At 43.1% G+C, this 144179-nt stretch overlaps 2 protein-coding genes across 6 annotated transcripts; one reads left to right on the top strand and one right to left on the bottom strand.

Annotated features, from left to right (window-relative positions):
- Positions 1 to 55468: 55468 nt before the first annotated feature.
- Positions 55469 to 119235, bottom strand: LOC123634131 (T-lymphocyte surface antigen Ly-9-like). 5 transcript variants are annotated; one of them, XR_006733866.1, is made up of 6 exons: positions 119113 to 119235; positions 108573 to 108965; positions 106682 to 106978; positions 74053 to 74445; positions 64991 to 65102; positions 55469 to 55867 (listed from the first exon to the last, which is right to left on the bottom strand). XR_006733866.1 is itself a non-coding variant. In XM_045545458.1 (6 exons), the coding sequence occupies exons 1-6, from the start codon at positions 119183 to 119185 to the stop codon at positions 104285 to 104287; spliced, it is 1086 nt and encodes a 361-aa protein (XP_045401414.1). In that variant the 5' UTR covers positions 119186 to 119232; the 3' UTR covers positions 103466 to 104284. The 5 variants fall into 5 exon arrangements, 3 of the variants coding, with proteins under 3 accessions (XP_045401413.1, XP_045401414.1, XP_045401415.1); XR_006733867.1 differs by lacking the exon at positions 55469 to 55867 and adding an exon at positions 56238 to 56250; XM_045545458.1 differs by lacking the exons at positions 55469 to 55867; positions 64991 to 65102; positions 74053 to 74445 and adding exons at positions 103466 to 104377; positions 104678 to 104754; positions 104953 to 105105 and having other exon boundaries at positions 119113 to 119232.
- Positions 119236 to 126759: 7524 nt separating this feature from the next.
- On the top strand, positions 126760 to 135759 carry LOC123634792 (proline-rich protein 13-like). Its single transcript, XM_045546513.1, has 5 exons — positions 126760 to 127158; positions 132269 to 132351; positions 134182 to 134321; positions 135450 to 135501; positions 135693 to 135759. Exons 1-5 carry the CDS (start codon positions 126760 to 126762, stop codon positions 135757 to 135759), a joined length of 741 nt encoding a protein of 246 aa, XP_045402469.1.
- Positions 135760 to 144179: the final 8420 nt, after the last annotated feature.

Genomic DNA, 144179 nt, shown 5'->3' with positions numbered 1-144179 from the left:
TGTAACAAAAAAAGAAAACTACAGACCAATATCTCTTATGAATATAGATGCAAAAATTCTCAATAAAATCCTAGCAAATCGAATCCAAGTGCTTATCAAAAAAATAATCCATAACGACCAAGTGGGCTTCATCCCAGAGATGCAGGGATGGTTTAACATACGCAAATCTATAAATGTAATTCACCACATAAATAGAAGCAAAAATAAAGACCATATGATCCTCTCAACAGATGCAGAAAAAGCATTTGACAAAATTCAACACCCTTTTATGATAAGAACACTTAACAAAATAGGCATAAATGGGACCTACCTAAAAATGATACAAGCCATATATGACAAACCCACAGCCAACATCATACTGAATGGGGAAAAATTGAAAGCATTCCCACTCAGAACTGGAACCAGATAAGGCTGCCCACCGTCCCCATTACTTTTCAACATAGTTTGGAAGTCCTTGCGAGAGCTATCAGGCAATAGAGCGAAATCAAGGGAGTCTAAATAGGGAAAGAAGAGATCAAACTCTCACTCTTTGCTGATGATATGATATTATATCTGGAAAACCCCAAGGACTCAACCAAGAGACTCCTGAAATTGATCAATGAATTCAGTAAAGTCTCGGGATACAAAATCAATACACACAAATCAGAGGCATTCATATATGCCAATAACAGTCAAACGGAGAACCAAATTAAGGACTCAATACCCTTCAAAATAGCAACAAAGAAAATAAAATATCTAGGAATATATTTAACTAAAGAGGTAAAGGACCTCTATAGGGAGAACTATTAAACACTGATGAAGGAAATTGCAGAGCATGTAAATAGGTTGAAAACCATACCATGCTCGTGGATTAGAAGAATCAACATCGTTAAAATGTCTATACTGCCCAAAGTTATCTACAGACTCAATGCAATCCCTATTAAATTACCAACATCATTTTTCACAGATATAGAAAAAATAATTATACACTTTGTATGGAATCAGAGAAGACCCCATATAGCAAAAGCAATCTTAAGCAATAAAAACAAAATGGGAGGTATTAATTTGCCAGACTTCAAACTGTACTACAAGGCTGTGATTATTAAAACTGCTTGGTATTGGCACAAGTGCAGGGACACAGACCAGTGGAACAGAATAGAAAACCCAAATATGGATTGGAAGAATTAACATCGTTAAAATGTCTATACTACCCAAAGTAATCTATAGATTCAATGCAATTCCTATTAAAATACCAACATCATTTTTCACAGATTTAGAAAAAATAATTATACACTTTGTATGGAATCAGAGAAGACCCCGTATAGCAAAAGCAATCTTAAGCAATAAAAACAAAATGGGAGGTATTGATTTGCCAGACTTCAAACTATACTACAAAGCTGTGGTTCTTAAAACTGCTTGGTATTGGCACAAGGGCAGGGACACAGACCAGTGGAACAGAACAGAAAACCCAAATATAAAATCATCCTCATATAACTATCTAATCTTTGACAAAATAGACAAAAACATACTCTGGGGACAAGAGTCCCTATTCAATAAATGGTGCTGGGAAAACTGGATAGCCACATGTAGAAGACTGAAACAGGACCCACAGATTTCACCTCTCACAAAAATTAAATCACGGTGGATAACAGATTTAAACCTTAAATGGGAAACAATTAGAATTCTAGAAGAAAATGTACGAAAGACTCTTACAGACATTGGTCTAGGCAAAGAATTTATGAAGAAAACCCCTAAGGCAATCGCAGCAACAACAAAAATAAACGAAAACCCAAATATAAAACCATCCTCATATAGCCATCTAATCTTTGACAAAGCAGACAAAACCATACTCTGGGGACAAGAATCCTTATTCAATAAATGGTGCTGGGAAAATTGGATAGCCACATGTAGAAGACTGAAACAGGACCCATAGCTTTCACCTCTCACAAAAATCAAATCACGGTGGATAACAGACTTAAACCTTAGGTGTGAAATGATTAGAATTCCAGAAGAAAATGTAGGAAAGACTCTTATAGACATTGGCCTAGGCAAAGAATTTATGAAGAAGACCCCTAAGGCAATCACAGCAACAATGAAAATAAATAAATGGGACCTGATCAAATTAAAAAGCTTCTGCACAGCCAAAGAAACAGTCACGAGAATAAACAGACAACCTACAGAATGGGAAAAAATTTTCACATACTACGCATTAGATAAAGGACTAATAACAAGAATCTATTTAGAACTCAGAAAAATCAGCAAGAAAAAAATCAAACAACCCTATCAAAAAGTGGGCAAATGACATGAATAAAAATTTTTCAAAAGAAGATACAAGAATGGCTAACAAACATAAGAAAAATGCTCAACATCCCTAATCATCAGGGAAATGCAAATCAAAACCACAATGAGATATCACTTAACCCCAGTGAGAATGGCCTTTATCAAAAAGTCCCGAAACAACACATGTTGGCATGGATGTGGAGAGACAGGAACACTCATAGACTGCTGGTGGGACTGCAAACTAGTGTAACCCTTGTGGAAAGCATTATGGAGATACCTTAAACAGATTCAAGTAGACCTACCATTCAATCCAGCAATCCCATTATTGGGCATCTACCCAAAGGAACAAAAGTCATTCTATGAGACAGACAACTGTACCTGAATGTTTATAGTAACACAATTCACAATTGCAAAGGTGTGGAAACAACCCAAATTCCCATCAATTCATGAATGGATTAGTAAATTGTGGTATACGTATACCATGGAGTATTATTCAGCTATAAGAAATAACGGTGATATAGAATCCCTTTTGTTCTCCTGGAGAGAGTTGGAACCCATTCTATTAAGTGAACTATCCCAAGAATGGAAAAACAAGCACCACATGTACTCAGCAGAAAATTGGTTTCCCTGATCATCACCTAAATGCACATTTGGGAATGACACCAATTGGGTATCAGACTGAGGTGGGTGGTGGGGGGAGGGGATGGGTGTATACCTACATGATGAGTGCATTGCACACCATCTGGGGAATGGTCACGCTTGAATGTTCTGACCCGGGGGGATAGGGGTTGGGGGGGAGGGGATGGGGGTATAACTACATGATTAGTGCAATGCGCACTGTCTGGGGAATGGACATGCTTGAAGCTCTGACTCGGGGGGATGGGCAGTACATGGGCAATATATATAACCTGAACTTTTGTACCTCCATAATAAGCTGTAATTTTAAAAAAAGAACTTAGTGAGTTGTTTTATCTTCTCACTCAATTATTTCTTTAGGTCAAGGAAATTTCCCTCTGCTACTTCTGTAATATTTCTCCTCCCTTTTTTCCATGCTATCCTTTCAGAATTCCCTTTGTTCACATGTTAGGAGTCCTGATTATTTCTTCTACATCTTTTATATTTTTTCATCTCTTTTTCTTTTGGGTCTGTGATTTTAGATGTTTTTTCTCTTGATCTTCCATGCCAGCCCCAGTGGACCCAGGGTCCAGACCACTCTCAGCACCAGGCCAGATCCTGCAGCCCAAAACTTCAGTCAGGCTTCCTCTTCAGCCCTAGACACCAGGTCAGTACCCACAGACTCTATCTCCAGGCCATTACCCACAGCCCTAGCAAGCCCACACCTTCAAATAAAGCTCCTAGGCCCACTTGGTGCCAGGCCAGTTCCTACAGCCCCAGACTCCAAGCTTGGACCCACAGATTCAGTCTCCAGACCCATCCCAGAAGCAAGCTGGCTCCATAGCCTCAGACTTCAGGCCCATCTCAGAGCCCCAGTGACCCCAGGTTCAATACCCTAGGTCAGCCTCCCACAGACTCAGGCTCTAGCCCACCCCATCTCCAGGCCAACCCCTGTGGTCCAAGGGTCCATACCACCCTCACACTAGGCCAGCCTCTGTGGCCCCAGACTTCAGCCCCACCCAACTGTCAGACTACCCCTACAGCCCTAGATACCAAGTCAGTACCCACAGACCCAGCCTCCAAGCATACACCAACTCCAGACCATCACCTACATGCTCACACTCCAAGCCAGCACCCACACAAACAGTCTCTATGCCAGCCCCCAGAGACCCAAGACCCAAGCCTTCCCCTGTAGACTCAAGTTCCAGACCTACCCCAGTATGAGGCCAGCCCCTGTAATCTCAGGATTCAGATCCAACCCCATGACCCAAGCACCAGGCCCTTCCAGCACCAGGCCAGTCCCTGATGTCTCATGTTCAAGGCCTGCTTCAATGCCAAGTCAGCTCCTGTGTACAGGCTTCATGCCAGCCCCCATGGATATGGTCTTGAGGCTTACCTCATGAACCCAAGCTCTAGGCTCACCCTATTGGACCCAGGTTCCAGGTCATACCTCCTCAACCCAGGCACCAGGCACACCTCCTTGCTGACCTAAGTACCAAGCCAACCTGTGTGAGGACTCCAGCAGCAAGCATACCCAAGGACCATGCCAGATGACCTGCTGAAACTCCCTGGATGAGATGACTGTTGAAGTGCTTTCCTTACCAAAACTAGTCTTTAAAAACTGAAATTAGTGCCTACTCTTCAAATGTGCACACACCAATGCATGACATAAGGATCACAAACAAGCAGGGAAACATGACACCACCAAATAAAAAAAAAAATCAAGCACCAGTAACTGACCCTAAATAAATGGAGATCTACAAACTGCCTAACCAAGAATTAAAGTAATTGATTTAAAGAAGCTCAGTGAGTTATAAGAGAACATAGATAGAACTAAATGAATTCAGGAATATACAAACAAAATTACAAGCTCGAGAGAGATAGAAAATATTTTTAGAAAAAGAAACAGAGAAATTCTAGAGGTAAAGAACACAATGACTGAACTGCAAAATTCTATAGAGAGGATCAACAAATGATTCAATCAATCAAAAGAAAGAATCAGTGAGCCTGAAGACAGGTCATTTGAAATTACCCAGTTGGAAGAACAAAAAGATAAAAGAATAAAAAAAATAAAGAAAGACTATAGGAATTATGAGACATCAAGTGAACCAATATATGCATTATGGGTGTCCCAATGGAGCAGAGCAAGAGAAAGGAGCAGAAAATGTATTTAAAGAAATAATGACAGAAAGCTTCCCCAATCTGAAGAGGGAAATAAACGTCCATATTCATGAATCCCAAAGAACCCCAAATAGATTAAATATAAAGAGATCATCACTGAAATATATTATAATCAAATTCTCAAAAGTCAAAAACAAAGAGAGAAGCTTGAAAGCAGCTAGATAAAGCAACCTGTCACATAAATGACACCTCCATAAGATTATCAGTGTATTTCTCAGCAGAAATCTTGCGGGCCAGGAGAGAGTGGGATGATATATTCAAAATACTGAAAGGAAAAAGAAAAAGCAACCAACCAAGAGTACTATACTCAGAAAGGCTGTGTTTCAGAAATGAAGGAGAGATAAAGATATTCTCAGAGAAACAAAAGCAGTGGGGGTATATCACTACTGAATCTGCCTTGCAAGAAATGCTAACAGGAGTTCTCCAAGTTGAAATGAATGGACACCAGCTAACAACATGAAAACATATGAAAGTATAAAACTCATCCTAAAGGTAAAAATATAATCAAATTCAGAATACTGTAATAATGGTACATAAATCACTTTTAACTGTAGAATAAAAGTGAAAAGACAAAAGCATTAAAAATAATCATAACCATAATAATTTCTTAGTGGATATACAAACATATAAAATATGTAAATTGTGACATCAATAACATAAAATGTAGGGTGAGGAGAAGTTAAAGGGCAGAGTTTTTGTATGTGGTCATAGTTAAGTTATTATCAGCCTAAAATAGACTGTTATAATTATTAGGTGTTTTATCGAAGCTTCATGGTAACCACAAAGAAGAAATCTGTGGTAGATACACAAAGGAGAAAGAGACAGAAATCAAAGCATACCACTACAAAACAAATTATCAAATCACAAATGAAGACAGTAAAAAAGGGAAAAAGAAACAAAGTAGCTATAAAACAGTCAGAACACAATTTTAAAATTGCAGCAGTAGTCCCTACCTATCAATAATTACTTTAAATCTAAAAGGATTAAATTCTCCAATCAAAAGACCTAGAGTTGCTGAATGGATAAGGAAATAAGATTGAACTATACGTTGCTTACAAGGGACTCACTTTAGCTTTAAGATCACACATAGGCTGAAAGTGAAGGGATGGAAAAAAGACATTCCATGCCAGTAGTAACCAAAAGAGAGCAGGGATGGCTTTACTTATACCCAGCAAAATAAACTTTAATTCAAAAGTGGGCATATGAGACAAAGAAGATCATTATATAAGGATAAAGGGGTCAATCCATCAAGACAATACAACACTTATAAATATATATGTGCCTAACATCAGAGCACCTACATACATATAACAAATATTAACAGAGCTGGAGGAAGAAATAGACAACAACACAATAATAATAGGAGACTTTAATACCACCCTTTCAACAATGGACAGATCATGCAGACATAAAATCAAGGAAACAGTAGACATGAACAACACTGTAGACCAAATGGACCCAACAGACATCTACAGAACATTTCATTCAATGGAAACAGAATACACATTCTTTTCAAGAGCACACACAGCACTCTCCAAGATAAATCATATTTTAGGCCACAAAAATAAGTCTTAACAAATTTAAGAGATTGAAATCATATCAAGGATTTTTTCTAACCACAATAGTATGAAACTAGAAATCAATAAGAAGAGAAAACTGGAAAATTCACAGATTGATAAAATTAAACAACATTTCTAAAAATCCAATAGATGGAAGAAGAAATCAAAAGGGGAATCAAAAAACATATTGAGCCTAATGAAAAATAAAACACAACATATCAAAACTACTTTTGTTCCATGTGGGATGAAGAAAAAGGAGTTCTAAGTTTATAGCAATAAATGCTTACACTAAAAAAGAAGAAATCAAATAAACAATCCAACTTTACACCTCAAGGAACTACAAAAAGAAGAACAAACTAAGCTCAAAGTAAACAGAAGGAAGGAAACAATAGAAATCAGAACAAAAATAAGTTATACAGAAACTAGAAAAATAATTGAAAAGATCAACAAGAGTAATAGTTGATTTTTTTTTAAAAATTGACAAGCCTTTAGTGAGACTAACCAAGATATAAAAAGAGAGGACTCAAATAAATAAAGTCAAAATTAAAGAGACACTACAAATGATATCACAGAAATCCAAAAGATCATAAAACTGCTGTAAACAAGTATATGGCAACAAATTCGATGACCCAGAAGAAATGACTAAATTCCTAGAAACATGCAACCTACCAAGACTGAATTATGATGAAATAGACAATCTGAGCAAACCAATAACAAGTAAGGAAGTTAACTGAATAATTAAAAGCCTCCCCAAAAAGAAAAGCATAGGGCCAGGTGCCTTTACCACTGAATTCCACCAAATAATCCTTCTCAAACTCGTCTAAAAAATTGAAGAGGAGGGAATCCTTCCAAATTCATTTTAGAAGGCCAGCTTCACTCAAAGCCAGAAAAAGGCACTACAAGAAAGGAAATTACATGGCGATATTAATAGATGCAAAAATAGATATTAATAGCTGCAAAAATCCTCAAAATACTAGCACACCAGATACAAGAGCACACTAAAAAGATTATACTTCATGATAAATGGGGATTTATTTCTGAAATGCAAGGATGTTTCAACACATGCAAATCTATAAATGTGAAACAACACATCAATAGAGTAAAAGACAAAAATCATATGATCATCTCAGTAAATGTAGAAAAAGCATTTGACAAAATTTAGTATCCTTTCATGATAAAAACTCTCAAAAATTAAGTATAGAAGGAATGTACCTCAACATAATAAAGATCATGTATTCAAGCCCACAGCTAATATCATACACAGTGGTGAAAAGCTGAAAGCTTCCCTCTAAGATCAGGAACAAGACAAGGATTCCCATTCTCATCACATCTATTCAATAAAGTACTGGAAGACCTAGCTGAGAATTTAGATAAGAAAAATAAATAAAAGGAATCCAATTTGTAAAGAAAAAAGTAAAATTGTCTTTGTTTGCAAATGACATGATCTTATACACAGAAAACCCCAAAGACTTCACAAAATACTATTAGAACTAAGAAACAAATTCAGTGAAGTTGTATGATATAAAATCAACATATAAAAATCAGTAGTATTTCTATACACTAACAACAAACTATGCAAAAAGGGAATTAAGAAAACAATCCCATTTGTGATACCTTTAACAAACCATAAAACATTTAGGAATAAATTTAAGGAGATAAGGGCTTTCTTTTCCCAGTGTACATTGTTGTCTGCTTTGTCTAACATCAGTCGGTTGTAGGTAGATGGTTTTATATCTGGATTCTCTGTTATGTTCCATTGGTCTATGTCTCTATTTTTGTACCAATACAATGCTGTTTGGCTTACTATAGCCTTGTAGTATACTTTGAAGTCTGGTAATGTGATGCCTCCAGATTTGTTTTTCTTTTCTTTTCTTTTCTTTTTTTGTTTTTTGTTTGTTTGTTTGTTTTTTGTTGTTTGTTTTTGTTTTTTGGTTTGTTTTTTTTTTGTTTAATATTTCTTTGCCTATTTGGGCTCTTTTCCAGTTCTAAACAAAGCATAGAACTATTTGTTCTAGACCTGTGAAGTATGACGATGGCAATTTGATGGGGATTGAATTGAATTTGTAAATCACTTTGGGAAGTATGGACATTTTAACAATGTTGATTCTATCCATAAGCATAATAATATGTTTTCCCATTTCTTTGTATCCTCTGCAATTTCTTTCCTTAGAGTTTCATAGTTCTCCTCGTAGAAATCTTTCACCTCCTTGGTTAAGTATATTCCTAGGTATTTTACTTTCTTTGTAGCCATTGTGAATGGTATTGAGTCTTTCATTTGACTCTTGGCTTGACTGTTATTGGTATACAGAAATGCTACTGATTTATGTACATTGATTTTGTATCTTGAGACTTTCCTGAATTTATTTATCAATTCCAGGAGAAGAATGAAACAGGACCCCTACCTTGCACCACTCACAAAAATTAATTCAAGATGGATAAAAAACTTAGATCTAAGGCATGAAACCATAAGAATTCTAAATGAAAATGTAGGAAAAACTCTTCTAGATATCGGCCTAGGCAAAGAATTTATGAAAAAGACCCCCGTGGCAATCATGGCAACAATAAAAATTAATAAATGGGATTTGATTAAACTAAAAAGCTTCTGAACAGCTAAGGAACCAATCAATAGAGCAAACAGACAACTACAGAATGGGAGAAAATATTCACAAGCTACACATCCAATAAAACGCTATTAGCCAGAATTTGCAAAGAACTCAAGCAAATCAGCAAGAAAAAAAAACAAATAACCCTATTAAAAAGTAGGTTTTTAATTTTACTATCTGTGAATTTTCCAGTTTTCTCTTCTTGTTGATTTCTAGTGTCATACTATTATTTTTAATAAGGTAATTTGTCTGTTTATATTTTCTTTCTCGCCTGGAGTCACTATTATTAAATTATATTTTCATTTCATCTAGGTTTTCAATATACTTATATAAAGTTACACAAAATAATCTTTGAATTTCCTTTGTATATGCGGTTATTTCCTGTTTTTTAATTTCTTCTTTTGGGTATTTAATCTCCTAAGGAAGGATTTTTGAAAGATTGTGAAAACTAGATCATGCTTATGTGCTGGTGGGAATGACTCAAGGGTTTTTACCTTTTTCTGACAAAACACTTCAGAGAAGTTTGTTCTCCCAAAGCGATAGTTGGCCTTTGTACAGGAAACTAAATGATTAAAGGGAAGGCAAACAGTCAGAGTTCAGGAAAACGTTGGAATGAGGGAATTTCCAAAGACCAAAAACTGAGTCAGCTTCACATAGCAGTAAAGTTAGATTCTGTGTTATACATGTGGTCTGGAGTGTATCTAAGAGCTGTTTTGTGCGCATGCACACACTTTCTCTCCTCGCCCCACCCCTACTCCTCCCTTCCATTTAGATTTAAAGAAATTTATTAAGCTGTTTTTCACAGACTACCGAAAGGATTCTTTACTATGATGTACACGGAAATAGAGTTCCAATTTACAAGAAAATTGAGAAAAGTAACAACAGAGAACTTGGTGCCACACTCCCTATAAGATCCAGAGTTCCTGGTTTCCAGTTCTCTTCCAACTGCAAACATATAACAAAAGGACCAAATCCAGTAATGGCTGAAAGGCTGGCAAGAGCAGGCCAGTTATGGCTGCTTCTTATTCTGTCTCTAGTACACCAGCACATCCTGTGCCCCACTTGAGGACACATCCAAATGTACATTCATAAAATTTTTTCCTTGCAAAATTGAAGAAATTAAGATTAAATATGATAATATGATGCCATATGCTTTAAATCTTTTAATTTTTTAAAAATAAAGGACAATTGCTCATTAGTTCTGTCAACTTCAGTTCTTAATAGAAATAAGTTAATCATAAAGCCAGCACTATCTGAATCTACATTAATCCAAGATGTGTTTACACGAAAGAATTTTGTTTTGTTAATGTTTAAGGGATGAAAAGTACTTTGTGAGTAGAGGCACTGGAACCCAGCCACCTCCCTGCCCTCCGCTATTACGTGGGATGCCTGGCAGCCTGGGTGTGGCTGTTTTGCATCTGCTTAGAATTCAGGTAAGGCTGGCAAGGCAGGAACAGCTGCATCTCTTTATCTGAGGGACTTCCGGCTCTCAGTGGTTGTTGGGCAACCAACAACACACAAATGAGAGGGGTGCTGAAGGCAGAGGCGGTTTCCTGTGTATCCCTTGCTCTACCATCTATCTATGCAGCTCTCTGAGAATAATGACAGGCACTATAATGGCAGAAGGGTGGAGGTGCTCTAGGAGCACAGAGGAGTCAGCCTAGATTTAACTAGAATCTTAAGGGAGTTGGGGGGTACAAAAGTGGGATCCCCTGAACTGATCACTGATCACACAGATTTTGTGACCCAAACCTGGAAACAACAGCATTTTTTGAGTAGGAAAAGGGAAAGGGAAGCTCTGACTGGGGATGGGGAGGAGGCAAGGGCAATATACTGTAACCTAAACTTTTGTACCCCCATAATATGCTGAAATAAAAAAAAAAAAAGAAAAAGGAAAAGCAAAGACTACCAGTGGGAGGTACTAAGGGAGCAGCTGTTACCCTATTAAGAAATGTAAATGGAATAATTTTCCTAGAGGCTGGAGTAGGAAGGGAGGGACAGAGTTGTGAGAGAAAAGTAATTTCTTTTAAATAGTCAAGGGCCTTTTCTATCCATGCATGTGTATAGTTTTAGTATTGTTTTTAATGGTGTGTAATTTCATTTGTATTATTTGTACAGTGAGATTCGAGGCTGTAATTGTTTTCCTTTTTATACTGTTATGTGCTTTTAAAAAAATGACAATTTATAGATACATGTTTTATTTTACACATTCAAAGAAAATGGGAATTCTGGCTACTTAGGGCCCTTATTAGAGCAATGTATATAAGAATTTTTCAGGGGAGGAAAATGATGTGCCATATGTTTCAAAATTACTTAACTACATAATCTTTTAAAACATATACATGTATAAACAGAGACCAATATTTTATATAAGAACTGTTAGAAAATTCTGACTTCACCAATCAATAAAATATCAATGGAATGGAAAATTAAATAAATAGTAAAGGGCCATTTGGGAAGGTTCTCCTCGCACCTTGATTAAGAGGGTCAGAGCCCTGCATGTGGGAGTGTGTAGGGGAGGACCAGGATGGTGAGGACAATGCAGAGTTCAGAAAGCTCTGCCTCCACACCCTGTATCTCCACCTCTCTGCAATCTGAGGCCGAACATGGTCTTAGAGCAACTGGAATCCTAGTGTGCTACTTATCTGTGCTATGATCTCAGGCAAGTTAATTAATTGGCCTCCCTGAGCCTTGGTTTCCTCAAATGCTAAAGGAGGGTAATGTCATCTACTTAAGAAGCCTTATGGATAAAGCCAGATTTCAGCCTGTGTCCCAGTACCTGGTGCTGAGTAGGGGTCTTCCACTGTCTTGGCCTCTCCTGCTTCATTATCCTCCCCTGCCTCACGGGTAACATGAGATCATGCATGCAGCATCCCTACTATAGATGAGATCTTGCATGCAACATCCGTAACATAGATCTTGCATATGGCAGATGCTCAACACATGCTTATTCCTGTCTTTCCTTCTAAACAAGTCAGCCAGCCAGCCAGAATTGCTTACCAATAGCAGTCACTGTCACCATCGTAAAGAGTTGTAATGTGACCATACATAATTCAGCCTGTTTTTGGATTCCAATTTTTTAATTACTATAATACACCAAAATTAATTTCTTTGTACATAAGCTGCTTTTGCATCATGAGTTAGTTCCTTGGGATTAAATCTCAGAAATGGACTTATCATGGAAAAGGGTATAAAATTTTAAATGTTTAAATGTTACTGACACATTAGACTATCAAGAAGCTTTTTACTCATTAAAAAAAAATGCCTACAGTATGAGAATTCCTGTTGCACTGCTCTATCACCATACCAAATATTCTCATTAAAAAGAAGAACCACCATCAATTTGATAGGCAAAATAGGATATCCAGTTTTCTTAATTTACATGTGTGATTACCTGTGATGACGACTACCTTTCACGCTTATTTATCTTTTTTTTCTTTATGCTTCATCTGTTCATATCTTTTGCTCATTTATCAACATTGGCAGTAGTATTTCTCTTATTGATTTATTAGGGGGAACTGACTTTTTTTAAACACCTACAATGTTCCCCATTGTGTAGGAGGTAGAGGAGAATGGGGAGCACAGAAAAGTTCCCACAACCCCCTTGATTCCCAGAAGAAAATCTTTTCTGTTTTTAAACTATTGGATCATGATAAAACTGTTAATTATAAAACAAGGAAATGACACTACTTTTTTTCCTTTATCTGTCCATTTGTAAATTTTTCATCAGGATAGGAAAGTATAACACCACATACATAGGTAAGCTATGTCCCTATGCCAGACAGTGGTCGGAATGTGCACTGTTTCATTTAATCTCCCAGTACCATGTAGACTTAGCTATTATTCTATCCATTTTACAGGTAAGAAAACTGAGGCTCAGAAGGGTAAAGCAACTTGCCCCAGGGAATATATGATTTGCCCAAGATTTTATAGCCAGTATGTGGCAGAACCAGAGTTGAGATCCAACAGGTCTACCTGAAGAACTTAGCCCTTCTTAAGACCATAAAAGGGTTTGTCGGCCAGGACACCAAGTCAGGGTCTGGTTCACAGAAGGCAGCATCTGCAGTACGCACTGCACCACCACCATCGCACTGCTACCATAGAGCAGCTTGTATTAAAACTACGTGTAAAAGTCATCAGCAAAGGAGAGGGAGGGGCCCACACCCCCCTCCTTTAGATGGTGCGCAGTTCACATGTTGCTGAATGGCTGAAAGACCAGGCACCAGAAAGCTGTCCTGGACCCTCAGCCTAGGAGTAGAGAAGGGAATCAGGCTGGGGGCTGGATAGGGGAAAAGGGCCTGAGACTGCAAAGATTGTTTCTGCCAAAGCTACAGGAAACTGGAGGCCCAAACACTGCTCTCTTGGCCGCAGCTGCAGCAGCCAAGCAGAGCAGAGTGAATAACTGTCTTTTGAAGTTGGAGTTTGCTAGTGATTTTCCTGTGCTGGGAGCTGGTAACTTGGAGGAATCTCGGAAATCCCCTAGCTCCCTTTTCCTCCCCCTTAACCCTCAAAGATGCTTGGGGAATCAGGAGGCTGATACCATGGAAGCCCCAGCTGCCAGTCCGCCTGCCACCCACACCTGACTCCTTGTCCTCCCTCAGACCCACCCTGGAGCGCCCTGCCTGTTCTGCCACTCACCGAGAAGGAGGCTGATCTGAAGCAGGAGGACCTGGGTAGGGAGCCAGCTGCTGCCTGAGGAGTCCATTGCCGCCTGGTGACTGAGGTGAGACCCTGGCTCCTCCTCTGCCTCGCTCTGCCCCACCCTCCCTCCTGTCATGGACTTTCCTCTTCAATCCTTTCAGTGCATACTAGAACCCCTCCTGATAAAGCAAATGAAATGCACATTTTTAAAAATAGGGATGTTTTTTATGATCATAGGAATAATTCATGTTGATTTTATAAAAGTTGGAATATATAGAAAATTATACAGAAGAATAAAATCACTTGTTATCACACCTCACAAAACTAACCATCATAAATTTTCTTGTGTAGTTCCTCTGGATATGTTTTTCTGTGTATTTTAAAGTAAGATTTTTTAAAACGTTATTTTTCTACATAAAGTAGTAGTTTCCAAAGAATGTTATGTGAGATGAATGCTGTCTAAGAAGAATATAGAATAAATGTCTATTAATATTTCTATTTACAATAAGAAAGAAATAAGCCCTTCCTAATATGTTAATAGATTTTCCCTGGCACCCTGGTTTGTTCTGTTTGTCAGACAGTCCGTGTGTGAACTCCTCCGAGAGAAAAATACAAGGCACCAAGGCCAGGGTTGAGTGTGTCCCACATACTCCTGGATTAATTTCAGATGATTGCTGTCTAGTGGGTATGGATATCATCTAACAAACCCACACATAGAGGGAAAGATATTTAAAAATATTTTTCTTCTGATTTGTAGTCTGAAGACACATAATACAAACCAATAAGAGAAAGGTAGAACCAACCCTTCTCCCACACCTTTTCAGCAGTAAATTATGAAGTAAAATGGATGATCCAATTAAATTGGACAAAAAGCCACCTAAATTCAAAATGTTCAAGAAGACCATATGAAATATGGAGTTGCCTCTACTATGATAATAATAACCCTAACTCTAAATGCATATTGAGCCTTGAGGTATTAGCTAATGTTATATGAGGCCATTATGAACTGCAAGATATTATTATAAAATATTACTTATTTCATGCATATGCATATCTTATATTTGTAAAGAGTTTATTTTTTGGTGTATGTTTTAAAATGTAAAATTCATAAATCAATTCATATACATATTGTGGAATTGCCTTCTTACCACCTTTTAACTTATTTTTCACAGCCCTGTCATAAAAAGTTTGTAGACCACTAATACAGACTCTATTTCCTTTGCCTTCCCTGCCCCTAATGATCTTGAAGGTAAACATTTCATTTTTCAATTTTGCTAGTAGTTTCCCGTAAATCAAAAAGAAAAATAGTTTGAATCTATTTTTTCTCTAATCATCAATGCTATGAAAAGAACGTTATCATTTACTTTCCCCTGTTAGAAGAGAACTGAACAAGTCTCTCTCTCTTCCTCTACCATTTCCCAGTGTTTGTTGATATAATTTGGAGTTTTATATACAGTTTGTACCTACTGATTCCTGTTTACTTTATAAATTCTGTTTTAGATGTTTAAAAATATTTGCATTACAAATTTGATTTTCCAGGAACTTGAGAGGAATATGTAGAACTGTGGCCAAACCCTAGTTTACTTAGGAAAAAAAGTTGTTCTATATAAGGTCATGTATTGAGACTGGAATTGGATCTGGAAAGCCTCACGAAGGTGAAAGCTAAGGTCATTTGGACTATTTACATCATTCTTCTGTTTTAAAGCAATGTTACAACAAACATCTGTGTCAGTTAGAAATACACTTGGTTGCTAGTGAGAGAGACACAGTCATGGTAACCAAAACAAACTATGAGCTTTTTTTCTCTTGTATTCAAAAAACCCTGTAGAGAAGTAGTGCAGGGCAGGAATGATAACTCAATGAAGCATCATGGTCTTAGGCACCATATATTTTTCTGTTCTGTAGCGTGTGGCCTCTATTCTCAAGGTCACAGAATAGCTGCCGGAACTCTTGCCATCATGTCCAAGTTCCAGACACCAGGAAGAAAAAAGATGTGGAAAGGGAAGAGTTTTCCCTCAAGTCCCACCAAATGACTTCTGCTTCCAGTTTACTGGCCTTCCCTTTCTTACAAGGGAGTCTGGGGAAAGGAAATCGTTAGTTAGGCACATCACTACAACCAAATACACGGTTAGGAAAGAAAGGGATTGATAGTGGCTAGGCAGCTAGCAGTTTCAGCCACAACACACTTAAACATGTTTCTTTTTTCATACATATCACATTGCTTCTGTTTAGATATATCCCTGAAAAAAGAATTTCAAGATAAAATGTATTGTACATTTACAACATTAATATACTGTCAAATTGTACTCAAAAATGGCTGTGAATGTTTATATTCCCACCAACAGTCGGTGAGAGATCCTGTTTTTCTGCAGCCTTGTCCATACTGTATATTATTAATCTGGTTATTAACTGATACATAAAAAATGGTATATTGTTTCACTCTTTATTTCCCTGATGAGTAGTGGGTTTGAGCATCTGCTTACAAGTTAATTTGTTGGCTTTGATAAAGAGAGCTTTGTCTAGGGAAAAGACTCTTCCCTTCTTTCTTGTCTATTCCCTCCTTCTCCCCTCAGCCCCTTCTAACTGCCCCAAGACAAGACAAGACTTGACTCACAGGGAGTGTTCAGAACTGGAGAATGTGTAAAAAGCTGACTGAGCCAATACAGACAGATTCTGTAACAGTGTCTGAGGGAGAAATTGAATTCTTTTCTGTACTGAGTAAAATTAAAACCAGGAGGAAAAGGTCAAAGGAGACGTTTGCTAATCAAAGTCATAAGGGGCTGGATGAGAAGAGAGACAAAGAAGTGTTTGTTTAGAATGTTCTGGGAAATTGTTGATTCAATTCCCGTACAGGACTCATAAAGAAATCCCTATCTGGGATTTTCTTCTGTGGGAGGATGAGCAGCCATGGCTGAGAAGAGGAGCATCAGCTCAGGGCCTAGGGCTGGATGGATTCATGGTACTGTGGACTCATGGAGCTTGCATTAGGAGGGACATTTTGAGCTTCTATCCAACAAAGAAACCTTGCATGCACCACTGATTAAGGGGGCCCTTATCACAGAACAATTCCAAGGATAGGGAAGTCACCTGACCCAGCATCTTTTGGTAACTCAGATATCAACTTGATTAAATTTGGTCTGAAATTCACTTTTAAAGCCCACTATGGCCCAAATCCATCCTCTGTCTTCAGTAATTTTTGAATCCTAACCCTTCATAATCCCTTCCTCACACTTTCTCCACTACTAAATCCCTCCTGATGTTTCAGGTCTGCCCCATTTTTATTCCAATAAAATGGTACGCTTGAGCCAATCATCTCATTAGCTTAGTAACTTTACCAAATATCTGGAGGTTGTCATGGGAGAAATTCCATTGTGCAGCCACTTCCATACCGTTGGCACTTCCCTCACTGTCTCCTTTCAAAGCCAACTTCTCCTGACAGGTGTCTCTTCCCACCAGGCACAGCCCCCTTGGAGCCGGGTATAGCCTCTCTGCTCCGATTGCTTGTCTCATGTCTTCCTCTTACTAGTCAGCCTTGCTCGGACTCTTTGGGATGTTGGTGAATAAAATTCTCTCCATCTCATTACATTTCCTCGGAAAAATATGTGTAACTCCTTGCAAATTCTCTCACCCAAGGGTGAGAAAGGAGAAGATAAATCACAATATTTGCTTGTGATATGGGGCTCCTCTGTCCTGTGTGATATCACACTCCCTCTTTTTTCTAATGGTGGGGATAGAACTCTTCTCTGGGGCACTATCAATGGTCCTGTAACTTTATGGTCTTTCATGTCTCTTGACCTCTCCTCGAGGGCACCAGCCCATCCAGTCTGGCTTTATCCATGCAACCCAGCCAGGCAGGGGTCTCCCTTCATCATTAGGAGGTGCTAGGGGGTTCAAGTTGGGGAATGTGCAACTATGGTTTGTTAAAACATGCAGCATTCAGGTTTAGAGCTGATCTGCCACATGTCTCCTCTTTTCAGAGTCAGGGACCACCCTGATATCATGTTCCTACTTACTGGAAGACAGCATCATTTATTGGGTGCCCTGCCTGCATCAGCCCCCCTTCCCAGGGTCTTCTCCTCTTACAAGAGGAGCAGAGTAGTTTCTCTCCTAAGGTCTTTAATACCTCTAAGTCTAGAACTGTTCTTCACTGTGACCCCTCTCCCCTCATTTCCTGACTTTAATTTCTGAAAGCCTAGGATGGGGATTGTCTCCAGGTTCAGGCAGCTACAATTCAGCAGTCCCCAACCTTTTTGGCACTAGGGACCACTTTATGGAAGACAATTTTCCATAGACCAGCACAGGGGGGCAGGGTGGGTTGGTGAACCTCTGCAGCCGGGTCCCTATCAGGACACTGACCTGGTACAAATTTGTGGCCAGGGGTTTGGGGACCCCAGTGCTATATGATACACTTTCTTGCCTGAAAAAAGCACAAGGGACTTTGAGTCCCAGGATGGAGGCAGTGCATTGATTTATCTAAATCTATTCCACATATACTAGGACTGGTAGGTAGTAAAGCCCAAGTGGTCACACCTGTGATAACTCCTTGCCCCTACTTCATATGCATGAAGATTAGGGGACAAAGTGTAATGCAATACCTCTTACACATTTGATCTGAGGGTTCTTATCTAGCTAGAGGTGGAAGTTCTTTATACCCCTCCTGCAGAACATTGATTTGCAGAAATCTACCTATAAGGGCTCAACATAGCTGCATTGCCTCCATATCCCTAAACCAGAGCCGGTCCCCCCCATGCCCCGTCTAGCCCACTCATTTGGTCTATTTGACAAATATTGTACTGTCTTTTCATGCTTCTCAAATAACTTTAATAGCTTTACCAAGAACAATAATTGGCAGGACACTCTGGTGAATTCCGGGCCTCTTCTATAAGACTTCATTATAGAGTCTCCTGTAATGCTATGGTCTAGCTAGAGATCCCCTCATCACTTCTGGTATCTCACTGAATAAATCTCTCTAATGTCAAGCCCTGGGTAGGGGCCTTTCCTTCCTTTTGGTTGCTGTGTGATCAGAAACCCAACGTGTGAGTCTCTCTGACTATTGACATTGTGAAACACCTGCCAGAATTCGGCCAAGTATTGACTTCACAGAAAAGGAGGCATTTGTGGCTTCAAACTCAGATATTAATATGTTTGTTAATATCGGACATTGCAAACTTTCCCTTAGTCTCTGTCACTTCAGTGATTTGTGCTATACTTCTTGCAAAAGTCTCCTGTTTCTGGTAACAAGTTTCCTTCAGCATAGTCCTAGGACTCGCCTGGTAGGTGTTCCTCCAGCAGCAACAGTCTAGCCTTCCAGAAACCCTGTTCCATCAAGTGAAGCAGGTAGGAGACCCAAGTTAGCCCAGTGCTGACCACAGACCTCCATTCCCCTTCCAGGAAAGTTTCTAGTTTCTTAAGGAATTGTGGTTCTACTGGGTAAACACCAATTTCCAGCTTGGAGCTTCATGAGTAATTTCTTAGAATTTACTCATCCAAGTACACTCACACGACAATATTTCAGGGTAAGAGAACTGAACGTATTTTATTTAATATTTATTAGCTTGATTTATAATTTTTCAATATGTGGACATGTGATGTGGATCTCCCTTTGTACTCTTGCCCTGGGTTCCACAAATGTCAGAGATGGTGTTGGCAGCAGGTGTAGGTGCATTGTTGTAGGTAACCTGCTCACGTAACTTTTTGTGTTTTGAAGTCCTGCTTCAGCTGCTCTTGTATATATAATTTCCACTTGATAATGAAATGCTATTGGACATACTTGATTGAATGGTTTCACGGATTAGAAAATACCCAGCTGAGAGTGGGCAGCTCAGGTTGCATGGTCAATGTGTGTCCCGTGATCGGGTATTAGACTCTACTAGAGTTCAATAGCAAACCTAAAGCTATGTGAGAAGAGTTACTTTCCAAAGATGATTCTGCTTAACATACAAGGAACCTCTATTAGGTTTTTTTTTCCATCCTGGTCTGCCATAATTCCAAAGAGCAATCAGATGGCTCAAGGTCACTTCAAACATCTTTGGGTTATGAAATAAAAGTAAAATCCTAAGTCCCCCAACCAACTGAACAGACCCCCTCTTGGCCAAGGGAACCCCAAAGAAACCTTAAAAACCGAATTTCTGGCCATGACAGAATGGGAGAACAGAACACGTTGTTATACTCCCTCCCTTGCTAACTGCCATTAGACTTCCTTTCTTAGGAGTTAAGCAGAAACCAGCCATTTCCAAAGACTTGTTTCACCATTGATTTCAACCAACTGCCCAGTGCTGCAGCTGGATTTCCTTCCCTTCTTGCCATTTTGAGATAGCAGCTGACCAGATTCACAGCACATTTCTTCCTGATTTTTGACCATGGACTGATTCTGGCTAGTTTATAGTGGCTGTGCACAAGATGCCTCTGTGTCCTCCGTTTCACCTTTTGACATATACAGCCTAATTTTAATGCATTAAATGTTAAGTCTTCACCCCAAAGTGACCATGGGACGAAAGTAACAGGCATGTTTGCTTACTACACATGCATGTCACTTTTTCATGAATATGACCTGTTGAATATATATAATTAGCCAACCCATTCAGCACAGATTCCTGTCTCACCCTTCTTCCTTTGAAGTCCCTGCTTTTGGTCCTGTAGGAGGCTATGCTTGCCAGCCTGCAAGGTGGCCAGCCTGCAGATTCAAAGTTGATCATCTAATGCAGCAATTCCCAACATTTTTGGCACCAGGGACTGGTTTGATAGAAGACAATTTTTCCATGGACAGGGGGCAGGGCAGGAGGTGATGGTGAGTGTTGGGGAGTGGTTGTAAATACAGAAGCAGCTTTGGGGGCTCACCCCCCTCTCACCTCCTGCTATGCAGCCTGGTTCCTAATAGGCCACAGTCTGAGGTCCCAGATCTAATGAGTACTTAGTGAATGTGCTGACATAGTACACCCAATTGTCATGTATGTTGCTTTCAAATACAAGAAGACCTACTAAGCATGGTGTCTCTTAATGATAGTACATTCAAGGTGAAGCAAATTTACTTTTATCTTTGAGGGAATGTGCTAATATTCTCCAAATGACTGAACTCCTAGAAACTTCACTAAGGCATCAGGCCCATTAACTTTCATAAGATTTATCTTCCATTCTCTGGTGCTTCTGTGTTGTATTAGGGCATCTAGGGTACCTGCTATTTGCTTCACACTATATCAAATCAACATGACGTAATCCGCATGGTAGCTCAGAATGATGGCAGATGGGATTTGGTGTGATCAAGCTCTGTGTTACAATTCTCCTTTCTTGGTCTAATACCTTGATAATCTATACTCACTAGTGTTTTCCAGATGTTTGCTAATATAAATTAACAAAAGCTTGCAAGTCTTTTGGTGTGAAAGCCTTCTCCTCCCAAGTCTGACTATCTAATTGACCCCTGGGACATGCAGAGACCTATAGGCCTGGAGGATTAAGGAGTGAGAAGGGCAAGGCATGAGGAAAATTGGTATTTTCCTTCAAGAAAGAAGGAACCTACCTGAGGCGAGTTTACTGCAAACTGGGAAAGCAGGACTAGTTTTCCAGATGGGAAACTGACCCACTGCCATGTCTGCTGGTAAAGGAAGCCCTGATTCTCAGGGTCCTATTCTTTCTCAATCAATGTGCTACCTTTCAACACAAGAGAATTCAGAGGCTGAGAATTCAACCTACTTTGAAATCCAACAGATTTCAGAACCAGAGTCTGTATCTGATTTTTGGCTATAGGAGATAAGGGATTATTTTATGATAAGCATGGAAAGTCCCTAGTTTTATAAACTTTCCTTAAACTGAATTTTTAAAAATTCTTTGTAGAGATGGGGTCTCACTATTGTTGCTCAGGCTGGTCTCAAACTCCTGGCTTCAAGCAATCCTCCCACCTCCGCCTCCCAAAATAATGGGATTACAGGCATGCGCCACCACACTTGGAACTTAAACTGAAAATTTTTAACTTTGAACTTGTCTCCAGCACAATTAGATACATCCAGGCCACCCCATAAACTTCATATTTAGTATGACTTTTCCCCAACAATTTTCCATTACAGTAACCACTTCAATCTGCCAAATTCTTACCTTTAATAAACATTTTGTTCCAGGTGATTACAGGTGACAATTTAAGTAACTGTTTTACAACTAGATGCTATGAACTACCACTGTCTCATCATATAATCCTAATATTTGTGAATGGCTCAGATTAGTTCCTATTACACAGTAAATACAATATAACTTTTAAATCAGTTAGATAGAAATTTCATATCCTTCAAACCCACCCAGGTCAGGTAGAGAATTCCATATCTCCTTTTCCTTTACAGTTTCTTGCCAGCAACTCTTTTTATATCATTTTGTATTAATACTAGTCAAAGTTTATAGTTGAGACAACAACATTCTCTTTAGCTACTCTAAGGAGAAAAAGATATACTAATGGGTATATTTTAACTCCATGATATTTTGATGTAGGAAAACAGCCTGTTGTATACCAAGAGTGACACCATCTGAAGCGAAGCCACCATGAGGACTGATGTTTGATCCCTGCATCTCAGCCAGGTCTTTAAACAGCCCTTGGTATAGATAAGCCCTCATAAAGATGTTTATCTAACCTTTCTAGTGGTCACAAGTTTCACAAGAAAGTCTGAGGTATGATCAATTGTACATGTTTAACCAAAAAAATTTGCTATATAAAGGATACTTTCTGGAGGGCAGTTGCGGGGATCCACCATGTCATGGCCATCCAAGGCATCACTTCTGTTTATAAGTCCCTATTATATGTTTCTTTCTGAGAAACTGGATTTGTCAGCCCCTTTCTTCAGCCTCTCAGCTCCCTCAGCCTTTGGGTGTAGGTTTGCATATACCTGCTCACCATGGAATATTTGGTGGAGCTGAAGAAAGGAACTCAAGCCAGAGATCCCAGAAATGGCCTCCAGAGCCACACTGCAGAATTGGGTTGCAAAGAGAGCTGCTGCCTGTGCCATGGACAGGAAACTGCAAGGGTAAGAACTTGTGACCATGGTCTGTGACCATGCCATCTCCGCCAGCATTCCAAGCCTGCAAAACCTGCCTGTCCCTTGCCTTGACCCTTGTGTCACTTATCTCAAATAAAAGGCTCGTGTATGTAAAATGACTGCGGGGACCTCAGCTGACATGAGTCTGGAAATGTGGTTTGACCTTTCCATCCACTGTGGTACCCTGGATCAGGGGCATGAGGGGTGTTGGATGAGCCAGGTCATGGCATCTGCCAATCTGTCCTCAGAGATCTGCTTGAGCCTGGTTTGACCCCTGCTTAGGATCTGGCACAACGAAGTCCTCCTATAGATTCTGTAAATGTCCAACTCTACTGTCTCATACACTCACTTCCCTTCCCTCCCACGTGAACCCTTCACACCTCACCCACACCTGCTGTCTTGCCTCTGTTCTGCCCCGGTGTCATGAAAAAAATCCAGTCTATCCAAGAACTTGCTAGATTATTGACAGGCCTGTAGATCCAGGTCTATCTCAGGGAGGCATCAGATCTCATTGGCCACACACAGGCTTCCTCTCCTTGCCATCACTTTCATACTCTGCCTCCTTCTACAGCCTGAGTCCCCATGTGGGACCAACGTGCTACCTGGGACGCCCTCTGGTGTGGGTGACCCAGTGCCCCTTCCCCGGATTAGTTCTCTGAGGGAGCAGCCTGGCCAGGCTTCCAGGGCCCTCAGCCTCCCCCTGGAGTGAGACTCTCCCCCCTCGCAGGAGGGCCAGGGACGGAGCACAGTGAGCCTGAGGAAGTGGAAACAAAAAATGTGCATTTCAGTGATTTTTCTTATGCCAAGGTAAACTCAGTTGAAACTACTCCAATCTTTTCCACGAAACAAAGCATACATTTATTGTCAGATAACATACCTAGTAATTGCTTCTGCTTTCATTTCCTATGGGAGAAGAAATATACATTCTCTTTCATGCCAAGTCCATAAAATACAAAAAAGGAACCTGGTTCATTGCAATACAGTGTAATGAGAGAGGAGTGGGGAATATAAAAGGAGCATTTCTCATGGTCTGGGGCCAGGGAGAAGGGTGAGGATGGGGAAACCTCTTCCAGGTGCCTCAAAATGGAGGGGAAACTGAAAAAAGGTGTGATGGCTTAGGGAGTTCTGCTTCAATGTCCTCACCGATAAGTGCTAGAAACAGCTGAAGTTTTGCTCTTTCTTTCCTCCCTCTTAAGATTGTGACAATAAATTATATCCTTGCATGTGAGGTGCTGAGCAATGGATCTGACATGTCGTAGGTACTGGATCAGCTGCCCATTGGTGTCAGGAGAGGCAGGAGCCAAGCACAGGGCCAGGTTTCTGGCTAGGGCCACTGACTGAGAATGGGAACACTGGTGTTGGTCAGAAGATGAAGGTAAACGCAGCCCTGGACACATGGACATGAAGAGCCGGTGGAGACGTCCAGTAGAGAGCCTAGTGCAGGTGCAATGCTGAGCAGAGGTGTGGGGAGGAGACACAGACCTGGGCATCAGCAGCATGTGAGTGATCACTGAAGCTAGGGGAGCAGATGTCCTAGTGAGAACATGGAAAATAAGACAAAAACAAGATAATGACAAGACGCTTGTAGGCACCAACACTGAAGGTGAGGATTGAGGTTCAGGAAGAGGAGTCATTGCTGTGGAGCCTGAGGAGGATGGCAGAGGGGAAGGGGGAGGCCCAGGAGAGGGTGAGATCAGGGAAACCAAGGAAGGAGAAAGGGGTCAACAGTGCCAAATGCTGGGTGGCTGCTGGTCACCTGCTGACGATCTGAGGAGTGCTGGAGGAGGAAGGCTGAGGAGTGTCCTGGAGCCAGTGTGGGAGTGTGGCTGTGATGTGGAAGATGGAGAAACAGGGCAGTAGTTGGGGTATGAGGCCAGAGGATGTTAGGAAGGGAGAACACTGGGTGTGTTTAAGGGCTGCAACAAAGGAGTGAGCAGGGTCAGGGGAACAAACTGGAGAAAGAGGAAATGCATCAGAGAGCCATGCTCCTGACACAAGGGGAGGAAAAGGGACTTGAACCATGGTTGAGGAAGGTACTTACTGCAGACAATAGGCATGCGTTGTCTTCTGTGGGGACAGGAGAGAGTTAGGACAGTTATAAATAAATGCAGGTGGGTTGGATGTTTGGTGGTAGGAACTTGAAGGCATTCCTTTCTGAGTTCTATTTTTTTCCTGTATTTTGCTGAGAGTAGATTGCGTGGAGGTTTGGGAGAATGTGGGAGGCAGTCAGTAGTTGATGACAATGTGGGGTCTAAAGCCAAACCACCTGGATTTGAATCCTGGACTGATACTTTCCAGCTGTGTGGACTTGAGCATATAACTTAGTCTATGTCTCCTTTTTCTAATCTATAAATGGGGATAATTACACCAATCTCACAGAGTGTTTGAGGATTAAATGGGTTAAAACATGAAGAATGCTTAGATGAATCATGGTATACAGGAAGTGCTCAATAAGTGCTAGCTCTTGTTAATTTTTCTTATCTTTAAATAGCTGTCATGCACATAACTGATTGTTGAGTGGTGTTAAAGATTGGTTGAGATTAGATTGTGTGAATTTATAATGGTGTCATCTGAGGGGTTGATGATCATGTCAGACAGCATGAGTGTTATGCAGAGATGGACAGTAGGATTAATCCAAGGCTTATGATTTGCCAAGAGCTCCCAAAACCCTTGGAATTTCCTGAGGGAAAGGAGTATCTCTGTTATTCATTTGAGACCCTTTTAACCTTATCAGAGTGTATACTAGTGAGTTGACCCTTAGCAGGTCACTGGATAGCTTCATGATGGTGATTGCTTGCTTGAAGACCCAAGCATGTGATTAGATGGTTGGAATTTTCAGTTCCACCCCTACTCCAATCTCTGGGGAAGGGAGAGGGGATAGAGATTGAATTCTCATAAGTACTCATAAACAGGTTGGCTCTTTTCCCCAGGGGCCGACTTTGGAAATATCTGAGGAGCTGCTGGAAACTATGACCACTTGGAACACTTGGAAAATGCCCTATGAACAACTCTCTATTGATCAACAAAGATCTTCTTGCTTAATGGATGGTGTGTTTTATGGTTCCCAGGTGAATGGACATCCTGTTTGGAAGGGCACCAGCTTGACTGAAGAAGCTAAAAATAAATCAGCTCAGTGGTGTCCATAGCATGTGCCATGTTTGGATGGCATGGGTGTGTTAACAGTATGTGCAGTTTGCCAACCTGAGTCTTCATGATCAAAGTTGTTATTTGGGCTCCATCATGTAGGCATGGGTGTGATTAATTGCCCATATGGGTAACCTTAGTCTGAAGCCATCACCTGATACCATGTGAGCCAAAGCTCAAACCCTAAATCACATTTTTGGTCTTTTCACATGGCCAGCCTCCATCCTAGAATTATCTGATGTGACCAGCAACCACCCCAAGTGACTCAAGGCCTCCAGTCACCTGAGGAAACTCCTAACAGGCATGGCATTCTAAGGAATAAAAGATTATCTCCCCGAAGCCAGGGGCAAAGATAGACCTCACTTTGGGCAAGGTTTCCTTTACTGCACACACCTAGAATCAGTTAGTCTACCAGTCATTGCCAACGGACTCCATGTGCATGTGGGGGCATATCTTCAATACTCAGCTCAGCAGTTGACAGATCTGCCTTAGTCTTCACCTCCCTACACAGAGCCTCAAGGTCAGCCAGAGGTGAGAGCTTAGGATCTTTACAGGCCTTTCCTAAACACCAACACAGTACTAGGAATGCAGACAGCCCTACGAATGTGTGTAGTCTTCTAGATTCCCAGGAATATGTCAGAGCTTTTCAATGCTGCAGTGAACATCTCATCCCAAGCTTTTTGATTACTCTGTTGTTCGCATTAACTGTTATCCACGACTGCACACGGCCATGAAGTTAAACAATCACTAGTGGTTGCTTTCAATGAATGTCCCTTATTATAGGACTTTTTGCAGTAAGAGGGCTCTGAGTTAGGTCAAATACAGACATCACTGCATGTGGGGTCTTCCTGGGAACCACTGAGAGGTCAAAGAATGACAATTCTTTGGGAATGAATCTCTAAAAGAGCTTCAGCCATTTTCTGCTCCCTCGAATAGCTGCCAGACTGCTGGTTTTCACCATGAATGCAGGCTGATATTTTTCAAGGCTACTATGGAGCTGGAGAGTGGGATGTGAGACTGGAGCAAGTTATAAAACACAAAGCTCTCTGTTCTTATCACAATTAAGCCATTTCTCTTTTTTCTTTTTTTTTTTTTTTTTTTTGGAGACAGAGTCTTACTCTGTCACTGGGGCTAGAGTGCTATGGCATCAGCCTAGCTCACAGCAACCTCAAACTCTTGGGCTCAAGCAATCCTACTGCCTCAGCCGCCCGAGTAGCTGGGACTACAGGTGTGTGCCACCATGCCCGGCTAATTTTTCTATTTTTAGTAGAGATGGAGTCTCACTCTTGCTCAGGCTGGTCTGAAACTCCTGAGCTCAAGCAATTCTCCCCCATCAGCCTCCCAGAGTACTAGGATTAGAGGCATGAGCCACCACACCCAGTAGGAAGCCATTTTTCTTGAAGAAATACTTCTTAGGTTGCTGCAAGTCATTGGATAATTTTCAGAATTCTGAGGAAGTTCTCTACAGTTATCAGGTTTTCTCATTGCTTTATGGAAGAGATAATTTTTTTTAATAAGAGCCAACTTTACCGGAAAACAGTCAAAGGTCTCCAGCAACCAGTGACAGCCCAACCCAGAAAAAGCCACATCAAAACAGTAGGAAATTCCATTGTATTTTTGTTTGATTTCACCTCACCCCTCCCTGATATGGCATGGCCTTGGTCTGGAGGAAGAGGCAGCCTAATTTCTAATTCCCTCTCTCAAACTGAATTGAGGGAGCAGCACACACCATCTGCACAGTGTTCTAACTTGTCCAGGGGCTGCCTCTCGAAGAGATCTTAGGTGGGGAGAAGAAAGACTTACCTACAGATGTCTGGAACAAAAGATTGCAGGTGCAGAAATCAATAGACCTTCTAAAGCAGTATCCCAGTTCCTACTTTCTTCCTTCAAACTGGAGGGAGCACATCAGACAGTATTTACAGGGCTCTACCCTGATAGAGGCTGCCTGAAACGCTAGTCTCTGCTTTGACAACTCAGATCTTAGGAAGGGAAAGGCAATCAGAAGAGAGAATTTTTGAAGGTCTTTACTCCATCATTTTTAACATACATGTTGAATTTTAAATTTTTTAATATTAAAGCCAAAGTTATTCAGAATTTGTGTAATCTCCCCTTATTAACCCATTGAAACCACCCATCGTTTTATTATTTTCTGAAGTTTTAGTCCTAACACTTTTAATTAAAAATCATTAGTAGTAATAGTATTAGTATTATTTAGCAGCAACTAGGCCGTTGGGTATAGAGGAAGAGGGAGGAGAAACAGGAGAGACTATCCTATGGTCAGTTTGCTTCTGCAGCTGCAGCTTCTGTCCCCAGCCCCGCCATTACTGCTGACTATGTATTGCAAACCCCTCAGGGCTGGGCAGATGGCTCTTCTCCTTCACTCAAGGCACACTTGTCATGGAAAAGACCATAACTCAGAGCTTCTACTCCAAACTGTCCTCCACTAGGAAACTAGTCTTTATCCCCCCAGGCTGCAGTTTCCTCCTCATATCAGGAAACAGCTATCCTGTCTCTCCTCAGGGTTTCTCACAATCCTGACTTGAATTTCTCAGAATCTACACTTTCCTTTCCCTCCTGGGCCATGTCCATGTCAACATCCATTGACAGCTGTGAGCACCTTGCCTTTTACCATAGGTGTGCACCTGGATGAGTTCATCTCTCTGGAAATCCAGGATGTTATAACATCCATAAGGTGCATGTAATGCTTAGACAAGAGTGTTATTCGAGAACTCAATTTAATGTATATTGTGAATAAATTGAAATAATTCACATAAAGCCATAGGGTATAGTAAATATTTAGTAATTGCATTCTTCATGTAACCCAGTACTCAGCTGGGACATCCTATGGTTTGGGATTCAAATAAAATAGACATGACCACCCACCCAATATCACATAGAGGTCCAGAGAGTTTCCCACAATTTCTCTGAATTCTGAGGGTTGATGTTCTCATGGTCACCAAGTGATCCAGATCACTTATTCTTCCTAGACTCTCTACATCACTGTGCTCTGTGTTTCTCTCCTATCTGGCACTTCCTCCCACACACACTTTGCTGCTGCAGATCCAGATCTGCCTTCCCCAAAACATTACCAGCAAACATGAAGCATTTATATAAGAAAACTCTTGCCAAAGGTCTTGTGGTTGGCATGCATACAACTGTATGTGTTATGCCTGAGAAAAGAAAAGAAAATTTTATCTGAGGAAGGATAGTCTTTTTAAATTATGAAGCCCAGAGAGATACTCAAAACGAGACAGTAGTCACTTCCTACTTCCCCCCTTGAGCTATGTATTCATCTCTAGAAACTGCTTGCTGTTGCCACAGGTAGCTATAAATTGACCTAACAGTGCCACACCAGACACTATAACCCACACCCTAATAGTGGAACAATGTATAGTCAATCACTAATCAATGTTATTCCTGTAAACAAATGAGAATTTGTATGAACAAAATTTATGTGTAGAGAGTCACACTGTGAACTTGTTAGAGCCAGTTCCCCTCAGCCCCGGGAACAGAAAGACAGAGTCACTGAGGCTGCAAAAAGGCAAAGGAGTTTATTGACTAGCTCGAGCTAGGGTCCAAGCCCCGAGCATCAACGCAGTGGTCTCTTTCCATGGGCAGAGACCCTGTGCAGGGGGGGCGCATGTCTTTTATACCTTTTTTTAGCAGAGTACGTGCATGGGGCGATGGATCCCCCCTCCCTTAATTCATTTGCTCTTTCAAAAGTGGCTGATTGTCTTGGCTCCTGATTGGCTGGGTTTTTTTTTTAAGTTGCGGGACAGGCTTCTGATTATGCCTTGCCCTTCTTATCTGGTTAATTGGTTGGAGGGCCTCTGGACTCTCCAGCCCTTTATCAGCAAGGTCTGTTACGACCATCGGGGCCTGTTATGGCCGTCTCGGCTCCACTTAAGCTAGGTCAGCAAACCATATTTACAGAAGCAATTAGCATCCATTAGAATCAAAGAGAGCACACTTTTTTTTTTTTAAACAATTCCCGTTCTTCAAACTTTATCCAAGAAATTACACCAAGGTTCAACAGAAAGGCAAAAGAAAACCTCAGATACTAAAGAAGAGAAGGTGGGCAGGCAGCCTGCAGGGCAGGGTGTGGCTGAAAACCATGAGTGAACCACCAATATGGGAGACAGAGAGTGAATGTCTGTCTGCAATCCACCTTCCCACTAGGGAACCTCTCAATCCAGGCCACAGGAGAGCACCTTGACCCTCCCAGGCCCTGGATCTAAACTGGGGTGTGGCCAGGAGACTGTGAGAAGGAACAGCCCCTGGAAGCATCTCACACACTTTCCCAGACCTGGGGCTGATAGGAGGATGCCTAGCTCATAGCTAGCTGTGCGGGATCCTGCAAGCTAGCAGCAACAGCAGCTATTGGCATTAGAGAGACTCAGGGATTGGACAACAAGGTCTTAAGTGGGGAATGAGCTCCCACAGCCAGAACTGAGAAACAAGTGCAGTGTGGGCTCCAGCCAGGGCACTGGAATTGGGCTCCTCTCAAAAGTGAGGGACTGGAGCAGAAGGATATTTGCCTGGGAGGCATGATTTTGACCCAGACAACCTAGTTTTATGGCCTGGGGCAGCTTTGCAGGCTGGCAACAAACTTCAGTGACTTAACTAAGTATCCTGTCTGAATGCTGTGGTCAGAATGGGGAAGTGAACCACACCAGGTCAGAAGCGTAAGAGGGAAGCTGGTCCCATTCCTGCTTGTTTGGCTGTGGTATGGAGACAACCCCTCCCTTCCCATGCTGAGACCTTGGCACAGCAGCAGTCTTTCTGTTCTATGCCCAGGCATTTCTCCAGGGGACTGAGGACTTCCTCTGTACCCCAGTCAGAGCCAGTGCTTGTGCCTGCCATTGGGGGACCCAAGTATGACCTTTCCCACTCCAACTTTGCCCAGCTTTGCCACCCCCAGCCCCACCCTGTGACAGGGCTTGGTACCCAAACCACCGAGCATTCCATGCCCTAACCCATCAGCTGGGACACCAAGCATTTCTACTAGTTAACAAAGGTCAAACATAAACCCTACTGCTACTACCACAGCTGGTTCTTACCTATAAGAGCCACCCACTGGCCTGGAGGTCAACCTGCACAGCCCATTACAGCATCTGCTGACACAAGTGCACAGGGCTTGGGAACAAGAGAAACTTCTCATGACCTTTGCAACCACCATCACACACACCAACCTGGCTACTCAGGAAGTCATGAGCCCACTCACCTGCCCAGTATACTGCTATTACAACTGGCATTTGAGAAAGCCACCACATTAAAGCTAATTATAACAGTCTTTACCACTGAATGCACCCAGAAGAAAAGCCAAACAGCCCTGTTCAACATACATCATGGTCACATCCTCAAGAAGAAAAAAAGAAAAGTCCTGTCCCAACAAAAGTAAATTCAAAAATAAAATGCAGCACCTGTTTCTCAAGATGCAAAGAAATCAGTGTAATAATATAGGAAGTATGGAAAAGCAAGGTATTATGACACCCCCATAGGAACACAGTAATTCTCTAGCAACAGATCCTAAGCAAAAAGAAATCTTCAAAATATCAGATTAAAAATTCAAAATATTAATTTTAAAGAAGCTCAATGAGATTCAAAAGAAATCTGAAAAACCAATACAAAGAAATAAAAAATCAATTCAGAATATGAATGCGAAATTTGCCAGGGAGATAAATATCTTCTAAAAATAAACAAGCAAACAAACAGAACTCTTGGAAATTAAAACTTCATTAAAGGAAGTATGAAATATATTTGAAATTTTCAAAAATAGACTAGGCCAAGCAGAAGAAAGTCTCAGAACTTGGAAACAAGTGTTTTAAATTAATCCATTCAAACAAAAATTAAAAAAAAAGAATAAAAATAAATGAACAAAGCCTTTGAGAAGTATGCTACTACATAAAGAAACTGAACTTACAAATCATTGGTATTCCCAAGAGAGAAGAAAAAGCAAAAAGTTTAGAAAATCTATTTAAGGAAATAATTGACAAAACCTTCCCTAGTCTAGCAAGAGATTTAGACATCCAGTACAGAAGGCCCAATGATCACCAGGAAAATACATTGCAAAATGGATATCTCCGTACCATGAAGTCATCAGACTGCCTAAAGTCAACATGAAGGAAAGAATCCTAAAATGGGCAAGAGACAACATCTAGTTATCTATAAAGGAAACCCCATCAGACTAACAGTGGACTTCTCAGCAGAAATCTTACAAGCCAGAAGAGAATGGGATCCTATTTTCAAAGTGATAAGAGAAAAAACTGTCAGTCAGAAATTTTATATGAAGCTAGAATAAGCTTCATAAACAAAAAAGAAATAAAATATCTTCCCAACAAGCAAACACTACGGGAATTCATCACCATTAGACTAGCCCTACAAGAAATGGTCAAAGGAGTCTTAAAAATGGAAACAAAAGGTTGATATTCACCATCATAAAAACACATGAAAGTATAAAACTCACAATTACACAAAGAAGGAAGAGAATGGAATCACATGGTAACATGACAGAATTCCACCTAACCACAAAGAAAAACAGAGGGAAGAAAACAAAGAATTTATAAAATAATTGGGCAACAATTAACAACATGACAAGAACTAAACCTTACATATTAATGTTAATCTTGAACAGAAATGAATTAAATGCTCCATGAAAAGATATAGATAGAATAGATCCCAAAACCAAGTATGTGTTAATTATAAGAAACTCACCTTACCCATAAAGACACACGTAGACTGAAAGTAAAGTTGTGGAAACAGTACTCCATGCAAACAGAAACAAAAAGTGAGCAGGTACAGTTATATTTATATCAGACAAAACAGACTTTAAATCAAAAGCAGTAAAAACAAAAGACAAAAAATGTCATTTTATAACAATAAAGGGATCATTCAGCAAAAGGATATAGCAATCATAAATATTTATGCATCCAACAATAGAGCACACAGATTCATAAAACAAATATTGCTACAGCTAAAGAAAGAGATAGATAGTAATACAATAATAGTGTGAGACTTCAACCCCCACTAACAGCACTAGACAGATTATCAAGAGAGAAAATCAACAAAGAAACATAAAATTGGGCTTTAGACCTGATGTACCTGACAGATATTTACAGAACATTCTACCCAACAACTGCAGAGTATACATTCTTCTCATCAGCACATGAAACAGTCCCCAAGATAGACCATTTGTTAGGCCACAAAACAAGTCTGAACAATTTTAAAAATCAAAAATACATCATGTATCTTAGTGGACAACAGCAGAATAAAATTAGAAATCAATAACAAAAGGAACTTCAGAAACTATACAAATATGTGGAAATTAAACAACATGATCATGAAAAATCTTTGGGTCAATGACAAATTTAAGATGGAAATTAAAAATTTTTTTGAAATGAGCCAGGCATAGTGGCTCATGCCTGTAATCCTAGCACTCTGGGAGGCTGAGACAGGGGGATTGCTTGAGGCCAGGAGTTTGAGACCAGCCTGAGCAAAAGTGAGACCCCCATCTCTACAAAAAATAGGAAAAATTAGTTGGACATGATGGTACATGCCTGTAGTCCCAGCTACTCAGGAGGCTGAGGCAGGAGGATCACTTGAGCCCAAGAGTTTGAAGTTGCAGTGAGCTGTGATGATGCCACTGCACTCTACCTGGGGCAACAGAGTGAGATTCTGTCTCAAAAAAAATTTTTTTTTAATGAATGAAAATGGAAGCACAACATACCAAAACCTCTGGGATACAACAAAAGCAATGCTAAGAGAGAAGCTTACAGCTAGACATGGTGGCTCACACCTGTAATCCTCGCACTCTAGGAGACCAAGGCAGGAGGATTGCTTAAGCTCAGGAGTTTGAGACCAGCCTGAGCAAAAGTGAGACCCTGTTTCTACTTAAAATAGAAAAATTAGCCAGGCATGGTGATACATGCCTGTAGTTCCAGCTACTTGTGGGGCTGAGGCAGGAGGATCGCTTGAGCCCAGGAGTTGGAGGTTGCAGTGAGCTACAATGATACCACTGCACTCTACCAGGGGCAACAGAATGAGACTTCCCCCTCCCCAAAAAAAGGGAAACTGAACCCCCCTTATCACTCTCCTGCTTCATATTCTTAAAAAATAATAAAAAAGAGAGAAGCTTACAATGTTAAATGCCCACATCAAAAAAAATAAAATAAAATAGAAAGATCACAAATTAACAACCTCACGTCACACCTCAAGAAACTAGCAGAACAAAAACAAACCAAACCCAAAGCTAGCAGAAGAAAAGAAATAGCAAAGATCAGAGCAAAACTAAATGAACTAGAGACCAAAAAAACACAAAGAATTAATGAAAGAAAAAGTTAGTTCTTTGAAAAGATAAACAAACTTGATAAACTGATAGCTCAACTAACCAAGTAAAGAAGAGAGAAGATGCAGATAAACAAAATCAGAAATAAAAAAGGACACATTACAACTGATAACACAGGAATACAAAAGATCATCAGAGACTATTATGAACAACCATACACTCACAAACTAGAAAATCTAGAGGAAATGGATAAATTTCTAGAAACATACAACCCCCAACCTTGAACCAGGAAGAAATAGAAATCCATAACAAATAACAAGTAGCAAGATACAATAAGTAATAAAAAACTCCTAAGAAAAGAAAAGCCCAAAACCAGATGGAGTCACAGCCAAATTCTATCAAATGTACAAAGAAGAACTGGTACCAATCCTCCTGAAACTGTTCCCCAAAACATAAAGAAAGAGGGAATTCTTCCTAACTCATTCCACAAAGCCAATATCAGCGTGACACCAAAACCAGACAAAGACACAACAAAAAAAACTACAGACCTAAGTCCCTTATGAACATAGACACAAAAATCCTCAAAAAATACTATCAAACTGAATTTAACAGCACATCAAAAGGATAATATACCATGATCAAGTAGGTTTTATTCCAGAGATGCAGGATGGTTCAACATATGCAAATCAATAAATGTAATTCATCACATAAACAGAATTAAGGCCCCAAAAAATCATCTTAATAGATGCAGAAAAAGCATTTTATAAAATTCAGCATCCTTTCATAATAAAACCCTCAACAAACTAGGCATAGAAGGAACATACTTCAAAATAATAAAAGCCATGTACAACAAACACCAGCCAACATCATATTAAATGGGGCAAAGTTAAAAGCATTCCCTGTAAGAACTGGAACAAGAAAAGAATGCCCAGTTTCACCACTCCTACTCAAAATAGTACTAGAAGTCCTAGCCAGAGCAATCAGAAAAGAGAAAGAAATGATAGGCATCCAAATTGGAAAACAGAAAGCCAAATTATCTCTATTCACCAACAATATGATCTTTTATTGAGAAAACTCTAAAGACTTCACTAAAAAAACTCTTAAATTTGATAAATGAATTCAATATAGTTTTAAGATGCAAAATCAACACATAAAAATTAGTAACATTTCTATACACCAATAACAACCAAGCTGAGAACCAAATCAAGAAGGCAATTCCATTTACAATAACTACAAAAAAAAAAAAAAAAACCCCTAGGAATATATTTAACCAAGAAGGTGAAAGATCTCTACAAGGAAAACTAAAACCACTGACGAAAGAAATTGTAGATGACACAAACAAATGGAAAAACATCCCACATCCATGGATCAAAAGATTTAAAGTCATTAAAATGACCGTACTGCCCAAAGGAAATTATAGGTTCAATGCAATCCCTACCAGAATACTAAAATCGTTTTTCACAAAATTAGAAAAAACAATCCTAACGTGCAGATGGAATAAAGAAAAGCCCAAATAACCGAAGCAATCCTAAAAAAAAAGAACAAAGCTGGAGACATCACATTACCTGGCTTCAAATTATAATACAAGGCTGTAGTAACCAAAACAGCATGGTACTGGTATAAAAGTAGACACATGGATCAATAGAACAGAATACAGAACCTAGAAATAAAGCCACAGATCTATAGCCAACTGATCTCTGACAAAGTCCACAAAAATACACACTGAGGAAAGGATGCTCTGTTCAATAAATGGTGCTGAGAAAATTGGACTGCCTTATGCAGAAGAATGAAATTGGACTCCTATCTCTCACCATATAGAAATTAACTCAAGAAGGATTAAAGACTTAAATTTAAGACCTGAAACTATAAAAATAGTAGAAGGAAACCTAGAGAAAATTTCTGGACATTGGTCTAGGCAAAGAATTCATGAAGAAGAGCTCAAAATTACAGGCAACAAAAACTGAAAAGCTTTTGGACAGCAAAAGAAATAGTCAACAGAGTGACAAGACAACCTGCAGAATGGGAGAAAGTATTTGCAAACTATGCAAACAACAGGGGACTAAAAATAAGACATACAAATGCCTAATAAACATGTGAAAAAAATGCTCATCATCACTAATCATCACAGAAATGCAAAGCAAAACCACAATGAGATATAATCTTACACCAGTCATAACGGCTATTAATAAAAACCTCAAAAAATAACAGATAATGGGTGACAATGCAGAGAAAAGGAAACACTTATACACTGTTGGTAGGAAGCTAAATTAGTATAACCTCAATGGAAAATAGAAAGGAGGGCCAGGCGTGGTGGCTCACGCCTGTAATCCTAGCACTCTGGGAGGCCGAGACAGGAGGATTGCTTGAGATCAGGAGTTCCAGACCAGCCTGAGCAAGAGCGAGACCCTCGTCTCTACTAAAAATAGAAAAAAATTAGCCAGTCAACTAAAAACAGAAACAAAAATTAGCTGGGCATAGTGGCTCGCACCTGTAGTTCCAGCTACTTAGGAGGCTGAGGCAGGAGGATCACTTGAGCCCAGGAGTTTGAGGTTGCTGTGAGCTAGGCTGACGCCACAGCACTCACTCTAGGCCAGGCAACAAAGTGAGACTCTGTCTCAAAAAAAAAAAAAAAAACAAGGAAAATAGAAAGGAGATTTCTCAAAGAACTAAAAATAGAATCACCATTTGATCCAGCATTCGCACTACTGGGTATATGTCCAAAGGAAAAGAAATCATTATATCAAAAAGATACCTGAATTCATATGTTTCTCACAACACTATTCACAATAACAAAGACATGAATCAACTTTGCCAATGTAAAATCAACTTATGGAATCAACGTGTCAACCAACTGATAATTGGATAAAGAAATTGTGGCATATATACACAATTGAATGCTATTTCAGCCATTTAAAAAAAGAATGAAATCATGTCTTTTGCAGCAACATGGATGGAACTGGAGGCCATTTTTTTTAAGTGCAACAACTCAGAAACAAAAATTCAAATACCACATGTTCTCACTTAGAAGTGGAAGCTAAATAATGTGTACACATGGACATACAGTGTGGAATGATACACATTGGAGAGTCAGAGGAGTGGGGGAATGGGAGCAGGGATGGTGATGAGAAATTGCTTAACAGGTACTATGTACATTATTCAGGTGATGGATACACTAAAAGCCTAGACTTCACCACTATGCAATATATTCATGTAACAAAATTGCACTTGTACCCCTTAAATTTATACAAATAAAAAAGTTTATGGCCATGATACACAAACTGTCTTTGGAAGATATTTACCCATTAGTAGGGGGGGTAAGAGGGGATCCAGGCAATTTTAAATATTCCCTTGTATAAGACGTTGCAAAGCAGTTTTGAGAGAGCACAGAGAGATTTCAGGTGACTTGAGGCCACGCAGTACAATGGGATAGCAGCTGTGCTATTTAGAAATGAGTCCCAAGTTTGTGGCCAGGAGCCAGATCCTGTCCCTTGATTAGATGTGTGACCTTTCACAGGTTGCATAACCCCTCTATGTCTCAAGCTTCATATCCCTAAAATGAGTTTATAAGCAGTGCCCCAACTTCCTTGAGTGTGTGGGAGTAAAACCAAACCTGCAGCCTATAGGAGCTTGAATATTCATTCCCAGCATAAGATAAATGTCGATATTTGCATTGAGGATGTGGGGAGTTAACATCACCCGGAAGAGCTTTGTTCTTTTGCCCACAGCTTCTTACTTAGGCAACTGACAGTTGAACTTTGTGAAAAATCAGAAAGGAAATTCGACTCATTAAGTAGGGTAAGGACAGAGGACAGCCACCAAAACCAGGAAAGGCCTAACCCAGACTTGCTGAAAGAGCATGACTTCTGTGCCTGACCATAGGCTGGCATTTGTGCCCAGGACCACCTATGGCAAAGATGGTAACCCAGGATAAGCGTCAGGGAGGGTGTGTGTGAGAACACCAGCTGGCTGTGCCTGCAGGGAGGGGTCTGTTCAGTGCAGTGCCAGGAGCATCACAGAGTATGTTCCTTTAAACATTTATTCGACAGTTATCTACTGAGTGTGTACTACAGGTGCTGGGGTAAGATGAAGGAGATTTCTCTGGAGTGGTGGACTGTCACCACAGAACTAACTTGCTAGAGAGAGGTCAAGCAAGAACTAACTTCCTAGTTTCACTGTGTATAAAAGTGTATAAAAGCCTCCTGGAGCTGAAGCTTGCTCTCTTTTCTTGCCTCTGTCTTCTCCCATGTTTCCTCTGCAGCTGCACAGGCCATCAGAAGCCCTGCTCAGAGGACCACCCACTCTGCTGGGCTTCTGGGTTCCTAGAATTCATCAGCCTCCTCAGAGAGTGGTCCGGGTTCCCAGGGAAGGAAGAGAAATTGGGTGGGGCTGGGATAGCTGGTTCCCTGACCACTGGGAGGGCTGTTCCAGTGCTGATGTCTTTGGGAAAGAGAAAGAGAAAACCATTCTGCTATAATTTACAAATCCAGCATATTTGTTAGAGCCCTGGGGTAAACAGAAAGAATGAAGTGGACTTTGGGTGGTGGGAAGCCTGGGAACCGTGAGCTGGGGCAACCTTGGCTGCATTAAGGAGAGTCCTACCCGGAGGTGACCCCGCTTCTGCTGCATTAGCAGGGAAACCATGAGAGCCTGGAGTGTCCCTTCATCTGCTGGCAGGGAGCTGGAGAAGACAGAGTCCCTGCCATTGCAGGCTCCAGACAGGGACATGGGGCCAGTGGAGGCAGCACCAAGACATGGAGTTTGGGTGTCACACAGGAGTTGAGAGGGCACTGCTGTTTGTTTGTGAGTGTGGCGATGGGCAATGTGGCAGACAAATGAACAAAACTTTATGTCGATTACAGAGTGTTAAATTTTATATGATTTAAATGGATTTTTGACTGCACATTGTATAATCAATGACCACATGCTCCCTGGCTTGTTTTTTCTTCTTCTTCAGGACTAGCATTATTGTGGACCAGAGAGCTCCTGTGCCTTCCTTCCCTCTCCAAGTCTTCCTTTATCTTCCTTGCAGCTGTGCTCCTCACCCACCTGCTGGGGCAGATAGGCCTGGCAGCCTGAAGGCTGAGCCTCCTCTCCCTGGTTCCCTCTTCCAGGAACTGGGGAGTTGGCCAGGCTGGCTTTAACCCTTAGCTAGCCAGAAGCCCCTGCTCAGATAAGCCTCTCAAAGGATTTGCTTCCCCTTCCCAGCAGAGGGCCAAACCTAGCCATCTCCTTGCATCTGATCCCATACCTTCTGCCTTCTCCCTTCTCCCTTGTGATTATGAACAGCTCTTGCTCCTGTTAAGTCTGGTGCCCCTCTTGGAAAGGATTCTGTCTCCACTTGCCTACTCAGTGGCATCACCCTGCCTCTCTCTCCTCCCATGTTTCCTCTGCAGCTGAACAGGCCAGAAGGTAGCCTGAGATGGGGCCCCACTTAGAGGACTACCTATTACTTTTATTTTTCTAATCTTTACTGATGTATCTTCATTAGCATAAAAGCATAAAATAATCCTATGAACTCACACCCTCTCCAATACTGTCCCATTTTTCTATTCCACTTTGTAGCAAAATTGTCTTAAAAGAATTATCTATATTTCCTGTTTTCAATCCCCTCCTCCCTTTGTCTCTTTTATAAATTGAGATATAACTCAGATACCATAAAATTCATTATTTTAAAATGTACAATTTGATGATTTTTAGCATATTTACAAGGTTGTACAATCATCACCACTATCTAATTTGAGAATGTCACCCCAAAAAGAATTTCATACCCTTAGCACCTGGCAAACATTAATCTACTTTTTGTGTCTACAGATTTGCCTCTTATGGATACTTCATATAATATATGACCTTTGTGTCCGGCTTCTTTCATTCACCTTGATATTTTCAAGGTTTATTCATGTTATAGCATGTATCTATACTTCATTCCTTTTACGGTTGAATAATATTCCACTGCATGGATATACCATGACTTGATTCATTGATTAGTTGATGTAATATGGGTTGTATCTAATTTTAAGCTACTATAAATAACTCTGCTATTCAAGTTTTTTATAGATATGTGTTTTCATTCTTTTGACTATATACCAGGAGTGGAATTTCTGGATCATATGATATATTACTCAGGGTTCTGTAGAGAAACATAAAAAATAAGACATGTAGAGATACATGTAAGAGAAGACTTACTATAAGCTTACACAGTTATGGAAGCTAAGAAGTCCCACAATCTGGAGAACCAAGAAAGCCAGTTGTGTGATTCAATCCAAGTCTGAAGGCCTGAGAATCAGGGGGCCTGATGGTGCAAGTCCTGGTCTGAATCTGAAAGCCAGAGAACCAAGACCCTGTAAGTGCTGACGCCTGAGGGCAGGAGAAGATGACTCAGCTCAAGCAGAGAGAGCAAATTCACCCTTGCTCCATCTTGTTTTTCTACTCAGGCCCTCACAGACTAGATGACACCCACAACATTGGGGATGGCCATCTGCTTTTCTCAGTCCACCAATTCAAATGCCAATCTTTTCCAGAAACAACCTCAAAGACACACCCAGAAAGAATGTTTTGTCATCTATCTGGCCATTTCTTAGCCCAGGCAAGTTTCTGAGGAACTCAAACTGCTTTCCACAAGAGCTGCACGAATTTTATATTCGCACCAGCCATGCATGAGGATTACTCCACATCCTCTCCAACCCTAATTACTATTCATTTTTTACATTATAACCACCCCAGTGGGTGTGAAGTGATTTCTCATCATGCTTTAATTTACATTTTCTTAATAATCAATGATGTTGATTATCTTTTCATGTGCGTATTGACCATTTGTATACCTTCTTGAGAGAAATCCTTTTCTGTCTTAAAATCTCTCCTGTCATACATTACTGTCACCACTCTATGGAAGCTGCTCTTGTTCAGGTCACCACATGTCATTAAATCCAACAGTCAATTCTCAGTCCTCGTTTTCTGTGACATCTCACCAACAAGTGACATATCCTTCCTTAAAACCCTGTCTTCACCTTGTATTCACCACTCACATCCTTTCCTCCCACTCTGTGGGTGCTTCTTAGATTCCTTTACCAGTTTCTTTCTTATCTCTCTAACTTAATTCTGGAATGTCCAAGGGTTCCAAGCAAGACCACTGGGACCACCTCTTGCTACCATCTATACCATTTACTAATTTCTAGACCCTGTGACTACCATACATTGCAAAAGGGACTTTACAGATGTAATCAAGGTTAAAGACTTGGAGATGAGGAGATTATTCTGGGGTACCTGAGTAGGCCCAATCTACTCACGAATCCTAAAACGTGAAAGAAGAAGCAGAAAAAATGAGTTCAGTGAGATACGTAGCATGTGAAAAGTACTTAAATCACCACTGCTGACCTTGAAGATGGGGCAAGAGGGCCACAAGCCAAGGAAATATGGTGACCTCTAGAAGCTGGCAAAGCCCCTCTCTTTACCACCAGCAAGAAAATGAGTACATCTGTCTTACAACTACAAAGAACTAAATTCTGGCAACAACCTGAATGAGTAGGAAATGGATTCTCCCCCAGAGCCTCCAGAACGTAGCCTAGGACACCTTGAGATTAATCGAACTAGACTCACACTAGACTTCTGACTTCCAGAAGTCTAAGATAATAAATATATATTGTGTTAAGCTATTGTTTGTGATGATTTTTTATGACAGCAACAGAAAATGAATACAGATGTTGTACCATCTCTTGGTTTTAAATACATCGGCTGCTCTGAAGTTTCTAACACCAATCCCTTCACTGGACTCCACATTGTAAAGATCCAACTCTTTACCTGACATCTCCACTTGGATGTTGACAGACATCTCCAACTTGCCATGTCTAAATTCCAACTTCCTAAACATGCTTCCCATACGATATTCTCATCCCAATAAACGTCACCTCTATCCTTCCATTTGTTCCAGCCACAAAACCATAGTGTCATCCTTAACTTCATTCTTTTTCTCACATCCAACATTCTATTACTATCAGCAAATACTGACATATTTTCATTCAATGTATATATTCATGTACAAATTTTTATAACATATACATTTATAATAGAACTACCTCTCATCCCCCCCTCATCAAATATAGCCATCATTTCTCTCCTACATTACTGCAATACCCTCACAGTCTTCCTGCTTCTGTTCTTAATCCCTTAAATCTATTCTCAAAATAGCATCCAGAGTGATCCTTACAAAGTGTGAGTTACATCATGTCACTCCTTAGTTCAGGACTTCTACCATGGCTCCCACTTTACCTGCAAGGCCCTGCACTGTCTTACCAGATCCCCTACACTCCTCTCAGCCCTTATTCCACTCTAGCAACCTTGGCTTTTTGTTATTCCTTCAACAGACCAGGCATGCTCTGGCCTCAGAGCCTTTGCTTCTGCTGGAATTCTCTTCCTCCAAGTATCCGCATGTCTCATTTCCTGATTTTCTTTAGGTCTTTTAACACATTTCATCTTCTCAATGAGGTCAACTCTGACTGCTCTATTTAAAATTATGCAACCTCCTTCCTGTGCCCTCTTCCTTCCTCCCCACTCTATTTTGGTCCGCAGCACTTATCATAGGGATGTGAGGTAAGTGCATTTAGTCTGGGTTGTCCTTTAAAGACAAATGGGCCAATGAGACCTCAAAGAGTAAGCTGCAAACCCTAGTATGCAGATACTGTTGCTATTCCCAGGAAACTACAACAATAATAAGTTAATGAACTTGCCCATGACTCATAGTAATAAGTGGCAGAGCTGGGATACAGACTTTGCAGTCAAATTCTAAAGGCCCAGCTCTTCACCACCAGGTTACACTGGTTAAATCAATTATAGTCTATCCACATGCTGGAATACTGTTTAAGTAATAAAAAGGATAAATTATATCTTTACATATTTGATTGGGAAGGTGTCCATGAAATTGCAAGTTATGGAACAGCATGTATAGTATTATCCTGGCATTATAAATATATACTCACATATGTTTTTGTAGGCATAAAGGAAGTCTAAAAGTTGATAGGTATAACAGTCAGTAGCGGTTATCTTCTGGGATCTGTCTCTTTTTATCATCAGATTCTCTGTAACATTTATCAGAAAGAAAGATCATTGCAGTGATATGATCACAACTGTGCTTCAGAAAGATTAAGCCACATATACACCAACAGGAAGATTGTCATTTTAGAAACCAGTGGAAGTATTTAATCTGACTTTCACTTTCCATTGTGTTAAAATGACCCCTTTGGGTCTTTATTAAAATCACTTCTAAACATCTCTGGATCTATCTAGATAATAAAAGAAAAGTGGAAAATTTGGTCTCACGGATCCAAATGGGCAATCCCCATGAATCACTCACAACCCTAGCTGTTCATTAGATCACCTGCTGAGCTTTTAAAAACAGATACCCCAAAGTAGCTATCATCAATAATTTTTAAACTGTCAAAAGGTCATTCTGACACGTGATCAGGATTGAGAACTGACAACTTTGGCCCATATGTAGTATTTATAAAATTCAAATGGGATGTACACGGCAAGGAGAGGCTGAGACTGTCAATGTGTCCTCAGTGCACAGCACAGTAATGGTGGTTGAATGAAGGAATGAATGAATGAATGATGAGACCCTACTGGTTGGCATTTCTTTGATGTGTTCACTATGATTGAGAGTCTGATCCTCAGACTTTGAGCCTGAGCCCAGAAGCTGCATCTCATCTATTGTCCAGAACTGACATAACTTAGGGAAGCAAAATATTGCTGACAAATGTCATAAGATACTGTTAGAAAAAACCACATTGGTCATTTATTAATTTACAGTAAGAAGTATACTTGTCACCTGGACTGGATATCCTTGTTAGCCTGACCAATGTGTCATCGTCTTCCCAAAGACAGGTCACATGGGAAGCCAAGACACCCATGGGCTGCCTGGGGAGCTAGGAGTCAGGGCAGGTGAGCAGACGCAGCTGGTGTTGATTCTAGGGAATCTGAGCTCAGAGCTCAGAGTCTGAGCTCTCCATCGCCATGGCAGGATTTACCTGCCCAGGGCCTGGGACTATCCTTCATTTGTCTCTCTGTCACTCACCTTTCTTTATGCTGTAAATAACCCTCCCCCTGCCTGGCATATTATTTCTTTGATCATGTTCATATGAAATTAAGTCTTGCCCTGGAGTATGAGCTGGACTCTCTATACCTCTCCTATGATCTAGATATGTGACGTTATATTTAATTACCAAAAACAAACAAAAAAAATTCACCTTTACTTCCCTCATTTCCAAGCCCTAGCAAAGGGAGTGGAGGGAGAGGACTGCCCCTCAATACACCACGAACCATCAGTTAAATCACCAAAGTGTGTTTGCAAACAGACCCAATGAGAAAAACTGAACTGGTGAATGAGATTCTAAAGCTCTAAAGGTCACCTAATTTATAAATCACCTAATTTATCACTAAGCCATTCAAAGAATGTCTCATATTAAAGACAGCAAAACAAAAACAACAAAACTCTAAGAGAATGTAATATATAATTAATATCTAAGTTACAGATCATCGTGAAATGACAAATTTCTTGAAAATATATATATATAACTAAAATTGATTTATATGTGTATATAACCCTCAAAAAATCACAGAAAATATTGTAAAACTTATATATGTATTTTCTCATTCTAGGGCTTAAAAGCCAACTCTATTAACAGTGAATTTCTTCAACACTTTAAAGACTAGCTTGTTTCTGTGCTAAGAATGTGTTTTAAAGCTTGGAACAAGGTAGAAAGCATTCATTTATGATTTACAATACTTGACAAATTACAAAAAAAAATGAAATAAAGTCCCGTCTATTCATCAAGGCTGTTTGGGCAGCTCTCACTTCCCTTCCTCTACTGGAAACTTTTTCTTGGTGAGCTCAACTTCCCCTTCCCAAGAAGCCTGATGAGCAGAAGGCCTTTTGCCAGCACCGTCCACAGCAGTAGGAATCAGAATGGAGCTCTAGTCCCTGCAGGGTCAGACACAGAGCAGGGAGAGAGAGGGAGGCTTCTGGGTGACTGGACCCTGGGGCTTCTGCTCTCCCTGGGAGGGTTCAGTGCTCAACTGCTCTACTCAACAGTTCTGGGGACCTGGGACTTTGGGTTTGGGAATAATCCTATGTGGTTTTGACACAGAGAGTTGCAATGTTTAAATTTATGTATTAACTTTACTGGGTCATTGTGCCCAGATATATGGTCAAACGTTATTCTGAAAGTTTCTGTGAGGTTGTTTTGGGATGAGATTAACATTTAAATCAGTAGACTTGGAACCCAGCAGATTGTTCTCATTCAATTGGCATAATTCAATCAACTGAAGACCTTAATAAAACAAAAGGCTGACTTCCCCAGAGCAAGAAAATTCTCCAGGAGATTGCCCTCAGACTTTATCTGCGACACCCGCTTTTCCTGGTTTTCTAGCTTACTAACTTAGACTCGAACTACAACTGTTTCCTGATTCTCCAGCCTGATGGCCTCTTCCACCATATTCTCAACTCACCAAGCCTCCACAGTCACATGAGCCAATACTTAAAATGCAGGTATGCGTGTGTCTGTGTGTGTGTGTGCGCGCACGCGTGCGCGCGCATGTGTTCTCTGGAGAACCCTGAATAATACAAGAGTTTGCTAAAATCTAAGAATGTATCATTGGAAAGAAACTCAACATGGAGTCCTACCTTATCCTGTACTTTATAACAACTCCACTCAGTGGCCATGCCTGTGCTTACATTCCAGCATTGACAGGGACCTCACTGTGTCCCAAAGCTTCTATCTGTTTTTGGACAACTCTGACTATAGAAAGCCCTCCTTTAATATAATGAGTCAAAACATGCCTCCCTCTATCTTACTCCTCCAATACTAGTTTGTTTGCTTCTGGAGGTCACTTCCTACAAGTATGATTCTTTTCACTCAATAGTTCTTCAAGTGAAATTTACAACAAAGCAGAGGTAAGTGGCCATTATAGCTGTTCTTTTCTCTTCCCAAAAGCCCTACTTTCTCTCCTCTCCCACAGTTTCCTGTGATGCCAACTGTGCTGTCTCTGCATCTCCTCTCCTGATATGGTGGTAGGGGCTGGTCAGGTTGGATATTTCTTGGGGAAGGTGAACACCAACCCACTGCATCCCCAATGCCTGTGAAAAGAGTGTCTCCAGAACTGGGCCATACTCACATTGCTAGGCAATTTCTTGAGCCCAACATACTTCCCCAAGATCTAAAATAACAGTTTTCTGGTCCACATGGGTGCTGACCATACAGATGAGGTTGGCATTGGGCTGGCTCAGGGGCAGGCTCACAGCCAGGGCACAGGGGTTGGGGGCTGGTCCTGGTACCCCTCCCTGCCCTAGCCCCATGGAGAGGTCTATACTCTCCCAGGTCACTTCAGATCTTCTGTGGCTCCCGAGGCCCTGCACTCCAGAGTGACATTGCACCAGCCTGGTGTGATGGACAGTGACCCAGACAGTATTTGGGGAAGGGACATGGGCTCCAGAGCAGGAGGGGACAAAAGAATTATTATTGCAGTTGTAGAGCATGTTCTTCATCCATTATCTCAATAAATTCAGGCAGGGTATTTTTGCAGCCAAAGAAACTGAGGCTTCGAGAAATGAAATAGTTTGCCCAAAGTCATATATACTGAGAAAGTGATACAGAGATCCCAGATTTAAAGAAAGAAAGACAGCCAGAATTTCTCAGCTCTCCCTACCATCTCTACACCTTTCCCACACCACACAGCTGAATTCATATCCACTTAGCCTCCACATGCATTTTCAGATCCTTCGCAAACCCTAAAGCATTTGGAGGGTACAATCAAACCTCTTGGGGAATAACATTCACATTCAGAATTTGCAAAGCAGGTTCTGAAAATTGGTTGTAAGACTCTTAAGCTCTCATTGATACTGATGACATAAAAGGTTAGGAATTGGAGATGAAAGGAAGAGAATTTCTTTGAAGAAAGCTATGCCATGAATCCCCTCCCACCTATGGGTACTTGGCCCTCACCTCAAGCCTGGTGATAGGGGCATCAACGAGACCATCCAGAGACTTTGATGCAGATTGGGGATGCACTGGACAAGTGCCTGACTCACATCTGAGAAACCCGAAGTGGGAGATACTACTGAAACAGACTATGGTAGAGTAGGAGCTTCTGTTTGGGAAGAAATTGTCTCAACAATGATGAGTCGTTTTTCATGAACTAGAGGTGGAACCTTAAAATAATTTTGTCAAGAGGGCCATCTGGAGAGGAAATAGAACCCCAACAGAGTCTATGGGAACATGGACAAGCCGCAAACAAGGGGCCAAAGAGAAAGATAAAATGACCACCCTGAGAATGTGTTATCTATGACAAAGTATGTGACAGATCCTCAGCATGGAGGGGGAGATATCCAAGAAACCTATGAAAATGCCACATGACAAAAAGGAAAAGCCTCAAATTGTCAAGTACAGGGAACCAAATGCTTGTTGACCACAATAGGACTAGTCAAGGAAAGCCTTTCCTGTTACCTCCTCCAAGAGTTGCAACCACTTCACATAAAGTCTGTTCAAATATTCTGATTTTCATCCATTTTTCAAAGAGCCCCAGACATTGTCTTCTCCACTCCCTAACCATTTTACATACTCATGTGCCTATGGTCTTGGGTCCCCAGCCAGTGCTAGGCCAAGAGACCTAGGCCCTTTGGCCAATCCTAATCATGAGCAAATTGAGGGAACATCACCCTAGGCACTTGAAGGACGGGTTTCTCATTGTTATCTCTGCCTTCTGGATTTTTTAATTTCTCCAAAGTTAGAGGAATACACAGACTAGTTTAGGGCCCTTCAATATTAGAGGACTAGCAGTAACTTCCATTGTTCCACTCAACTCCCAAGGGTGCTGCATTAGGACTCCATTAATATTCTCTTTATTCCTATCACATCTTAATAACCACTTACTAAGGATGAAGTTCCTCAATGCTCCCTCAACTCTCCTGTTCCCTACCCCTCTTTCTCTTTCAAATCACTCTAATTCTCTTTGTTATCTGTTGTTTCAGCATTGGGAAAGGCCCTCAGGCTTCTGGCTGTGGCTAACGCTGACCATTATCCCAGCCTGGCCCAGCACCAGGAACCACTCCAGTGCTTTTCTTTCCTTTTCTTGTGACTTTTCCCATTGGGAGTAGCCCTGAGGCCAGTAGTTATAGCTTGAACCACCCAGAATCCCAGCTTGGCCCAACATCAGCATCCACCCTAACATTCTTCTTTATTTTCATGTTGGCTATTGCAGATAATATTAATAATAACCAAGGGACTATATATTTAGCTTTTTTCTTGTTACTTTGCATTTCCTTATGCATCCAGTGAAACTCCAACCCAAGAGCTGAACCCATCATTTCTAAATTCTATTAGTAAATTTTACCTCTGGTAACTAATCACAGCACAAGTGCAGTCCAGTATCACAGATGACCCTGTTGCCATGCAGGAATCAAATGTTCAATTATCCCCTACCCTCTCATCCTTCCTCTTCCCAAACCATGTTTTAGTGAGTCAAGGTCATTCTAGCGAATCCCACTTCTGATGATAACTCTTTGAGTGTTGGACCTGATACACAGTTAGAGGGTACAGTCTATGCAAAACCTCTATCACTTCTGATACCAACTGCAAGGTCAGGGAGTTCCCAAAACACCTGAGGTTCAACAATTTGCTAGAGGTTTCAAAGAACTCACTGAAGCTACTACACTCAAGATATGGTTTATTACAGGAAAAGGATATAGATTTAAAATTGGACAGTTAAAATCAGACAAAGCAAGAGACTCCTAAGACAGAGTCCAAAAAAGTATCAAATATAGAATTTCCTGTTGTTCTCTCCTCATGAAGTCAGGATACCATTGCTTTCCAGGGTATTCACAGAGTGTTGCCAAACAGGGAAGCTCACTCAAGCCTCAGTGTTGAGATATTTTTTTTGAGACTCCAACATATAGGTGTGATTGACTGTCTAGATGACAGATCTGTCTCTAGCTACTCCAGAGGTCAGTCGACAGACACTGCATGATCCAAACCCCCACCTTAAATTGCATTTTTTTGGTCTTTCTGGTTTGGCCAGACCATACCTAACTCAATGCTACCAGTGACCCAAAGTTCCCCCGGCAAACAAAGACTCTTCTGTCAGGCATGACATTTCAAAGAGTGAAATATTGTCTCCCAGAAGCCAAAGGAAGAGGTCAGACCTCCATTTTGGCATAGTAAAATCCTTTAATACACATAACTGGAAATAATAAGTCTCCCAGTCATTACGGGGGAACTCTATATGCATGCTAAGGGCATGATTTCATCACTCAGCCAGGCAGTTGACTACTCTGCCTTAGCCTTCACTTCCTGCTTGTGCAGAGCCTCAAGGTCAGCCATAGATGAGTGGTTAGGGTCTTCTCAGATTTTTCCTGAGCAGCTGTACAGCCCTAGAAATGCACACAACCCCATGTACACACATAACCTTCAAGATTTCTAGGAATATGTCAGAACTTTCATAGCCCCTCTGGACATCTCATTCCCTAGCTTTTCCTTTTAAGCTTTTTGGTTGGTCTATAGTTTGCATCGACAATTATTCACTGCTTCAGGTGGCCACAACGTTAGACAATCGCCTCTAATTTCTTTCAACAAATGTCCTGCAGGTAAAAGGCTATTAGAAGTAGGAGAGCTCTGAGTCAGATCAAAAACACTCATACTTAGAAGTGGGGTCTTCCAAGGTGCCACAAGAGAAGTCAAATAATGACAGTTCATTGACAATGAGCCTTTGAAAGAGCTCCAACTCCATTCTACTCCCTCGGGTGGATGCTGGACTGCTGGTTTTCATCACGAAGGCAGGCTGTTATTTTTGAAAGCTGAGGTGGAGCTGTGGAGCAGAGCTGTGACTAGGGGAAGTTAGAACACCACAAAGTGCTCTGTCCTTCAGTTTACTGCAAGTCATTGGTTAATTTTCAGACTTTTGAAAAATTTCTCTACAAAATTATTAGACACTATTGCTGTTTTTATGAAAGAGAGAATTTTCAGATTCCCTTCAATTTCCTTATGCTACAATTTTTACACCTGATATTTTCACATTTACATTGAATTTTAACTTTTTCTATGTATAGCCAAAGTTGTTTTGCAATTTTGTACTTTTCTCTAATGACCCATTGAAACCACCCATCAATAAAACTTTATTATTTTCTAAAGTTTTAGTTATGTTTTAATTTAACAAAAAAAATTTTTTTTTGCCAGGCATGGTGGCTCACATCTATAATCCTAGCACTTTGGGAGGACAAGGCAGGAGGACTGTTTGATGTCAGGAGTTCAAGATCAACCTGAGCAAGAGCGAGACCCCATCTCTACAAAAAATAGAAAAATTAGCCAGGTGTGATGGTGTGAGCCTGTAGTCCCAGCTACTCAGGAGGCTGAGGCAGGAGAATCACTTGAGCCCAGGAGTTGGAGGTTGCAGTGAGCTATGATGACGCCACTGCACTCTAGCCTGGGCAACAGAGCGAGACTCTGTCTTAAAAAAATAATAATATTTTTTTTTACCAGAACATAGTTAGGTTATAGAGGAAGAAGGAAGGAGAAAAGGATGGACATCAAAAGCCAGACAACTGTCAGTCTGCACCTGCTACTCTCTGCTCCTCTCCCCAACCCAGCTCTGGGGCTATCCTGCGGCAAACTTCACTGGTTGGGCTGGCAGCTCTTCTCTTTCTTCAAGGCAAGGAGGTCAGGGAAAAGACCATAACCCAGAGCTTCTACTCCAACCATTCCTCTGCCTAAACACCTAGCCCTCCACCCAGGGCTGCAGTTCCCTCCCACAGCAGGAAACAGCCACACTGTCCTTCCCCCAGGTCTCTCACAATCTTGTCTTGAGTTTCTCAGAATCTATACTCTCCTTTCCCTCCTGGGGCCTGTCCATGGCTGGGATGATGTTGACAGCTTCTCAGCACCTTTCCATTTATTATAGGTGTGCACTTGGACAGCTGGGATCTCTCTGGGCATGCAGGATTGCACTCTATATTGTCTTAGAGTGTTTTGTGCTGCTACAACAGAATACTTGAGGCTGGATAATTTATAATGAACAGAAATTGATTTGGCTCAGAGTTCTGGAGGCTTGGAAGTCCAAGAATGAGGGCCCACATCTGATGAAGTCCTTCTTGCTGCTTCAATGATGGTAGAAGGCATAAGAGCAAGAGACTGCACGTGAGATGCAGCAAGAGATGGAACTTGCAGCCTCAGGCCCATTTATAACTGGTGGAGCCCTTGTGACCTAACACCTCTCATCAGGCACCCCCTCCCAACACTGTTGTATTGGGATTAAGTTTCAACACATAAACTTCAGAAAACACAACCAAGCCGTAGTATATATCATCTGTAAGGTGAATATAAAGATTAGTCAATAGGGTTATTTTGGGGATTCCATTTACTGTATATTGTGGACTAATTGAAATTATGTATGTAGAGCCACTGGATAGAGTATTCAATAAAATACATGTTTCATGTAACCCAGCTCTCAGCTTGAGTGTCCTGTCATTTGGGATTCAAATAAAATAGGTATGATCACACACCCCATGTCTTTAAAAAGTCCAGAGCCTTCCTTATAAATTTGTAAATTCCTAAAGGATGACATTCTCATGGTCACCTCTCAGATCTCTTTCTTCCTGGACTCTCCATCTCACTGAACTCTACATCGTTCTCTCTTATCTGTTACACACACACACACACACACACACACACACACACACACACACACACACTGCTGCTGCTGCTGCTGATAAGGACATCGAGATCAGACTTTTTAAAAAAGTCCCTGGCATTTTGCCAGCATGGAATGTCCGTTGGCTGACTCTCTCCTGCATTGCTGGCCTCCAGCCACATTTCTGGGTCTCTCCAGTTCCTCCTCCTTAACCCCCGTCACTCATGTGATCTTCCTAACCAAACACTTCCCAAACAAGAATGCCTCCAGGACTGGATGAGCAGAGGAAGGAGTGGGACATGGGCAGGAGGAGATGGAGAAGGGCCTTGGGTTTGGGAGGAAGCTTACCTGGATGGCCCAAGGTAGAAACAGGCACTGCACTGATGCCAGTGAGGCAGGTCCTGAAGGTGACTTCTTCAGGTCATCTCCAGGGGAGCTGAAGGGAGTGGGATGCTTCAGCCTGGAGAAGTAATCCACGTGACACTTCCTCCAAGAACCTTTTTCTGATTCCACCAGCAAGACATGGCCTCTCCTTCCTTTGAACTGCCTTGTATCATTTTATACACACAAATAGCTTTTGTGGTATTCAGCCTTGTAATGAGGCTGCCCCATGTTGAATGTCTCCCAATCCATGATTCCCTAGGGCATGGATCACATCTTAAACCCTGGTGCAGCCCCTGGGGACTTGATTCTAGTAGGTACTTGGTGGAGTGCATTAATTAATAAGTAGGAAGAACCTATCTGACAGGGTGCTGCCCTTAAAGCCACGGCAGGCACAATTCTCTGCCCCCAGTGAGGGCAAGGAATAGTTCAATTTAAGTTAAACAGCAAAGAAGTAGGCCAGATACAAGGAAAACGTAACTGATTCAGTAAGCTGGTTACACTGCCAGGCAGCGGCAAACCAAAGTAAATCCTGCACCTGCTGAAAGGAGAGAGAAGGTTAGCTTCTATGGTACCTTTCCCTGGTCCTGCTCTGGTCTGAGTGGTGGCCGTGGGGCAGGTTAGGGCTCAGGAGGAGGGCCTGGTGCAGTTCATGGTCACAACTTTGCAGCATGGAGCAAATGAGGGAGCCTGGGGGGAGCAGGCAGCCTGGCTGGGACTGCTTAGGGCGCTGCTCCCAAGAAGCAGAAAACACGGATCTGGCACTTCCCATGTACCAGACACCACACTAGGGCTTGGAACTTGGTCTCATTTCACCTGAGCAGCAACACTGTGAAGTAAGCATTGTCACCCCCATTTTGTAGGAGAGCAAACTGTGGCTTCTATTTGAAATTTGAACACAGATCTACTTCAATTTTATTATACTGATTTACCTTCCTAGAATCAATGGGATAGACGGGACGGATTCCATTCAAAAAGGATAGTTCTGTGTCTCTCTCACTTGTTTTCAATGAGAAAACACTCCCATTTCCTGTTTCCAATGTCCCAGGCATCTGCAGCACTGTGGCTGAGAGTTCTGGGGCACGTGGCTCTGGAGTTAAGGATTCTGGAGCCCACGTTCCTCTGAAGGGGATGCGAAAAGGTTCTGTCTTGTTTCATGTGACCAAGAAGCCAGGAGTAGCTCCAGGAGCCAAGCTGGAGGAGCTCCCCTGGGGGCTTTGTCCCTGGGTCAGACTACACAGTCCAGAGGGGGTCCAGTGTCCAACCTGAGTCAGCCTCCAGGACAAGTTCAAGCAGATGATCCGGGTTCCCAGCATGACGTCTCTGAGGACTGAGAACCTGACCCCCGAGGACAGTGGCCAGTCCTGGGCTCAAGCCACATTAAATGGAAGAAGAGCATTTTATCCAGGTTTTCCACCTCACCGACTATGGAAGGTGACACCCCACACTACTGTCTATTCCACACCCCTCCCCACTCTACCCTCCCCAGTTCAGACATGGACTAGGCCTTCCAGGGATGAGTGCACCTCAGCTGGCTCCTACCACTGCTGTTGCCCCTTCTTTTTCTTCCTCACTGTACCACGGCAACCTCAGGCCAACATAGATATTTCCCTCTCTCTCTTTCTCACTCTCTCTCTCTCTCTCTCTCTCTTTCTCTCTCTCTCATATGCACCCACATTTTGGCTTGTCCTAACATCCTGTTTTCCTATTTTGCCTGCCAGAAGCTGAACATTTTTGTTCTTCCTCTTTCCATTCCTTTATGTCAAATCCTAATCTCCCCTGGGCACATGTTTGGCTCACACCTACTAAGTAAAGGTCATGAACTCAATGTATTCAGAAAAGCCAAACAGAAAAAACTATTAATAATTTTCAAAATATTACTGCATTAATATTTTTTATAGAAGAAAAGAAATACCACTTAAAGCTTTAAAATAGCATCAACCACTAAAAATTATATTGGGACTAATCTCTAAATAAGAACACCTTTCCTGAAGAAGCATTTATTGGCTCATTGAAGAAATAATCATAGTGACTATTAGGTTTGTTCCAGGTGGGAACCCTAAAAGTATGTATAGGACAGAATGTGGTTAATGCAAAACTTAGGCTTGGAAAACAATAGCCGCAGGAGTCTGGAGAGTCCCTGGACTTTGTAAATCTAACAGACAGCTGCAGCCAGCATTCCTTCACCCTCCCTCCCTGATGGAGAGGAAGTTTACCCCTCCCTAGCTCTCCTGATGAGGATGACGCCAGAGCTGAAGGATGGATGTGACAGGGGCAGGGGTCCTAGGAGCTGGTTGTTTGATAAAGAATCAATTACAAACGGCTGTTCTGGCCCACTTACTCTCCCAAGGAAAACCCTCTATAAAACCCAAGGCTCCCCACTTTTCTCTCTTGGACGCTCTTTGGCCTCCACCCATCTGCACCCAGATGCTCAAAATAAACAGCATTTTGCTACACATGAGGCTTCGTGCATCTCTCTCTCGGCTGCGGACCTAACAGTGACCATTTCTTAAGTGCCCCCTATGAGCACTATATAATGTATGCTATATTTAATACCTCTAATTTTCAAAAACAATTTAAAAAAAAAAAAGGAGAGAGAATGAGATGAAGAGACTTCACAACTTAATTATATAACTAAGGTTGTGCTCAAAGTCAAGCAGCTTTTAAATGTAGAGCCAACAACACAAGTCAGATCTTTCTCACTTTAAAGTTGACTATTTTCCACTGTAGACTAAAAATATCAAAAAATGTTTAAAGGTAGAAAAAAGAGTTGAAGATGGCGGAGTGGAGGTGACCTCCTGGATTCATGCTCCCGGAGAGGAAGGCATGGATCTCGACCTGCCACAACACTAGAGGATTGCTCCCCCACAAGAACGGTGGGGTAAACCCACGGAGAATCACCGTGGGACACAGAGAACTAGAAAAAACAGAGGTGAATGGGAAATCGGACCGAGATAATTTGGAGAGTGCGGGACGGAAAATAGACAGCAGAGTGCGGGATGGCTGTACCCGCCTCACCAACGAGCGAGGCGGGTTCAGCCCCACAGCAAAGCGGCTTGTTCTCCCCACTGACCTCCACACCCACTCAATCAGGGATCTGACTGAAGTTGGTGCAGAATCACCGCGGGAGACGTGGAGCTCCGAGGACAGGTGACATAAGCGGGAAGGAGCTTAGACTCTGGGGGGTTTCCGGGGGACGCAACGCTTAAAGGGAAAGGCGCGGAATGGCTCTAGGCGAGGGGCCACGAAGGATCGCGGAATTATAGAGTGTTTTTTATTTCTTTTCTTTTTCTTCTTCGGCAGCCCTGTAGCCGGGGAGCTGCCATGGGGCTCTGGTGCTCGCTGGCCCCGGCTCTGGCACCTGCTGAGCTCTGGACATTCTCCCCCAGCGCTGGCGATCGGCGCGGTCGCCATCTTGGAGTCCAAAGCCTAGCCCCTGCGGAACCATAGGGTGCTGCGCGGTCCCGGGCAGCTCTCTTCTCTGGTCCGTGAGCCCACACCAAGAGCTGTTGCTTTGTATGAACTCTGTGGACAGGAGACACCAGTGGGAAAGAGCTTAGACTCTGGGGGATTTCCGCGGGGACGCAACGCTTAAAGGGAAAGGAGCGGAACTACGCTAAGGCGAGGGGCCGCGAAGGATCGTGGAATCATAGAGTGTTTTGTTTGTTTGTTTCTTTCTTTCTTTCTTTTCTTTTTCTTCTTCGGCGGCCCTGTAACCGAGGAGCTACCGTGGGCTCTGGCCTGGTGCCTGCCGAGCTCTGGACATTCTCCCCCAGCGCCGGTGATCGGCTGGCACACGGTCGCCATCTTGGGGTCCACAGCCTAGCTGCTGCAGAACCATAGGGTGCCGGCCGGCTCCCTCCCCTAGTCCGTGAACCCACCCCAAGAGCTCTGGCTTTGTATGAACTCTGTGGATAGGAGACATCAGCGGGGAAAGAGCTAAGACTCTAGGGGAATCTCCGCAGGGACACAGCAATTAAAGGGAAAGGTGCGGAACTGCACTAAGGTGAAAAGCCGCGAAAGGTCACGGAATTACAGATTTTTTTTATTTTTTATTTTTTTAATTTTTAATTTTTTATTTTTTTTCTTTTTCTTTTTCTTTTTTATTTTTTATTATTATTTTATTTTTATTTTATTTTATTTTTGGGGTTTTTTTGTATTATTATTATTTTTTCTTTCTTTCCTTTCTTTTTCTTTTCTTCTCTTCGGTGGCCCTCTAGCTGGGGAAATACTGTGGGCTCCAGTGCTCGCCAGGCCCCTGGCCCTGGTGCCTGCCAGACTCCGGACATTATCCCCAAGCACCGGCGATCAGCGGGTGCATGGTCACCATCTTGGGGTCCACAGCCTAGCCGCTGCAGAACCATAGGGTGCCGGGTGGCTCCCCAGGGGGCTCCCTCCCCTGGACTATGAACCCACACCAAGAGCTCTGGCTTTGTGTGAACTCTGTGGACAGGAGACATCGGCGGCAAACAGCTGAGTCTCTAGGGGATCTCCACAGGGACACGGCTCTCGAAGAGAGAGGGACAGAACAGCGCTAAGGCGAAAAGCAGGAAATGGTCACCGAATTACAGATTTTTTTTCTCTTTCTTTTTTCTTCTTTTCCTCTTTCTTTTCAGCATCCCTCTAGCCGGGGAGCTACTGTATACTCCTGAGCTCGCCAGGCCCCCAGATCTGGTGCCTGCTGGACCCTGAACATTCATCCCCAGTGCCGATGATCTACGGGTGGGTAGTCGCCATTGTGGGGTCCAAGGCCTAGCTGCTGCGGAGCCATAGGGTGTGAGGCGGCTCCTCAGACAGCTCCCCCCCCTGGCCCGTGGACTCTCCCCAGGTCCCCCGCCTGTGTGTGAAAACTGAGGGCTTCCCCAGATGCAAGAGTGTGGAGCGTGGACTTTGGGGACATTGGGACAGGCTAGACCTTCGCACATGGGAGCTGTAGCAGCTGGTGCACTGAGCAAGAGAGGGCACCGCCTCCTCCCCCGAGCCAGTGGCTTTCCTGTGGAAAGAGACAGAAACCACCCCTCTAGAGGAAGAAACAAAAGACAGGAAAAAAAAAGAGAGAGAGACTTTCTGCTTGCAAATCATGTGAATCCTGCCTGCTAACTGAAAGTCCACAACACAGTGACTTAACTTGCTGAATCGGTCTTAGGTCAAACCAATCCTCTGGGGTTGGACCCATCTGAAGCAGCCCGTCAACTGAGATAGAAAAAACTCTACACAACACACAACAGTCTCCCCCTCTGGACAAAGGAAGCAACATACCTAGATTGTTTCACAGCCTAAGAACAGACTACAAGGCGTACTATTAGCCAGACTAAAGCTGTGAGAAAAGATCTAACAATAGATCCAGATGGGAAGGGTTCAGCAGAAAATGATGGGAAGCACAAAGAACCAAACGGAAACCTTGCCCCCAAAGAGAAATACCAGCTAACTACCAATTGACATAAACCAGATTCAAAATACCAACATGTCACAGGAAGAATTTCAGTTATGGATTATAAATAAGCTGAATAATATACAAGAAAAAATAGATAACCAACACAAAGAAAGCACAAAGAAAATCCAGGATTTGGAAGAAAAATTCACTAAGGAAATTGAAATATTGAAGAAAAACCAAACTGAACTCCTAGAAATGAAGAATTTATTCAGGGAGCTACAAAACAAAGTGGAAAGTCTCAAGAACAGGGTAGATCAAACAGAAGAAAGAACCTCAGAGATTGAAGATAACTCTTTCCAATTAAATAAGTCAGTCACAGAGATAGAGCAAAGAAATAAGAAAAAAGATCAGAGTCTACAAGAAATGTGGGATTATGTGAAGAAGCCTAATGTGAGAGTTATCGGCATCCCTGAGGGTGAAGAAGATAATAAGCAAGGGCTGGATAAGCTATTTGAAGGCATAATAGAGGAAAATTTCCCAGGCCTTTCTAAAACTCTAGATATACAGGTTCAAGAAGCTCAAAGAACACCTGGGAGATTCATAGCAAATAGGAAAACACCACACCATGTAGTCATCAGACTGACCAAAATATCCACTAAAGAGACCCTTCTTCAAGCTGTAAGGAGAAAGAAACAAGTAACATACAAAGGAAAGCCCATTAGAATTATGCCAGATTTCTCAACTGAAACCTTACAAGCAAGAAGAAGTTGGGGCCCCATTCTCACTCTTCTGAAACAGAATAATGCCTAGCCTAGAATCTTGTACCCAGCTAAGCTAAGTTTTCCATACAAAGGAGAAATTAAGACATTCTCAGATAAACAAAGACTGAGGGAATTCACCAAGACAAGACCAGCTCTCCAAGAAGTACTCAAAAGAGAGTTACACATAGATCAACATGAGAGACCCACGAATGTAAAACCACTCAAGAGCTAAAGATCAAATTCCAGCCACCACAATGGCTCAAGAGAGAAAACATAGCAATGAAGTTCTACTCAACAAAATGAACAGAAATCTGTCCCACTTGTCAGTTCTCTCAATAAATGTCAATGGCCTGAATTCCCCACTCAAGAGACATAGACTGGCCCAATGGATAAAAAAACACAAACCAAGTATTTTCTGTCTTCAAGAAACTCACCTAACCTGCAAAGATGCATTTAGACTGAAAATAAAAGGATGGAAATCGATATTTCAAGAAAATGGTAGCCAAAAGAAAGCTGGTGTGGCAGTTTTAATTTCCAATAACTTAGTTTTTAAACCAACAAAAGTAATAAAAGACAAAGATGGTTACTACATACTGGTGAAAGGCACAATTCAACAAGAAGACATAACCATACTTAATATATATGCACCCAACTTAGACACACCCAGATTCATAAAGCAAACCCTACTTGATCTGAACCAAATGATAGACAACAATACTGTATTAGCTGGAGACTTTAACACCCCATTGACAGTACAGGACAGATCCTCCAAACAGAAAATAAGCAAAGAAATAATGGACTTAAATAGAATACTAGAACAAATGGGCCTGACTGACATCTACAGGACATTCTACCCAAAATCCACTTAATATACACTCTACTCATCAGCTCATGGGACATTCTCTAAGATTGATCCTATCCTAGGACATAAAGCATGTCTTAAAAAATTTAAAAAAATAGAAATCATACCATGCATCTTCTCAGATCACAGTGGAATAAAAGTAATAATGAACCCTAACAGAAACTCTCATTCCTACTCAAAGTCATGGAAGCTAAACAACCTTCTCCTGAACAATCATTTCATAAATGAGGAAATCAAGATGGAAATCAAAAGATTCTTTGAACTAAATGAAAAAGGAGATACAAGTTATCCAAATTGGTGGGACACAGCTAAAGCAGTCCTAAGCGGAAAGTTTATTTCCATAAATGCCTATATGAAAAAGACAATTCACTATTTGCAAATAGACAACCTAATGAATAGACTCAAAGAGCTGGAGAAGGAAGAACAGACTGACCCCAAACCCAGCAGAAGGAGAGAAATTATAAGATCAAATCAGAATTAAATGAAAAGGACAACAAAAATACCATAAGGGAAATTAATAAAACAAAAAGTTGGTTCTTTGAAAAGATAAACAAAATAGACACACCTCTGGCTAGACTAACCAAGAGCAGAAAAGAAAAATCCCTAATAACTTCCATCAGGAACATGAAAGGAGAAATCACAACTGATGCCACAGAGATACACGATATCATCTATGAATTCTACAAAAATCTTTATGCACACAAACTGGAAAATGTGGAGGAAATGGACAAATTTTTAGAAACACATAGCCTTCCCAAGCTCAATCACGAAGAAATAGAATTCCTGAATAGACCAATATCAAGAACTGAAATTGAAACAGCAATAAAAAACCTTCCCAAAAAGAAAAGCCCTGGTCCACATGCGTTCACACCTGAATTTTACCACACATACAAAGATGAACTAGTGCCCATCCTACATAAACTATTCTCCAATATCAAGAAGGATGGAATTCTCCCCAACACATTTTGCCAAGCCAATATAACATTGATACCAAAACCAGGAAAGGATGCAACAAAAAAAAGAAAACTACAGACCAATTTCTCTCATGAACATAGATGCAAAAATTCTCAATAAAACCCTAGCAAATCATGTCCAAGTACTTACTAAAAAAATAATTCATCACGACCAAGTAGGCTTCATCCCAGAGATGCAGGGGTGGTTCAACATACGAAAATCTATAAATGTAATTCACCACATAAATATAAGCAAAAATAAAGACCATATGATCCTCTCAAAAGATGCAGAAAAAGCATTTGACAAAATTCAACACCCTTTTATGATAAGAACGCTTAACAAAATAGGCATAAACGGGACCTATCTAAAAATAATACAAGCCATATATGACAAACCCACAGCCAACATCATACTGAATGGGGAAAAATTGAAAGCATTCCCAATCAGAACTGGAACCAGACAAGGCTGCCCACCATCCCCATTACTTTTCAACATAGTATTGGAAGTCCTTGCAAGAGCTATCAGGCAAGAGAGCAGAATCAAGGGTGTCCAAATAGGCAAAGAAGAGATCAAACCCGCACTCTTCACTGATGATATGATGTTATATCTGGAAAACCCCAAGGACTCAACCAAGAGATTCCTGGAATTAATTAATGAATTCAGTAAAGTCTCAGGTTATAAAATCAATACACACAAATCAGAGGCATTCATATATGCCAATAACATTCAATCGGAGAACCAAATTAAGGACTCAATACCCTTCAAAATAGCAACAAAGAAAATAAAATATTCAGGAATATATTTAACTAAAGAGGTAAAAGACCTCTATAGAGAGAACTATGAAACTCTGAGGAAGGAAATTGCAGAACATGTAAATAGGTGGAAAACCATACCATGCTCGTGGATTGGAAGAATCAACTTTGTTAAACTGTCTATACTACCCAAAGTAATCTACAGATTCAATGCAATCCCTATTAAATTACCAACATCATTTTTCACAGATTTGGAAAAAATAATTATACACTTTGTATGGAATCAGAGAAGACCCCGTATAGCAAAAGCAATCTTAAGCAATAAAAACAAAATGGGAGGTATTAATTTGCCAGACTTCAAACTATACTACAAGGCTGTGGTTCTTAAAACTGCCTGGTATTGGCACAAGTGCAGGGACACAGACCAGTGGAACAGAACAGAAAACCCAAATATAAAACCATCCTCATATAGCCATCTAATCTTTGACAAAATAGACAAAAACATACTCTGGGGACAAGAATTCGTATTCAATAAATGGTGCTGGGAAAATTGGATAGCCACAGGTAGAAGACTGAAACAGGACCCACAGATTTCACCTCTCACAAAAATCAAATCACGGTGGATAACAGATTTAAACCTTAAATGGGAAACGATTAGAATTCTAGAAGAAAATGTAGGAAAGACTCTTACAGACATTGGTCTAGGCAAAGAATTTATGAAGAAGACCCCTAAGGCAATCACAGCAACAACAAAAATAAACAAATGGGACCTGATCAAATTAAAAAGCTTCTGCACAGCCAAAGAAACAGTCACGAGAATAAACAGACAGCCTACAGAATGGGAAAAACTTTTTGCATACTACACATCAGATAAAGGACTGATAACAAGAATCTATTTAGAACTCAGGAAAATCAGCAAGAAAAAATCAAATAACCCTATCAAAAAGTGGGCAAATGACATGAATAGAAATTTTTCAATAGAAGATAAAATGGCCAACAAACATATGAAAAAATGCTCAACATCCCTAATTATCAGGGAAATGCAAATCAAAACCACAATGAGATATCACTTAACACCAGTAAGAATGGCCTTTATCAAAAAGTCCCAAAACAACACATGTTGTTGTGGATGCAGAGAGACAGGAACACTCATACACTGCTGGTGGGACTGCAAACTAGTGCAACCCCTGTGGAAAGCATTATGGAGATACCTTAAACAGATTCAAGTAGACCTACCATTCGATCCAGCAATCCCATTATTGGGCATCTACCGAAAGGAACAAAAGTCATTCTATAAAAAAGACACCTGTACCCGAATGTTTATAGCAGCACAATTCACAATTGCAAAGATGTGGAAACAACCCAAATGCCCATCAATCCACGAATGGATTAGTAAACTGTGGTATATGTATACCATGGAGAATTACTCCACTATAAGAAATAACAGTGATACGACATCTCTTTGGTTCTCCTGGAGAGAGTTGGAACCCATTATATTAAGTGAAGTATCCCAAGAATGGAAAAACAAGCACCACATGTACTCACCAGAAAATTGGTTTCCCTGATCATCACCTAAATGCACATCGGGGAAGGATACCAATTGGATATCAGACTGAGACGGGGGGTGGGCGGAGGTGATGGGTGTACACCTACATGATGAGTGCATTGCGCACCATCTGGGGAATGGTCATGCTTGAAGGTGCTGACTCGGGGAGGTGGGGGTGGGGGGAGAGGACGGAGGTATGACTACATGGTGAGTGCCAGGTGCACTGTCTGGAGAATGGACACGCTTGAGGCTCTGACTCAGGGTGTTGGGCAGGACATGGACAATGTATATAACCCGAGCTTTTGTACCCCCATGATGAGCTGAAATTTAAAAAAAAAAAAAAAAAGGTAGAAAAAAAGAGGAAAAAATCACCCAGTAACATAATCTGACATACTGACATAGAGCTGCCCAGTAGAACTTTTAGTGGTGACAGAAGTGTTCTATATTTGTGCTGCCCAACATGGTAGCCACTAGCCACATGTACACTTAAAGCGTGGCTAACATGAGTAAAGAACTGAATGTTTAATTTTAATTTAAAATAAGCCATTGTTTCACTCTAATCTCAATGTAATTCATTATAATTGATGTCTATGGGACCCTGTTCCCTTCTTAAGTGCAAACCTGGTGCTCAGGGTCTTCCTACATGGGAGAAAGGATACAGAGACACAAGAATAAGAGAAGAATAATGGCCAAACCCATACATATCTCTTGGAACCCACAAATAAACTGCAGTATCTAGAAGACACACCCTACAATACGATCAAATTAGCAGTCTCTGCTTTAGGTAAGCGAGAGTGGGGAAATGGAACACACAGCTGTAGCTCTCCACAGTCAGATGAGTAAGCTGCTAGCATGAACATGGCAAACATCTACACGTTTATTTTTTTTTCTTTTAACTTTTTTCATAGAAATCTTTGCCAGTAAGAAATTGTGTGTGTGTGTGTGTGTGTGTGTGTGTGTGTGTGTGTGTGTGTGTGTGTGTGTGGTCATATGTACTGAACCCTCATCTTTATTATTTCTGTCTTTGGATGAAGTTTTATCTTTGTCTATAGGGTGTGCTCAAGCTACAGTACCTCTGGTTTAGGTTGAGAACTGCGCAATCACAGGCAAAGCTAATGTCAAAAAAGGAGCTGAGAGAGTTAGACCAATTGATAGGTTAAGAGGAGGAAAGGAACGTAATCAATGCTTCCAAGACAATTATGTACATAGGAAAGCATTAAGAGGCCCTTGGGGCAGCTGGGCAGCCCATGTCTGGAGTAGGTGCTGGGGCTAACCACACCTCTTGCTTCTACCATCAGGGCCAGAGCACCTCCTGCCCCAGGGGTTCCTGGAGGCGCCTGATCCTGCTGTGGACCTACCTGTGATACTCAGTCAATGGAGGTCCACTGCAGACAGGCACAGGCTCTGAGGTTATGACTCCCTGAGTTTACTCACAGCCACCTCCCTAGAGAGCAGGACTGCAGATAAGTTTGAAGTATTATCTGACCATGTATATATATATTTACTAACTACACATTTTTAAAAAATTTTTTTAGATTTACCAATGTCTTAAACCTATTTTTTTTTTGGTTCAATATTTCTTCTTCTCACTCCCTCTTGCCTGTTCTTTCTTCAAAATGTTTTTTTTTTGTATCACAGGCTTGACTCCTCCCTTTAGCTCTTTGAAGAGTGTGAGCATAGTTCTCTGAAGGTTCCTTCTGCATTTTACTTCTAACTGTGGTTCCCAGACTGTGGCTTCCCTTCTGTGGCCTCTGCTGACTCTCAGTGAGATGTACATTTCCTAAAATGTTGGTAATTAATTTTTTAATGTTATCTGCTCAGCAGCAATTGTTCTCTGCAAGAATCTACAGAGGGATTCTCTCTCCATGGGTCAGTTCAGTGTTCCCTCTGCTAGGGCACTGAGGCTTCACCTATCTTTAAGGTAGTTTCTGGGCTCAGAGCCCCAGCACGCAGTGAGATTTCACACGCACACCCATGCATGGTGCAGACTTGGATTCCAACTTCTCACATACTGCACTCACAGTACAGTGCAGATGTCAGCCCCCTCAGCTGATTTCCCAGGCCAGAAGACAGAAACATTCTCCTCCTATACCTGCTCCTGCCCCTCATCTGGCTTTGCACAGCTTCCCCACAAGCACAGGCACAGCCTAGATTTCATCCCCATGTGGAGACGTGTAACTTGGGCTCTAAGGTACATGTCTGGCTCTGATAACCCCTTGGGCCACTCCTTTGAAGCCAACTTCAAACTCCATTCACTGCTTTAGCACAGGGCTCCCTCTTGTTACTGTAACTGAAGTTCTGTTGAACCTAAATTACACAAAACACTTTTGTCATATTTTTATCAAGCATTATCGGGTGGTCAGAGTGTGAGGAGGGCCTTCCTGAGTCAGTTCAAGTACCTTCTTGTCTGAAAGTTTCCAAGTCTCCTTTCCATGCGTGTCGTTCTTGTTGCACATGAACCACCCACCCTGTTGGTGCAGGCAGCCATTGCTTCAGGGAGGGGCTAGAACCCTGCAGAGAATACAGGAATCAGTGTTCACCTTTGCCTTCTGAAACGGGCAAGAGCAATATTTTATTAAATGATTTTATTAATTATAGACAACAGCAAAATAAGGGAACTCCCTCCCCAACTCCACAGGGATGGAGAAGGAAGGAGGAGCAGGAAAGAGGATGGGGGCTGGGGGGGGGCAGGAAAGGCCTTCCTGACTCATTCTGTGTGGTCATTGAGCGGTTGGTTCTCTGGGCTTGATAGTGTCTAGACTGATTCTCTCTCTCATGGGGCATTTTCACAGGTTCCTTGGATACCCCTCTTCCCCCTTCTGGGCCTCTGCCACCTGCTTTCCCACAGGTAATGCACTCTCAGCATGAGCATTGATCACTCTCAATTTGGCCCCCAGTTCTTGACTGGTCCATTTCCACACAGACTCTCTATTGGGGTTCTATTCCTCCTCCATGTGGCTCTCTCAACAAAGTTCCCTTAAGCTACTACGTTTACATGATGAAAAATATGTTCACTTGATTTATGCTTAGTGACGCAATTTCTTCCCTACTGGTAGCGCCTACTCTGCTACCATAGGCTATTTCAGCAGGGTCTCCCTCTCTGGCTCTCTCAGATGTGGATCAGACACCTGTTGGGTGCATCCCCAGGCTGCAGGGGACACACATCAAGTTCTCTCAATGGTCTCATTGGGGCCCACTGTCACCAGAATTGAGGTGAGGTGAGGGGTGGGCACCCAGGTGGTGAGGAGGCAATGGAAACCACAGTTTTCTCCAAAAAAAATTGTCTTTCACGTCCTCTCCAAACTCTACCCTTTCTATGTTTTCAGAATAAGTGTGAGCTTAAGAGTCTTACAACCAGTTTTCAGAAACTCCTCTGCAAATTCTGCATGTGGGAGGTATTTGCCCAAGACCTTTGCTTTTCACCTTCCAAGTGCTGTGGGGGGTTATGAAGGATCTGATGATGTGTGTGGAGGGCAGGGGAGGTGGTGAAGGGAGCTGAGGGACTCTGATTGCCATCTCTTCTCTAAATCTGGGATTCTGTACCGCTTTCTTCATACATGACTTTGGACAAACTGTTTCACTTCTCCAGGCCTGTTTCTTTGGGTGCAAAGTGTTCTGCCTGCTCAGCAGGGTGCTGCTCTGAAACTATTGAAATGGGGAATGAAGAGCATGCCCTGCACACCCAACAATGATTCTTCTGTCTCCTCCTGCCCCAGAGCCCGTGCCCCATCCCCACATCCTGGCTCAATCACCATCCATCACACTAGGCTGGCACAACATCGCCCTGGAGTACAGGACCCCAGGGGCCACAGGGGACCTGAACGTGACCTGGGAGAGCAGGGGCCTCCCCAGGGAGCTGGAGCAGAGAGGGACACCAGGACCAGTCCCCGGCCCCTGGGCCCCAGCTGTAAGCCTGCACCTGAGCCAGACCAACACCAGCCTCACCTGTGTGGTCAGCAACCATGTGGACAAGAAAACTGACACCAAAGACCTTGAGGTCATCTGTTGTACTGAAGAAATCACCCAGTGTTTCTAATTCTGGGGACACTCCTTTCCCAGAAGATTGAGGGTAGGGTGGGATGTTGCTTACCATTCCCAGGAAATGTGATATTCCAGCCTTCCCAGCTCTGGGGGATGATACCACGTGGGAAGATCCAGAGACAATAAAAGTTGGTTTGTGCCCTAGGAAACTATGGAGGGTGGTTAGGAGGGAGAAATCAGGACTTTTACCAGGGGAAAAGAACAGGTTTAAAAGGACTGATGCTTATCTTTGCTCTATTCTGAATCCCCCTTGAAGCACCTTTGAGTGAATACAGAATGGTATTTGTAATGAGTGACCTCAAAAGGGAAGCCAGCATCGGAGGAGGAAGACACAGGGGTGAGCATTTCACTCATAGTATTAAAGTAGAGCTTTCCATAGTCAGAGTCATGCAGAAATGGAATGGACTGCTTTGAGACACTGTGAGGTCCCTGTTACGAGCACAGTCACTTGGTGGGGTTTTTATAAAGCACAGGTTAGAGTAGGATCCAGGTGGTGAGTTTCCATCCAATGGGGACATTCTCAGCCTATAAGAAACTCTCTGGGGCTAGGATTATCTCCAGCCCCAAAGACCCAGGTCCCCGAAACTGTCGAGTAGAGCGGTTGAGCACTGAGCCAGCCCCTGCAGGGAGCACAGCAGCCCCAGGGTCCAGTCACCCAGAAGCCTCCCTCTCTCTTCCTGCTCTGTGTCTGACCCTGCAGGGACTAGAGCTCTATTCTGCTTCCCACTGCTGTGGATGGTGCTGGCAAAAGGCCTTCTGCTCCTCAGGCTACTTGGGAAGTTGGGAGTTGAGCTCATGAAGAAAAAGTTCCCAGCAGAAGAAGGAAGGGAGAGCTGCCCAAGCAGCCTTGACAATTGGATGGGACTTTATTTCATTTTTTTGTGATTTGTCAAGAATTGTAAATCATATGTTTGTTGGCCATTCTTCTGTCTTCTTTTGAAAAAATTCTATTCATGTCCTTTGCCCACTTTTTGATAGGGTTGTTTGATATTTTCCTGCTGATTTTCCTGAGCTGTAAATAGATTCTAGTTATCAGTCCTTTATTGGATATGTAGCATGCAAAAGTTTTTTCCCATTCTGTAGGTTGTCTGTTTGCTCTCGTGACAGTTTCTTTGGCTGTGCAGAAGCTTTTTAATTTAATCAAGTCCCATTTGTTTATTTTTGTTGTTGCTGTGATTGCTTTTGGGATCTTCTTCATAAATTCTTTGCCTATGCCAATATCTATAAGAGTCTTTCCCATATTTTCTTCTAGAATTCTAATAGTTTCACACCTAAGGTTTAAGTCTGTTATCCACTGTGATTTGATTTTTGTGAGAGGTGTAAGGTGTGGGTCCTGTCTCAGTCTTCTACATGTGGCTATCCAGTTTTCCCAGCACCATTTATTGAATAAGGATCCTTTTCCCCAGAGTATGTTTCTGTCTACTTTGTCAAAGATTAGATGGCTATATGAAGATGGTTTTATATCTGGATTCTCAGTTCTGTTCCACTGGTCTGTGTCCTTGTTACTGTGCCAATACCAAGCTGATTTAATAACCACAGCCTTGTAGTATAGTTTAAAGTCTGGTAAGTCAAATGGTTTATCCTCATCTATTGAAATGATCATATGATCTTTGAATTTGCATTATCTCAAGCTCTTAGCACACAAACAACAACAAGGAAAGAAAATGATAGACCAATATTGTTATGAATAAAGATGTAAATATCCTCAATAAAATTCTAGCAGACAGAATTCAGCAGCATATGAAAGAAATAATCCACCAAGAACAAGTGGGCTTCATACCAGCGATGCAAGGATGGTTCAACATACATACATCCATAATTGTGATTGACCACATAAATAGAAGCAAAAACAAAGATCATATGATCATTTCAATAGATGAGGAAAAAGCATTTGACCATATGATCTTTGACCACATAAATAGAAGCAAAAACAAAGATCATGTGATCATTTCAATAGATGAGGAAAAAGCATTTGACCATATGATCTTTGTTTTTGCTTCTGTTTATGTGGTCAATCACAATTATGGATGTATGTATGTTTAACCATCCTTGCATTGCTGGTATGAAGCCCACTTGTTCTTGGTGGATTATTTCATTCATATGCTGCTGAATTCTGTCTGCTAGAATTTTATTGAGGATTTTTACATCTTTATTCATAACAATATTGGTCTATCATTTTCTTTCCTTGTTGTTGTTTGTATGCTAAGAGCTTGAGATCATGCAAATTCCTCTTTCCACTGCACAGGAAGATAACTTTGGGTCCACTGGCTGGGCCTGAGGCTTAGGTCCAGCTTAGCACAGGTGGAAAGAAAGTTGGCTTTGGTTGACTTGCATGATGTGCCCTAGACACTCCCCCGAATACACACACACAAACATGCACACACTATTCAACACAGCCAAGGGAGGCCTACGTGAGATCTGGAAAGGAAGCCTCAGACCAGTCCCTGTGGGAGCTTCCACCCCCCCATGCTGCCTCCTTTGACCCTAACTCAGCACCCAGAACCCAGGTCCTATCTCCCTCCCCTATGGCACAGTCAACACCTCTGCACAGCTCCCACACCTGGGCTTGTGTTCTCCGAATTATACACACTAGCAACACAGCAGAGGTGGTGGGGATTTGCTACCTGCACTATCAGACAGGGTCCCCTTGGGAAGGTTCTGGAGAAGAGTCAGAATCCTTCTGAGCAATAGACCAAGAGCCCTCACCTGGCAAGGGTGAGGATCCTGAGAGTAAGGACAGCATGGGGAGGTGTCCCAGAATGTAACCAGGCTATGAGTACCCATAGAACCTATGGTTGTGAAGTCGGGCTAACATAGACCATGGGGGGTGGAGCTAAACTGCAGCTGGGAGAGGCCGGTGTTTGCAGGCTTCAGGCTCAGACCACACGTGTCCCGGTGGTGCTGATTCTCCTGCTTCCTTCAATCAAAAGATATTCATGGCCCACCCTGGTTTATGGACCTCACTGTAGACAGTACTCACAGGCCCCTTTTCTTCCACATGTAGTTCATCGAGGCTCTGGAATACAAGACAGAGGGGTCCTGGAGCAGCTGAGGGATAAAGTGGCCCCAGAGGGACCTGCAGAGCCAGTGCCCACTGACAGGCTCTGCTCATGAAATTACAAAAAACGCAAAGCATTACATTGACACCAGTTACAACTTTTTGTTAGTAAATGGTGTTGATTGTCCAGAAATACATGCACAGGCAACAGGGCCAGAAGTGGAAGATACCTGGGTTTGGAAGCCCAAGGCTGGGCAGTGAAGGACTTGGGAGTGCCCTGGATGGCCAGTGGCCCCAGGCATCAACTTGTTCTTACCTACCTGAGACTTCTGTTTCATCAGCTCTTCATAGTGGATGCCACCATCTGCAACTCTGTGGTCCTCCTGCAATCACGCACCTGAGCCACACACAGACAATCCTTAAATCTGTGCCTTGGAGACCTGTATCCCTCCCACTGCCATGAACACCAAAGCCGTGGCCACATGTACCATCCCATCTGCAGGAGACCCCCCTGGCACCCACATTCAAGAGAAAGAGGACCAAGATCTAGTGGAGGAGGGGAGGTATCTGGGCCTGGAAGGAGAAGTACAACCTGCCTCTTTCTGGTTCCATCTTCTTCTTTTTCTTCCTACATGTCTTCCAAAGGTATGATATAGCTCCCAGGGTCAACATCAAAACCACAATAGCCCTTAGCATGTCTGGCAGCTGTCTAGCCACGTCCCATCCATGTGCATCTGTTTCCCTCATACAAATAATGAACAAAATTAAAGCAGCAGAGAACTTGAGATACACGTTTCCAAGGGAAAACAGAGGGAGAACTCCAGTGGAGAGGCAAGAAGGTGTTTGGTGCACAGGCTGAAGAGTACAGACCATGGCAGGTCCATTCATTCAACCAGACACCGAGCTGCTGCTTGTGGTAGGGATACTGGGATGAATAAGGTGATGTCCATGCCCTAAAGCAGCTCATCACCCAGGAGAGAAGACTGAGAAAATATCAACTGCCAGACAGAGGAACCCTGCTGCAACACAGGTTTACACCTTGTGCTAGGGCTTCAGGAGCGCCTTCCAGAGGTGTGGGTACACTGAGTCTTGAGGGAGGAGTAGGACTTTCCAGATATTCACAGGGGGTCACTTCAGGAATGAGGAGCACCATGTTCAGAGAATGGCTGTGTCAAACGTCATCCGTGGGAGTTGCCTGAACCCCCACTGTGGCAAGGCAGGGAAGAGGACATGGAAGAGGGTCACAGGTGGTTTTAAGTGACACTGACATATCAGATCCTCCAGCAGTTCCTGGAGGAAAAAAAGACAGGGATGCACTCAGAGTCCCAGTCATTCATTCATTCCAGGAACACTGGTTATGATCAAACTTTTCCAGAAGCTGGCTTGGAACAGAGATGCAAAGGAAAACAAGACATGGCCTTGGCCTCAAGGTTGTCCAGTCTACAGAGGAGACCCAGACACAAATCTATCATTACTGCTTAGTGTGGGGGGGCCACAGGAAGCTCCCTAAGGAGGTGGTGCCTGAGGGCAGGACAGGCTACATCACTTGCAGGCCCTGTGCAAAATGAAAACAGGGAGCCCTTGTTCAAATTGACTAACAGCACAATTTTAAACAAAGACCCTTAAGTGTGGGGCCCTGTGCCACTACCCAGTCTTCATCCCACGAAGCCTGCCTGCCTCAGGGAAATCCTTCAGTGGCAGTACGACAAGACGGGAAGGACATGGAACTAGGGATGGCTGATGGGAGAGGACACAGCATGCCCAGAAGCTCAGAATCTTGCAATGACAGGACACGTTCAGGGAACTACAGGCAGCACTTCGGTGTGAAGCGAGTAGGTGAGGCCAGCAATGTGGGTGGAGGAATATCTAAGAACAAAATCCTATAGCAGGTAGCTGGAATCAGGTTCCCACAGGTGACACAGACAATGACATAATCCCATCTGCTTTCCCCAAAGCCCACTCTGGACATCTGGTGGAGGACAGATGGAGTGGGAGAGCCATGGGAAGGCTGAAGCCTTGACCAGCAGGGACATAGTGGGTGGCTGGAAGAGGAGGGCACGGATGGGAGAGATGGTCAAAGGCAGAAGTGAGGTGACTGGGACTCCCAGGCTTCTGAGTGGGTGACCAGGTAGACGGTGACGCTAATACACATGGCAGGGAGAAAAGCCTAGACCCTCAGCCCCAAGTGCTGCCTGAGCTCCACATGCCCCTTCCCACTCATCTTGGGCACAGATGTCCCCAAGATCTTTGGTGGCACTTTTCTGTTCCATGTGGTTGCTGACCACACAGGTGATGCTGGCATTGGGTTGGCTCAGGGGCAACCTCACAACCAGGGTCCAGCGGTCGAGGGCTGGTCCTGGTGTCCCTCTCTGCTCCAGTTCCGTGGGGAGACCCCTGCTCTCCCAGGTCACATTTAGGTTCCTTGTGTCCCCTGGAGCCCTGCACTCCAGGGTGACATTGCACCAACCTAGTGCGATGGATGGTGACTGAGCCAGGATATGGATATGGGGCACGGGCTCTGGTGCAGGAGGGGAAAAAAGAAAGAGTCTCGTTTGTAGAGAATATTCCACATCATACTTTCTCCTCATTTTCTCACAGAAGCCATGACTTTCACCCTGTAAGAAAAGTGGGTGTGTCTTACAGGTAAAACACAGTTTGTCTAAAGCTAAACACTGAGCAGATGACAATAAGAAAGGGAGCCCCTCAGTCAGCTCTCTGAGGCTTCACTATATTGAACAAGTCTGAAAAATCTCCCAAAGGAAATAAAGGCTGGACTCCACCTACTCAGGGCCCATTATTTCTAAGACATTGGGGTCTTTGTTGGAAGAGGAAGAAGTCTAGGGCAGAAGGGCTTGTCCTGCCCAGCCCAGGGTCCTTCCCCTGCATCTCCAGCTGACATGACACCTGGGACTGCACAGCCCTGTGGGGCACGACTTCAGGCCAGCTCTGGGAGGCCAGAGAAAGCCCCTCGCTCCTGAGAGTAGACACTCTGGTGGAAGATGCAGTGGCAGCGACAAGGAACAACATCTCCGAGCGTGGTTACAACATGCCATTGAACTTGAGGTACAGACTGGAACAGAGGAGGCAGATACGTAAGCCAGTCTTAGAAAGCACATGGGACCTAACGCTGCAAACTTGCTCTCCCCTTAGCAGGATATTTCTCTATGCAGGAGAAACTTTAGGGAAAGAAAGTCTTGGGTAAACAGTTTTCCTAAGCAGTGTAAACATTCTACAACTATCCAGGTTTTGAGAGCTGGGTTTGTGGAGTCCTGAGTGAGTCTAGGGCTGGGGCTGAGAGGAGAGGGAACAGGGAGGACTCGATATGTGTGGACTTCCGACTGTGGTACACAGAATAGTGCCCCCAAAGATTTCCACACTGTAGTCCAGGCAACCTGGGAATAGGTTAGGTTACATGGCAAGGGGAATTAAGGTAGCACATAGAATTAAGGTTGCTTATCAGCTAACATTGAAATGGGGAGATTGTTCTGGATTATCCAGATGGGCTCAATGTAACCACAAGAATCCTTAGAAGTGACAGAAGGAAGGAGAGGAGGTAAGAGGGGTTGAGAAGGACTCGACCCACCGTTGCTGGCTTTGAAGATGGAGGAAGGTGGCCACGGCCAGGAACATGGACTCTCCCCTGGAGCCCCCAGAAAGGACACAGCCTCCCAACACCTTGATTTTAGCTCAGTGCAACCTGTGTCAGACTTCGACCTACAGCATGCTGACTTAATACATTTCTGTTGTTTTAAGCTACTACTTCTTCGTAATTTGTTCCTTTTTTTTTTTTTTTTTTTTTTGAGGCAGAGTCCCTCTCTGTCATCCTGGCGCGCCGTGGCATCAGCCTAGCTCACAGCAACCTCAAACTGCTGGACTCAAGCAATCCTTCTGCCTCAACCTCCCAAGTAGCTGGGACTACAGGCATGTGCCACCATGTCTGGCTAATTTTTTAATCTATATATTTGAAGTTTTCCAGCTAATTTATTTCTACTTTTAGTACAGATGGGGGCTCGCTCTTGCTCAGGCTGGTCTCGAATTCCTGAGCTCAAGCAATCCACCTGCCTCGGCCTCCCAGAGAGCTAGGATTACAGGCCTGAGCTACCATGCCCGACCAGTAATTTGTTCTTAAAAAAATGGAAAACTACTATACAAATTAAGTAATATTAGTCCTGGAAAGGATGATTGACATTATTGGAACAATTGCTATTTCACTCTATTTCCATTTCCCCTCCCAAAACACTGAAGTGATTTTCTCCCTGGTATCAATCTCAGCTCTGGTCTCATCTCTGGTATCCTCACTTGCCCTATTTTCACAGGAGCTGATACAGTCTGAAGGCTGTGTCTGAATGGAATCCTGCAAAAGGGGCCAATGTGGCAAAGGAGAAGTTAAGCCATGGGCTGGAGGGACGGGGTGTCACTCACCATAGACAGTAAGCCGGAAAAACTGCATAACTTCTCTTCCTTCCGTTAACGTGGCTTGAGCTCGGTACTGCCCACTGTCCTCAAGAGTCAGGTTCTCAATCTTCATGAAGGCCAAGCTGGGGACCTGGACCCTCTGCTTGAATTTGTCCTGGAGGCCGAACCATCTTGGAGACTGGACGCCTCTCTGGACTCGAAACATGACCGTGTAGCCTGACTCAGGGCTGAAGCTCCAGGAGAGCTCCTCCAGCTCAGGTTCCCAAACTGCTCCCGGCTTCTTGGTCACATCAAACATGACAGATTCTCCTGAGATCCCCTTCAGAGGAATGTGGGCTCTGGAATCCTTAACTGCAGAGCCATTTGCCCCAGAATGCTGAGCCACAGCACCGCAGACACCTGGGGCATTAGAAACAGGAAATGCAAGTGTTTTACCATCAAGAACAAATAAGGCAACCACAGAACTTTTCTTCTTAATCAAATGCATCCAAAATTCCTCTTTCTAGGAAGGCAGCCTAGTACAATGAATTGGAGTAATTTTGGGATCAAGTCTGGTTCTCATGGAGTATAACCTTGAACAGGCTAAATTGCCTAACTGTCAGTTTCCTTACTGTCCCAAAATCATAGTATGAATTAAATGAAACCATAGATCAAAAGAACCTAGTACGTTTTCTGGCACTTGCTAAGTGCATAAATGCAAGAGGCAGCTTCAAAAGTGTCTCCCAAAGGTCTCTCCCCCGCTCCTGTGTACATCAATGTGTAATCTTCTCCCCTGGAGTGTGGGCTGCACTTAGCGACCTGCTTCTAAGGAACACAATACAGCAAAAGTATTGGGGCCTTTTCAGTGCCTAAGAACCCTAGAGGTCTAGTTTTTCCCTCCCTCACAATGAGACCCAATCACACTATATTTTCATAACTACTGTGGGAAATTTTATGATGGCTTTTTTTCAATGTTTTCTTTATTTAAAGATTCTTCTGGCAATATTTATTAATAAAGAAGAAAAAAACAACAAAAATTTAATGTCCAGCCCTGCTCCCCAGGATACATGGGGAGTGAGGTTACAGACATATTTACCAAAATCTACGGTTCCCCCTGTCAGGGGGCACGTTCTTGCCGGAAGGGGGGCTGTTATGGATTGAATTGTGTTCTTCAAAAAAGACATGTTGAAGTCCTAAAAGCAGCAACTCAGAACGTGCCTTGCTTGGAAATAGAGTCTTTGCAGATACAGTCAAGGTAAGGTGAGGTCATCAGGCTGTGGCCCACTCCAACATGACGGGCGTCCTTATGAAAAGGGGAAACTTACACACAGACACCAACATGCACGGAGGGAAGCTGAGGGGAAGAGACACAGGGAGGATGCATGTGAAGATGAGGATTAGACTGACACAGCTGCAAGACAGGGAACACCACAGACTGCCAGTGAACACCAGAAGCTGGGAAGGGGAAGGAAGGACTCCCCTTTTATGGACTGAATATTTCTGTTCCCCTCAAATTCACATGTTGAAATTTTTAACACCCAGTGCGGCTATACTTGGAGATGTGGACTCTAATGAAGGAAGGGTAAGTGGGGTCATAAGGGTGGGGCCCAATCCAATAGCATTAGTGTCCTTATAAGAAGAGTCACCAAAGAGCAAGCGAGCCTGCCCTCTCCATGCACATGGACTGAGGAAAGGCCATGTGAGGACACAGTGAGGAGGCAGCCTTCTGCACACCAGGCAGAGAGCCTGCACCAGAAATTGAATTTGCCAGAACCTTGATCTTCTAGCCCCCAGAACTGTGAGAAAACAACTTTCTCTCATTTGTTATGGTAGACTGAACTGACTGATACAGCCATGTAGGGTTCAAAGCTGACTACCACACCCCTGCAGGTTTCAAAGGGAGCATGGCCCTGACAAACACCTGCATTTTGGCCTTCCCGCCTCCAGAAGTGTGTGACAGTAAATTTCCATTATTTTAGACACTGTGCTTGGTATGTTATGACAGTCCTGGGAAAGAAATATAGGAACTCAGAAGGATGACACCCAGGGACTACATGTTGATACTTCAAATGATTCCTGAGGAACCAGGGCAGAGCCCTTGGCCAGCACATCACATGAGCTGTAAGCTCTGGACTGAGACAGGCCTGGGATCAAGTTCCACATCTACCCTCTTCTGGCTGAGTGATCCTTACCACATTCCTAAAATGTCTAACCCTTGAGTTCCCACACATGAACACTGGGAGTAATAATTGCTGGTGCTCATTGGGCTCCTACAAGTATTAAATAAGATGACATATATTTTCAAAAGCACTGAACAGTGTGCCTTTAGGTGTTATGATCATTACTATTATAGGGCCCACCTGCTATGGAATTGCCACAGTTATTGTAACTGGATTTCTCCTGATGTTTCCCTGCCTGGGAAAGAGGTCACCCATCCCCCATGAACATAATTCCCACTCCCTACATTTCAGCAGCTCCTTCAGATACCAAATGTCTAATGGTCCTCAGGACAGGAGATTGCATTTCAGCCACACCAAGTGGCTTTTAATTTATTTTAATCAGATTATACATTCACATGTTTATGAAAGGAGGAGACAATTCAGGGGATTGAAAATTAGCTGTCTCCTATCTCTGGCTCCCATTGCCCGGTTCCCTCTCCTAAGACAGCACCATTATCCGTGTCCTGGGCAGCTCCCTGGAGATAATCTACACACTCACAAGCACACATGTATATCTCCACAGACGCAGCACGCTCTATGCACCGATCTCTCCTTGCCTTTGTCGTAGCAGCACTTACTGGGACGCACGCTGGATCTGTGCACGCTGTGTCGCACTGACTGTCTGCACACCGTGCCTCGTGGGGCTCTCATACCCCGCTGCTCCTGATGGCCCCGTTGTAACGTGCCACCACAAACAAGGTGGCACTTATATCTTAATATCTCAGCCTCTCACACATGGATGTGTATAAATTAGGAAAAATCAATAGGGTGAATCTCATAGATCAAAGGCACATATACCTGAACTTTTGACCAATATTATTAAGTATCTCCAAAGAGTGATTCTATCTATACTCCTACCAATAATGCTTAGGTTTCTCATCAATACATTATGATCAAACATTTGGTCCCTTGTCAAATTCAATAAGAGAAAATTATATCTCACTGTCATTTCAATACACATTTCTGTTAAGGGCCAAAAGCTTCAAGACTACTGACTATGATAACTTTTGGCCATATAATGTTAAAGCCTAAAATTTTAACATTGTCAAAGCTATTTCTATAATGTCATAATGTGAGTTTCATGCCGAAAAATCATTAACCTGCTATCTCACTTCTGTAAGTGAGTTAGCTAAAGACAGTGCCACAAGTGTGGCTTGCTAAAGACAGTGCCACAAGTGTGGGAATGCAGCACCCATGTTCTGCATGACCAAGCCCTAAACTGCCCAGATCCTGTTGCAGGACATGACAATGATGTAATGCTGCTTTTTGCCACTGTAATCATGCTTGCTCTGCCCCAGTGATTTTTCACCCACAATTAAAGCTTCCTGCTTCAAAGGCTCAATGCTGCTCTCTGTGCCACTGCCTTTGGCGGTGCAGAGAGTAGTCACTGGCCAGCTAATAAAGACTCCTAATTTGGCTCAATTCGGTTTTAGGTGATCATTTCTCGCATCTCAGACCATAATATTTGGAGGCCCCAGCGAGATTCTGCCCTAATATAGGGCACCTGGCGACCACCGGTGCCTGGAGACTGGGCACGGAGTGGAGTGTCTTGCCTAGGGGAAGGCCTCTGAGAGACGTTCCACAGCCCCAGGCAGAGGCTTGACAATGTTCCGGCCCCGACACCTTTATTTTTTTTATTTTTTTTTTAAAGAAAAAAAATAGTGTTTTATTAACTACCACACTTATAATACACTTTAAACGTACAATAAGGTAGCCTTTAAATTTGAGGTGGTCTTAAGAATAAATGAACAGAATTCCAAATTTTTGAAATAGGTGAATTGCTGCAGTTATAGGTATACATTTAGGAAAGTTGTATAGCTCTTACAAGACCAGCAATGTAAAAGCCATCATGTAAATTTACCAGTAAAGTATAACATATGCAAACATAACAAAATCACCTCCATAGTGACAATACCCCTACACCTTTAAAACCACAAATTCTTCTGGACGAGTCTTCTGTTTCTGTTCACCAGTGAGTTCTTTTCTGGTCTGTTTCTGGCTCCAGAGTTGTCTAGCGCCTCAGGAGATTGGCTGGATGCAGCTTCACTCCTCAGGTGGGCTCCAAGAGGTGAGATGTCACCTGGAACTTACTGTCAGGATCTGATTCTGTTTCCCCTTTTCCTTGGGTGAGTCCTGGGACATGAGATGTCACCTAGGACTTGCAAGTCCTGGTCAGATTCCTGAGTCTGATTACTTTCATTTCTCTCAGCTTCGATTCCATTTTGGTTTCACCTGTCATCTGGGTCCTAGGTTATAGTTTCGAACTTTAAAGAATGGTGCGCACTTATCACTGGGATCCATGATTGTCAGTTTCCTTTCTGCCTTTTTCCTGAGGCCGTCTAGGGTGGTAGAATCAGGCTTCGCCCTCCCTCACCGCCTCTGCTCAGCCACTCACTGCTTGCTCTCTCTGCCTATCTCCCTCTATCACTCTCCCTCTCTCTCTCTGTCCGTGCCTTTCTCTGTGCATGGTCTTCACATCTTTTCAGGCGGCTGAAATTTCTGGTTTTCTTTTTGAATGAGATTTAAAGAGTCGACTGTGAAATCAACAAGGCACCAAATTAATCCAACTGCACTGATCAAGCCAAATTGGCAGCTCCCTGACTGCCCTTGATGTCAGCAGGTAAGAGGCCCTTATTATCAAAATCAAGAGAGGGGTAGACGGCCTATGCCACTACCACTATCTTGAGTCCATCTGGGGCAGCAGCAACAGTAGGGAGTCCAATTTATGTGCACTGTCATCATTGGCCAATTGTCTTGTCCTGTCCTCTGTCCCTTCTGTCCACATATGATATGAGTGAGTGAGAGTGTCACAGCTCCACAGCTGAAAGGCCACGAAGTTTGAGAAACCCTACTCTGTAAAACAAGTCTGTGTCTCTGTGTGTCGCTGCCAGCATAGGTGTTTAATAAATGTAGACTGTGTATAAAAATTGTCTTTGAGACGGACTACTCAGGTCCCCTTAAGCTGAATGACTGAGTCAGCTTCTTACATTGCCATTGGCCTATTCGGGTTGACTCTATTGCTGGGTATCGGGCTTTACTAAGTGGCTCCAGAGGATTAGGGGCCAAAGAGAAGGCTGTGATTAGTGGTTGTAAACTGGACTATAATAGGTTTCCTTTTCTGGTTGTGGTGTTGCTTCCCATTCTGACTGTTGCCTGAATCTTGTAACATTTAGGCTTTTCATCATGTACCAATCTCAGCCCTGTGTTACTTGCTCTCCTCTTGAATGCTTCTTAAAAAATTTCCAATGTTTTCAGCATCGGGCCACACCCTATGGCTTTTCAGTTAACACCTTTGACTTACAGAAATTTTGTAAATGAGTGGCCCACATTTGGTGTTGGACAGCCCTCAGAGGGCAGTGTCCAAGTTACTCTTGCCAACAGGGTGCAGGCCATAATTTTTAGAAATCCAGGACATCCAGATCAAATCCCTTATATACAGTTCTAGAATAACATCTTAGTAGACAACTCTAAATAGTTACAGTCTTGTCTTAACCCCCACAAAAACAAGGCTGCAAAAGAAAAATCAGTTCTCATGACTAGGCCCCCTTTAAAGGGAAATCCCAGCCCTAGAAGTAAAAAAGAAAAACCAAGCCCCATTCTAGTTGACCAGCCAGAGGATCCCCTACTACTGGGGCCCCCACCATATCCAACTGCCCACCCCGATCCAGCTCCTAGGAGAGACCGTGAGCCCTTCAGCCCTCCATACACCCGGAGTGGCTCACACTATAACCATTCCCCAGGTCTCCCCTCACTGGAGTCCGACTCCTCAGGGGCACCAATCCTTCTTCTGAGACAGGTCCCTTCCCCTCTGGGACCTGACCTCCCTCCATTCATTGTTTATGTCCCCTTCTCAACTAGTGACCTATATAACTGGAAAAACCCAAACCCCTCTTTTTCTGAGAAGCCTCAGGGACTAATTTCTCTCCTGGAGACTGTCTTTTATATTCACCAGCCAACTTGGGAGGACTGCCAGCAGCTCCTCCAAACCCTCTTCACTTCTGAAGAGTGCGAGCAGATAAGGAGGGAGGCAGTCAAAACCATTCCTTACCCAGATGAGCAACCCACGACTGACCCAGTCTGAATAAAGATTGTTTTCCCTTCTGCACGACTGGACTGGGACCCAAATAAGACCGAGGTAAGGAGGCTTTCCATCGGTATCGCAGGACTCTGCTAGGAGGCATACAGGCTGCGGCTAAAAGGCCGACTAATTTGTCTAAGGTAAGCAAAATGATACAGGGACCTAACGAGCCCCTGGCCACATTCTTAGAATGCCTCTTTAAAGCTTACCACCTGTATACTCCCATAGACCCAGAGACACCAAAAAATAGAAGTGCCATTAACATTGCATATGCTACCTAGTTGGCCCCAGATATTAGAAAGAAGCTGCAGAGATTAGAGAGATTTGAGGATAAAATGCTGTCTAAACTAATAAAAATTGCCCAAAAGATCTACAACAACAGAGAGGACCCTGGGACTGTACAGTCCAAGGGGATGGCCAAAATTCTCATATATGCTATGGTAAAACAGGAAAAATATAAAACTAGGAGAGGCAAGGAGCCTAAAAAACCAGATCAGGATACTAAAAAAAAAAAAAAAAGGCCCGACTTAGGCCATGACCAGTGTGCCTATTGCAAAGAACATGGTCACTGAAAGAATGAGTGTCCCCACAAAGAGCATGAGAGAAGCAAGCCCACTCTGGTCCCTATGAAAGACACAGACTGACGGGGCCAGGGCTCCATCCCAATAAGCCCCCAGGAGCCCAAGGTCTTTAAATGTCAGGGGCAAACTTTAGAGTTTTAGGTGGACACGGGAGCAACATACTCCATTCTCCAACAAGCTGAAGGGCCCCCTTTCTGAAAAAAAAATACTCTAGTTTGGACTGAAACTGAAACCCAGGCTTTTGAGACTCTCAAGCCCTCACAAACACTCCTGCATTGGCTTTGCCTAATCTAACTAATCCTTTCCAATTATATGTTGCTGAGAACTAATAAAGGAGATATTAACCCAGACGCCGGGACACTAGAAAAGACCAGTGGCTTACTTATCTAAAAGATTGGACCCTGTGATGTCAGGTTGGCCAAACTGCCTGCGAACCATTGCCACAACTGCCATCCTGGTCAAAAAAACTTCTGACCTAAACTTCAGGCAAGACTTGCATACTATAGCCCCATGCTCTGTAGAAGCCTCGCTAAAAGGTCCCCCCAAGAGATGACTTTCAAACTCCTGCATAACCCAATATCAGGTAATGTTGCTAGACCCCCCACCAGGATTTGCTTCCTGAAAACAGCCTCCCTCAATCCTGCCACATCTCAGAGGAAGTCAGGTATGCAGGGGTGGCTGTTGTGACTGCTGACCAAGTTATCTGGCCACAGGCTCTTGGACATGAAACCTCAGCCCAAAAGGCTGAACTCATAGCCCTGACCCAGGCCCTAAGATGGGGGAGAGCCTTTGCAATAGCACATGTACTTGGGGCATTTTACCAGAAACAAGGACTGACTCCCCAGTGTTGAGAGGCAATGCTTTTGCTGACGTGACAGCCAAGAAAGTCTCGCAAAAATCAGTGGGGCCTCTCCTAACTCTCTCTGCTCTGGCAAAACAGCTCTTGCCAAACTCTCCAAACTACACAAAAAAAGAAGTTAAAATGGGAAAAGCCCTAAAGACTAAAACTGATTCAAGAGGTCAGATATTCCTCCACTACACCACCAAGCCCAGCAAGCTTCAGCAAGGTGCCACGTCTGCACTCGAGTAAATCCAGACAAATACAGATACTTGTATCCAGACAAATACAGATGCTTGTATTCATTGATACTTTCTCTGGATAGGCAGAAGCTTTTCCTACAAAGTCAGAGACAGCACAAATAGCTATTAAAAAAAAAAACTAGTTACTGAGATTGTTCCCCGATTTGGCCTCCCACTTACACTGGGGTCCTACAACGGCCCGGCGTTCATCACTCAAATGACTCAATTATTAACTAGGACATTAAAGATTAATTAAAAATTACACCGTGCTTATAAGCCTCAGAGTTCAGGACAGATAAAAAAGATAAATAGGACTTTAAAAAACATTAAACAAATTAAAGCTAGAGACTGGCACAGACTGGGTAAGCCTCCTCCTCTTTGCTCTGCTAAGAGCTAGATGCACTCCTTATGCTAAAGGCTTAACCCCATATAAAATCATGTTCGGCCGACTGCCCCGGTTTATCCCCAAGCTGGTGGAGGACAAGGTAGCGGAGTTAAATAACCATTCCCTTCTTAAATCATTGCAGGCCTTGTAATCTGGTGTCCAGCAGACCCAAGACCTTGTAAAGGCTGCTCATCTTGGACCAATTAATCTTCCCCTAAAAAAGGCTTCATTTCAGGTGCAGCCCAGAGATCTCATCTAGTTAAAAAAAAAAAACCCAGCACGCTACCTTGGAGGCAAGGTGGACTGGACCCCTGCCAATAACCCTCACCACACCAACAGTCATAAAGGTTGCCAGAAAGCACCACTGGATCCATCACACCCAGATTAAAAAAGGATCTTCAGACCAGCTCCCGGAAAAATAGATTATCCAGCCAACCAAGACCCGCTAAAGATCAGACTTTCCAAAGACTCCTCTGTTTCAGATTGCTTGCTTTAGACTTACCAAAGGCACCCCCCATCAGCCTATAAACTACACTTAGATGCTTACAAAAACAATAAATAACACTGTCATAGCACAAAATTCCATCCATACTTAAAAGATAAATCCTTGGGCATAAGCTAAACACCTTATTTGCTAGAGACATTTGTGTAGGGGGCAGGGTGGTACAGATAGCCAAAAAAAGGTTGAAATAGATTATTTATTTAAAAAAATATTCTGAGTTATAGGTTTAAAAACATATTTCAGGACCTTGATAAGATACACAATAGTTCAACTCTACCTTTCCAGAGCTTAAAACTTATAACAAAGAATCAATGATTTGATTCCCCCTAAACATCAGTGGGGAATGTTAAGAGCCAAAAGCTCCAAGACTACTGACTATTATAACTTTTGGCCATATAATGTTAAAGTCTAAACTTTTAACATTGTCAGAGCTATTTCTATAATGTCATAATGTGAGTTTCATGCCGAAAAATCATTAACCTGCTATCTCACTTCTGTAAAACTGCTTGCTAAAGACAGTGCCCCAAGTGTGGGAATGCAGCACCCATGTTCTGCATGACCAAGCCCTAAACTGCCCAGATCCTGTTGCACCAGGACATGAAAGTGATGGTAATGCTGCTTTTTGCCCCTGTAATCATGCTTAATTTGTCCCAATGATTTTTCACCCACAATAAAAGCTTTCTGCTTCAAAGGCTCAATGTTGCTCTCTGTGCCACCGCCTTTGGCGGGCAGAGAGTAGTCACTGGCCAGCTAATAAAGACTCCTAATTTGGCTCAATTTGGTCTTTAGGTGATCATTTCTTGTGTCTCAGACCATAACACTTTCCACTATACATGAAATTCATCATCACCATCATTTCATATTAAGTCACGTTTATTGCCTTTTCTGTGAACTGTGAACTGCCTGCTAATGTCCTTTCTCATTGTTTCCATTAGTTTCTATGAGTTAGATATATGTTATAAAAATTAGCCTTTTCTCTAACATACATAATATAAATTTTTAGAGTTTTTTGTTTGACCTTCACCTAGGGACTGTTTGCCTCGCCAAAACTGTATTTTCATGAAGTCAAACATATCAAAGTTTTTATGGCTTCTTCATGTTATATCTTGCTTAAAAACAAAGCTCCCATTTCAAAAGTGGGTTTTTGCTTCTCTCTTGTTTTGAAGTACATTTATGATTTTAATTTTCATGTTTACTCATAGATCCACCTGAAATGTATTGCAGTCAGTTAGGTGACATAGTTGGATAGTATAACACAGTGGTAAAAAAATTGAACTGTTGAGTCAGTGGCATTTAAGGCCAGGGGCTTCACTTTCTGGCCATGGGAACTTGAGCAGGTATTTAACCTCTCTGGCTTCGGCTTTCCCATCTGGGAAATGGAAGTAATAACAGTGCATAACTCATTGGACTATTCATTGGACTTACATAGAGAAAAGTTTTCAGCACAGGGTTCAATAACTGCTCAGTTAATATTAGCTGCTCTCATTATCATGAGGAGTGTCATGTGTCCAAGCACACCTGATGCAGAATCAGACATTGCCAGTTCCCAGGCTGGTGTCCCTCCGTCCCCACAGCTGTCCCTCTCAGGGGTGCCCTCCTGGGAACAGTAGGGGTTCCAGGGAGTGAACCTGTAGGTTCAATTCCATAGGTAGCTCCAGGGTGTCACGGTCCAGCCAAGGCCTTCCTGTTTACCAAAGCCCTGAGTTTGAAAGGAAATTCATTTGTCTGTGTCCGCACACAGCCATCATCAATGCAAATGTTACCAAGGAGCTGAGGACATCTGTGTAGCCAGGAGATTAGAAAAGATAAAGGCAAGGGCAGAATATTTGTTTTCCCAAGCTTGAACTCAATAAATTTTGTGTTACTAGCTCTATTTGGTTTGTTCATTGCCCCTTTCCTTAATAGGTTGTGTTGTAATATATTAATAAAAGTATTATATGTTGTATTGAAAACTATTCTACAAGATATTGAGCTGCTTAAAGGGAAAGGTCAAAGTGAGCCTCAATGCAAAGGAAAGCCCGTAAATGCCATGTACCCTAGGACATTCATCTCTGTACCCACAGACACCGTACACCTGTGTGAACACAGGGCATCTATTGGTAACCACGTTGGCATCCCTGCTGGCCTTCCTCCATTCTCCCTTTGAACAACTGGTGACATCCTACTAGTTCCCTCATTAATTCATGAGCAAAATGTAAGTATCCTGTAACATCTGAGTCAGCCATGCCATTCATAGTTACTAACATGTTCAAATACACAATTCTTGGTACAACAATGGACACCAAACATAAGTGCTCCATTTAATGTAGGGCCCAAAAAAACAGCCATCATTTCCAAGGGGACAGACAGGACAACTGGACTTGTGGAGATACTATTTCATTCTCCAAAGGGGGAGCCTTCCTAAGGCATTTTCCCAGACAATTCTGGTGAAAACAGTGTCTGTCATTCTAACTGCCAGCATTGTAATAAGGGTCATTGAGAAATAAACTAGTATTTTCTGCTAACCAGACAGGAAGTGAAAAAGTCTGCCCAAGTCTTTTATTAGCTGCTTCTAAAATCCCAGCTGCAGCTGCCTTTCTGAGTGTGGTCTGCACAGAACATTGCCACACACAGTGGGAGGGTCACAGTGTCCTTCAGCAGGTGGTCTGAGGCCATGTCCCTGCAAAAACATGTAGACACTTTCTTCTCCAGCACCCAGCCAGCAGACAATAGCTGGGCACACAGTAAATGCTATCATGCTCAGGCTGAGCCTGTCCCCACAAAAGAAGTCATCCTCACTGGTGGCTGCCTGCATTTCTGGGAAAGTGCAGTGTGCGCTGAGCCACCCTTAGCCTCCCACCTCCCCTAAACATGTCCCCTTCCAAGCACACATCCAGTAAGCGTTCAGGGTTTGAGAATGATAAAGACAAATTCTTCATTACCTCCCTCACCATCACTCCTCCACACATCCCTGCCCAAGTCAAGGGTGAACGTAAACAGGGACAACCCAAGACCAAAGGAGAAATGCATCCAACTGTGGAGCTCCATAGATTGCTATGGAGCAGTTTCTGGGGGACGTTCCCTCTGAGGATGGCCTCTGTCCAAACTCCACTGCTAGGGGTCTTGTCTCATTGACCACCATGGAGGGCAGGCCCAAGGGGACAACTAAACTCAATCCTCCCCCCTTCCTGTGTGACCTCCAGAGAGTCACTTTCATTATCTGGACACAGACAACCTAGCCCTAAAATTAGGAATTCTAGTTCCTTTTTTTTTTTCTTTCCTTCTTTTCTTCTTCCCTCCCTTCCCTCCGTCTATTTTTTCTTTCTTTTTCTTTGTTTCTTTGGTATTCCTCCAGCCCCAGTGCCTGCATAGAAAACTATACAATTGAACATATTTCTCCAAGTTAAGAACATTGTGGAAGTGGAGAAAGCCTACATTTTGCTGCCAACAAAAAGTTACCTATTTAAACGGGATCTAACACATTGCTATTGCAAAGCTCATCCTTGCTTCGAGAAGTCCTGTTTTACAAGTGCTTTCTAATCTATTAGATTTCATATACTTCCCTGCAAGTTCAACCAGTGGCTGAAAAATTAAAACAAACATACTAACAATAAATTTTTCACAAAAATTCATATTTACTAGGACTTATTTTTTCATTAGATTTTATACTGTGATTATACATACAAACATATAATATTTCATAAAGCAATGAGTATGATATACACCCCAGATCTGGTCATTCTATTTTCTTCCTCTCCATGTTTTCCTCTCCAATTTCATGCCCTCCTGTAGCCCATTTTAGCATCTACTGGTACTTCCACATCCTTAGCATATTCTTATAAACATGTGGGTGCATAGACACCCTTAAATTTTGGAGGCTGGTTTCCTTGTATAAAACAAAGATTTCATTCTATCTAGTTTCCTGAATCTTGCTGATGCAGATTCATGCATTTTATTTCAAGAAAATAAAAAATTCTCCCAGAAAATTGGAACATTTGCATTTTTAGGCCTCCATGGTACTCCATGGTACACAAACTCTCAATGTCTTCAATCACTCCCTACTGTGGGGTACCTCCTCTTTTTTCCCCCAGGGTTTTGTCCCAGAACTCTGCTGTGATAGACATGCTTTCATCCCAGGTCTCCAGAGCCTGAGCAGCATTTCAGGGTGGAGGGAAAGGCCACCCACAGGGATGAGAAAGGGCATAGTCTATAGGGTTCATTGTACCCCAGAAGGCAAATCCTTTTTAACATTTTCAAATGGAAACTCATGCAAATTACACAAGCACTTTCAAGACAAACCTGAGACTTCCAAGGGCCTCTCCTCTGAGATGATCTGCCTGGAGCTGAGCCCAAGCAGAGGAGCCCACCTCCACTCTCCTGTTCAGTGCAGCTCCAGCAGCCCAGACCAGAGGAGCTTCTTGCAGCTCAGACGCTGGGGTTCCAGTTCTGCCCCCTCCTCCACAGGACAGTGCAGAGACTGTCAGGACATGGCTGAAGTCCAGGCCAGGAGTACACTATTTCCACTCTTTACCCACAGGAGGCAGCTATTTTATCCCTCTGCATCCCTCTTTCTAGGCAATTCCAGGCTCTCTGGGCATCCCTGCTAATGCAGCACAAGTGGCCTCACCTCCCAAGTTAAGGTCCCCTTAATTCAGGAAAGGCTGCCCGACCTCAGGGTTTGCAGCCTGCTCACCACCAAAAAAGGCCGTTTCATTCTTTCTGTTTACCATGGGCTCTAACCTAATATGCTGCATTTTTACATTGTAACAGAGTGGTTTTCTCTTTCTGTTCCCCAAAAACAACAGAACTGAAACAGCCATCATGGGGTGGTGGCCCAGCTATCCCAGCTCCACACAATTGCTTCTCCTTCCCAGGGACCCCAGGCTACTCACTGAGGAGGAAGCTGATGAACCCCAGGAGCCTGGAGGCCCAGCAACGCAGCTCATGCTTTGAGCAGGGCCCCATAGCCAGCTGCCTTCAAGCCCAGTCACTGGCAGCAGAAACGTTGAATTGGGACGAAACCAGCTTACACAAGCTTTCCCACCCAAAGGCAGGACTAGCAAGTTACTACTGGGGAGACAGCCCATCAATCTAGAGAAAGAGCCATTCAGCTCTTCTGTAGACACTGTGCACACTCAATAAGTAATTGCAGAGAAATGTATAACTTCACACTGTGATGTGCCTGACATCACACTGACCAGGAACCCCTCCCTCATCACATTTACCAGGACTCCCTCCCTGTGGTCACAGCCAGCTTGGTGCTCTCACACATGCCCTGTCCTGATGCTTCTCTGCTTACCTGGGTTCACAGCTCGGCCCCAGGCTACCCTGGTCACCAAGAACTCACTCACTTACAGCAAACCACAGTGGGCCCCTCCTGAGTTGATGGCTTTCTTCCGTCCATATCCCATTTAGTTCTGTTCTCATTTTGGTTATTTCTTTTCTTCTGCTGGGTTTAGGATTGGTTAGCTCTTCCTTTTCCATTTCCTTGAGATGATTCATACCATTGTCGATTTGTGATCTTTCTGTCTTTTCAATGTGGGCATTTAAAGCTATGAGTTTTCCTCTCAGGAATGCTTTTGCTATATCTCACAAAGTTTGATAACTTGTTCTCCATTGTCATTCAGTTCAAAGATCTCTTGATTTCCATCTTTATCTCCTCCCTGACCCCACTATTATTCAGGAATAGGTTGTTTCATTTCCATGATTTTGTGTAGAGATGGGCGTTTCTGCTGGAGTTGATTTCTAATTTTATTCCACTGAGATCTGAGAAGATACATGGTATAATTTCTATCTTTTTTCGTTTGTTGATACCTGTTTTGTGGCCTAAGATGTGAACAATCTTAGAGAAAGTTCCATGAGCTGATGAGAAGACTGTATATTCAGTAGTTTGGGAGTAGAATGTTCTGTGGATGTCTGTTAGGCCCATTTGTTTTAGAGTTCTGTTTAAGTCCATTGTTTCTTTGTTTATTTTCTGTTTTGAGGATCTGTCGAGTTCTGTTGGTAGGGTGTTGAGGTCCCTGGTATTATGGTACTGCTATTTATCATTTTCTTTAGATCAAGTAGGATTTCCTTTATGTATCTCGGTGCTCCTTTGTTAGGTGCATAAATATTCAAGATTGTTAAGTCTTCTTGTTGAATCGTTCCCTTCACCATTGTATAGTGACCATCTTTGTCTTTCTTTACTTTTGTGGATTTGAAGTCTATGTTATCTGATATGAGAACAGCTACACCAGCTTTCTTTTGGTTTCCATTTGCATGGAATATTGTTTTCTATCCCTTCATCTTGAGTTTCAGTGAACCCTTATGGGTTAGATTCATTTCTGGAGACAACAAATACTTGGCTTGTATTTTGTTATCCATTCAGCTAATCTTTGTCTCTTCCCTAGAGAGTTCAAGCCATTCATTTCTACTGAAAGAATTGATAAGTTGAGTGGGGTGTATTTCTGTTCATCCTGTTGAGTAGACCCTTATTGCTTTGTTTTACCTCTTGAGCCATCATAGAATCTGGGTTCTGTACTTTAGCTTTTGGATGATTTCACACTGGCAGGTGTCTGTTGTGCTGATCAGTGTATAATGCAGGTCTGAGTACTTCCCACAGGCAGGTCTGGCTTTCACAAATTCCCTCACTGATTGCTTATCTGGAAAACTCTTTATTTCTTTCTCAAATAAAAAACTTAGTTTTGTAGGATACAAAATTCTCGGCTGGCCATTATTCTGTTTTAGAAAAATGAGGATAGGTTTCCAGTCCCTTCTAGCTTGTAAGGTTTTAGTTGAGAAGTCTACAGTTATTTTCATAGGTTGCCTTTGTAGGTTACCTGCTGTTTTCACCTTACTGCTGGTAGGAGTGCATCTTTTGTGTTTACTTTGACCAGCCTAATGACTATGTGACATGGTGATTGCCTTTTCATGATGAATCTTCCTGGAATCCTATGGACTTCTTGTACCTGGATATCTAGATTTCTAGCTAGGCCAGGGAAAATTTTCCTCAATTATTCTCTCAAGTAAACTATCCAACCCTTGTGTATTTTCTTCTTTGTCCTTAGGGATGCCTATGATTCTTATGTTTGCCCCTTTACATAATCCCACATTTCTTATAGGCTTTGCTCATTCCTCTTTTTCTCTATTCTTTCTCTTTGACTTATTTGTTTAGCTCATAGGTGTTCTCTCCAAGCTCTGAGATTCTTTCTTCTGCCTGATCTAGCCTATTCGTCAGACTTTCTACTGTGTTTTGTAAGTTCTTGAACGAATATTTCATTTCCATAATTTCTGTTTTGTTTTCCTTTCATGCTCCATTTAGTAAGTCAAAGACCTTTTCTCATTTTTCAAAAATGTCGACTGTTGCCTAAATAAGAAGCTATGTGCAAAAGAAAAAAGCTCTTTGTGGAAAGTGTTACCTGTGCACAGTCTCTACACAAATATTAGCATTTACCTTCTGCTGGCAGCCATATGGCTCCCTCAGCTGCCACTAATGCTAGTCACCCTCTCCATATACTCAAGACAAAGACAAACCCCCACAGAGGCTGACAGTCTCTTGGCTGAATTGAACCATGAGTTTTCCCTAAGCTTCTACCAGCCCTGATCCTGTTAACTCGGAGGAGTGGGATAGAGAAGTGTACACTCCCTCTGGTCACAGCCTCAGCTGGCTCAAACTTTCCACCACCTACTGAGATTCAGGCCCTGGTCTCTTCTCTCCAAACCTGGGTACCCCAGAGCATTCAAGAGCTCCACCTCCCATTACCATGGGGAGATGCACCATCCTCCTAAACAATGATCAGCGCCACCTTCTCCTCCATGCTGAGGCTTCTGCTGTGCCTGCCCAGGCAGAACACCCCCAAAGAGACTGGTCCCATGACTCAAAGTAGTCAGGTCACTGTGTATTAACCCCACTTAATGGATGTGAAACCAGAGTCCTGGCAGGGGGTGGTATGGGACTTGTAAAAGGTCACCCAGCTAATCAAAGGACAAGGTCTGAACTCCTGACAACCAGCTGAGGACTCATTCCTCAACATCACATCTGGTCTCCTATCTCACTGTATGACCTCAAGCAAGTCACCTGGAGTCCAGTCTGTCCTCTCACCCAAAACTGTTCTGCAGATTCCTAACACGAGAATATTACAGATTGGCTTGATTCCCCCTTCTTCACCTAGTAGTGGAGAAGTCACTTCAAAAGGCCATCTATGAGTTCCAAAGTCAGAAACTTCTCACATGGAATCAAAATTGACCATCTGTATATCTTCTTTGGAAAAATGTCTATTCAGAGCCTTTGCCCATTTTTAAATTATTATTTTTGTTTTTGGCTATTGAATTATGTGAATCTCGTATATTTTTGGACATATACTACTTATCCAATGGTTTGTAAATATTAATATTTTCTCCAAATCCATAGGTTGTCTATTCACTCTGTTGATAATTTCCTTTGCTGTGCAGAAGCTTTATAGTTGATTATAATCCCAGTTGTTTGTTTTTGGTTTTGATGCCTGTGCTTTTGGTGTCATATCCAAAAAATCATTGACAAGACCAATGTCAAGGAGCTTTTTCTGTTTTCTTCTAGGATTTTATGGCTTCACATATTACACTGAACACTTTAATGCATTTCAAGTTAATTTTTATATGATGTAAGATGAGTCCAATTTCATTCTTTTGGATGGGGTTATCATGTTTTCCAAACATCATTTATTGAAGACACTATACCCTTCCCTTATTGTATTCTTGGTGCTTTTTTCAAAGACTACTTGACCTTACAGACATGTTTATTTCTGGGCTCTGTATATGCCAATACCATACTGTTTTGATTAGTATAGTTTTGTTTTATACTTTGAAACAAGGAAATCTGATGCCTCTAGCTTTCTTCTTTTTGCTCAAAATTGCTCTGGCTGTTCGGTGTCTTCATAATTCCATATAAATGTTAAGATATTTTTTCTATTTCTGTGAAAATTCCATTGAAGTTTTGATAGGGATTTCTTTTAATCAGTAAGTGCTTTTGGTAGTATAAAAATTTTAACAATATTAATTTTCTAATGCATGATCACATGATATCTTGCCATTTATCTGTGTCATCTTCAAGTTTTTCATCAATATTTCATAGTTCTCAGTGTACATATCTTTAATCTCCTTGGTTAAATTTATTCCTACATATTTTATTCTTGGTGCTGCTGCAAATGGAATTATTTTCTTAATTGGGGGTGTGTAGCTCATTGTTAGTGCACAGTAATGCCTCTGATTTTTGTATGTTAATATCATATCCAGCAACTTTACCGAACTGATTTATTACATCTAAAAGTTTTTTGGTGGAGCCTTTAGGGTTTCCTATATATAAGACCATGTCATCTGCAAACAGACATAATTTTACTTCTTCCATTTTTATTAAAATACCTTTTATTTCCTTTCTTGTCTAATTGTTTTGGCTAGGGTTTCAAGAATTATGTTAAACGGAGATGATGAAACTGGGCATAATTGTCTTCTTCCTGATCTCAGAGAAAACCTTTTGACTTTGTGCCATTGAATATGATGTTGGCTGTGGTCCTGTCATATATGGCATTTATTACGTTGAGATACATTCCATATATACCTAATTTGTTTAGATGGGTTTTTTGTTATACTAATAAATTTTTATTTTTCTAGCTTTCTTTTCTAGCACAAGAATTTGATTTAAAAATCTACATAAAGATATTACTATAGCAGGAATGTTTTGTCCCCACCAAAATTCATATTTTTTAATCTATGTCATTAGCTTTTTTTTTTCTTTTTTATTTCAGAATATTATAGGGATACAAATATTTTGGTTACATGGATTGCTTTCATACTGCTTAAGTCAAAGTTATTAGCATGCCCATTACCCCCAGAGTGTACACTGTATACGTTAGGTATGATTTCACACATCTCCTCCTCCCCCGCCCACCTGCTTGATTTCCATTGAGGTTTACTTCCATCTGTGCACATGAGTGCTGATCAGTTAGGTCCAATTTACTATTGAGTACATGTGGTGTTTGTTTCTCCATTCTCTCCATACCTCACTTAGGAGAATGATCTCCAGTTCCATCTAGATTGTTGCAAAAGATATTAGTGTATTTTTATGGCTGAGTAGTACTCCATGGTATACATATACCACATTTTATTAATCCACTCATGAGTTGATGGACATGGGTTGATTCCACATCTTTACAATTGTGAATTGTGCTGCAATGAACATTCTAATGCAAGTCTCTTTTTGACAAAATGACTTTTTTTCTTTTACATAAAACCCAGTAGTGGGACTGCTGGATCAAATGATAGGTCTACTTTTAGCTCTTTGAGGACTCTCCATACGCCTTTCCATAGAAATTGTACTAGCTTGCAGTCCCACCCATAGCATAGAAGCATTCCTTCCTCTTTCCATCCATGCCAGTATCTATTGTTTTGAAACATTTTGATAAAAGCCGTTCTCACTGGGGTTAGGTGATATCTCACTGTGGTTTTGATTTGCATTTGTCTCATAATGAGGGACATTGAACATTTTTGCATATGTTTATTGGCCATTAGTCTATCTCCTTTTTTTTTTTTTTTTTTTTTTTTTGAGACAGATTCTCACTCTGTTGCCCAGGCTAGAGTGCCGTGGCATCAGCCTAGCTCACAGCAATCTCAAACTCCTGGGCTCAAGCAACCCTCCTGCCTCAGCCTCCCAAGTAGCTAGGACTACAGGCATGCACCACCATGCCCAGCTAATTTTTCTATATATATTTTTAGTTGTCCATATAATTCCATTCTATTTTTAGTAGAGAAGAGGCCTCGCTTTTGCTCAGGCTGGTCTCAAACTCCTGAGCTCCAACGATCCTCCTGCCTCAGCCTTCCAGAGTGCTAGGATTACAGGTGTGAGCCACCATGCCTGGCCAGTCTATCTTCTTTTGAAAAGCTTCTGTTCGTGTCTTTCGTCCACTTTTTAATGGGGTTGTTTGGTTTTTTTCTTGTAGATTTGCTTGAGTTCCTTGTAGATTCTGGTTATTTTACCTTTATTGGATGTATAGCATGCAATTATTTTCTCTCATACTGTAGGTTTTGTATTTATTTGCTCTGTTTGTTGTCTCCCTGGCTGTGCAGAAGCTTTATAATTTAATCAAGTCCCATTTATTTATTTTTGTTCTTGCTATGATTGCCCTTGGGGTCTTCTTCATAAATTCTTTGCCTAGGCTGATATCTAATAGAGTTTTTCCAATATTTTCTTCTAGAATTCTTTTGGTTTCACATCTTAGATTTAATCTGTTGTCCATCTTGAATTAATTTTTATGAGTGATAAGAGAGGTGGATCTTGTGTTAATCTTATACATGTGGCTATGCAATTTTTCCAGCACCATTTATTGAATAAAGATTCTTTTCCCCAGTGTATGTTTCTCTCTACTTTGTCAAAGATCAGCTGGAAATATGTGGATGTTTTTGTATCTGGGTTCTCTGTTCTATTCCATTGGTCTGTGTCTCTGTTTTTGTTCCAGTACCATGCCTTTTGTTCCAATAGCCTTTTAGTATCGTTTAATGACTGGTAAAGTGATGCCTCCAGATTTTTCCTTTTGCTTAAGGTTGCTTTAGCTATTCAGGCTCTTTTCTGGTTCCAAACAAAGCATGAAATTATTTTTTCTAGATCTGTGAAAAGTGACATTGGTATTTTGATGTAGTTTCCACTGAATCTGTAAATCACTCTGGGTAGTATGGACATTTTAGCAATGTTGAAACTGCTGATTCATGAGCATCATATGTTTTACCATTTTGTTTACATCATCTGCAATTTCCTCTCACAGTGTTTCATAGTTCTCTTCATAGAGATTTTTCATCTCCTTACTTAAATATAGTCCTACATATTTTCTTTGTAGCTATTTTGAAAAGTCTTTAGTCTGATTTGATTCTCAGCAAGTATTTAGTCTGATTTGATTCTCAGCTTCACTGTTGTTGGTGCATAGGAATGCTACTGATTTGTGTACATTGATTTTGTAACCTGAGACTTTTCTGAATTTATACATCAATTCCAGTAGTCTCTTGGCAGAAACTTTGCGGCTACTTAAATAGAAGATCATATCATCAGCAAAAACCAACTATTTGACCTTGTCTTTCCCTATTTGGATACCCTTATTTTCATTCTCCTCCCTGATTACTCTGGCTAGGACTTCCAGCACTATGTTGAATAGAAGTAGTGACAGTTGGCATCCTTGTCTTGTTTCAGTTCTAAGTGGAAATGCTTTCAATTTTTCTGCATTCAGTATGATGTTGGCTGTGGTTTTGTCATATTTAGCTTTTGTAATTTTGATATATGTTCCACCTATGCCTGTTTTATTAAGAGTTTTTATCATAAAAATCTGCCAAATTTTGTCAAATGCTTTTTCTTCATCTATTGAAATGATCATATGATCTCTGTTTTTGCTTCTGTTTATGTGGTGAATCACATTTATGGGTTTCTGTAAGTTGAACCATCCTTGCATCCCTGGTATGAAGCCCACTTGTTCGTGGTGGATTATTTTTTTGATATGCTACTGAATTATGTCTGCTAGAGTGCTAGAATTTCATTTAGGATGTTTACATTTATATTCATAATGATATTGGTCTATCAGTTTCTTTTTTGTTGTGTCCTTTGCTGGCTTTAGTATCAAGGTAATACTGACTTTGTAGAATGAGTTGGGGAGGATTCCTTCCTTCTTTGTGTTATGAAATAATTTCTGAAATATAGGTACAAATTCTTCTTTGTAGGTCTGATAAACTCTTGCTGTGAAACCATCTGTTCTGGGACTTTTTTTTTTTTTTTTTTGGAAGATTTTTTTATAGTTGCTTCAATTTCATTGCCCATAATTGAGCTCTTCAAGAGTTCTTTTTCTTTCTGATTGAGCATTGGGAAGTGTGTTTTTCCAGGAATTGGTCCATTTCTTCAATGTTTTTGAGGTTATGCACATAGAGATTTTTATAGTATTCACAGATGATATTCTGTATTTCTGTAATAACAGTTGTAATATCTCCTTCTTCATTTCTAATTGGACTTATTTGGGTCCTTCGTTTTCTATTTCTAGTTAATCTAGATAGAGGTCTATTAATTTTGTTTATCTTTTCTAAGAACAAAATTTTCATTTCATTAATATTCTGTATTTTTTTATTTTTAATTTCATTTAGTTCTGTTCTAACCTTAGTTATTTTTCTAATGCTGGATTTAGGTTTGGTTTGCTCTTCCTTTTCTAGTTCCTTGAGATGATTCATAAGATTGTAGATTTATGATTTTTCTTTTTTTTTAATGTAGGCATTTAATGCTGTGAATTTTCCCCTTACAACTGCTTTTCCTGAATCCCACAGATTTTGATAACTGGTGTCCCCTTTGTCATTTGGTTTGAGGAATCTTTTGACTTCCACCTTAATTTTCTCCTTGAGCAAATAATCATTCAGGAGTACATTGTTTACTTTCCATGACTTTCTGTAGAATTGAGTATTTCTGTAGGGTTGATTTCTAATTTTATTCCATTGAGATCTAAGAAAATACACGGTATAATTTCTATTTGTTTTCATTTGTTGATACCTGTTTTGTGGCCTAGGATGTGATCAATCTTAAAGAATGTTCCATGTGCTGATAAGAAGAATGTATATTCAGTAGTTTTGGGGTGGAATGTTCTGTAAATGTCTGTTAGGCCCATTTGCTCTAGAGTCCTATTTAAATCCAGTGCTTCTTGATTTATTTTCTGCTTTGAGGATCTGTCCAGTTCTGTCAGTGGGATGTCAAAGTCTCCAGCAATTATGATGTTGCTGTGTTTCACTTTGTTTAGATCTGGTAGGGTTTGCTTTATGAATCTGGGTGCAACTGTTTAGATGCATAAATGTTTAGGATTGTTATATCTTTTTGATGAATTGCCCTCTTTACCATTATTTAATGACCATCTTTGTTTTTCTTTACTCTCTTTGATTTATATTCTATGTCATCTGAAATAAGAATGGCTGTACCTGCTTTATTTTGATTTTCATTTGCTTAGAATACTTTTTCCATCCCGTCACTTCAGTCTCAATGAGTTCTTATGGGTTAGATGTGTTTTCTGCAGACAAATATTACTTAGCTTGTATTTTTTTATCCATTCAGCCAGCCTAATGTGTCTGGAGTGGAGAATTCAAGCCATTTACATGCATTGAAACAATTGATATGTGGGATGCATTTCTGTTCATCCTGTTAGGTAGACCCTTATTGCTTGGTTTTACCTCTTGACCCATTATTTTATATGGGCTCTGAGCTTTAGCTTTTGAGTGATTTTCCACTGGTGGGTTTCTATTGTGCTAATCAGTGGATAATGGAGATCTGAGTACTTCCTGCAGGGCAGATCTGGTCTTGACAAATTCTCTCAGGGTTTGCTTGTCTGAAAAAGTCCTTATTTATCCCTCATATAAGAAACTTAGTTTTGTAAGATACAAAATCCTAGGATTGCCATTATTCTGTTTTAGAAAACTGAGAATAGGGCCCCAATACCCTCTGGCTTATAAGGTCTCAGTTGAGAAGTTTGCAGTTACCCTGATGGGTTTTTCTTTGTGAGTTACCTGATGTTTTTGCCTTATGGCTCACAGGAGTTCCACCTTTGTGTTAATTTTGGCCAGTCTGATAACTATGTGTCATGCTGATTGCCTCTTTCCAATGAATCTCCTAGGTATTCATTGAGGTTCTCATACCTGGATATCTAAATTTCTAACAAGACCAGGGAACTTTTCCTCAATTATTCCTTCAAACAGGTTTTCCAAGCCTTGTTTGTTTTCTTCTTCACACTCAGGGTTGCCTATAATTCTTAGGTTTGCCCTCTTTACATAATTCCCTATTTCTTGTAGGCTTTGTTCATTTCCCTTAATTCTCTATTCTTTATCTTTGACTGACTTAACAGGAAGGTATTGTCTTCAAGCTCTGAGATTGTTTCACCTGCCTGGCCTTAAGTGGAAACGGGAAAGTCTTAAAACTTTCCACCATGTTTTTTACTTTCTTGAATGAATTTTTCATTTCCAGAAATTGTATTTGATTGTTTTCTTATTTTAATTAAAATGATTTATTCATGTGGATGTGGAGAGACAGGAACACTCATAGACTGCTGGTGGGACTGCAAACTAGTGCAACCTCTGTGGAAAGCAATATGGAGATACCTTAAACAGATACAAGTAGACCTACCATTTGATCCAGCAATCCTGTTATTGGGCATCTACCCAAAAGAACAAAAGACATTCTATAACAAAGACATCTGCACCCGAATGTTTATAGCAGCACAATTCACAATTGCAAAGATGTGGAAACAACCCAAGTGCCCATCAATACATGAGTGGATTAATATAATGTGGTATATGTATACCATGGAGTACTACTCAGCTATAAGAAACAACGGTGATATAGCACCTCTTGTATTTTCCTGGAAAGAGTTGGAACCCATTCTACTAAGTGAAGTATCCCAAGAATGGAAAAATAAGCACCATATGTACTCACCATCAGATTGGTTTCATTGATCATCACCTAAGAGCACATTTAGGAATAACATTGATCAGGTGTCAGGCAGATGTGGGTGGGGGAGGGGATGGGTGTATACATACATAATGATTACGATCCGCACTGTCTAGGGGATGGACACGTTTGAAGCTCTGACTCAGGGGAGTGGGGGGGCAAGTGCAATATTTGTAACCTAAACTTTTGTACCCCCATAATATGCTGAAATAAGAATTATATATATATATATATATATATATATATATATATATATATATATATATATATGTAAAGAAACATATTCAGTAAAATTTCCTGTTATCCCTGGATGATGGCATTTTGGGTGATTTCTCACACTTTGTTTTACAAAAGCAATGAAGCTACCTTCAATAGGAAAAGAAAATGGAAATAAGAAAGAAGTACCCACAGTTCTCAAAAAACAAAAAAAAAGAAGAAGGTTGAGTGGAGTTGGGATACAAAATGTAGACAGTAGCAAACTGTAAAATTTAGATGCAATATTCTAAATTACGGGATCCTTCAACCTCAACTCAGGCTAAATCCAGCTATCTGTTTTTGTTAATAAAGTTTTATTGGAACACAAAAAAATGATTTATTCATGGCAAGTAATGTAAAAATCAGGCTATTTGTGTATCAAATTATATTATGTAAACCACAAGTTTATTTTCCTTGTTAGAAAAAAATTGCATAATTAGTCATCCCTAATATACCTGTTTTCTAGTTTTAGGTTAAATTCATTTTTTTTTATTTCTACATATTACGGGGGTACAAATGTTTAGGTTATGTATATTGTCTTTGCCCCACCCACATCAGAGCTTCAAGCATGTCCATCCTCCAGACAGTGCAGATTTGATTTTTTTTTATAATTTAATTTCTTTAGTGAATTTTTCATTCATTTCCTGAATTCTTTTTTTGTGATTTCTTTGTGTTGGTTTTCCATTTTCTCTTGTATTTTGTTGTGTTTACTTATAATCCATATTTGGAATTTTTTATCTGTCATTTCAATATTCTGATTTTGGTTGGTATCCATTGCTAGAGAGCTGGTGTTCACTTTTGATGGTGTCCTTTCATTCTGATTCTTCCTGCTTCCAGAGTTGTTTCACTGATTCCTTCTCATCTGTAGCACCTGTTGCTTCTTATTTTTTGGATTTTCTTTTCTTTAGATAATGGCATGCCCAGTTTAATTTCTGAGACAGTAAGTGGTACTTGTGGGTGAGAATCAACCACACCCTGTATGATTTAGTCAGTAAATGTTGTAAAGGTCCGTGCAAATTGACCTCCCTCTCAGAAGGTGGCACTTGCCAAAAGCAACAAGCTGCAATGTTTTTGGATCCTCTGACTGGCTCTAGTACCTCAGTAGAAACACTTGAATACCCCAGATGGTAGGTGGGGCCCTGCAACTTCAGATGAGTTCTTATTCTCTGTCACAGAAGAGGCGGGTGGAGAATGCAGCTGGGCAGGGCTGGGTTGGGTAAGCTTGCCCTTAGGCTCCACAAAAAATCTGGCAAGTTATCTGTTTCAGCAGGGTTCAAAGGTTTGCTCCCAGCTTCTGGGAAAACCTGCCAGGGAGGGGCTGAAATGGCCCCATCCAGCCAGAAAGTCTGCTTGTGGAGGCAGGACCCTCTGAGATTTACAATCTGACAGTCCGAAGCAAGCTTCATTCCTCTCCACCCTCCCCTGCTTCACAGTTTTCCCCCAGCATCTGCCAACAGAGCTCAAGCCAGCAGAGCTTGCCCAGGACTATAATGCAGGTCAGGAGGTTCCTTGCCCAGGATCCCAGCCTGAGCTGAGAGCATGGCCCTCTTGTGGCGGGAGGGGTGCCCCGCAAGCACACTACAGCTAGGACTCACACTACACTCTCCCCTTACGTCTGCCTATGCAGGCAGTCTTGCCTCCCAAGATTAATTCATAAATCTCCCCTCTCTGCCCCCAAGCAACACGATTGAGACCTGGGGGTATGGGAACTGGGTCCCTGAACATCAATCCCTGACCGTGCCTCTGAGAAGCACACTGGTCGTGAGTGGGCCACAAGGTCCCCAAGCAGGTTCGATGTTCCTCTCCCTTGGGGCATGCCCTGGTCTGATGCAGTCTCCAGGCAATTAGTACCAGGGAGAGCCAGCAGGAAGGGAGCACACAGTCCAAGCACTCCTCTGTCCACTGCAGGACCCCAAGAGGAAAGGTCTGAGCCCCACTTTGTGTGGAAGCCTCAGTGTGGTGGCTCAATTGTCTCAGCAACTGCAGGTAGGGGAACAGAAAGGGACAAAAAGAGTCTGGATAAGGGAAACTAGCACTCTGATCATGTTTGTCCCTCTCTCCAAGAGGCTGCCTGCCAAGAATGTCCAGACGCTGGAGTCATGCAGATCACCCAGGACCAACTGGACCTCTGTGGCTCCTGCAGTCTGGGCTGCAGTTAGCAAATGTCTGTGGGAATGAGCAAGACAAAACCTGATGAGGTGAAGCCCCCAGGAAGAAAAGGACACACTGTGGGTAGAGAAGCAATATGGTGCCTGCCATCCCAGCTCAGGTCTGTGGAGATAGGAGGTATCCCTGGGTGCTGGGAGCCTGGTGCCCTCTCCACAGGAAGCTCCCAGCTCACTGATGGCAGCAGCCTCTGGACTCATTTGGGCACAAAGTCTCTCCAACAACTCGAGAATATGCCAACAGTCAGAGATGAGAGGGAGAGAAAAACAAACCGCTCGACTTACCCTTTTCACTAGACTCCAAGCCTCTCAGGGGCTGATCTCTGTTCATACCTTGCTCTTACCTATTCTGCTCTGCAACTTCTCAAAATTCATATTTTGAAACTTAATCCCCACTGGTCTCTTTAGAGTTTTGATGATGAAAAAATGTTATATGTGGACAAATGCTTATTCTGCATCTACTGAGATGATCATATGAACTTTGGGTTTTTTTTCTTTTTTAATAATACATAATAATTTTAGAAGGCCGGGCGCGGTGGCTCACGCCTGTAATCCTAGCTCTGGGAGGCCGAGGCGGGTGGATCGCTCGAGGTCAGGAGTTCGAGACCAGCCTGAGCAAGAGTGAGACCCCGTCTCTACCAAAAATAGAAAGAAATTATCTGGCCAACTAAAAATATATATACAAAAAAAAATTAGCCGGGCATGGTGGCTCATGCCTGTAGTCCCAGCTACTCGGGAGGCTGAGGCAGTAGGATCGCTTAAGCCCAGGAGTCTGAGGTTGCTGTGAGCTAGGCTGATGCCACGGCACTCACTCTAGCCTGGGCAACAAAGTGAGACTCTGTCTCAAAAAAAAAAAAATAAATAAAAAAAAAATAATACATAATAATTTTAGAAATTTATGTGGTACATGTGATATTGTGATACATGCATACAATGTGTAACAATCAAATCAAGATTATTAGGATATCCATCACATCAAACATTTAACATTTCTTTGTGTTTGGAACATTTCAAATATTCTCTTCTAGATATTTTGAAATATACAATCAATTATTAACTATAGTCACCCTACAGTGTTATCAAGCATTAGAACTTGTTGTTTCTATCTCACATTATATTTGTACCCATTAACCAACCTCTCCTGATCGCCTCCCACTCCTAGACTCTGGTAAACATCACTCTACTCTCTATCTCCATGAGGTCAACCTTACCTTTGTTGCTCCCACATATGAGTGATTACACCTGATATTTGTCTTTCTGTACCTCATTTATTTGACTTCACATAATGACTCCAGTTCCAGCAATGTTGCCGCAAATGACAGTATTTCATTCTTTTGATGACGGAATAGTATTCTATCGTGTATATATTACATTTTCTTTATCCATTCATCTGTTGATGAACACTTTGGTAGATTCCATATATTCCCTATTTAAAGGAAGCTGCTTCCTTAAACATGAGAGTACAATATCTCTTTGACTGATTTCCTTTCCTTTTGATAAATAGCCAGTAGTAGGATAGCTGTATCATATGGTAGTTCTATTTTTAGTTTTTCAACAAACCTCCACACTGTTCCCCAAATTGGCTGTACTCATTTACATTCCCACCAACAACATATAAGAGTTCCCTTTTCTCTGCATCTTCTTCAGCATTTGTTATTTTTTGGCTTTCTGATAATAGCAATTCTAACTGGGGTGGGATGATATCTCATTGTGGTTTTCATTTGCATTTCCCAAATCACTAGTGATGTTGACCATTTTTTCAAATATTTATTGGCTATTTGTATGTCTTCTTTTGAGAAATGTCTATCTAGATCTACTGCAGCTTTCTAGGTAGATGTGAGAGGATGTCAGTGGAGTCCAGAGATGTGGAGATGAAGGGTCTCTTGGGCCCTAGAGTGGGATGTGCTTTGCTGGGGATTGGGCTCTCAAAACTGCACTGTGATGCCGCTGCTTGGGTATCAGGGGTGTGTGGGACCCCACGCAAACTCCCTCTCTGGAACATGCCATCACATAGAGTCCAGACAGCTTCCTGTACTAGTCTCAGGATTCACAGGGGCCAAGGGGTTCTCCCATGGCTAAGATTGCAGGGGTTCGCTATGCAAATGTGGACCACTGGGGATCTCTCACTTACCTTTTCTGTGAAATGGGGGGTTCCCCCAGACTCCAGGCTGATTCTGGCCAGGCCGGCTGCTCCATGGCCCTATCTCTCCATGCCTCCAAGGAAGTGACATTGTGTCACTCCTCTGCTGCATTTCAGTGTTCCCTCTTAACACACTCCATTCAACATGTGGTCATCTACTCACTGTTTTGGTCCTCCTTTGTGGAAAAGGTGAGTGTGGGTGCCTTTCTCAGCCACCTTAACAACCAGTATGGATCATATAATTAATTTCTATCCTTCACAGTATGAATATGTTATATCACATTTGTTTATTTCCATATGTTGAATCATCCGTGTAGCTCAGGAATAAATTATACCTGATCTTGGGGTATGTTTATTTTAATGTGCTATTGAATTCAGTATGCTACTATTGGGTTATTAAGTATGAAAAGTTTGATTTCCTTAAGTACTAAGTTCGAGAGTTGATATCTCTAGCATTTCGCTTTGACACTTCTTGCTTTATTTTTACTGTGAGGGTACATCCTCGTTCTTTCAAACACATGGTTTGGCTTGTTATTATCTCTCAAATTTTTTAAAGCAATTTTTGAGAAATCATGGATAAGTCAAAACATTGTGTTATTTTCAAATATAAGTTCAGTCATGGAACCAATGCAGCACAGACAGCTCAAAATATCAACGAAGTGTTTGAGAAGGATGTGCCTAATGAAAGCACAGGCTGGTAAGGGCTTGAGATCATGCAAATTCCTCTTTCCACTTCACAGGAAGACAACTTCGGGTCCACTGGCTAAGGCTGAGGCTTAGGTGCAGCTTAGCACAGGTGAAAAGGAAGGCGCTTTGGTTGACTTGCATGATGTGCCCTAGACACTCCCCTGAATACACACACACAAACATGCACACACTATTCAACACAGCCAAGGGAGGCCTACATAAGATCTGGAAAGGAAGCCTCAGGCCAGTCCCTGTGGGAGCTTCCGCCTCCCATGCTGCCTCCTTTGACCCTAACTCAGCACTCAGAACCCAGGTCCTAACTCCCTCCCCTGGGGCACAGTCAACACCTCTGTGCAGCTCCCACACCTGGGCTTGTGTTCTCAAAATTACACACACTAGCAACACAGCAGAAGTCATGGGGATTTACTATCTGCACTATCAGACAGGGTCCCCTTGGGAAGGTTTTGCAGAGGAGTCAGAATCCTTCTGAATGACAGACCAAGAGCCCTCACCTGGCAGGCGTGAGGATCCTGAGAGTGAGGACAGTATGGGGAGGTGTCACAGAACGTAACCAGGCCATGAGTACCCATAGAGCTTATGATTGCGAAGTCAGGCTAACATAGACCAATGGGGGGGTGGAGCTGAACTGCAGCTGGGAGAGGCAGGTGTCTGCAGGCTTCAGGCTCAGACCACACGTGTCCCGGTGGTGCTGATTCTCCTGCTTCCTTCAATTAAATGATATTCATGGCCCGGCCTGGTTTGCGGACTTCAGTGTAGACAGTAGTCATAGGCCCCTTTCCTTCCACATGGCGTACACTGATGCCCTGGAATGCAAGACAGAGGGGTCCTGGAGCAGCTGAGAGATAAAGTGGCCCCAGAGGAACCTGCAGAGCCAGTGCCCACTGACATGCTCTGCTCATGAAATTCCCAAAGTGAAAGCATTACACTGACACCAGTTACAACTTTTTGTTACTAAATGGTGTTGATTGTCCAGAAATACAAGAACAGGCAACAGGGCCAAAAGTGGCAGATGCCTGGGTTTGGAAGCCCAGTGCAGGGCAGTGAGGGACCTGACAGTGCCCTGGATGGCCAGTGGCCCCAGCCATCACTTTGATCTTACCCACCTGAGTCTCCTGTTTCATCAACTCTTCATAGTGGATGCTATCATCCTCAACTCTGTGGTCCTCCTGCAATCGGGTACCTGAGCCACACACAGACAATCCTTAAATCTGTGCCTTGGACACCTGTATCCCTCCCACTGCCATGAACGCCAAAGCCGTGGCCACATGTACCATCCGATCTGCAGGAGACCCCCTGGCAGCCACATTCAGGGGGAAGGGGAACAAATTCTAGTGAAGGAGGGGAGGTATCTGGGCCTGGAAGGAGAAGTGCAACCTGCCTCTTTCTGGTTCCATCTTCTTCTTTGTCTTCTTATTCTTCTTCTTCCCATGTGTCTTCCAAAGGTATGATATAGCTCCCAGGATCAACATCAAAACCACAATAGGCCCTAGGATGACTGCCAGTAGTCTACCCACGTCCCATCCATGTGAATCTGTTTCCCTCATACAAATAATGAACAAGATTAAGGCAGGAGAGAACATGAGATACACATTTCCAAGGGGTGACAGAAGGAGAAAGCTAGTAGAGGGACACGAAGGGGTGTGCTAAACAAGCTGAAGAGTGAGGACCATGGCAGGCCCATTCATTCAACCAGACACCGAACTGCTGCTTGTGCCAGGGATACTGAGATGAACAAGACGATGTCCATGCTGTAACCCAGCTCATAACCTAGGAGGGAATACTGAGAAAATATCAACTGCCAGATATAGGAACTCTGCTGCATCACAGGTTTACACCTTGGGCTAGGGCTGCGGGAGAGCCTCCCAGAGGAGGTGTGGGTAGACTGATCTTGAGGGAGGAGTAGGAGTTTCCAGATATTCAGAAGGGTTCACTACAGGAATGAGGAGTACCATGTACAAGGAATGACTGTGTCAAACGCCAGCCCTGGGAGTTTCCAGCACCCCCACTGTGGCAGGGCAGGGGCACAGCTGGGACAAGGGTCAGAGGGAGGTAGAAGTCTGTGCTCAGAGGGCCTTGTGGCCATGCTAAGTGTTAGCTGAGACTCCAGGACAGGATCAGGGGAGAGGGTCACAGGCAGTTTAAAGTGGCACTGACACATCACACACTCCAGCAGCTCCTGGAGGAAGGGAAGACAGGGTTGCACTCAGGGTCCCGGTCATTCACTCATTCCAGGAACACTGGTTGTCAGCAAACTTTGCCAGAAGCTGGCTTGGCACAGATACTCAAAGGAAAACAAGACATGTCCTTGCCCTTAAGGTTGTCCAGTCTACAGAGGAGACCTAGACACAAATCCATCATTACTCCTCAGTGTAAGGAGGCCATGGACAGTTCCCTAAGGAGACGGTGACTGAGGGCAGGACAGGCTACATCACTTGCAGGCCCTGAGCAAAATGAAAGCAGGGAGCCCTTGTTCAAATTGACTAACAGCAGAATTTTAAACCAAGACCCTTAAGTGTGGGCCCTGTGTCACCACCCAGTCTTCACCCCACGAAGCCTGCCTGCCTCAGAGGAGTCCTTCAGTGGCAGTAAGACAGGAAGGGGAAGACATGGATCTCAGGACAGCTAATGGGAGAGGACACAGCATGCCCAGAAGTTCAGAATCTTGCAGTGGGCAGGACACATACAAGGAACTACAGGCAGCACTTAGGTGTGAAGCGAGTAGGTGAGGCCAGCAATGTGGGTGGAGGAATATCTAAGATCCGAATCATACAGGGGGTGGCTAGAATCAGGTTCCCACAGGTGACACAGACAATGACATAATCCCATCTGCTTTCCCAAAAGCCCACTCTGAATGTCTGTTGGAGGACAGATGGGGTGGGAGAGCCACAGGAAGGCTGCAGCCTGGACCAGAAGGGACCTGGTTGGCAGTTGGAAGAGGAGGACATGGATGGGAGAGATCATCAAAGGCAGAAATCAGGTGACTGGGACTCCCAGGCTTCTGAGTCGGTGACCAGGTGGACGGTGACACAAATACACATAGTAGGGAGAAAAACCCAGACCCTCAGGCCACAGTGCTGCCTGAGCTCCACATGCCCCTTCCCACTCACCTTGGGCACAGATGTCCCCAAGATCTTTGGTGGCACTTTTCTGTTCCATGTGATTGCTGACCACACAGGTGATGCTGGCATTGGGTTGGCTCGGGGGCAACCTCACAACCAGGATCCAGCGGTCGAGGGCAGGTCCTGGTGTCCCTCTCTGCTCCAGCTCTGTGGGGAGGCCCCTGCTCTCCCAGGTCACATTCAGGTTCCTTGTGGCCCTTGGGGCCCTACACTCCAGGGTGACATTGCACCAGCCTAGTGCGATGGATAGTGACTGAACCAGGATGTTGGGATGGGGGATGGGCTCTGGGGAAGAAGGGGACAAAAGAAAGGAGCCTCGTTTGTAGAGAACATTACACATCACACTTTCTCCTCATTTACTCACAGAAGCCATGCCATGCACCCTACAAAAAAGTGGATGTGTTTCACAGATAAAACACAGTTTGGGTAAAGCTAAACACTGAGCAGATGACAATAAGAAAGGGAGCCCCTGAGTCAGCTCTCTGAGGTTTCACTAGATTGAACAAGTCAGAAAAATCTCCCAAAGGAAACAAAGGCCGGACTCCACCTATTCAAAATCCATTATTTATAAGAAACTGGGGTCTTTGCTGGAAGGGGAAGAAGACTGGAACAGAAGGGTTTGTCCTAGCCAAGGGTCCTGCCCCTTCATCTCCAGCTGAGAGGACGCCTGGGACTGCACAGCCCTTTGGGGCAGGACTTCAGGCCAGCTCTGGGAGGCCAGAGAAAGCCCCTCGCTCCTGAGAGTAGACGCATCGGTGGGAGATGCAGTGGCAGTGACAAGGAAAAACATCTCCAAGCATGGTTAGAACATGCCACTGAACTTGAGGTACAGACAGGAACAGAAGACTCAGAATTGTGAACCAGTCTTAAAATGCACGTGGGACCTAATGCTGCAAACTCGCTCTGTCCATAGCAGGGTATTTCTCTATGCAGAGAGGAACTTAAGGGAAAGAAAGACTTGGGGAAACAGCTGTCCTAGGCAGTGTTGCATGTGAACATTCTCCTATATGTGTCAAGTCTTTGAGAACTGGGTTTGTGGAGTCCTGAGTGAGTCTGAGGCTGTGGCTAAGAGGAGAGGGGAGGACTCTATATGTGTGGACTTCCAATTGTGGTAGACAGAATAGTGGCCCAAAGAGTTCCACATTCCAGTCCTGGCAACCTGGGAATAGGTTAGGTTACATGGCAAGGGGAATTAAGATAGCACATAGAATTGAGGTTCCTAATCAGCTAACATTGAAATGGGGAGATTATTCTGGGTTATCCGAATGGGCCCAATATAATCACAAGGACCCATAGAAGAGACAGAAAGAGGGAGAGGAGGTGAGAGGGGTCGAGAAGGACTCGACCCACCCTTGCTGGCTTTGAAGATGGAGGAAGGTGGCCACGCCCAGGCAAGCAGATAGCACCCAGCAGGTGACAAAGACAAGAACATGGATTCTCCCCTGGAGCCTCCAGAAAGGACACAGCTTCCCAACACCTTGATTTTGGCCCAGTGCAACCTGTGTCAGACTTCAGACCTACAGCATGCTGAAATAATACATTTCTATTGTTTTAAGCTGCTAAGTCATGGTAATTTCTTCTAAAGAAAATGGAAAACTACTATACAAATTAAGTAACATTAGTCCTGGAAAGGATGATTAACATTATTGGAACAAATGCTATTTCTCACTATTTCCAGTTCCCGTCCCAAAACACTGAAGTGATTTTCTCCCTGGTATCAATCTCAGCTCTGGTCTCCATTTCTGGTGTCCTCACTTGCCCTATTTTCAGGGGAGTTGGTACACTCTGAAGGCTGTGTCTGAATAGAATCCTGCAACATGGGGCCACTGTGACAAAGGAGGAGTTAAGCCATGGGCTGGAGGGAGGGGGTGTCACTCACCATAGACAGTAAGGTGGAAAACCTGCATAACTTCTCTTCCTTCCGTTAACGTGGCTTGAGCTCGGTACTGCCCACTGTCCTGAAGAGTCAGGTTTGAAATCCTCAGGGAGGTCAAGCTGGGGACCTGGACCCTCTGCTTGAATTTATCCTGGAGGCCAAACCACCTTGGAGAATGGACGCCTCTCTGGATTCGAAACATGACCGTGTAGTCTGACTCAGGGCTGAAGCTCCAAGAGAGCTCCTCCGGCTGAACTTCCAGAATTGCTCCTTGATTCTTGGTCACATCAAACAAGACAGAATCTCCTCGGATCCTATTGAGAGGAATGTGGGCTCCAGAATCCTTAACTGCAGAGCCATTTGCCCCAGAACTCTCACCCACACCACGGCAGACACCTGGGGCATTGGAAACAGGAAATGCGAGTGTTTTCCCATCAAGAACAAACAAGAGAACCACGGAACTTTTCTTCTTAATCAAATCCATCTAAAATTCTTCTTTCTAGGAAGACTACCTAGTATAATGAATTGGAAGTAATTTGGGGTTCTCGTGGAGTATAACCTTGAACAGGCTAAACTGCCTAACTGTCAGTTTCATCACTGTCCCAAAATGATAATATGAATGAAATGAGATCATAGATCAAAAGAACCTAGTACATTTTCTGGCACATGCTAAGTGCATAAATGTAAGAGGCAGCTACTAACGTGCCTCCCAAAGGTCTCTCCCTCCTCCTCTGCACATCAGTGTGTAATCCCCTCCCCTGGAGTGTGGCTGCACCTAGTGATCTGCTTCCAGGAACACAATACAGAAAATTGATGGGGTGTTGCTTAGGGATACCAAGTTACGCAAGACTCTGACTTCTGTCTTGCTCACTCTGGGGAAGCACACTGCCATGCTGTGAGCTGCTCTGTTAAGAGGCCCACAGGGCAGGGGACAGGGGGCCACCTGGGACCACACTTTCACTTTCTTCTGTAAGATCCCAAGCCACAGGACCCAGCTACACCACACCTCGTTCCTGACCACCAGAAGCTGTGACACAGAGCATGGTGCTGCTTATAGGCACTAAGTTCTGGGGTCACAGGTCACACAGTAGGTCACTAATGCAGTAATGATGGGTGCTTGCCTTCGCCTTCCTGCTAGGAAGTGTCGCAGGCAGGGTAGGCTAGGTCGCCTGCGGTAACAAACAAGTACACGATGCAGGGCCTCAGAACAAAGGGAGTTTGTATACTACTCACCCTACAGGTCCCTTAAGAAATAGAGAGGGAGGGGTTGTGTCCCACAGGGGTGTGGCCTCCACCACCTGTCGGGGCCCCATATGGAACCACAGCATCCTGACAGCCTCCTCTGCCCCCACAGCAGCGAAGGAGCCACGTGGAGGTTTTCACTGCATCGTTCTGGGCAGAACTGGCCACAGAGAGCCTGCTAACTGCCAGAGATTAAAAATGTGGGGGAGCAGGTGGACATTTTGGTGAATACTGTGTCTCTGTCACCAAGAGACCACTTCCCTGAGCAGTCCCCAGGAGGCCCCTGGTCAGGCTTCCCCAGGTGCTGTCTCTGCAGAGCCCTGACCAGTGGGCACAGCCACCTAGTGCCGCCCCCTCCTGATCCTTTCCTTGCCCATGACACACAGCCCCAGTGAAGCTGGGGACCCTCTGTCCTGCCTAGGGACCAAGGTAGGACCAATATGGACCAGGGTAAAGTGCCATGGAGCTAACTTGTCCTTGAAGGAAGAACAATCCCCTCCTCTCAGCAGTTCAGGACCCGCCTGGGTTGCCCGCTGCCTGCCAGGGTGTCCGGTTCTCTCCAAATCACTGAACTCTTCCCCATATCAGGCCCCGCCCCTGGCTCTCACCAGAAGTACCGACCAGCTCATGCCAGTACTCGCATGTGGAAGTATTCCAGATATTTCTTTGTTTCCACTTATTCACTGACTCAGGCCACCAGGTCCCTCCTCTCAGCCAGGCCTTCTCCCCTCCCCTCAGCTCCCTGATGGGACCCCAAGCTTGGCACCCCCAGTGCCGAGGCCACAGGCCTTCAGGACCCACATCAGTGAGTCACTAGGCCACTGCTCTGTCCAGTCCTGCCTGGGGCCATCCAGGAGAAGCAGCAGGTATTCAGTCCCCAGCCACTTCTGTCTCCTCCAGCCCCTCCAAGCTCCCTCCCCCGACATCCCACCCCTGACGCCCAGTCCAGGGATCTGCCCCAGACACCACGCTGTCCCCAGTGCCCGCGGCCTGAGGGCAACATGGAGTCCCAGGCCACAGAAGGACACTGAGGGGAGATAGATGAGGCTGGGCTGCCAGGCCCCTCTAAACAAGCCAGGACACAAAGCCGAGGTCCATCATGTCCCCAGGACACCATGCCCAATTGTCAGTAGCAGCTGGGAGACAAGCTCTCCTTCTCCCAGCTCCAACTCCTGCTTTTGTGCTCCCATGAGATCCTGTTTCAGGATTCCTGGTGTCTCAGTGGGGAGCAGGTCCAGTCCAGCCTGTCCTAGCATGACATGCTGGCTGGGGGGATGGGGACAGGTGACACCCACTGAGTAGAGGCTGCTCTCAATGGATCTTGTCACTGAAACAGAAGCCAGATAGATTCCTGCTTTTCTAATTGCAATGAGTGCTAGGACACAGCTCTGACTGGCAATTGCACCTCCTCTGGGCAAGGCTCCCTGTCCACAGATCTGCACTAAGTGAGGTGGACTTCCAATCAAAGTGGCCTGGTCCCTTCAAATTAAAGCCATTCACAAGGCTTGAGACTGCCCCAAGGAGGAGGGCATGGGAGAGAGGCTGGGATGAGAGCCAGGGTTAGGGTGGCCACTTGACTGGGCCCGGAAACCCCGACTATGGAGGCAGATGCACCTGCGTGGTCAGAGGACAGGAGGGCAGGCAGGTGAGCCAAACTTGCTCAGGGCCTTCCTTAAATCTCTCTGGGGTAAGAAGATGACCACGCAAGGATCAAATATCCCTGAGGCAGGGAGAGGGGCTTCCAGCCTGGTGTTGAAGCTGCAGGGAATAGGCCATCTACCTCCAAGGTCTTGCCCAGGTAGTGGGCCCAGGCCCAACGAGGCCGAAGCCGCAGGGACTGCAGCAGAGACCCCCTTTCAGCTCATGCACGTGGCCTCTTCCCAGGGCAGCTGCCTCACAGAACCAGAAATTCGGGCTGCCCATCCTCACCACAACGAGCTCCCTTACTGCACCCCAGCACCTACAGGGCCACCCCCACCCCACATTCCCTACAGAGAGGCACTTTGCAGTCCTAAAAACTCTAAAGGTCTGATTTCTCCTTCCTTCCCCATCAATGAGACCACTCACACTATATTTTCATAACGACTGGAAGATATTTTTTGATGACTTTTTTCAAAATGATTTTTTATTCATTTATTTAAAGATTCATCTGGCAATATTCATTTATAAAGAAGAAAAAACACCAAAACAAATTTAGTCTCCAGCCCTGCTCCCCAGGATGCATGTGAGGTGAGGTTACAGATATATTGACCAAAATCTACGGTTCCCCCATGAAGGAGGCACGTTCTTGCGGGAAGGGGGCCTGTTATGGATTGAATTGTGTTCCTCAGAAAACATACGTTCAAGTCCTAAACTCAGCACCTCAGAACGTGACCTTGTTTGGAAGTAGTCTTTGCAGATACAGTCAAGTTAAGGTGAGGTCATCAGGCGGCGGCTCACTTCACTATGACAGGTGTCCTTATGAAAAGGGGAAACTTACACACACACACCAACATGCACGGAGGGAAGCTGAGGGGAAGAGACACAGGGAGGATGCATGTGAAGATGACGATTGGACCGACGCAGCTGCAAGACAGGGAACACCACAGACTGCCAGCGAACACCAGAACTAGGAAGGAGCAAGGAAGGAGTCCCCTTTTATGGACTGAGTATTTGTTTTCACCCTGAATTCACATGTTGAAATTTTAAAAACCAGTGTGGCTGCACTTGGAATTGAGGCCTCTAATGAAGGAAGGGTAAGTGAGGTCATAAGGGTGGGGCCCAACCCAATACCATTAGTGTCCTTATAATAAGAGTCACCAAAGAGCAAGTGAGCCAGCCCTCTCCATGCACATGCACTGAGGAAAGGCCATGTGAGGACCCAGTGAGGAGGCAGCCTCTGCACACCAGGCAGAGAGCCCGCACCAGAAATTGAATTGGCTAGAACCTTGATCTTCTAGCCCCCAGAACTGTGAGAAAACTACTTTCTCTTGTTTGCTGTGGTAGACTGAGCTGACTGATACAGTCCTGTAGGTTTTAAAGGTGACTAACACAACCCTGCAGGTTTCAAGTGGAGCATGGTCCTGCCAACACCTTGATTTTGGGTTTCCGGCCTCCACAAGTGTGTGACAGTAAATTTTCATTGTTTTCACCACTCAGTGTTTGATATGTTTGACAGTCCTGGGAAACGAATACAAAAACTCAGGAAGGGTGGCAGCCAGGGACTACCTATTGACACTATGAATGATTCCTGAGGAACCCTTCACTGGCTGAGTGATCTCTACCAAGTTATTAAAATGTCTAAGCCTTGAGTACACACATATGAACACTGGGGATAATAATTGCTGCTGCTCAACGGGCTCCCACAAGCATTAAATAAGATATATTTTTAAAAGCCCTCAACAGTGTGCCTTTAGGTGTTATGATCATTACTATTATAGGGCCCACCTGCTATGGAATTGCCACAGTTATTGTAGCTGGATTTCTCCTGATGTTTCCCTGCCTGGGAAAGAGGTCACCCATCCCGCATGAACATAATTCCCACTCCCTACATTTCAGCAGCTCCTTCAGATACCAAATGTCTAATGGTCCTCAGGACAGGAGATTGCATTTCAGCCACACCAAGTGGCTTTTAATTTATTTTAATCAGGTTATACATTCACATGGTTATGAAAGGAGGAGACAATTCAGGGAATTGAAAATTAGCTCTCTCCTATCTCTAGCTCCCATTGTCCGGTTCCCTCTCCTAAGGCAGCACCATTATCCGTGTCCTGGGCAGCTACCCGGAGATAATCAACACTCTCACAAGCACACATGTGTATCTCCACAGACGCAGCACGCTCTATGCACCGATCTCTCCTTCCCTGTCTCGTAGCAGCACTTACTGGGACGCACGCTGGATCTGTGCACGCCGTGTTGCACTGACTGTCTGCACACCGTGCCTCGTGGGGCTCTCGTGCCCCGCTGCTCCTGATGGCCCAGTTGTAACGCGCGCCACCACAAACAAGGTGGCACTTATATCTTAATATCTCAGCCTCTCACACATGGATGTGTATAAATTAGGAAAAATCAGTAGGGTGAATCTCATGGATCAAAGGCACATATATCTGAACTTTTGACCAATATTATTAACTATCTCCAAAGAGTGATTCTATCTATACTTCTACCAATAATGCTTAGGTTTCTCACCAATACATAATGATCAAACGTTTGGTCCCTTGTCAAATTCAATAAGAGAAAATTATATCTCACTGTCATTTCAATGGACATTTCCTCTATACATGAAATTCATCATCATCATCATCATGTCATATTAAGTCACTTTTATTGCCTTTTCTGTGAACTATGAACTGTCTGCTAGTGTCCTTTCTCATTTTTTCCCATTGGTTTCTATGAGTTAGATACATGTTGTAAAAATTAGCCTTTTCTCTAACATATATAATATAGTTTTTTATAGTTTTTTATTTGACCTTCACCTAGGCACTATTTGCCATGCCAAAATGGTATTTCATGAAGTCAAACATATCAAATTCTTTACGGCTTCTTCATTTTATGTCTTGCTTAAAAACATAGTTCCCATTTCAAAAGTACGTTTTTAATTCTCTCTTGTTTTCAAGTACACTTATGATTTGAATTTTCATGTTTGCTCATAGATCCACCTGAAATTTACTTTGGAGTCAGTTAGGCGACATAGTTGGATAGTATAACAGAGTGGTCAAAAGATTGAACTTCAGAGTCAGTGACATTTTAAGTCCAGAGGCTTCACTTTCTGGCCATGGGAACTTGAGCAAGTATTTAACCTCTCTGGCTTCAGCTTTCCCATCTGGGAGATGGAAATACTAACAGTGCATACCTCATTGAACTATTCTTTGGACTCACATAGAGAAAAGTTTTCAGCACAGGATTCAATAACTGTTCTGTTAATATTAGCGGCTCTCATTGTGATGATGAGTGTCATGTGTCCAAGCTCACCTGCGGCAGAACCAGACATTCCCAGTGTCCAGGCTGGTGTCCCTCCCTCCCCCGCAGCTGTCCCTCTCAGGGGTGCCCTCCTGGGAACAGGAGGGGTTCCAGGGAGTGAAATAACTGTAAGTTCAAGTCCATACTTGGATCCAGGGTGTCAGGTCCAGTTCCTGTTTACCAAAGCCCTAAGTTTAAAAGGAAATTCATTTGTCTGTGTCTGCTCAACAGCCGTCATCAACCCCAACGTTACTAAGCAGCGGAGGACATCTGTGTAGCAGGGAGAGTGGGAAAGATAAAGGCAAGGGCAGGATACTTGTTTTCCCAAGCTTGACCTCAATAAATTTTGTATTATTAACTCTATTTGGTTTGTTCATTTTCCCCTTTCCTTTACAGGTTGTGTTGTAATATATTAATAAAAGTATTATATGTTATATCGAAAACTGTTCTACAGGATATGGAGCTGCTAAAAGGGAAAGGTCAAAGTGTGCCTCATCCCAAAGGAAAGCACGTAAATGCCATGTACCCTGCAGACATGCATCTCTGTACCCACAGACACCGTACACCCATGTGAACACAGGGCATCTGCTGGTAACCACGTTGGCATCCCTGCTGGCCTTCCTCCATTCTCCCTTTGAACCACTTGTGACATCCTACTGGTTCCCTCATTAATTCGTGAGTAAAATACAAGTATCCTGTAACATCTCAGTCAGCCACGCCATTCAGAATTAATTACATGTTCAAATACATAATTCTTGGTACAACAATGGACACGAAACATAAGCGCTTTGTTTAACGTATGCTAAAAAAAAGCCATCATTTCCAAGGGGACAGACAGGACAACCGGACTTTCTGGGACACTATTTCATTCTCCAAAGAGGGACCCTTCCTAAGGCATTTTCACAGACTACTCTGTGAAAATGGTGTGTGTCTTTCTCCCTGCCAGCATTGCAAGAAGGGTCATCGAGAAATAAACTAGTGTTTTCTGCTAAACAGACAGGAACTGAAAAGGTCTGGCTGCCTCTAAAAGCCCAGCTGCAGCTGCCTTCCTGAGTGTGGTCTGCACACCACGTTGCCACACACTGTGGGAGGGTGACGGTGTCCTTCAGCAGGTGGTCTGTGGACAGTGGCCCCCAACACCCCTCTCAGCAGCAGAGACAGAGAAAGCAGAGGATCAGGTGGAGGAGGCTGGAAGAAGAGGATCCCCTTCCTCCCCTAAGGGCTGAGGAAATGGCCACAGGGACTGCCCCGGGTCTGCTCTCTGAGGGACCCTAAACAGGCTCACCAGCTCTCAGTCCCTGTTGGGCCACAGGAGTGGGCCAGGACAGCATGGGAGAGACAGAGCAGAGGCCTTGACTTAACCACAGGAGAGTCCTGTGTGGGCAGAGTCACTGAATCCCAGAATGTCACAGTGGGGAGGACTCTCAGACATCATATGCCCAAGCCCCTCCTTTTACAGAAGAGGGGGAACCCTAGGGGCTGGAGTTGTCCTGGCCTACACAGGGCACAGCCAGACCGGGAGCCCGGTTTCCTCTCCCAGCCCAGGGCTTCCCCTGCACTAAGGGGCCTCTGAGCTCCGCCAGCCTCTCCCCACCCTCCCCAGGCTCAGCCCCTCCCTGCTCTGTTGTCTGATCCTAGCAGGGACCCAGCAGCTGCTGGAGTTTCAGACTCAATTTCCCTCTCCTGGGGAGGGAAAGCAAGTACTTTGAGAGGCTTAGCTGAGCAGGGTCTTCTGGCTAGCTAAGGGTTAAAGCCAGCCTGGCCAACTCCCCAGTTCCTGGAAGAGGGAACCAGGGAGAGGAGGCTCAGCCTTCAGGCTGCCAGGCCTATCGGGTGGGGAGCACAGCTGCAAGAAAGATAAAGGAAGACTTGGAGAGGGAAGAGCACAACAGGAGCTCTCTGGTCTACAAAAATGCTAATCCTGAAGAAAAGAAAAACCAAGCCAGGGAGCATGTGGACATTCATTATACAAGGTAGAGTCAAAAATCTACTTAAATCTTATAAAATTTAACACTCTGTGATCAACATAAAGTTTTGTTCATTTGTCTGACACGTCCCCCATCGCCACACTCACAAACCAACAGCAGTGCCCTCTCAACTCCAGTGTGACACCCAAACTCTATGTCTTGGTGCTGCCTCCACTGGCCCCATGTCCCTGCAGCCATATGCAGACCCTGTCTTCTCCACCTCCCTGCCGGCAGACACTGGCTGGGTGCCAAGTAAATGCCGTTATGCTCAGGCTGAGGCCGTCCCCACAAGAGGAGCCACCCTCACTGGCGGCTGCCTGCGCTTCTGGGAAAGTGCGCTGAGCCACCCTTAGCCTCCCACCTGCCCTAAACATGTCCCCTTCCAAGCACACATCCAGTAAGCGTTCAGGGTTTGTGAATGATTGGGACAAATTCTTCATTACCTCCCTCATCATCACTCCTTCTCCACCCATCCCTCCCCAAGTCAAGGGTGAACGTAAACAGGGACAACCCAAGACCAAAGGAGAAATGCATCCAACTGTGGAGCTCCATAGATTGCTATGGAGCAGCTTCTGGGGGACGTTCCCTCTGAGGATGGCCTCTGTCCAAACTCCACTGCTAGGGGTCTTGTCTCATTGACCACCATGGAGGGCAGGCCAAAGGGGACAACTAAACTCATTTCTCCCCCCTTCCTGTGTGACCTCCAGAGAATCACTTTCATTATCTGGACACAGACAGCCTAGCCCTAAAATTAGGAATTCTAGTTCCTTTTTTTTTCCCTTCCTTCTTTTCTTCTTCCCTCCCTAGCTTGTTTCCATTTTTTGTTTCTTTTTCTTTGTTTCTTTGGTACTCTTCCAGCCCCAGTGCCTACAGAGAAAGTTATACAACTGAACATATTTCTCCAAGTTAAGAACATTGTGGAAGTGGAGAAAGCCTACATTTTGCTGTTGACAAAAAGTTACCCATTTAAACCGGATCTAACACATTGCTATTGCAAAGCTCATCTTTGCTTCGAATAAGTCCTGTTTTACAAGAGCTTTCTAATCCATTAGATTTCATATACTTCACTGCAAGTTCAATCAGTGGATGAAATACAAAAAAAAATATTAACAATAAAACTTTTCACAAAAATTCATATTTACTAGGACTTATTTTTTCATTAGCTTTTATTTAATATCACTATTTGTATAAACATATGATATTTCATAAAGCAATGAGTATGACATACAGCCTACATCAGGTCATTCTACTTTCTTCCTCTCCATTTTTTCCTCCCCAATTTCATGCCCTCCTCTAGCCCATTTTAGCATCTACCGGTTCTTCCATGTCTTTAGCATATTCTTATCAATATGTGGGTGCATAGACACCCTTAAATGTTGGAGGCTGCTTTTTTTATATAAAACAAAGATTTCATTGTATTTATTTTCCTGAATCTTGTTGATGGGGATTCATGCATTTTACTTCATGAAAATGGAAAATTCCTCCCAGACAACTATAACATTTGCATTTTTAGGCCTCCATGGTACTCCATGGTACACAAACTCTCAATGTCTTCAATCACTCCCTACTGTGGGGCACCTCCTCTTTTTTCCCCCAGGGTTTTGTCCCAGAACTCTGCTGTGATAGACATGCTTTCATCCCAGGTCTCCAGAGCCTGAGCAGCATTTCAGGGTGGAGGGAAAGGCCACCCACAGGGATGAGAAAGGGCATAGTCTATAGGGTTCATTGTACCCCAGAAGGCAAATCCTTTTTAACATTTTCAAATGGAAACTCATGCAAATTACACAAGCATTTTAAGATAAACCTGAGACTTCCAAGGGCCTCTCCTCTGAGATGATCTGCCTGGAGCTGAGCCCAAGCAGAGGAGCCCACCTCCACTCTTCTGTTCAGTGCAGCTCCAGCAGCCCAGACCAGAGGAGCTTCTTGCAGCTCAGACGCTGGGGTTCCAGTTCTGCCCCCTCCTCCACAAGACAGTGCAGAGACTGTCAGGACACGGCTGAGTCCCAGGCCAGGAGTACACGATTCCACCCTTTACCCCCGGGAGGCAGCTATTTTATTCCTCTGCATCCCTCTTTCTAGGCAGTTCCAGGCTCTCTGGGCGTCCCTGCTAATGCAGCAGAAGTAGCCTCACCTCTTGGGTTAAGGTCCCCTTAATGCAGCCAAGGCTGCCCGAGCTCAAGTTTCCCAGGCTGCTCACCACCAAAAGACCATTTCATTCTTTCTGTTCACCCTGGGCTATAACCAAATATGCTGCATTTGCAAATTATAACAGAGTGGTTTTTCTCATTCTGTTCCTCGAAGACATCAGAACTGGAACAGCCCTCCCAGTGGTCAGGGGCCCACCTATCCCAGCCCCACACAGTTGCTCTGCCTTCCAGGGACCCCGGGCTACTCACTGAGGAGGAGGGTGATGAACCTGGGGACACTGGAGGCCAAGCAAAGCAGGTGGTGCTCTGAGCAGGGCCCCATGGTAGGCTGCCTGCCAGCCTGGTCAGCTGCAGCGGAAACATTGAAGGGGGAAGAAGCCAGTTTATGCAAACTTTCCCACCCTAAGGGCGGGACTAGCAAAATGCTACTAGGGACAGCCCATCAGGCTAGAGAGAGAGCTGTTCAGCTTTTACCATGCACATTCAGTAAGCAGTTACAGAGAAATGTATTTGGTTACCAAGTATGAAATGTTGATTTCCTTAAGTTCTAAGTTTGACAGTTGGTATCTCTGACATTTCACTTTACACTTCTTGTTTTCTTTTTATTGTGAAGATACATTCTCCTTCTTTCACACGCACGGTATGGCTTGCGATTATCTTTCAAAGTTCTTTTTAGAGTAATTTTTGTGAAACCATGGATAAGGCAAAAATTCATGTTATTTTCAAACATGAGTTCCATTATGGAATTAATGCTGCGCAGACGGCTCAAAATATCAATGAAGTATTTGGGAAGAATGCAGCTAATGAATGCACAGTACATGGATGGTTTGAGAAGTTCCGTTCTGGTTAGTTTAATCTTGAAAATGAGCCATGTGGGTGACCTGAGACCAAGGTGGATAATGATGAGCTGAAACATTTAGTGGAAGTGAATCCATGTCAACCTATGCATGAATTAGCAGCAAGGTTTGGTATCACTATTCCAACAATACTGGACCATTTGAAACAAATCATCAAGGTCAAGCAGCTGGATGGATGGCTACCACATGAATTAAAATAGCATCAGAAAAGAAATCATCTCAAAGCTTGTCTTTCTTTGCTGCCGCAACAAAAAGGTGAACTGTTTCTGCACCATATTGTTACGTGTGATGAAAAATGGATTCTTTGTGACAATCGCAAGCATTCAGCACAATGGTTGGATAAAGATGAAGTGCCGAAACACAGTCCAAAACAGAATATTCATCAAAAAAAAGCTAATGGTGTGTGTTTGGTAGTCCAGCACTGGTATTATCCACTACGGCTTCATGAAACCAGGTCAAGCAATTACAGCAGATGTCTACTGAAACAAGCTAGATGAAATGAGGGTGCTTGCGATTAAGCAGCCGACATCAGTCAACAGAGACAGGCCAATCCTCTTGGAAGACAATGCTCGAACATATGTTTCACAAACAATGCTGTTTAAACTACGAGGCTGGACTTGGAAACTCTCTGTCATTCACTGTATTCACCAGACCTTGCAACAACTGACTGCCACCTCTTCCAGGCTTTGGATCACTTCTCGCAAGGAAAAATATTCAATTCTCAACAAGCTGTGGAAAACGCCTTTCACGATTTCATTGCCACTCACTCTGCAGGCTTCTTCACTGCTGAAACAAGCTACCATTAAGATGGAAAAACAGTGTCCATAGTTTAGGTGCATACTTTGATTAATTGTACTGCTTATTGGTTAACGTATAATAAACTAAACTTTTGATTTGAAATCGAACATTTCATATTTAATGACTTAGTATAACCTCACACTGTGATGTGCCTGACATTCTGTTGACCAGGTCCCCCTCCCTGCAGTCACAGCCAGCTTGGTGCTCTCACACATGCCCTCCCCTGGTGCTTACCTGCTTACCTGGGTTCACAGCTCTGCCCCAGGCTACGCTGGTCACCAAGAACTCACTCTCTTACAGCGAAGATGAGCTAGGCTCCTCCTGAGTTTGGTGGCTTTCCTCTGTCCATACCTGTTCACTAGGTCCAAGTCCTGTTCTCTCTCTAAAATGTCAAACTGTTGAAAATGAAAACAGAATCTGTTGCCTAAGAAGCTGTGAGCAAAAGAACAAACCTCTTTGTGGAGAGTATCACCTGTGCACAGTCTCTATGCAAATATTAGCATTCTGCTGGCAGCCATATGGCTTCCTCGGCTGCCACTAAATGCTAGTCATCCTCTCCATACACTCAAGGGCAAGCCAATCCCCCCCATAAGCTGACAGGCTCTCTGCTGGATTGAACCATGACTTTCCCCCTAGGCTTCTACCAGCCCTGCTCCTGCTGTCTCAGAGGAGTGGGATAGAGAAATGTACACTACCTCTGGTCACAGCCTCCGCTGGCTCAAACTCTCCACCACCTACTGAAGTTCAAAACCTGATCTCTTCTCCCCAAACCTGGGCAGCCCACAACATTCAAAGCTCCACCTCTCATTACCATGGGGAGATGCACCATCCCCCTAACCGCTGGGCAGTGCCACCTTCTCCTCCCCACTGAGGCTTCCCCTGTGGCTGCCCAGGCAGAGCACCTCCAAGGAGGGGATCCGCAGGCTGGCCCCATGGCTCAACGTAGTTTCAGGTCGCTGTGTGTTACACCCACTTAATGGATGTGAAACCAGAGTCCTAGGGGAATTATGTGACCTATAAAAGGCCACCCAGCTAATCTAAGGACAAGGTCTGTGTTAGGGTGTGAAGTCCATACATGGTGGGAGAAAGAATTCTCAGATAGTGATTAGGATATACAAAATTAAAAGTTTATTTATTTTCCTGAGGAAGAAAGAAAGAGAGAGATAGAGAGGGAGGGCAGTGAGGAAAGTTGTTTGGTACTTTTATAGAGTAGAAATCGCTTTTTTTTATGCTACAGAGGACTGACAACAAAAGAGGCTGTGAAGCTGCTGTCTTGGCTTCTTCTGTTTCTCACATAGCAGGCTGCTAGCAGAAATTAGTTTCTCCTTTCTTCTTGATAGCAGGAGGAATCTGGTACTGCCTCTTCTTGAGGAAGCAGAGGGAGCTCGCTGTCCTACTGTCTGCTGAGGAAATTTTCAAGGCTGACAAAGAACTCAGAGATGACAAGTGAGGCCACACATGCTTTAGTTAAACAAAGGGTAGTTGTGTTGTGAGTTTATTTCTCTTATTTTTTGTTTGGTGATTTATTTCCTCCCTTGGAAAGGTTTTTAATAAGACCACCTTTCAGTTTGGACTCCTGACAAGCAGCTCAGGACTCACTCCCGACATGGCATCTGGTCTCCCATCCCACTGCATGGCCTCAAGCAAGTCACCTGGAGTCCAGTCTGTCCTCTCCCCCAAAACTGCTCTGCAGATTCCCAGACAAGAGAATATTCAAGATTGGCTTGATTCCCCCTTCTCCACCTAACAATGGGGAAGTCACTTCAGAAGGCCGTCCATGTGTTCCAAGTCAGAAACTCCTCATATGGAATCAAAATCTGGACAGCTCGTACACGGGTCACCTCAGGGCAATGGCGATCAAGTGTCACATGCACAACCACACCACTTTTCCCATGTCTACAGACGTCCAGAATGGACTGCTCCTCCGAGAGGTGGGTCTTTTCCCTGACTGCCCTGCCTGTGTGAAAGAGAAGAGCATCAGCCCGCCCTGCAGGGTTTGCAGTGGGGCATCCAGGCGGCCTGGAAGCAGGGCTGGGGAGAGGACCAGACAGCAAGAGGGGCCCACTGACAGTCAGCAGCCCACGCTGCCCATGCCTTCCTCCTGCCCTCCTCCTCTGTAACCCAACTTCCCATTTTTGGTAAAAGAAAAAAAAAAATAACAAGATGATGGGTAGGGTAGTTTCAATGGCTCATTCAGAAAGATGAAATTACAGGCAACATTTAATGTCTTCGCAATCTGAAGAAGGAAATAACCATTGACCCAAACAACAGCATAATTAAATTCTTAAGAAAAGCTCTGACGTATTCCTGGGAATCTACAAGTCCAAGCACATGCACAGGCTGTGTGCATGTTCACAAAAGGTCTGAGAAGGCCCTAACCCCTCACCTCTGGCTGACTTTGGGGCTCTGCACAGCAGGAAATGAAGTCTAAGGCAGAGTTGTCTACTGCCTGGATGACTTCAGAGGACAAAGCCGACACACACACAGACCCAGAAAATACTAGGAGACTTATCATTCCAGCCATTTAGTGAAATCTCTGCCCAAAAGTAGCTGAATGTTAAGCTAACAGAGAAGATAGTTCAGTAGCCACTCACAACAAAGAATACAAATGTAGCATAATTAGTTCAGAAATGTACCTAAGCAAATTTAAAAAGAAATGACAGCAGAAACCAACAACACACAGCCTTGGCAAAGGGGAGAATTGGATTTCCAGAGTTGCCACATGACAGGTGCAGACAGGCCCAACTTACAGTCGTTCACCTTACAATTTTTTCACATTACAATCATGCAAAAGCAATACACAGTCGGTAGAAACCATATTTCAAGTACCCATATAATCATTCCGTTTTCACTTTCAGCATAGTATCCGCTATAGTACATAAGATATTCCACATTTTCTGATAAAATAGTCTTTGTGTTACATGATTTTGCCCAACTGTAGGCTGACGTAAGTGTTCTGAGCACAATTTAAGGCAGGCTAGGTTAAACCATGATGTTCAGTAGGTTAGGTGTTAAATGCATTTTCAACTTACAATGTTTTCAACTTACAATGGGTTTATCAGGGCATAACTCCACTGTAAGTCAAGGAACATCTGTGTATTTATTTTAAATGACCAATATTCAACACAAAATTACAATACATGCAAAGAAATAAGAATATGTGATTCATACACAAAACAAAACAAAAAATCAATCAATACAAATTATCCCAAAGGTATCCCAAACACTGAACTCATTCAACAAACTTTAAATGATCTGATTTAAATATATTTGGAGAACTAAAGAAGACCAAGTATGAAGAACTAAAAAAAAAAAGTGTAACATCAATGTAATACCAAGTAGAGAATATCAATAAAGATATAGAAATCAGGTCGGGCATCGTGGATCATGTCTGTAATCCTAGCACTCTGGGAGGCCAAGGCGGGAGGATCTCTTGAGCTAAGGAGTTTGAGATCAGCCTGAGCAAGAGCGAGAACCCCGTCTCTCCTAAAAATAAAAAGAATTAGCAAGGTATGGTGGCTTAAAAAAAATTTTTTAAATGATATAGAAATCATAACAAAGAACCAAGTAAAAATTCCAGAGTTGAAGAATATAATAACAAAAATGCAAAAATCACTTAGAAGGGCTCAACAATAGATACGAGCAGGCACAAAAATAATCAGTGAACTTGCAGATTTGTGAATTTAAATTATCTAGTCTAAGGAATACAAACAAAAAAAGTGAAGAAATACAAACAAACCTTCTGAGACATGTTAGATACTATCAGCCATACCAATATATGAATAATGAAATTCCAGAAAGAGAAGAGAAAGAGAAAAGAGAAGAAAGAATATTTGAAGAAATACTAACAGTAAATTTTACAAATTTTATTTTTTCCAGATTTCTTGAGATATAATTGATAAGTAAAAAATGTAAATATTCAAAGAATGCAAAGTGATGATTTGATATATATATACATTGTGAGATGATTACCACAATCAAATTGATTAACACATCCATCACCACCATACCTAGGGTGGTGTTGGGGAAGAAGGATAAGGACCCTTCAGAACTGTACTCAGAAAAGACCATGTAAAATATAATACAGTAGGATTAACTATAATCTATTGTCACCAAACTATACATTAGATCATCAGAATTCATTGATCTTATAAATGAAAGTTTATACCCTTTGACCAACATCTCCCCAGCACCTGGCAACCACCCTTCTACTGTCTGCTTCTATGAGATCAACTGTTACAACCTTCACAAATAAGTGATCATGTTGTATTTTTCATTCTGTGTCTGGCTTATTTTACTTGGCATGAAATTCTTCAGGTTAGTCCATGTTGTCACATGTGACAGTATTTCCTTCTTTTTAAAACAGTACAATTTTCCCTTATATGTATGTATACACTACATTTTCTTTATTCATCTGTTGACAGACCCCTAAGTTGTTTTCGTATCTTTCCTATTGTAAATGATGCTGTAATGAAAATGGGTGTGCAGATATCCTTTTCAGATGAATACTGATCTCATTTGCTTTGGAAATATACCCAGAAGAGGGACTTTGGTCGTTCCATTGTTAATCTTTTGAGGACCCTCCATACTGTTTTCCATAATGGCTATACCAATTTACATTCTCAAGAACAGGGTACAAGGGTTCCTTCTTCTCCACACCCTTGCCAACACTTTTTATCTCTTGTACTTTTGATAATAGTCACTGTAACAGAAGTGAGATAATAGCTCATGGTGGTTTTGGTTTGAATTTCTCTAATGATGAGCAATATAGAGCACGTTTTCATATACCTGTTGGCCATCTGTGTATCCTCTTTGGGAAAATGTCTATTCAGGGCTTTTGCCCATTTTTAAATTATTTGTTTTGTTTGTTGGCTATTCAATTATATGAGTTTCATATATTTTTGGGATCTTAACCACTTATCCAATGGTTTGCAAATATTCTCTCCAAACCCATAGGTTGTCTATTCACTCTCTTGATAGTTTCCTTTACTGCGATTATATTTTGATATAATCCCAGTTGTTTGGTTTTGTTTTTGATGCCTGTGCTTTTGGTATCATATCCAAAAAATCATTATGAAGACCAATGTCAAGGAGCTTCTTCCCTGTTTTCTTCTAAGAATTTTATGGCTTCACATATGACATTTAATTTTTTAATGTATTTCAAGCTAAGTTTTGTGTGATGCAAGATGAGTCCAATTTCATTCTTTTGGATGTGGATATCATGTTTTCCAAACACCATTTATTGAAGAGACTATCCTTTCCCCATTGTGTATTCTTGGTACTTTTTCAAAGACTAGTTGACCTTACTGGCATGAGTTTACTTCTAGGCTCTGTATATGCCAATACCATACTGTTTGGATTACTAGAGTTTTGTCATATACTTTCAAACAAGGAAATCCGATGCCTTTAGCTTTCTTCTTTTGCTCAAAATTGCTTTGGATATTTGGGGTCTTCATAATTCCACATAAATGTTAAGATGGTTTTTTTCTATTTCTGTGAAAAATGCCATTGAAATTTTCATAGGGATTTTATTCAATCTGCAGATGGCTTTGGGTAGTATGGACATTTTAACAATGTTAATTCTCTAATGCATGACCACATGATATCTTGCCATTTGTTTGTCATCAATTTTTTCATCAATATTTCATAGCTTTCAGTGTACAGATCTTTACCTCCTTGGTTAAATTTAGTCCTACGTATTTTCTTCTTGTGGTGCTATTGCAAATGGAATTATTTTCTTATTTGGGGGTGTGTAGTTCATTGTTAGTGTATAGTAATGCCACTGAATTTTGTATGTCGATATCATATCCTGTAACTTTACTGAATTCATTGACTAGTTCTAAGAGTTTTTTGGTGGACTCTTTAGGGCTTCCTGTATATAAGGCCATGTCACCTGCAGAGATAATTTCACTTCTTCCTTTTTTATTTAAATGCCTTTTATTTCCTTTCCTTGTCTAATTGTTTTGACTAGGGTTTCCAGTATTATGTTAAATGGAGATGATGATGAAAGTGGGCATACTTGTCTTGTTTCTGATCTTAGAGAAAACACTTATGACTTTTACCATTGAAGAATGGGAAGAAGGATGACTCAAGCCCAGATGGTGGTGGAAAGGTGACCGAGCATCTAGGCTTCCCTGTTTCCATCTTTCCCCATTACTGGGCCAGGGTCCCTTCGCAGCAAGGCACTAGGATCTCCATTTGCCTGTCTTTTGGAGGAAGAGGCTGGGGCAAACACCTGAACATGTGGAATCCCAATACTGGGCAGCCAGGGCCAAATCCATACCCCCCCCCCAACATAGGGTACCCTGGAGGTTCGAATCCTGCCCTCCCACCACCTGTCAATCCACGTTTCCTCCGGCCCTTTCCTGCTCCCCAAAAAGCTCCCCAGCGAAATGCAGTTTTCCCCCACCATGGGCCCCCTCATCCTTTGCCACAGTTAGGGTATCCAGGATGCCAACCTCCAGGTCCCTACCCTCCTCCATACCCCCCACTTGCCGCTGGCATGCCTCCTGTGAATCCTTTGGCTCCTGGCATGTTAGGACCAGGAGTGACAATGGACAAAAAGATGCAAAAGAAAATGAAGAAAGCACATAAAATGATGCACAAACACCACAAGCATGGCAAGCATTCCTCCTCCCCTTCCTCCCCTTCCTTCCCTTCTTCCCCTCCCTCTTCTTCCAGCAGTGACTCTGACTGGATACAGGGCCTGGACCTTTCCCTTAAGTCTCACCAGTTCTGCTCTCCCACCGACCTTCAGATACCATGTTGTACTGGTGGAAATTAGCCCTTGTGCCCCACCCCACACTCCCAACTGAGCCTCACTCTGCTGTCCATCCCTGACTGGCTAGGGAAAATGGGAGGAGGATTGCCATGGGCTAGCGAAAGCCGTCTTCTTGCTGCTTGGATAGATCTTATAGCTGATGACTCTAGCAGGGACCTGTTTTTGGAAGATGGTGAGACCTTTGAGCTAAATGCTGAAGGCAAGTTTAAGATCTGTAAAATGTGATTTTTAATTTCCTTTTGTAATACTTGTGGTTGGGGGGGGTTGTGGAAATTTAACTATGAAGAAAAAAAATGTACTTTTTTTTGCAATGTTGGCAAACTTGAGTAATTTAGTGGGAAATACACTTCCCAGCAGGCCTTTTATTGGTCACGCTAACTGCACGGTTGCAGGGAGGTAGATCATATGTCTCCCAACACCCACAGACATAGTGAGACACATGGAGCCTCTACCACTGCAGAAAATCCAGTGATACCGTGACTTTCCTTAACACAGAAACAAGAGAAACAGCAAAGCGATGACTTCTGCCTCAATTTCAACTCTCAGACCTACCTCTGACAATGAAACTTAAATCACACCCCGAACTCCAGCTTCCAGGGAGCCTGGGAAACATGGGGTTAGCTTTCCTGCCTCTGCAGTAGAGGAATCCCACTGAGTACCTGCTCACCATACCTACCACACCTCTCTCACTACCCTGCTCAGACCTCAGGGGCAAACTCATCAAACACTCCAGCCAGTCTCCTCAATGCCTTTGTTCCACTATCACTCAGTCTCACCTACCTAGCAAGTCCTGAACCTTGGATTGATCCAACCTCTGCACAACACTCATGCTGCCTGACAGAATCACCCACCACCCAGATGACACTGTTATAAACTCACAATACCTAACCTCAACCAATCTTTAACACCATTCAACCATCAGCTGTGTGTATGACAGCTGTTTAAAGGTAACATAAATTAAGAATAGCTAGGACTTACTGAGTACTTCCTGTGTGCCATGACTCTTCTAAGCATTCTACACGTGTTCATCTTTAATCCTCAAAAACACTCTGTGTGATAGGTATCGTTATTCCCATTGACAGATTAGAAACAAGGAGACAGGAAAAACTAAGCCACGTTTTTAAGTTCACAGAGCTGAGAAGTCTCAGAAACAAGTTTTAAATCCAGGTAGTTTGACTTCAGAGCCCACATTTTCATCATTCTGCTGACTGCCTCTCACATTCTCCCAAACCGCCATCTACTGTGGACTTAATCGTATTCCCCCAAAAACTCAAATGTCTGATCCCTAAAGCCCAACATGGTGGTGTTTGGAGATCAGGCCTGTAGGAAGTAATTAGGTCACATGAGGCCATGAGGGTGCAGCCTCCCATCCCTCGTGATGGAATCAGTGCCCTTGTAAGAAGAGCAACATCTCTCTCCCTCACCCCTCACCCTGCCCCATGTCAGTGCACAGCAAGCAGGCAGCCATGTGCAAGCCAGGAAGAGAGCCCTCACCAAACCCAGCTATGCTAGCACCCTGGTCTCAGATTTCCAGCCTCTAGGAGCATGAGAAAAAATCTCTGTAGTTTAGCCTGTCCAGTCTATGGTGTTCCGTTATGGCAGTCTGAGCAAAGTCACCATCGTATCTTATCACTCACAGCAAATGTCAGGAACTCCTATTTCTTAGGAAAAAATAACAGCAGAAAGTAATGACTTCAAGTTCCTAACACCAAACTTCCAACCGACCTGCCTTTATTTATATCTGTACTGACTCTCTCCTGTCCCCACAGAATGACGATGCACACCTATTGTCTGCAGTGAGTACCTTCACCCATGGTTCAAGTCCCTTTTCCTCCCCCTGTGTCAGGAGCATGGCTCTCTGATGCATTTCCTCTTTCTCTGGTTTGTGCTCCTGACCCTGCTCACTCCTTTGCTGAGCCCTTAAACACACCCAGTGCTCTCCCTTCCTAACATGCCCTGGCCTCACACCCCAACTACTGCTCTGTTTCTCCATCTTCCATGTCACACCACACTCCCACCCTGGCTCCAGGACACTCCTCAGCCTTCCTCCTCCAGCACTCCTCAGATTGTCACCAGGAGACCAGCAGCCACCCAGCATTTGGCACTGTTGACCCCTTTCTCCTTCCTCGGTTTCCCTGATTTCACCCTCTCCTGGGCCTCCCCCTTCCCCTCTGCCGCCCTCCTCAGGCTCCACAGCAATGACTCCTCTTCCTGAACCTCAATCCTCACCTTCAATGTTGGTGCCTACAAGCGTCTTGTCATTATTCTGTTTTCGTCTTATTTTCCATGTTCTCACTAGGACATCTGCTCCCCTAGCTTCAGTGATCACTCACATGCTGCTGATGCCCAGGTCTGTGTCTCCTCCCCACACCTCTGCTCAGCATTGCACCTGCACTTGGCTCTCTACTGGATGTCTCCACCTCATGTCCATGTGTCCAGGGCTGCGTTTACCTTTAAGTTCTGACCTACACCAGTGTTCCCATGCTCAGTCAGTGGCCCTATCCAGAAACCTGGCCCTGTCCTTGGCTCCTGCCTCTCCTGATGCCCAGGGGCAGCTGATCCAGTACCTACAATATGTCAGATCCATTGCTGAGCACCTAACATGCAAGGATTTAATTTATTGTCATAATCTGAAGAGGGAGGAAAGAAAGAGGGAAACTTCAACTGTTTCAAGCACTTATTAATGAGGACATTGAAACAGAGCTCCCCAAGCCATCACACTTTTTCTCTGTTTCTCTCCACACATTCTGTGGCATCTGGAACAGGCTAACCCTGCCTCATCCCCCACCCTGGCCCCAGAGCAGTGGACGTGCCCTTTTGTGTCCTCCACTCCCCTCTTATCACACTATCGCAAAATGCCAGGTTCCTCTCTTGTATTATATGCAATTTGGGGAGAAGAAAGATGCATTATTCTCTCATAGGGAGTGAAAGCAGAAGCTATTACTGTGTGTGTTATCTGGCAATAAATTGGTTTTCATTTCATGGGAAAAGTTAAAATAGTTTCAGATTATGTAACTGGGCCTAATAAAAAGTATCAATAATTATCTTCTCCTACACAACAAATTCTCTATCCTTCTTGTCTCCACCACCACATTTACCTGCCCTTCATGCAAACAGAACAGCCTGCTATTTGCTCAAATTTTTAATGCAAACAAGACAAAGCTGTGTCTCTTACGTCTCTTCCCTTCAATTTCCCTGGCTTAGCCTATAGTTCTACCTGCAAGAGTCAGATTCTCAGTGATAGAGGGGACAAGGCAAGGTCATCATCCCTCATCCCCAGGCTCTGCAAAGGAACACACACACACAAATACACACCACACACACACACCCCACAGACACACACACACACACACACAAATGCACACACACACAGCCCCCCAAGCCTCTAGCCATGCCACTATGTATGAATTACAACTAAGGCCATCTCAAAACATTCCGATTACAAACTAAAGGAGGATTCTAAGTACCTGATAACACTGTCATCTTCTGGATGGGTTGGGGTGCACGGTTGTCTCTGAAATGTGCAGTACGTGGTCTGAACTCAGCTCTTTCCTCTACAGGGTTCCAGAAGCTCACCCTTGCTGCTGGGCAGGGAGCAGGTAGGAACCTTTCCAGGGGACACTGAGAAGCATTAGCTACAGCAGGCAGTAATATCATTAACTACTCTCCAAGCAGTCTGTGCAGGAAGTGCCCCCGGCTTGAATGAAAAAAAATGATTCATATTTTCAATTTGCACCAAATGGTAAATGGGATGGATGAGGGACTGGAGGAAGCACACAAGCCCACAATCATGCCTACAAAGCCTAACAGGGCTCCAACCACCAGTGCCCTGCCCCACCCTCTAGGCCATTTTGCAGATGTGGGTAGATTAATCTCCCTCCCTGCAGACCCCTTCAAGAACCAAAATGTACTCCTAAAGCCTGGAATCCAAACTTTGAAACCCAGTGTTCATGCCTTTTGTTAGTATATAGAAAGATGCTTTTTGTTTTTGTTTTTGTTTTTTCTGTTGGCCCTGTATCCTGAAATCTTGCTAACCTCACTTGTTAGTTCTAGAAAGTTTCCTATATAGAAAGTATGTTGTCTACAAATAATGATAAAATTCCCTCCACTTTTCAATCTGTACATCTTTTGTCTCCTTTTCTTGCCTAAATGTACTTGGTAGATCTTAAAGTATAACGTGGAACAGAAGTGGTAAAATTGCACATCTTTATTGTTTCCAACATTAGCGAAAAAGCCTTCATTTCTCACCATTCAGTCTGATTTTAACTGAAGATTTTTTAAATACACCATTAGCCAGATACATCAGTTTCATTGATTTTTGGTCTTATCTTTACTGTTTCCTTCCTTCTACTTGCTCTGGGTTTATTTTTCTTTAATTTTTCTTGACTCCAAAAGTGAGAATTTAATCTTTACTGAGATAGCTCTTCTTTTCTAATGTCAGCCTTTAATACTACAAATTTCCCTGTAAGCACCACTTCAGCTTCATCCCACAAATTTTCTCTGTTGTTGGGTGAAGTGTTCTATAAACGTCGGTGAGGTCTAGGTGGTGGACGGTGGTGTTCACTTCTATCTTCCTGCTGATGTTCCTTCTACTAGTTCTGTTACCAGGAGAGGAGTATAAAAATCTCTGACTATAATTGTGGATTAGTCTATTACTCCTTTAGTTTTTTCAAGTTTTGCTTAATTTTTGGAACCTCTGTTTTAGGTGCAAGCACATTGAGGGTTGTTATCTCTTCTTGGCAAATGAACTCCTTCACCATATGCGATACCCCTCTCATTCCCTGACAGTTGTCTTTGCTCTGAAGTCCACTTTCTCTGATGTTAATTAGCCATTCCTGCTTTCTTTGAATTAGCGATTGCATGGTATGTCCTTTTCTCTCCTCTTATTTTTAACCTCCGCTACTGTATCAAAGGCAGGCCACATGGGAATTGTTACCAGGCGATGAGCTCCCTTTATGCCCGTGTCCAGGACCAGGCTGCTCTCCCAGTTGAGGCGTTCCCGTGGCCATCCTCTGCCCGCTTCCTGTTCCTCCTCAACTCCTCCGGGGCCAGGTCAGAAAGCTCTACACTGATTGTGTCACCCATTATCATGCAGGGACTTTGGTTTCCCTGACCACTGATTTTCTGAGGTCCCCTCCCCCAACTCCCTTCAATTCCCAGCTTCTTGCTCATTCTCACTTCCTGTCTCAGTGAGTACCATGTTTCTCTTGCCATCACAGGGGTCCCCTCAGCCTGAGATGGCTGCCAGAACCCACCCACCCCCATGTCCCCACCCGAGTGGAGCTGTAGCCAGTGTGTGGCAATGATAATGGCTTCTTTGGGGCTAAAGTTCCTAAAACAGGAGAGATGTGGGGAGACACCAGGGGGTGATGATTCAAGGGGTCTCCTCATCACTCTAGCCTTGCTGAGGGTCTCAGGACAAGAATGAAAACAAGAGATGTTAAGTGTTGCTCATTAGAGTAGATTTCTGTTTCATAATTTATGATGCTATAAAAAGGGAATCAAGGAGGCAGCGGTGAAAGGAGGGAAGGATTGACAAATATGAACAGGCGTCTCCCAGCAGCCTGGTCAAGACACAGCGTGGCTAGGCAGAGACCTACAGGCCAGAAGACACTAGGATGAGATCTCTTTCAGAAGGCATTTCTCATATTAAACACTCACTTTCAAACCTAATTTCATCCTTCTACATATACAAGGCTGAACACGCCTCAAGCCCCAGGAGCCCGGCTCTGCTCCTCCCTCTCAGTCCCTCGCGGAACTTGCTCCATCCATCATGCCCTGCCCAGAATATGTCTTGACCTTCCACTCTCCTAAACCTTTCCTCTTACCCTAAACATGTGACCAGACTTCTTTCACTAAAGAAAAACAAAAACTTACTAAATCCTATGACCTCCCTCCATCTGCTGACATAGGCAAGATTCTTGGAAGAAAAGTGCACATTTTTTGTTTCCAGTGGCAGCTCTCTCAGCAACTCAACTCTGCAGTGAGGCTCCAGAGGCCATTTCTGGGATCTCTGGCTTGAGTTTGTTTCTTCAGCTCTCCCCAAAAATTACTGAGCTGAAATGCACCCTCTAGTTAATATTTTCCTAGTTAGAGTAGCTAAAGAGAATGCTGTCTTTGACTAATACAGAATAATATACAAAGCGTTGCTGGCGGGAGACTGTAAAGGAAAATGGAATATGGGATTCTCTATCTGACCTGGGTGGGTTTGAAAGCCATAAGGATCTGATATACCTTATTTAATTTATTTCCTTCAGTATCAAAAGAGAAAATAAAAACAGGCTCACCATTCTTTGTGAGAAAATTAGGGACTGTCTCTACATTGTAAGGCTGGCAGCCTGAGCAAACAGTCCTGGGGGTGAGAGGCCCCCAAAGGTGGGCAATGGAAGGTCCTGTGCTCATGGCACTGAGATGGGCCCTTGTGCCCATGGCAATGAGATGGGAGCCTGCCCTGGGCTACATCCCACACGGCAAGGATGGGAGGAGGCTGACCCCTGCATACATGGGTGCATATCACCTGTGACATGTACATGGGTACCATCATGATCACCTCATGTTACAGGTGAGGAAACTGAGGTTCCAAAGAGGTGCATTGGCAAACCCAAGGTCCAGGAAGTCAGTAAATGGCAGAGCCAGGCCCAGGTCCAGGTCTCCAGCCTCCCAGACCAATGGTCTTTCCAGATCCCAGTGCCCCGTCAGTGACGTGAGTCTCCCGCACTAATGTGGCTTCAGACCTTGAGCAGCCACACTGAGGGGGACGGAGGCCAGGCCTGTCCCAGCAGCATATCGCCTCCCTCACACCACCCCCAGGCAGAGGAATTGAGGCCTAGGGCTGCGTCTCAGCAGCCGCTGGGCCCCAATGTGGCCCTCGGCCAACCACAGGCACCTCCTATATGCAGTGAGTCACGAACAGGCCTGCACCTCGAGCCCAGCTGCTGGCCTGAGAAGCCTGGGCTGGGCTTCCAGTCGGGCTGGGGACCCTCATATCTGTGAGCTGGAGGCGGTGACCCCTCCCCTCCTCCGTGAGGGGTGGACGCTGCCTCCCTGGGAGGCTCACGTTACCTTCTAAGGTGGGAGAAACCCCCTGTGGAGAGAAGGCTTGGCCTTGAGCTCCAGCCAGCTCCACACACGGCTCCTGCCCAACCTCAGTGTGTCAGTGACACTCACACCCCAACCACATCAGTCAGGCCCTGTGATGGCCAGCTCTAGGTGAACAAAGCTGGGCTGAGAGAGGTGCAGAGAGCTAGCAAAACATTACTTCTGGATACGTCTGTGAGGCTGTTTCTGGAAGAGATAAGCATGTGAATCCGCAGGCTGAGTAAAGATCTGCCCTCACTAACGGAGGCGTCATCCCTTCGGTGGAAGGCCTGGGTAGAACAACAAGGCAGAGAAAGGCAATTTCACTCTCTCCTCTAGAGCTGGGATGTGCATCTTCTCCTGCCCTCAGACTTGGCCACTCCAGGTTCCTAGGCCTGTGAGGCTGGGCCTGACACCATTGGTCCCACAGGCTCTCAGGCCTCAGACACAGACTGAGTTACACACCAGCCTCCCTGGTTCTCCAGATTATGGACAGTGTATTATGGGACGTCTCAGCCTCAGTAATCGTGTGAACTGATCACTGTCATTAATCTTTTCCTGTGTATATTGGCCCCCCATGGCCCTGGGTTTCCCATCAGTTAATTCAACCAACTGCAGATGATCAAAAATATTCAGAAAAGTTAAAAATAACAATAAAAATACAAATTTTTAAAACTCAACTATTTATATGTCATTTACAGTGCATTAGGTATTATAAATAATCTAGAAGTGACTAAAAGTACACAGCAGGATATGTATAGACTATATGCAACCAATGATGCCATTTTATATAAGTGATTGAGCATCCACAGATTTTGGTATCTATGGAGGGTTCTGGAACCCCTCTCCCATGAATGTCGAGGGATGACCGTTTACTTTCCTGGCTCTGTTTCTCTGGAAAACCCTGCTAAGCCCTTTCTGCAGTCCTTCCTCTATCACAAGATTTCCCCTGTCGTCCTTGGCTCCCTGGTTCTCAGCATCGCTCCTCCGTCCAGCAGGGAGGGCAGAGCACGTGACCCAGCACAACTTCACCACACCTTAAACCATAAGGCCACATCCGCTGTGCCCCACAGGGAAGAGTGTGGGCTCCACAGTCTCCACCACAGACCCAGAATGTGCCTACAGGTGTTTGAGTCCCCTCTTAATGGGGCAAGGAGGGGAGAGAGAGCCAACAGGGCTGTTCATGGGGAAAACTACTCCCCATTTATGGGCCCAACCCTGTCCCTTACGGACCTCAGAAGGAGACCAGGTCAGCCTTCAGCCTGTCCACCTGTTTCCGGTCCCTGGGTAAGACCCTTCCCTTCTGATCCTGTCAGGTGTCCACTGATCCTTCCAGATGCAGCTCACATGGTCCCTGGGGAGCCGGCCTTGACCCTCCTTTGATAAAATTAGGGGCTCTGGGCTCTGGGCTCTCACAGCACTCTTAGCAGGTTGTCTGTGAAGACCCTGGAGGTGCCACATGTGCTCAGAACAAGACACACAGCTTTCTGCTAAACTACAGGTGGCAGCATGGACTGCTTCTCATTCAGCCAATATTTACTGAGCACACCTGAGCCTCGGCACTGGCGGGGCCTTCCTTCCTGTCTGGTCACCATCTGCTGCAGTCACTGAGCCCAGAAGTGGCTTCACGGACCGCACAACCACACCCAGCACCTCCTCTTCTGACAGACACCTTGGCCCACAAGGGGCCCAAGTCACATGTTCTCTGGGAAAATGAAGGATAACAGCTCTCTCCTAGTTGTCCACGTGTGGCCCTGAGTAGTAGCATGTGTGCTGTCTGTCATTCCATAGATAACACCCCAGCCCAGCCTGTGCTGTGTGGGGGCCCCACCCTCTTGGGACACAGGCAAGACTCCATCACAAGGTCGGGCCCAAAGACAAAGCCCAGAGTCAGACAAATTGCTTTCCAGTGGAGGCAGATCACATGCAGGTGAAGCTCCCCAAATGCAGTTATTTGCCCTCAGCGACAAATAAGGAGAGAGAAAAAAATAGCAATTTAAGTTGTGAAGCAATTCTAGTCAGGGCCCAAAATGAGTATGAGATGGGAACTATAGATCCATGGTTCCCTGGCTCCATCTCTCTGCTCCCACCCACCTTTGTGGGAGCCACTGGTGTGCTGGTATCTGTTTCAAGGCCAGCTCTTGCAGAGGAAAGAACCATAGTTTCTAGCATTTCCCAATTCCTGTAGTGTAAATTCTCCTCTATGACTGACTTCAAAATACCAACGTCATGATACTGAACATAGAGTTGGGAGGAGATGCACAAAACCAGCTCTCACAAGCCAGTTCCAGCTGGCTCCAGCACACCACTGTCTGCAGGTGAATCTGATGTTTGCATAGCAGGACACATTGTTCGCATAGCATGGCCCCCAAACACCAGCCAACTGTTTCATCAGGGAGAAAACGCCATCTCTTCCAAAGCAGGAGGAAAGACTTGCTGAGGGATGGCATGCTGGTCTCCAATACAGCAGCACTCTAAGGGATTCACAGAGTAATTTAACTGTGTTTGATTTCCATGTTACAATCTAATTCCTCCCTTCAATAACCAAAGCTAAATTGTGGTTACTCCTCACACACCCTTGCTGGGCCGTCCCAATCTAAACTCAAGTGAGGTCCCGTGTCCACCTCCACAAAACTGTGTATCCTTCAGGGCACAGAATGACACTTCCTTTGGGAGCCCAGGGTGCTCGGAGCAGGACTTGTGATCCAAATGGACATTGATTCCATTCCTGCTTCTACCACTAAGCTGAGTAATCAGGCAGATCCTCAATAACCTCATCTGTAATGTGAGATACTACCTCCTTGCAGGACTGGTGGGAGGACTAAATAAATATATCATAGAACAAAAATCACCCAGCACAGTACAACAGACAACAGGGCAGCTCCTACTGCTTCCCTTCCTTTCCTGCTTCCCAGAAGAAGGGCTGAGCCTTGGTCTGACACGTGGGGACTGTGCTCAGCATTGCTCAAAATGCAAACAGCTGTTCCTGGATTTAAGGAAAAGGGAGAAACTACTCAAAGAGGGAGGTGTTGCGTTGCTGATGAGAAGCAAGTCCACGTTTCCTGAGAGGCCATTCAGAAACAGATTGGGCACTGGCATCTGAAAAACCAGGGTCAGGTCCCACTTTGCCAAATACTGGCTATTTGACCTTGGGCAAGTTATTTAACTTTTTTAAACCTCAGTTTACTCATCTGTAAAATAAGGATGAGTTCTACCTCATTCGATAAAAACTCAGTAAGTGTCTGTTGCCCTTCACCTTGCTCTCGACCCCTCGTCCAGGCCCTGCTCCCATATCCTGATAAATATCACCTTCCTGACTCCTGCACCCTTAGTAGTGACCTATGGCCACACCTTCTCAACCCTGTTTACAGGGGCACTATTTCCCGCAAGACACTTTACCTCTGAGAGAGATTCTCAAATTGCTCAGTACTTCAAGTTTAAAAATTTTAAAGTTTTACATTATTCAATAACAGACTCCTGGTGATATACTCTTGGTGACAAAAATTAAGTCAAGAATGATATATAAAGTATAATGTCAAGCTTATTATAAAGACATTTTATTATATTAATGATTTTAAATATGATTACAATATAATATAATGTTTTAAATAATTTAAATTAAAATACAAGTTTAATTTAATTTAAATTAAAATATATTATTAATATTATATCAATAGTAGTTCAATAAAAGACACCCCTGTCTGGAGACAAGTACCTAACCAACCAGTCAAGACAGCCCCTTTCCCATTAACAAACTTTCCCCGCCCCCACAACATGGGGGCCTGAGATGGTCAGGGGAGGGGGATTATTTCTCCCCACATTCGGGAACATCCAGAAACTTCCTGAACCTGACAGGAAACACCTCTGTGGTGGGCAGATCGTTTGTGACCCTCCTCCCAAGGACACCCACCGACCAGCCTTGCTTCTGTGCTGCCCAGTGCCCTTCAGGTTGCGAAGCCCTCCCTAGGCATGCCCGTGCCTTAGTCTGCTGTCCTGAGAAAATCTGAGCTGTAGAACTAGGTCTGAATCTCATTTTTCACTGGAAATGAACTACAGGACTCCTCCTAGTTGGGGCCTTGTTAGACTTTTGACATCTCTATATTGCATCAAAGATCCTTTTGAGGATCTGATACAAGCTAGAAACACCTTCCTAGAAAATGCATACACCTGGAAAGATGGCGGAGTGGTGGTGACCTCCTGGATTCGTGCTCCTGGAGAGGAAGGCATGGATCTCAATCTGCCACAATGCTAGAGGATCACTTCCCAAAAAGAACAGTGGTGTGAATCCATGGAGAATCAGCGTGGGAAACAGAGAGCAACAAAAGACTGAGGTGAACAGGAAATCAGATCGTGACTATCTGGAGAGTGCGGGACAGACAATAGAGAGGGGAGCATGGGACGGCTGTACCCGCCTCATCAGCAAGTGAGGTGGGTTCAGCCCCACAGGAAAGCAGCCTGTCTCCCCACTGACCCCCACACCCACTCAATTAGGGATCTGCCTAAAGCCGGTGTGGAATCACTGTGGGAGACACGGGCCTCTGGGGAGAGGAGACAATAGCGGGGGGCATTTTGGACCCCGGAGCCCTGTGGGCGGACTGCAACCCGGGAGAGAGAGAGTTCGTGCTGCACTGCAGCAAAAGACACCTGGGGGACGCCGAACTATCTCCTTTATGCTGGCAGCCAGGCTCCCTCAATCCCCGGCTCCCCCGTCCCTGCCAGACCCTGAACATTCACCCCCAGCGCCAGTGACCGGCGCTCAGGCAGCCGCCATTGTTGGGGTCCGCAGCCTAGCCACTGGGGAGGGATTGGGAACTGGGCGGCTCCCTCCCCTAGTCCGTGGAGCCCCACTAGGAGCTCCGCCTTTGCGTGAACACTGAGGGCTTCCCCAGTCGTGAGAGAGCGGAGCGTGGACCTTGTGGACATTGGGGTGGGCAGAACATCACCCCTGGGAGCTGCAGCAGCCGGGGCGCTGGGCGAACGCGGGCACCCCCCTCCCCCCAGCCACTGTCTTTCGCACAGAGAGAGGCAGAAACCACCTCAGGAGAGGAAGAGGCAAGGAAAAAGTCTCTTTCCGTCTGCAATTAGAACAGCCCAGTGACGGGACTCTCAAACTGGTTTCGGGTCAAATTAATTCTCTGGGGCTGGACCCAACAGGAGCAGCCCCCGGCTGAGGTAGCAAAATCCTGAACAACACGTGAAGGGCTCCCCCTAGTGACAAAGGAGGCAGGTTACCTGGGCTGCTGCACAGCCTAAGATCAGCGCACATGGAGTGCCTCTATCCAGGCTAAAGCTGAAAGAAGGGACCTAACGATTGATCCAGATGGGAAGGGCTCAGTGAAAGAACTCTGGAAGTATAAAGAATCAAGCTGAAACCTTGCCCTCAAAGAGGATTACTAGTTCTCTACCAATTGACACAAACTAGACTTGAAATAGCAACATGTCACAGGAAGAATTTCAAACATGGATCATAAATAAGCTGAATATTATGCAAGAAAAAATGGATAACCAACACAAAGAAATTACAAAAAAGATCCAAGACTTGGAAGAAAAATTCACTAAAGAAATTGAAATATTGAAGAAAAATCAAACTGAACTCCTGGAAATGAAGAATTTATTCAGGGAGCTACAAAACAAAGTGGAAAGTCTCAAGAGCAGGGTAGATCAAACAGAAGAAAGAATCTCAGAGATTGAAGATAATACTTTCCAATTAAATAAATTAGTCACAGAGATGGAGCAAAGAAATAAGAGAAAAGACCAGAGTCTACAAGAAATGTGGGACTATGTGAAGAAGCCTAACGTGAGAGTTATCAGCATTCCTGAGGGTGAAGAAGACAATAAGCAAGGGTTGGATAATCTATTTGAAGACATAATTGAGGAAAATTTCCCAGGCCTTGCCAAAACTCTAGATATACAGGTTCAAGAAGCTCAAAGAACCCCTGTGAGATTCATACCAAATAGGAAGACACCACGTCATCCAGTTATCAGACTGACCAAAATATCCACTAAAGAGGCCCTTCTTCGAGCTGTAAGGAGAAAGAAACAAGTAACATACAAAGGAAAATCCATCCGAGTTATGCCAGATTTCTCAACTGAAACCTTACAAGCAAGAAGAGACTGGGGCCCCATTCTCACTCTTCTGAAACAGAATAATGCCCAGCCTAGAATCTTATACCCAGCTAAGCTCAGCTTTATATATGAAGGTGAAATTAAGACATTCTCAGATAAACAAAAACTCAGAGAATTCACCAAGACAAGACCAGCTCTCCAAGAAGTACTCAAAACAGAGCTACACACGGACCAGCACAAGAAAGACCCACGAATATAAAACTACTCAAGAAAAGATAAAAACCCAGTTATCACAATGGCTCAAGTGAGAAAACAGAATAATAAAATTCAACCCAACATGAGGAACAGAAATCAGTCTCACTTATCAATTCTCTCATTAAATGTGAATGGATTGAATTCCCCACTCAAGAGACATAGACTGGTCCAATGGTTAAAAAAATACAAGCCAAGTATCTGCTGTCTTCAGGAAACTCATCTAACCTACAAAGATGCATTTAGACTGAAAATAAAAGGGTAGAAATCGATATTTCAAGCAAATGGAAGCCAAAAGAAAGCTGGTGTGGCGGTGTTAATCTCCGATAACTCAGTTTTTAAATCAATAAAAGTAGTGAAAGACAAAGATAGTTACTATATACTGGTGAAGGGTACAATTCAACAAGAAGACATAACTATACTTAATATATATGCACCCAACTTAGGTTCACCCAGATTCATAAAGCAAACCTACTTGATTTGAACAAAATGATAGATAACAGCACTTTAATAGTCGGAGACTTTAACACACCACTGACAGTACAGGACAGATCCTCCAAACAAAAAATAAACAAAGAAACAAAGGATTTAAATGGAATGCTAGGCCGGGCGCGGTGGCTCAAGCCTGTAATCCTAGCCCTTTGGGAGGCTGAGGCGGGTGGATCGCTCAGGGTCAGGAGTTCAAGACCAGTCTGAGCGAGACCCTGTCTCTACTAAAAATAGAAATAAAAATTATCTGGACAACTAAAAATATATACAGAAAAAATTAGCCGGGCATGGTGGCGCATGACTCTAGTCCCAGCTACTCGGGAGGCTGAGGCAGTAGGATCGCTTGAGCCCAGGAGTTTGAGGTTGCTGTGAGCTAGGCTGACGCCATGGCACTCACTCTAGCCCGGGCAACAAAGTGAGACTCTGTCTCAAATAAATAAATAAATAAATAAATAAATAAATAAATAAATAAATAGAGTGCTAGAACAAAGGGGCCTGGCCAACATCTACAGGACATTCTACCCAAAATCCACCGAATATACTTTCTTCTCATCAGCCCATGGGACATTCTCCAAGATTGACCATATCCTAGGAAATAAAGCATGTCTTAAAAAATTTAAAAAAATAGAAATTATACCTTCCATTTTCTCAGATCACAGCAGAATAAAAGTAACAATGAACCCTAACAGAAACTCTCATTCCTACTCAAAGTCATGGAAGCTAAACAACCTTCTCATGAATGATTATTTTATAAATGAAGAAATCAAGACAGAAATCAAAAGATTCTTTGAATTAAACGACAATGGAGACACAACTTATCAGAATCTGTGGGGCACAGCTAAAGCAGTCCTGAGAGGAAAATTTATTTCCATAAATGCCTATAACAAAAAGACAGAAAACATACAAATAGACAATCTAATGAATAGACTCAAAGAGCTGGAGAAGGAAGAACAGACCAACCCCAAACCCAGCAGAAGGAGAGAAATTATTAAGATCAAATCAGAACTGAATGAAAAAGACAACAAACCAACCATAAGAGAAATTAATAAATCAGAAAGTTGGTTCTTTGAAAACATAAAAAACATTGACACACCTCTGGCTAGGCTAACCAAGAGCAGAAAAGAAAAACTCTAATAACTTCCATCAGGAACATGAAAGGAGAAAACATGAGCGATGCCACAGAGATACATGACATCATCTATGAATTTTATAAAAATCTTTATGCACACAAACTGGAAAATGAGGAGGAAATGGACACATTTTTAGAGACACACAGCCTTCCCAGGCTCAATCAGGAAGAAATAGAATTACTGAATAGACCAATATCTAGATCTGAAATCAAAACAGCAATAAAAAAACCTTCCCAAAAAGAAAAGCCCTGGACCAGACGGGTTCACACCTGAATTTTACCATACCTACAAAGAAGAACTGGTGCCCATACTACATAAACTATTCTCCAATATCAAGAAGGATGGAATTCTCCCCAACACATTTTACCAAGCCAACATAATTTTAATACCAAAACCAGGAAAAGATGCAACAAAAAAAGAAAACTACAGACCAATATCTGTTATGAATATAGATTCAAAAATTCTCAATAAAATCCTAGCAAATTGAATCCAAGTGCTTATCAAAAAAATAATCCATCACGACCAAGTGGGCTTCATCCCAGAGATGCAGGGATAGTTTAACATACGCAAATCTATAAATGTAATTCACCACATAAATAGAAGCAAAAATAAAGATCATATGATCCTCTCAATACATGCAGAAAAAGCATTTGACAAAATTCAACACCCTTTTATGATAAGAACACTTAACAAAATAGGCATAGACGGGGCCTATCTAAAAATGATACAAGCCATATATGACAAACCCACAGCCAACATCATACTGAATGGGGAAAAATTGAAAGCATTCCAACTTAGAACTGGAACCAGACAAGGCTGCCCACTGTCCCCATTACTATTCAACATAGTATTGGAAGTCCTTGAGAGAGCTATCAGGCAAGAGAGCAGAATCAAGGGAGTCCAAATAGGGAAAGAAGAGATCAAACTCTCACTCTTTGCTCATGATATGATGTTATATCTAGAAAACCCCAAGGATTCAACCAAGAGACTGCTGGAATTGATCAATGAATTCACTAAAGTCTCAGGATATAAAATCAATACACACAAATCAGAGGCATTCATATATGCCAATAACAGTCAAACGGAGAACCAAATTAAGGACTCAATACCCTTCAAAATAGCAACAAAGAAAATAAAATACCTAGGAATATATTTAACTAAGGAGGTAAAGGACCTCTATAGGGAGAACTATGAAACACTAAGGAAGGAAATCGCAGAACATGTAAATAGGTGGAAAACCATATCATGCTCGTGGATCGGAAGAATCAGCATTGTTATTCTATACTGCCCAAAGTTATCTACAGATTCAATGCAATCCCTATTAAATTACCAACATCAGTTTTCACAGATATAGAAAGAATAATTTTATGCTTTGTACGGAACCAGAGAAGACCCTGTTTAGCAAAAGCAATTTTAAGCAACAAAAACAAAATGGGAAGTATTAATTTGCCAGACTTCAAACTATACTACAAAGCTGTGATTATTAAAAGTGCTTGGTATTGGCACAAGTGCAGAGACACAGACCAGTGGAACAGAACAGAAAATCCAAATATAAAACCATCGTCATATAGCCATCTAATCTTTGACAAAATAGACAAAAACATACTCTGGGGAAAAGATTCCTTATTTAATAAATGGTGCTGGGAAAACTGGATAGCCCCATACAGAAGACTAAAACAGGACCCACAGCTTTCACCTCTCACAAAAATCAAATCATGGTGGATAACAGACTTAAACCTTAGGTGGGAAACTATTAGAATCCTAGAAGAAAATGTAGGAAAGACTCTTACAGACATTGGCCTAGGCAAAGAATTTATGAAGACCCCTAAGGCAATCACAGCAACAACAAAAATAAATAAATGGGAC

This window comes from Lemur catta, chromosome 3 (genome assembly GCF_020740605.2).
Source record: "Lemur catta isolate mLemCat1 chromosome 3, mLemCat1.pri, whole genome shotgun sequence".
In the NCBI taxonomy this organism is placed as follows: Eukaryota; Metazoa; Chordata; class Mammalia; order Primates; family Lemuridae; genus Lemur; species Lemur catta.
This window is presented reverse-complemented; position numbering and strand designations above follow the sequence as displayed.

Coding starts and splice junctions, on each gene's coding strand:
- LOC123634131 (XM_045545457.1), bottom strand. CDS start 119,185: ATGGGGCCCTGCTCAGAGCACCACCTGCTTTGCTTGGCCTCCAGTGTC. Junction 74,446..106,681: donor TGGGGACATCTGTGCCCAAG/GTGAGTGGGAAG, acceptor CTAATGCCCCAG/GTGTCTGCGGTGCTGTGGCT. Junction 70,921..74,052: donor TTTCCGGCTTACTGTCTATG/GTGAGTGACACC, acceptor TTTTTCCTCCAG/GAACTGCTGGAGGATCTGAT.
- LOC123634792 (XM_045546513.1), top strand. CDS start 126,760: ATGTGGAATCCCAATACTGGGCAGCCAGGGCCAAATCCATACCCCCCC. Junction 127,159..132,268: donor GCAAGCATTCCTCCTCCCCT/TCCTCCCCTTCC, acceptor GCCCGTGTCCAG/GACCAGGCTGCTCTCCCAGT. Junction 135,502..135,692: donor GACCCAGAATGTGCCTACAG/GTGTTTGAGTCC, acceptor TGATCCTGTCAG/GTGTCCACTGATCCTTCCAG.